The sequence below is a fragment of the Fistularia commersonii genome, chromosome 14 (assembly GCF_037954325.1).
Source record: "Fistularia commersonii isolate RoL2024-O1a breed Wild chromosome 14, RoL_Fcom_v1.0, whole genome shotgun sequence".
Lineage (NCBI taxonomy): Eukaryota > Metazoa > Chordata > Actinopteri > Syngnathiformes > Fistulariidae > Fistularia > Fistularia commersonii.
The window spans coordinates 5298379-5402566 of NC_141297.1; the positions used below are offsets into that span (position 1 = coordinate 5298379).

The 104188-nt window shown below is 42.4% G+C and overlaps 8 protein-coding genes and 1 non-coding gene across 12 annotated transcripts; 5 read left to right on the forward strand and 4 right to left on the reverse strand.

The window, feature by feature from the left end:
* Positions 1–669: 669 nt before the first annotated feature.
* nkain5 (sodium/potassium transporting ATPase interacting 5) lies at positions 670–5312 on the forward strand. The gene is made up of 6 exons (XM_086159157.1): positions 670–892; positions 1802–1939; positions 2577–2657; positions 3611–3808; positions 4205–4265; positions 4538–5312. The coding sequence occupies exons 1-6, from the start codon at positions 839–841 to the stop codon at positions 4549–4551; spliced, it is 546 nt and encodes a 181-aa protein (XP_086015283.1). The 5' UTR covers positions 670–838; the 3' UTR covers positions 4552–5312.
* A 461-nt stretch (positions 5313–5773) lies between these two features.
* ythdf1 (YTH N6-methyladenosine RNA binding protein F1) lies at positions 5774–14062 on the forward strand. Its single transcript, XM_086159156.1, has 6 exons — positions 5774–6332; positions 7323–7350; positions 8400–8494; positions 8602–10236; positions 11136–11180; positions 11924–14062. The coding sequence occupies exons 1-6, from the start codon at positions 6303–6305 to the stop codon at positions 11936–11938; spliced, it is 1848 nt and encodes a 615-aa protein (XP_086015282.1). The 5' UTR covers positions 5774–6302; the 3' UTR covers positions 11939–14062.
* A 2657-nt stretch (positions 14063–16719) lies between these two features.
* LOC147227031 (voltage-gated purine nucleotide uniporter SLC17A9-like) lies at positions 16720–31144 on the reverse strand. The gene is made up of 13 exons (XM_086159158.1): positions 30943–31144; positions 25860–26057; positions 25635–25771; positions 24331–24430; positions 23845–23969; positions 21712–21808; positions 21486–21582; positions 21318–21405; positions 21176–21210; positions 20741–20856; positions 19667–19722; positions 19536–19565; positions 16720–17997 (listed from the first exon to the last, which is right to left on the reverse strand). The coding sequence occupies exons 1-13, from the start codon at positions 31065–31067 to the stop codon at positions 17828–17830; spliced, it is 1374 nt and encodes a 457-aa protein (XP_086015284.1). The 5' UTR covers positions 31068–31144; the 3' UTR covers positions 16720–17827.
* Positions 31145–31267: 123 nt separating this feature from the next.
* On the reverse strand, positions 31268–36638 carry LOC147227032 (glucose-induced degradation protein 8-B homolog). 2 transcript variants are annotated; one of them, XM_086159159.1, is made up of 5 exons: positions 36452–36638; positions 35990–36117; positions 34879–35075; positions 34008–34205; positions 31268–32868 (listed from the first exon to the last, which is right to left on the reverse strand). In XM_086159159.1, exons 2-5 carry the CDS (start codon positions 36108–36110, stop codon positions 32695–32697), a joined length of 690 nt encoding a protein of 229 aa, XP_086015285.1. In that variant the 5' UTR covers positions 36111–36117; positions 36452–36638; the 3' UTR covers positions 31268–32694. The 2 variants fall into 2 exon arrangements, with proteins under 2 accessions (XP_086015285.1, XP_086015286.1); XM_086159160.1 differs by lacking the exon at positions 36452–36638 and having other exon boundaries at positions 35990–36355.
* A 2052-nt stretch (positions 36639–38690) lies between these two features.
* Positions 38691–45263, forward strand: dnajc5aa (DnaJ (Hsp40) homolog, subfamily C, member 5aa). The gene is made up of 5 exons (XM_086158880.1): positions 38691–38886; positions 41784–41912; positions 41996–42209; positions 42301–42472; positions 43138–45263. Exons 2-5 carry the CDS (start codon positions 41803–41805, stop codon positions 43239–43241), a joined length of 600 nt encoding a protein of 199 aa, XP_086015006.1. The 5' UTR covers positions 38691–38886; positions 41784–41802; the 3' UTR covers positions 43242–45263.
* Positions 45264–46982: 1719 nt separating this feature from the next.
* LOC147227034 (tumor protein D54-like) lies at positions 46983–53075 on the forward strand. Of its 2 annotated transcripts, none has more exons than XM_086159372.1 (9): positions 46983–47094; positions 47772–47887; positions 47983–48131; positions 48378–48425; positions 49689–49790; positions 51463–51489; positions 52385–52420; positions 52537–52585; positions 52662–53073. In XM_086159372.1, the coding sequence occupies exons 1-9, from the start codon at positions 47082–47084 to the stop codon at positions 52737–52739; spliced, it is 618 nt and encodes a 205-aa protein (XP_086015498.1). In that variant the 5' UTR covers positions 46983–47081; the 3' UTR covers positions 52740–53073. The 2 variants fall into 2 exon arrangements, with proteins under 2 accessions (XP_086015498.1, XP_086015499.1); XM_086159373.1 differs by having other exon boundaries at positions 46997–47094; positions 47817–47887; positions 52662–53075.
* A 437-nt stretch (positions 53076–53512) lies between these two features.
* trnae-uuc (transfer RNA glutamic acid (anticodon UUC)) lies at positions 53513–53584 on the reverse strand. The gene has a single exon. It is a non-coding gene; the product is annotated as a tRNA-Glu (tRNA).
* Positions 53585–53951: 367 nt separating this feature from the next.
* Positions 53952–55958, forward strand: ppdpfa (pancreatic progenitor cell differentiation and proliferation factor a). The gene is made up of 5 exons (XM_086159468.1): positions 53952–54115; positions 55000–55106; positions 55222–55296; positions 55369–55462; positions 55587–55958. Exons 2-5 carry the CDS (start codon positions 55052–55054, stop codon positions 55717–55719), a joined length of 357 nt encoding a protein of 118 aa, XP_086015594.1. The 5' UTR covers positions 53952–54115; positions 55000–55051; the 3' UTR covers positions 55720–55958.
* Positions 55959–67350: 11392 nt separating this feature from the next.
* On the reverse strand, positions 67351–88902 carry nol4la (nucleolar protein 4-like a). Of its 2 annotated transcripts, none has more exons than XM_086158881.1 (11): positions 88561–88902; positions 78977–79132; positions 74968–75079; positions 73989–74098; positions 71641–71782; positions 70074–70366; positions 69791–69976; positions 69126–69314; positions 68871–68990; positions 68179–68365; positions 67351–67600 (listed from the first exon to the last, which is right to left on the reverse strand). In XM_086158881.1, the coding sequence occupies exons 1-11, from the start codon at positions 88900–88902 to the stop codon at positions 67383–67385; spliced, it is 2055 nt and encodes a 684-aa protein (XP_086015007.1). In that variant the 3' UTR covers positions 67351–67382. The 2 variants fall into 2 exon arrangements, with proteins under 2 accessions (XP_086015007.1, XP_086015008.1); XM_086158882.1 differs by lacking the exon at positions 88561–88902 and adding an exon at positions 79542–79668.
* Positions 88903–104188: the final 15286 nt, after the last annotated feature.

Genomic DNA, 104188 nt, shown 5'->3' on the forward strand with positions numbered 1-104188 from the left:
TAACTGCTCCCCTGGTGCTGGTGGATGGCAGATCATGGTTTATCCATGATGAGTTAATTGCAGAGAATGAATTTCCCCGCGTGGATTAATAAAGGATCAATCATGATTATTGGATCAGAATCCAAATTACTTTATTGATCCCTTCATCGATTTTTGAATTTGTTACAGAAGAAGTTCCTCATCAAAGGATACGAGATGAGAAAATATGAGCATTACTATGAAAAAAAGGATAAAAATCAATATAAAAAAAACAAAAATCAATATTAAAAAAAAAACTAAAAATATAAAAAAATGTAAAAAAACAAAAATATTAAAGTATGTACAAGTATTTATGCAGGTGAATATATAGAGCTGGTTTATTGCACTATATAAGCTATGGATATGGGTTGTTGCACAGAAGAAGTTATTGCACATAGTGAGCTCTGAATAAGCCAACATATCTTATCTTAGAGTTCCACCTACTCTCTATTTGCATATACACTCTCTCTCTCTCTCTCTCTCTCTCACACACACACACACACAAACACACACACACACACACACACACACACACACACACACACACACATACCCTTCAGACAGAGGGCTTCCCTGCCCCCTCCTCTCCCCTCCCTCTGGGCGGCATCATTCACCCCTCATACCTCTCCCCTCCCCCTGCCTCTTCTGTTTTCATGCAGGGGACCCTTCTTGTTTTTCGTGAAAGTAAAGTGTTTCCCGGACCGATTGCCGGCTCTTGTTTTTATATTTTTTCTTTTTTAGGGGGGGAATTATTATTTAGAACCAATATATCCGTTTGTTGTTTCTCCTCCCAGCATCCGGCGGTGGAAAGAGAGGAGAGATGGGCTGCTGCTCCGGTCGATGCACACTGGTCCTCCTGTGCTGCCTGCAGCTGGTAAGATGTTTTTTATTTTTATTTTTTGTTATAGGTGCACATCTGATTCCACAGAGGCTGCAGAAATAATATTACAGGTGTAAAAAAAAAAAGGAAGAACAATCTTTAAAAGTTAAAGAATTATCAACCGTTCGCACCGGGAGAGATTTCTAAGAGGTTTCCCTTCTGGTCCTGTCTTGTTTTAAGCAAGTGCGTCTACGGGTTTGAAATGTGTATTTTATTGAAAAAAAAAAAAAGAAACCGTACTCAATGTTTGATTAAAAAAAATCATAAATTGGACAAATTTAAGATTATGTGGGTTTTCACGATTTTTTTATTTATGGTAAACCTGTGTTGCACTATTTTCAAAGGTAAACAATCAAAAAACTTACAAGGTGTGATATTCACATATTTAGCAAACTCAATTTTTACAGAAGCATATTATTTGCTGTATCTCATCATCAATCTCTTCGATCAAATTGACTGATGATGTTAAATTGTACTCCAATTTCTTTTAAAATAAACCAGAAATTAGCTTAAAATTCAATAGTAATTTAAAATAAAAAGAAAAGAAAGCCCGGGCCATTTTTGTTTTATTTTGTGTTTATTAAAGACAGAGACAGATGTTGAGGCCGAAATAAACTTAATGGTTTGACTGTTGGTTGGACAGAACAAGCGAGAACTCTCGCTCTTTTTCCAATAAAAACTGTTGTGTGCTGTAGTGCTTTTAAACTAATAGTTATTAGATTAAGTCTGATGTATAACAGTGTAACAGTCTAAGGCAAGGGCTTACTGCTCCAAATACAGCTCGTACTTCGTTCCCTTCTGCTCTGTTGTCGTCGCTGCTCATAAATATACATACAGCAAAACATTGTGGAACGCACAAGTGCGAGATTCCAAATTTTCGTCCGACCCTTTGACCTCCCACAGGTAACCGCGCTGGAGCGGCAGGTCTTCGACTTCCTCGGTTACCAGTGGGCGCCAATCATGGTGAACTTCATTCACATCATTGTGGTCATCCTGGGCCTATTCGGTGTCATCCAGTACAGACCACGCTACGTCGTCATGGTAAGAGAGGTGTTTGGTATTATAGCGACCTGAGAATAAAAGCTTTTGATCTGTCACTTAGTGTGTTTGTGACAAGAAGGAAGCAGATTCCTCAGTCTTGGCCACATAATATAGAACGTAGAGTGATCTAAATGACAGTAAATTGATCCATAACACCTGCTTAAATGTGAAAGTGAGATCTTCAACTGAACCAAACGAATTGCTCTTCGCTAACTAATCTGATCAGACCTTTTAACTATTTAACTTTTGCGTCATTTCCATTCCTGACGTAGTTCAATGACGTGGGAATTTGACTGAGGGGTTATTTGTCAGACATAGTCACTTTGTGTGATGGACAATCTTCCCACTTTACACTTGACAACAAATATTTTGTGGATAATTTTTTATGCTTTGTCATTTAGTCATCTTCGATTGTAACCGATTTACATCTCAGTTCCTTTAACGTAAAATTCCATTAACTTTTCGGTATTTAAAAAAAAAAGGCTACGCTAATGACTAACTGAATTTTTTTGTCAGTCACGCTAAATCCACAGTCCATTAACACGTGACCCTCATGATCAGACCGTGAAAAAATGTACGCACCGTAAAAACATAATGAAGATTACCCAGCTAATTGATGGTGTTTTTGTGTATCCAGTACCTGCTGTGGATGTTGGTGTGGCTCAGCTGGAATGTGTTTGTTAGCTGCTTGTACTTGGATTTGGGTGGACTTTCAAAGGTGAGTCTAATGGTCACCTCAGTGACGGGAAATTACAAGGCGAGGCTGCTTCCTCTCCTAAATGACAGGGTCCGTCTTTGTGCTCCTGTCTGGACCCTCATCCAGTGTCAAACTCCTAATAAATCACCTCTACACCAAATCTGTATTAAAAAATATATTTTCTCTATTTTTACTGAGATCCATGATCACTAAACACAGGCATTCAAAGTGTTTCCTGTCATATGTACAATCTGGAAACATGTTTCCCTCGACACCCAAATTCTTGTTTTGCTGTCCACATTGAAGCCAGATAGGTAGCAAAAAAAACAAACAAAACAATAAATAGTAAGCACAGTAAGCATATTATTGAAACATTGTAGACATTTTATTTTGATAATGACTGAAATGTAACAGCAAATTTGTTTATAAAACGCCATTCAGATACAAGGCGTTTCATCAAGCTTCACAGGACATAGACAAACTCAAATTGAAATATTATATAATTATAGCTTTTTACTGTTGTCTAGATGTTACCAAAAAGATGGAAGCAAGTGTGGCGTTTAAAGAAAAATATTAATAAGATGAAACAATACAGAGCCATCTTAGTATTAACTCATACTAAAGATTTTTTTTTTTTTAACATACCACACTTGGATATTTTTAGGACCAGAATTGGCTTCTGCGGTGTTTATGATACCTGTGAAGGCTGCTTCTTCTGTCAACACTGAGAAAATGTGTAAATTCATCGAATATTCTTGGCTATGAAAAAACTTGGATCACTCAAACTGTGCAAGTCTATGATTTTCTGCACAGCAAAGCTTGAATATTCTGACTCGAACAGGAAAACGATGGGTAACTTTTATTCCATCTTTCCTCCCTGCATGACTGAACACAATTTAGCGATGGAGAAAACCATCTACTATTGTTGACCTGATAGGATTTGCTTTGGCATTTCATCTGTGTTGTCTGTGCAGGAAAGCGATATTCTCTCCCTGGGCGTGTCTTCACATCGAACTTGGTGGAAGGAGAACGGTCCGGGCTGCGGGAGCGAAGCTCTTCCCTCCACTGTTTGGAAGAATCAGCAGAACCCAGAGTTGACCACCGTGCCGAGCTGCTGGCTCGAGTACCAGCACATTGAGGTCCTGCAGTGCGTCATCCAGCTCCTGTTATCGGTGAGTTAACTGTCTCTTTGTTGGATGTGACATGTTGCTTTATTTGGCGCATTTATCACCATTGAAAAATGGAGACAACGCTGAGGGACAACACTAGTCTTGAGATGAATTTCAAAAATCCAATAGTTGATTATTAACATACTTATTCCATTTGATTACATTACATTACATTTGGCAGACGCTTTTATCCAAAGCGACTTACAATAGAAGACATAAGGACTGCAAATAACACTTGCAAATACAAGATGCACAGGAAATATACAGAAATTTGATGATATTTGGCCAAATGTTACAGAGGATTAAAAATTAAAAAATGACCTCAAATGAAAAGGCTAATGATTCTGGTCTTCGCTTGTTGCGATTTAGTTGTAAACATGTCACTATTCACCCCCTCAGCTCCCTGGATTTGTTTATGGCTGCTATGTTGTCAGCACTTTCTCAGAAGAGGAGGACAGCTGTGAGTATGATCAATAACATCCTCACACAGACGAGTGGAGCCATAAATATCACATTTGTTTTGTTTTTTAATCCACATCCTAAAATATTATCTCTTTAAAATAAAAATAGCGCCTCCCGTTGCTACATTTGCCTTCCATTTGTATTAGATCTTTTTTTTTTTCATCCTTTTTACTTTAGTTATTGTCATTCATGAGTTTTAATCATCCCTCCAAACTGTTGCTCCCGATCCGCTTAATTCTCACTTGTACGCGTCTCTGCATTTCTCTTTAGATTATAAATACTGAATACTGAACGACAGAGGGGAAAGCAGTCGAGGAAAGGGAGATGAAACAAGGCGGAGGATTCAACAACCCTGAAGACTCTTCTTGTGCAAATTCTTTGGCTTTTTATTTAATTTTTTTTCTTTTGCAATAAATCACCTCACATGGGACCACGCAAACTGAACAGTGGGGGGATGCTGAGTGCGTCAAGCCCAGTTGTTCTCTATGCGTTCCTTCTAGACCTCTCAGATGTTGTAAATCTATTGCTACCTCCGTGAGTGAGTGTGTATGTGTGTGAGTGTGTGAGTGTGTGTGTGTGTGTATGTGTGAGAGAGAATACTCAAGCTACTCAGAAAGGTGTGAATGATGTCGATAACTTTGCTGTGACATAAAACTTTCATGTGCAACAAACCACATCTGGAAAAATGTGGTTACTCTTGCATTGCGTTGTCTAAAGGCTTTCAAAGTGTGAGACGGGGGGAAAATTCTGTGCAGTCTTGGGAAACCCATGAACAGATATTAGTTATCAAAAGAAACATTTGGCTCGAGTTTTAAGCGTCTCAAAGAGTTAACACAAAATGTCTTAGAACATGAAATCCACTTTCTAAAGGAATTTCATAAGGAGGCCCCTGGATTCAGACTTTGAAAAGCCCTGAATTAAAAACTAATAATATCTGTTACACATTGTACTAGAGTGTTGCGCATATTAGATATTATCAATAAAAAAAAAATACTGTGGTGCATCGTGAAGCTAAAAAGACTCACTATTTAGTCTGTCAGTGTTTATATTTCCTCTTCATCGAAATTGTAATTACATACGCACAACTTTCATGATCACTTGTTCAGACAGGTGGGAGCAAAAGGAACAAACCACAAATGCAGATGCACTCAACACGCATATAAATATACTGGGGAAAAAAACTGAAACAGAAAAGCAACCATATAGCAGAAAGTACGAAAACAAACAGGAACTGATCATTTTTCGGCGAAAGGTCGCCGTTATGGTTCATTGAATTTTGACATGTTTTCTTAGAAAAAACGCACATTTGTGGACAGGCGTAATTTAAGTATATATTTTATGAACTTTTACATGTATTTCTTTTTTCTTACGTGCGGTCAGGCTATCATCCGGTAAAATAAGCGCCTTAAATAAATGTTTGTTAACGATTCTTATCATCCGACCGAAGGTTGTGTAAGCGTTTGTTGCATTCTGCTTCATAATGCTAATGCCGTTAGCGGCACGCTCTATAATCGGTGTTTCTTGAAAACGGGGGTTATTTCATTCACACTTATGATAGCGCAACGTGGGTATTACATAATAAATTGGTATCTTTGCGACATGTCATTGTGTCATTGACACAGATGTCCAAAATGTTGAACGGGTTAGCATTAGTTCGCGTTAGCGCTGCTCGGTAGCTGAGGACGCAGCGTTCTACGTAACCGACGTCACTTCCGCCGAACGAACCCGGTTGAAGCTTTCTACCATTGGGGCAAGTGAGCTCGGCCACCTAGACTGCTTGAATTTAATGGTACGGTGAAGGTTTGAAGCCCCGCCGGATTCATGTTGACAGGACACCGCGGAGAGTCTGCAAGACTACGACAAGCGAACCGTCCGCGCCGTGAACAGCCAGCGGCTAACTGCTGCGGCTAACTGTCTTTAGCAAACTAACAGCCTCTCCTGACTGTTAGCTCCTCGCCTCTCCACTCTGCGGAGTTTGTTAAGCTCACACGCTGTAACGTCTTGTCAGGGCTTCAACACAACACCGAGAGGATAAATGATGTCTGCCACGAGTATTGACCCTCAGGTAGGATCGATAGACTGGGCTTTCCGCCTCTTTATTTGTTTATTTATTTATTTTCCTAAATCTCCAAATCTCTGCAGGCGAGATTTGTAACACTGAGGCCAGCTAGTTAGCCACCTGAGTTAGCTGTAAAACTGCTTGCATCCGAGGCCTGGTGCACAGCTTGCTCTTGCAGTAGGATCGCAAAGATTGGGAAGCAGAAATGGATTGTTTATATAAATATGTTATTCATATTCCGTTTAAAACGGATGAAGGAATTGGCCAGTGCCCGGGAGCCTTCGACCTCCGGGGGCCCCTCTAAACACTCAACTGTGGCCTCATAATCACCACAAATGGAATATATGAGTGTGACCACGTAATGTGTCCAAGTCATTTCATTTCAGCTATTGGAATATGTGTGTAGGTTTCTAATTTGGGCCTATTGAATATAATTTATGGAATTTCTGGCTTTAATTTTGGACTATCATTTTGTACCTTTATTGTGGTCTGTATGCTGAAACGCAATTTCTTGCTAATGTTCAGTTGGAATCTTGATGAATTTAGATTATTTCTTTTAACAATATCTAATGTGATCTTGTATTTGTGTTGGACAATAGTAGATTGCCGTGACCTAAAAGGCTTTTTAGCCTTTGTATTTGAAAATGTATTAGCATAATGTAAATACAGTGCAACTCAAATAAATAATAACCAAATTGGATGTGATTTGTTGAAAGGGGCACACTTCTGTCAGCAAAATTACTTGTAGAAGATCTATGAGACGAGTGTCTGCCCCACTACAATTTTATATAATAATCAAAATCAAATCATACATAAACTAATCAAGGTCCAGTAATGATATAGGAAAATCTCTTTACATGACGAGAAGTTCGATCCACAGAAGCCTGCAGAAGGTTGGACTGCATGAGGCTTCGATACTTTTATCAATAACTTTAATGCAAATTTTCTGTTCCTCTTCCTTTTACATGCATTCACCTTTTCATTTCAACCACCAAGATATCAAAAGGACAGGATGCTAGCAAAGGTAAGAGTGACGTAATGACTTCATGTTACAATGTCATTGTGTAATGATACTACCATTCAGTGCTACATATTTGTCAGGAAACTCAAGTTTCTCACAACAAACGAACAAACGTGCAAGCTTTACCTATCAGTTTCAACTAAAACCTCTCCCTCGCTGACTGGGAATCATATATTCTTGGAGCCATGTCTTCACTGAAAACAACAATATTACTCTTTCAATTTTTTCCATCATGCTTTCATACCAATCAGAATCTATTTCGGGACCTGAAGTTATCTCAGCTGACAAAGATCTGATTAAATGTGTTAAAATCATCCGTGGAGGAGATACGATGGCCTCATTGTTATAAGACCTCACTCACCCTTTGTAAAACAAATATACATCAAGATTGAATGCCACAGAAGGCCTTAATTTATCATGTTCTTTGATAATCACGTGTGCATATACAGCTTTCCAAACTGAACAAATAGCCCTTGTCAAACGTGATTCTCCAGTTTATGACTGACTTTTTAGGTGCACTTACATAATTCACAAGAAAATCGGTTGTAACTCAACTCCATAAAGCAGTGTTTTCCAGTGGTAGCATGTTGCCATTCCCTGTGTAGACCTTGCCTAATAGATTCAAATTGATTTCCTGAGTATAACATTAGTCAGAGATACTAGAATCAGAGCATAGACTTGCACATTCATGGATTTCCACTCTGTGGTTATAGCTACTGTAATTTCTGACATTGTTACCAGAACAGGACTAACTCTAAATATTCAGTAGCCGTTCCACATTTTTCAACCACGTGTTTTCTATCAAAGTCGCTTGCAATGAACACGTCACCAAAAGGGCAAACGGCTCGCCAAATGACAACCTGTCAATCATTTTTAAATACACAAAAGGTTATTTATCTAGACCTCTTTGCAGCGGATGACCGGATCCAATTTTAGTATCTAATCTACATTAAATATGTTCATCTTGATAATTTGGCTTTTTCATTGACTTTTTTTTTTTGAAATGCAAATTCAACTGCAGCTTTGACAATAACAGTGTTATTTCATTGCAGCCTTTCCGGTTTCAGTGCAGAATGGCTCCCTTCACCAGAAGGACACAGTCCATGACAATGACTTTGAGCCTTATCTCACCAGCCAATCAAACCAGGTGAGCAACACCAGAGGCCTTTATTTTCAGGCCTCGGACCATTTGAATGAATTTCACTACATCTTGTCAAAGTGAAACATGATTTTCGTTGTCTTTCTTTTTTGTAGAGTAACAGCTATCAATCCATGACAGACCCTTACCTCTCCAGCTACTATGCCCCCTCCATCGGGTTTCCATACCCCCTCAGTGAGGCCCCCTGGTCTACAGGAGGTGATCCACCTATCCCCTACCTGACTCCCTATGCCCCCCTCAGCAATGGAGACCACCACTTCATGCACGATACAGTATTTGGGCAGCCCGGGGGGCTCAGCAGCAGCATTTATCCTCACAGGTTTAACTTTTTCCCAGAGAACCCAGCTTTTTCAGCCTGGGGCACCAGTGGCTCTCAGGGCCAGCAGACTCAAAGCTCAGCCTATGGGGGGAGTTACAGTTACCCACCCAGCTCTCTAGGAGGCACTCTAGTCCCTGACGGCCAGACAGGTTTCCATAGTGACACCCTGAGCAAAGCTCCAGGTATGAACAGCTTAGAGCAGGGCATGCTGAGCCTAAAGCTAGGTGGGGACGTGACAGGTGGTGGCTCTGGTGTGAAAACTGCCGGCTCTGTGATCGGTGGTGGCGGTAGTGTGGCAGCAGCTGTTGCCACGGGCAACGGGGGCACACCAATAGGAATGCCTCCCCCGAAACCTACATCGTGGGCCGCTATCGCTAGTAAACCTGCCAAGCTGCAGCAACAGAAGACCAAGAACAAGCTTGGTATGCCCTTAGGTGGAGGAGCTCTCCCTCCACCTCCTCTTAAACACAACATGGACATTGATACATGGGATAATAAAGCAGCAGCTACCAAGATGGCACCTCCCTTGCCCCCCCACCACCAACAACACCAGCCACAGCCGCTTCACTCTCACGCTCCAAGCCTCTTACCCCCCCTTCAGCAGTCTCTGCAGTCGGCCCAGTCCCTCGTGCAGCAGATGACCATGCAGGGACCTCCGCCCCCTCCCTTGCAGTCTTACCAGAATCACAACTCTGCTCCCACACCTCAGACCCGCTGGGTGGCCCCGCGCAACCGCAACTTGTGTTACGGTGGCGGCAGCTTGGACAGCAGTGGCTCCTCAAACGGTGGCGGAATCGGCAACGGAGGCGGAGGAGGCGGCTGCGTGCCTCCGGAGCTGGGATCAGACTCCCACCCTGTCCTGGAGAAGCTGCGAGCCGCCCACAGTTACAATCCCAAGGAGTTCGACTGGAACCTGAAAAATGGCAGAGTGTTCATCATCAAGAGCTACTCAGAGGATGACATCCACCGTTCCATCAAGTACTCCATCTGGTGCAGCACAGAGCACGGCAACAAACGTTTGGACTCGGCCTACAGGGCAATGAACTCCAAAGGTCCGGTCTACTTATTGTTCAGTGTCAACGGAAGCGGCCATTTCTGTGGCGTGGCCGAGATGCGCTCACCAGTGGACTACGGCACCAGCGCTGGCGTTTGGGCACAGGACAAGTGGAAGGGCAAATTTGATGTGAACTGGTTGTTTGTAAAGGACGTGCCTAATAGCCAGCTGCGCCACATCCGTCTGGAGAACAATGACAACAAGCCGGTCACCAACTCCCGTGACACTCAAGAGGTTCCTCTGGAAAAAGCAAAGCAGGTGCTCAAGATCATCACCCAATACAAACACACCACCTCCATCTTTGATGACTTCTCCCACTACGAGAAGAAACAGGAGGAGGAGGAGGTCGTGAAAAAGGTAGTTATTACTTTGAAACCAGAAGAGCGAAGAATTAGACGTTTAGGTCCAATGAGACTAAATCAAAAATTAATTGATCCACTTTGTTATTAATATTCTTTGATCCATAACCAATATACTGTCACCTGCCAAGATCCCTGCCAGAAGAGTTATCCGACCTGGTGTGCGTGCGTGCGTGCAGTGCATGTGCATGTGCATGCCTTTTGTTCATCTATGAATAGACTAAGATGTGCAAATCCATGCAGGCGGTGTCACCTTTATTCATATTCATTTCATTTAAATCCACAGCGCATGCGTTTTACATAGCTGGAAAATGTGCTTTTGTGACGATATCCTTCAATTCATTCAAACGTTTTTGAGTATATTAATGGCCCCCATCAATATCCTGACTGAAGTGAATCATTTCCCCAGTCATGACAGACAAATTATCTCCTGCCATTTACAGCTTCACAATACATTTTCTATGCATCAAATCTCAAACCCATCAAAATTAGTTTATTTGAATACGTCCATGTTCAGATTATTGATCCAGGTCTGATATCAATAAAACCGATTATCCGAACCTACCAGTTAATCGACGATCCATGTTCAGCTCATTCTTCCGTTTGAAGCAGTCTGTGACTGGACACACACAGGAGGCTTTTGTACAATCCGTTTCAGAAGGCACGGCTATAATATCCTGCTAAAACTGTAAATGACATCAGTTTCCCAAGAGGGAAAAATACTTTGTCACATGTTCTAGTATTTCCAATCATCCATGTACAGTCCCTTATTTGTGTGCTTTTTTTAATTTACCTCCGCATGTGATTGAAAACATGCTTGTTGAAAATGCAAATTCAGATATTTGGAGACTTTTGTCTCCATTGCTTTAATGAGACTTTTGTATGTTTTTCTAACAGAGCTATGAACCTGCCTCAATACAGGGCCGGTCCCGAATTGATCAGGTAAAATCAGCACCTTTGCCACATCACACTAATCTAGAGAACTGAGAGTGCCATAAACCCAAGCTTATCAAGAAATTAAATTAGGACAAAAAAGAAACAGGTGGAAATAGGAGCTTCATTTACCAATTAAGAGTAGAGGTTAAGATTGAAAAGGGGTATATCAATAGAAAGGTTTTATCTTAATTGTTTTGTAATTTGGTCCTGTTTTACTCATGGTTTTCTGATTTTGTGTCCCACTTTTATTTTCTTCAAGAAAGTGTCTTCAATCTGGGTTAATTTTAGGTATCGTGACAGCAGTGCGATGTCTGAAAATTGAATTGTCAGAGGCCACACTCAGACACACACATACACACAGACACACACACACACACAGATCATGATAAAATACAGAATTGAAAATAATAATAGGGAAGTCAGTAAAAACAGAAATAAATGGTTCCCACAGAAGCAGTGTTTTCCTTAATGTTTTGTTTTTTTGAGGATGCACATTTTTTAATATTGATATTTACTCTCTTCACACACACACACACACACACACACACACATTTATTTATTTATTTGTTTGTTTGTTTATTTATTGATTAAGTGTTTTAAGACCTGCATATTTTATGTAGCTGAAAATTATGAAAAAAAAAGAAGAAAATTCACCAACCAGTTAAGAAAAATTAAATCCCTGCGTTTTCTCTGAAAGAAAATGTGACAATCATGTTTTTAACCGTTTATTTAATTCTCCTTCCACTCAGGATCGCCAGAAGTAGACAGAAGACTTCTGACTGCTTGAATCGACGCTCGCGCTCTGACAGACATGTGGAAATTTAGATTTGAAAAGCGAAAACAAAGACATGAAGAAATTGAAGACTAATATTTTTTCTATTTAATTTTGTTGACTTTTGGCCCTTGTCAAACGTTTCGAGCCACATTTCTCCCCCGTTCCCGCTCTTTAGGAAGAATGCAGGGAAGAAGCTAGTTCCAGTTAAATCACTTCAATAATACCATTTTTTTTTCTGTATTTTTGCAGCCCTTCGAATCTCTTTTCGTTCCCTCCCCGGAACTCGCGTTCTTAACTAAATATAAGTAACAAATATCTGCACGTCTGTTTTTGAAGAATCTCGACAACATGCTGCTGATATTCAGTGACTGTTCACTTTGTAGTTTGTGTGTTGGAGAAATGTGAAGTGCTTGTGTTGGTTAATCTTAACGAGTGAACAACACTTAAATGACAAATGTCTGCTATCTGTGTGTGGCCAGTTGTATTTTATATCATCAGAAGAGGAGAAAAAAAAACAACTTCTGTAAAGCCCTTTTTTTTCATGCCAGGGGTGATTTTTGTTTTTGTTTTATGTTTTTTTTCTCTCGGTTTAGGATTGTGCTCACTGAAAGTCTGTATGCGTCATCGTTCATGGTCGTGACTTTTAGAAAGCGTTAGAAAAAAGCAGAAAAACATTTTGGGATCATGCACCATCTGGCTTATTCCCTGATTTAAAAGTTTCAATTGTCAAGATGGAGATTTTGTTTCTCTCCAGAGCGGAGCCTTAACATTTCATTTTAGCAACGGTATGATTATTATTATCATTATTTCCTCGGTGCCGTACCTCATGGTTTTGTTTCTTTTTTTTTTTTTTCTTTTTTTTTTTTTTCAGCTAGTTTCAGGGAAAAGATGTGTAGAGATTAACGGTCTGAAGATGGTCCCTCTCTTTCTTCTTTGAAGGATGGAAATACAAATGTCCTGTTTGATTTAAGCTTTTTCACAGAGGCTAAATTTGCTTTCCGCCTCCCTGTTTTTATTTTTGTTTTCTTTTATGTCACTGTGGTTTTTATTTCCCGCGCTGTCCTGACCGGGGTCTCTGTGTTTTCCCATCCCGGAGGCGCAAGTAGCACGTACTGCTTTCCGAACTCAAGCGGGGCCTGTCACCTGACTCTTTGTCTCTTCTTAATGTGCTTGTGAAGTTTTTTTTTTTTCTTCTTTTTCCATGGCTATAACCTTTTCCTCATCATCTTCAGAAGATGTAAGCTTTAACTTACTGGCATTTCTAACTGCGAACGCCTCAAATGTTTAACTGTAGCATTATACTTAACTGATTTATTGTCAAGTGTATAAAACCCAGAGACTAGCCTATACGGTATATGTTTGTGGCTTTTTTTTTTTCCTTTCTTTTTTTTATTGCTTGCTGTATTGTGTCCATATGTGTGTTTGGGAGAGCGAAAGAAAAGAGAGGGAGTTTGACTGCGGATCAACCAGAGTTATATAATGGTATTGGAAATATAGAAAATTTATGCAAAAAGAGTTTTAAGTCAACCCTGAATTGAAATATCATTGTATCAGAGGTCACTATCACGTTCTTAGATTTGGACATGTTCATTATTAAAGATATACTTATCTGTTGTTGTGCTTTTCTTTATAATCACTGAATGTTTGCATCACCTGAACATTTTATTTACTCAGCGAAATACATTTATAGGTCATGAGTTTTCAGATCTTTTAGGTCCTGTCTTCCAACCTGAAATTGCCAGATAGTAGTGAATTGAGTCACCTGTTTTGTTTTTTTAATTTAAAAAATGTTTTTATTCTGATTGGTCAAATTTTTTCCAGATTCTTTTATTTTTTTATGTAGTTATCAAGAACTTGTTAAATATTTTTTTTCTCTGAATTTGAACTTTTTTTTTTTTTCTTGGAAATATAACTTCCCCCCTGAATTTAAGTTTTAATTGTAATTTTCCCTTACTTTTGACTTAATTTTGACTTTTTGATTTAATTTTTGTTCTTGTTTTTTTTTTTTCTTTTACCTTTCCAGTAATGCTGTGGCAAACTTATGGGTGATTTATAATTTACGTGTTTTAAGAACAGTAAGGGAAATTAAAAATTATTGAACTTTTAAAAAAAATTTTTTTATAAGAGTTGAAAAAGTTATTAGGCAGGAGTCTGAATTCTTGCATTTGCTCATTTATTTTTTCAGTCTTCAAAATTTTAAATGAAATACACTTTCTCATTTTGAAATTGTGCAGTTTATTCACATTGAAATTATTTACTCGCATGCTTTCATGCGGGGGTAGAGGGTGTGTGTGTGGGGGGGGGGGGGGGGGGTACACCAGAAATGCTGAAACAGCTTGTTAAAAGACATTACTGTGGCTTCTTTGACGCCAGGGACCTACTGTGGTCCCCTTTGGGGGATAAATACAAAAACAGAAGACTCCAAACACATTTAAATTGTTCTGCCCCCCTGAGAACTGGCTTTTAACTCCTTATGAAAACAAACAATGTTGTCTTGAGGAGCTGTCTGGTTTAAATCTTATTAAAGGAACAAAAACAAAGGCAACTCTATTATTGGTTGATCAAACTTTGAGTTTATTTTCCTGGCAATGGGTAAGAGGGGGTTTTTCAGATCATGGTGGGTGTGGATACAAGCATGTCTTCTTCAGGGACCCTGCAGTAAATTGTTTTTCCTGTCTCAGGTGAGGAGTGTGATCCCTCTCTTGGCATTCACCGCGTGCCTTAATTGCATGGTTGATATATCAAGGTCCGCTGTGAACACGAGGAGCGGTGATACTGCTCTTGGCCTGGGAAACTTCTATTGAGATTTACTATAAACACACACAGCCAGTGTGAGGATTTCCGCTATATGTGTATAAAAGTCCATTACAGCGCACATTTAATAATTTATCATTTATTAATCTCTCTTGGGGAAATTCGTTCGATGCAATTAACTCATCATGGATGAAGCATGAGGCTGCCGTCCACCAGCACCAGGGGAGCCATTAGGGGTTCAATGTATTGCTCAACAACACTTTGACACACAAGGAGGAGCCGGGAATCGAATCAGGAATGTTTGGTTCCAGAGACAATTGTTCTACCTCCTGCGCCACGCCGCCCCTATTGCAATATAACAATTAAATACGGGGTTCAGATGTTTCTGTTTTTTTTTTGTTGTTGTTGTTTTGCCTTTTGCTAATTTTCCAGTGAGGTCTTGTTGGTATATAAAAAAAAAACTTTCTCACTCATTCCCAGTGCTATGTTAGAAATCAAAAATCATCTTCATGGGAAAAGCTTTGAAAAAAATGCACTGGATTTGAAGAATCAGATTTACAAATGAATTAAAAATTTATAAATTATTTGTTAAGAAATTAAAAACAATGTATAATGGAATTTAACAAGAATTTAATTTAAAAATATATGAATAACATTCAGGGCAAAATATGACAAGGTAACAAGAAAATGCACATAAAAGCAATACATAAGATCAAAAGAATATCTAATTGTAATACATATTATGAAATTTGGTCTAGTTTGGTACATTTTTCCAGTACAATTTTATCCATGTATTTTAATAATTGCTTCTATTTGCGTCAAAGACATTTCAAGACAATTAAAGTAAAAAGTAGGCTGGCTAAGCCAGTCCTCGCTCTCCTGAGATTATCTGTTAAACACAAAAGTTATTTTGATTTCATTTTAAATTGTGGTGATGTTAGGGGGGCTCTTTGAACTTAGAGCCCTAGACCGTGAAATCACGTCCTACGGCCCTGCGAAGCCGCCTCCTTCATATTAAAGACTAATAATAATCATTATAATAAAAATACAAATAACAACAATAATAATACAAATAATAATTATACAATTATCTTATTTTTGTTATTTTCCAAATTGTTTCTTTAACAGGTGAAATTACGATAATTATTTCCGGACACTCCTCTTCAACGGCTTCTTTTAAAAGAACCAGTCCGGATCTGGTCCTCCGGCACCGGGCACGGAAACTCAGCCGCACGTCGTCGGTTCTCCACGGTGGAAACATCCGCGGTCATCGGGAAGGATGTCCGGTCCGGTGAGGAGAAGAGCGAAAAATACAATAACGGTACAGATTCACTTCCGGGTACAGAGAAATCACGTGTTCCAATTTTCGCGTTTAAAAATACAATTATATTGATTTCACAGGAGAAAATAATAAAACACGATTGACACACATTTTTATATTTAAAAATAGTTTTATGTATCTTCTAATTTCCTTTGTGAGCAAAATTCCTTTTTTTTAAATTTGCATTAAGAGACAGTACACAAACATTTTTTGAAAAAAAAAATGACAGCCAAGAATTTTCTGAATGTTTGTAGGAAATCATTTGAATTCCTACAACACATTCCCCAGAATGAAAAATAAAGCAACTGAAATAGTTTTCCCTTTTTCATAACGTCTATTGACATTGAGGAAATATTGTCAGTCTTTGCTTTCCATATAGGAAACCGATGGAGCCTCAAGGTGATCAACGCTATGACATTGGCCTAATTCTAAAATTCACACACAAATATGACTTATTCACCATGATTTCAGTTGGACTCCAATTGAAAGGTCAGCAGTTCGGTTCCCTTCTTTCTTCGGACTGTATGTAAAGGTGTCCTCTGGCAAGACTCTGAGCCTAAGAATTAATGCCTTGCATAACAGCTTTGCCATCATTGGAATGTGCATATATATATATATATATATATATATATATATATATACCACATTCCAGATATATATATATATATATCACATTCCATATATATATATATATACATACATACACACATACATACATACATACATGTATGTATATATACATATATATGTATATACTATCATAAAATATCATATATATATATATATATATACATATATCTGTGCTTTATATAGCACCACAATATTTATGTCATGACACCTTACATATGGAGCAGATCTGAGGGTTGGGAGGGACAGGCACAAATGTTTCCTTATTACTACCAGTTCCGTGGATAGTTTGGATAGTTACATGGTAATATCTGAAATAATACAATGCATTGCATCAAGGCAGGCAACAGTGTGAGAAAAACTTGTGAAGACTTACAGAGAACGCTTGACCTCTATTATTGCCAACAAATGGTGTATAACAAAGTATTGAGACCAAATACTTATTTTTCACCATCATTTGCAAATAAATTCTTTAAAAATCAGGCAATGTGATTTTCTGGATTTTTTTTTTTCCTCATTCTGTCTCTCATAGTTGAAGTGTAACTATGATGAAAATTACAGGCCTCTCATCTCTTTAAGTGGGAGAACTTGCACAACTGGGGGCTGAGTAAATACTTTTTTCCCACTGTATATAGTGTATGAATCGATATATAACTTAATAAGTGAAGTATCCAAAATGCTGTTCAAGGTTTCCTACTTCTGCTCCATCTGCAAAGTTACAATTTTGTGAGAAACAGAAGAGAAAACATGGTTCCATAAATTTACTATCCCTAAAAAACAGTGTGCTTTACTGTTAACACTTGAGATTTGTGCGTGGCAAGAAACAAAAAAAAAAAGCACAAGGAAAAAGACCTCATGAAGACACTTGTTTTAGGGGCAGTATGTTCCTATTTCCATCATTTTATGATAGTATAATTATTTTGCCAAAAATCTTCTTATCAGATTTAAAGATTTGAATAAATGCTTCAAATTAGTGCATAAAAAAAAAATGTTTTTTTTTGCCTCTAACATGTATAAACACTCTTTTCAATAAATGACATACATATTATATAGGGGGGGGGGAAACATTCTCTGTAACGCAACATTGTTAAGCAATTCAGTCTTTATATAATTATATTTTCAAGACGGCAATATAAGAATCGGCAAATTGTGTGCATTTTCACGGTGTGCTGCTGGTCAAACGGTAACAATCTGCCTGGAGTCTTCCAAGTCCAACCGCTTGGCATCTCCAAAGATGAGGAAAACTGCAAGACCCATGACGTTGACTAGAATGATGACAGAGAACACCATGGCCCAGGACAGCGTGACCTCAATCACGTAGCCGGAGAGGTAGACCATCACCAGTCCTGTGCGACACACACATCGAACACATCCCAGGCACATCAGCATACATCAGGATTCATGCAACTAAATTGTCTATTTAAACTGTCTCCATGACTGCATGACATTAGGAGTTTGCACATCTGACGTTACACTCAACTTTAACATGCACATTTTGCTAATTCTGCATACACATCTGTGTACTGTTTACATTTCCCTGCACTGTTTGCATTTCCCCGCAATGTTTATATCTGGCCACAACAGTATGTTTATTATTTTTTTTTTGATCATTACCTATCGGGCTCCACTGCAGATGGCAAAATAAGAATTTCATTTTACAGGGAAACACATTTCTAGGCTGTATAAATGACAAATCTTGAATCTTGATACAGCAGACAGAGAAAAGGGGTCACTCTTGACTTATAAAATGTTTTAAGACCTGCATATTTTATGGTGCTATAACCTCTAAAATGTTATAGCTGAAAATTACCAAACCAGTCACGAATTTTTTTTTCTGAAAGAAATGTGAAATGTTTTTAACCGTTTATTTAATTCTCCTTCCATTCAGGATCCCCAGAAGTAAACAGAGGACTTCTGACTGCTTGAATCGATGCTCGCGCTCAGACAGACATGTGGAAATTTAGATTTGAAAATCAAAAACAAAGACAGGAAGAATTTGAAGACTAATATTTAATTTTGTTGACGTTTTGCCCTTGTCAAACATTTTGAGCCACATTTCAATGCTACAATAATATCATTTTTTGCTGTATTTTTGCAGCCCTTCGAATCTCTTTTCGCTCTCTCCCTGGAACTCGCATTCGTAACTAAATATAAGTAACAAATATAAGTTGTATTTTATATCATCAGAAGAGGAGGAGAAGAAATCGTGGACGCGCATGTAGCATGTACTGCTTTCCAAACTCCTGTCTCCAAAGTACAATAATGAGCTGCAATAATCTTTCCTCTGCATCATACTGGACAAAAAGAAGCTACAAATTCTGTCTTTTTAAATTAAATCGCCTATGGTAGTGTCGTGATTCTGATCTTGATGTTATTGAGTGATATAAACTATCAGACTGCACCACACAGTTAGATGCTCTGGAGTTAAAATCAGACTTAGGAGTTTTGGACACAGACAGAGGAGGCCCAGAGGAAGACCAGTGTTATTTACAGTATGGATATAGAAAGAGCACATAAAGTTAGCTGGTGTTATAAAGAAGATGCAGAGGAGAAGGTTGGATGGAGGAAGACGATTCACTGAAATGACCCCAAAGGAGAAGAAGAAGACAATCTAACCTCCATCATGTGAGTCTGTAACAGGTGTCACTTAAGCTCTGACTGTTTAATTCTAATATAATTATTTCCCAAGTACAGTAATTGTTTACTGTATTCTATTGTGCTTGTTTCTGCTCAAGGCATAAAGCTGGCCAGGTGATTATTAAAAATGGAAACCTATAGGATTATCAGATCTAACAATGAATGTATTATGGCTTCTTTTCTGACCAGATGTGACTTGTTGCACCTTTACAAATAGTGAGAAAACAGCAATGAAATCAATACATACCCATGAGGGCACCCATCATATTCATAAAACCTGTTGAGGATAAGCTATATCAATGATCAATTGTAATAACAAGAATGAAAAGTATGTAAAAAAAAAAGAAAAAATAAACACTGACAGTGACGTAAACTCACCATAGATGGCGCCAGCACATGAAGGACTGAGATCTTGGACATTCACAGACACGCCCCTGAAACAAAGTGAAATTCTTTTCACCCGAAGAATTACACAAGCTTTTACCCTGAACTCGGGTTGAAAGAAGTACCAGACTTGTGGGTCAGTTTGTTACTTTGTTGAAATGGAGTTACAAGGTCTAAGTAAAAAACAATAAAAATAATGGGAATATGGAGACTCCTCACAGAAAGCCCTTCCCGCCAGATTCAAACTACGGACCTTCTTGCTGTGAGGCGGAAGCTCTCACCACTGGTTAGTAAAATCCAAATATTGATTGGGCGTTATTGTTGCCGCCAGGAGTTTATTGATTTCAGCGACATGAGCACACACAGGACAGAACCTGACAAAATTTCTCAGATCATGACTCAGATTTCTGAATCTGATTGTTTATTTCTTAATGATTTAAGAAAATTATTATTATTTTTTTTTTTGTTTTGTTTTGCAATTTCCAATGAGTTGGCTTTATGCATACAAATTTTGAAGTTTCAAAAATGTATCAACATAAAAATTAAATTAAAAAAAAAGCATATTGTCAAGCTGATGATCAGTCAGAAACGGGTTTGCGTGTTTCATCCTCCAGTAACAGGAGGTTTTATTTCTCTGTCTGGGATAGTTTAACTTATCCGAAACAAGCCCGCGGGCTCGTCATCTGTTTACCGTCGTAGCCGTCATTTGGGTTTCGCATGGAGCCGAAGCGGCCAGACAAATGACCGATTTGAAGGTAATTAGAAGGAAACCTCTGGAAAACAATGCTATGCGGAAGATGCGTGCTGTGCAAACAAACAACAGTTGATTCGCAGCCCTGCTTTGACCGTTTATTTGTATGAACACTATATCAATTCAATCAGATTGATCAAGACGGGCATGAAATGTAAAATATCACAAACCCGGCATTCATTTCTTTGTTAGGTTAGTGCACCAAATTTGTGCAAATATGCTTCCAAATACTCAGGTACTTGTTCATTTTCTAAACTATAAACCGTATCTTCAGCAAAAATGCAGTTTCACATTGGAAATTAATTTAATTACCATACCCACAGATGAAGGTGGATATACTCATGTAGGCTGAGATCAGAACCACAGCGTTGGTGTAACTGACAGACCAAGACAGCAGCATCATGCATATACTTGACCCACCTATGGCAATGGTCTGCGGACGGAAAACACACACAGATGGTGTTGGCTCACTTGAATCTCCAATCTGTAATCTAAGCCTAAACAACAGAACAGGCACATAACCTCAATCCAAACCACAAGGTCAGATTTTGCAAAATTTCATGAAATTAGAAATAGCATTTAGTAAACACAGTTTGTGTACTGTTGAAAGAAGAACCAAGTCGACTTCTAAAGTGGCAATATAACTCAATTATGACTCAATAATCAATTTTTCAGGCCCCCGCCAAAAAATGAAAATAAAAAAATAGGCTCAAAACTCAGTACAGTATACAGACCATACTTTCCATACTCACCTGCATTATCTTTCTCACATGGATAACATAATACCCTGGAGCAAAAACAAATTAAGAACCCATAAAAAAGGGTGCTCAGATCTTTTCTTACTTTTTTAACTGAAATGTAGAGTAACTTTTAACAAGGGGTGATGATAAATACCTCGGCTGATGAGGAAATCTGACAACCATCCGCCAACGAGAGCCGAGGGAATCGAAATGAGCCAAGGAACCATGTTATACACCCATCCCTGCAAGAGTGGACAGGTTGTAGAAAGAAGCAAATCGATAAACAGATGACTTCTTTTACTGAGGTCATCTGAGCTGCTACCGAAGCGTGTGGAAAGGATTCCTTGAAGTATGTCGGCAGCCATGACAGCATAGTGTTGGAAGTACCGGACATGCACATGTGAGCAAAGACCATGGCACTTCGAGGAAAGACCACAGTGAAAAAGAGAGAGAGAATGTAAGAGAGGGAAAAAATCAGGGTTATAGTCAGCAACTCAAACCATCAAGCAGTGGGAGACAATGAAGGATTACTAAGATTTAAGCCGTACCAGACAGGTGGCTTCTTTAAAAGACTCTGCCAGTGTGCTCTGGACAAACTCCACGCTGAGTTGTTTCGAGTTTCCAGCTGTTTTGGGAGAGCCATACCTGAAATACACATCGCACGCAACACGTTAAATGGCGTGATGCTACTTTGGAAAGGACACAAACAAGGGGCAGGATGTATTTGGCTTGAAGGGTGAGGTGAAAACCGGCAGCCGCTCCATTCTACTGTATGCTGATGATCACCTGATGAGTTTGGAGGATGTTTGAGGTCATTGAAAGTGTGTAGTTTAATTTATAAAATCTTCTCAGCTTGTTTTTAGCATCCCTGTCCTGTTCGGAGCACTGATCTCTCGGAAATTAGAGAGCAGGCCGTTTTCCAGTTTGGCGATAAAGCATTGTTCAAGAGGGTTTAGTTCATTCCCCACTCCGCTTGATTGGCGGGGGATTTTTTTTTTTTAACATGAAAGACACTTATAATCTGTCTTACTACCACAAAACATTTGAAAACAAGGCAGATTTTTAGATTTGGACCGCTTAGGCAGGGTGTGAGATAATGCAGTGGAAGAATAAAGTAGCAAAATCTGAAAGTATGCAGACAGATGCCCAAACAGACAGCAGTCGCTGACATCTGAACAGCTGAATAGAAGGGACACTAGATCCAAAGCCCTGCTAATGGTCACAGCCTCCCTTGGCCGACCCTGAACGGACTACGCCTGCACGGAGCGGGGGATCTCCAAAGCACCAATAAAAGCCGGGAACTTTCAAGCAGATGAGGGACACAGCTGTGGATCAGTGCAGAACATCGCACATCCGCTCGAACGTATCCCACCTCCACACAAACATTGCAGCATCCCATAAAAATATCGCAACACCCAGGGACCCTATGGCTCGCGAGCTGTATATGGCTCTTCTGGTGATGCCATATGGCTCTCAGACAATTTTGAGTTGATAAAGAAAAAATCAGTTTGGAACTGATTTTAAAATACTTGTGATATTTCTTCATAATAATTTTAGGTTTAGATGGAGAAAGTTGATTCGCTGTGGCGACCCCTGAAGGGAAAAGCCAAAAGAAGAAGAAGAAGATTTCTTCATAATACTGTGTCATTTTAAAGTAAACAGAAATTAGTTTTGAAGATAAATTTCACGGGTCACCTGTTGGTCGGTTCAGGAACCATTGGCTTCCAACCACGTCCGGGTCATTGTAAAGGTGAAGAAATGAATTTTATCAAATAGCCAACTACTTTATCCGCATCAACCCTCGTAACGGAAAAGATGGCGACAAAGAAAAAAAAGACGATGATTACCGTGCATTCCAGGCTGCAGAGGAATTTGCATTTGGATCTGCGGTATGTCTAATATGCTATGATAAAATTGCATGGATGAAACGGTCAAATATAAAGCAGCACTTCGAGCAAATCCATGCAGCACCAGAGGTCGCATTAAAAGTAAGAGGTATTTAATTTTTTGTGCGTTAAAAATACTATATAGCTCTCGATGAAATATATCAAGAAATATTTGGCTTTTGTGGCTCTCCCAGTCAAAAAGGTTCCCGACCCCTGCCATAGACTGTGGCCGATGGACTCCAAGATGAGGAAGGATACAGTTTTACTGCTGTACTATGTATACATAGTCCTCTAATACAAACCTACTAGCAGTACCTTTTGCTCGCTCTAAGCGATCTCAGGCAAAACTGTTCTCAGTTCTACTACCTCAGTGGTGGAACAAACTTTCAGAAGCAACAAGACTAGCATCATCTATCTCAACCTTCAAGAAACAGGTAAAAACTGTTCTCTTTCAGGACTTTTTACTGCGCTGATGCCCCAGATCAGGTTAGGCAGCAAGTTAGGCTATGCAGTGTGTGTACGTTTGTGTATGTCTTTGTCAAAAAAAAAAAAAAAAACTCACCAACCCATGCTTACCGATCTGTATATTTCCTGTGCATTGTGTATTTGCAAGTGTATTTGCAGTCCCTATGTCCTCTATTGTAAGTCGCTTTGGATAAAAGCGTCTGCCAAATGCAATGTAATGTAATGTAATGTAATGTAGTCAACGTGTAACGGACCCCAGGACAAGTTTTGGTCAAACAGACATGCCGGTTCAAGGGGTATGACAACCCAGGATGTAACAAATCACTTCACCTTTCAGAAAAAAATACCACAGGACAAGCGCCCAGAGTCCGGCGAGGAGCCCAACGCCATAGAACATGCTCTCCCAGCCATGCTGGTCCAGTATCAGGGAGCCCAGCCCGCCTGCCAGCAGGGTTCTGACAGAAAAAAAAATAAGACATTTGATCAATTACAAATGAAATATTTATCAACACATTCATGTTTGCCACTGTTTAGAGCAAGCCCTCTTAAATGAACCCACACTAGCCTTATCATAATTTCCCCACTGTAACACTTTGTGTTTGTGTCTTTAATTTGATTGAACATTTATCCGTTGGTGAGTCACAAATGGTATTGATGGGCAGGTCATAGAGTAGGAGGCCAGTAAGGCCAAAGGGGGTCTTCAATTGTTTAGATCTTTTGAAAATTGGATTTATATTGTGTGTGTAATTCTATACAGTGTCTGAGATGTGTGTGCATGTATATAGTGTAACATGCACACAGGTGTAAACAACATACCCCATATAGGTACCACTATGCAGGGTGCTCATTAAAAATCCAGTTTCTCCTTTCTCAACACGCTGAGAACACAGGCTGACCAACGCCGGGAAAAATACACCTGGAAGAAGTAAACAGACAGAATGAATGTAGGCTCTACCAGACTGCCTGCACCACTGCCTCGAGCAAAACTCAGATTTCTGTCAGGAATAAAACTTCTTTAGGAAGTTGAGTTGAAACTAGCAACATACTCATGAGATTTATGCCTGCAGTTGAGGAAAATACCAGTTGTGTAACAATTTTCAGGCAAGACTTTTACCGTCATTAAACCAAAAAAAAAAAGAAGGCAGCTCTTGAGGTAAACATTTAAGATGAGGGCTCATTCTTTGCCTTCTTTTCCACAGTATACCTGAACGGAGCTGAAAGTGGAAAATAAAGCAGTGAAAGGAAAAATTCTCCAGACATCAAGACGGTCAACAAGATGGTCTTCATTGAGCCTACACGGTTTTTGCAGAGAGCGATGGCTGAGGGAACGATTGAGGCGGTCGGTTTTTAGAGAATGAGCCTCTGTTGCGCTCCTCCACTCGCTGTGATAATGGAGATGACTGACGCTTCGACCCCCAAATTTTTTTTTTCTAAAATAAAATAAGTTGCCAGCATGGTAGCGCAGTCGCTCACGGCACTAAAACCCTGGTTTGCTTCCGAATGGGGGCCTTTCTGTCTCCATTATCTCCCTGTGTCTACGTGGGTTCCCTTGAGGTTCTCTGGGTTCCTCCTGGTCCAAAAACATGTAGGAGGTTTACTGGAGACCATATATTGCACAGACATGTGAATGAAGGAGTGAATAGTTGCATGTCTATATGACATCTGAATGAATAAGTGAAAGGTTGTATGTCTCTATTTGACTTATGAATGAGCGGGTAAATAGTTGAATGTCACTATATGTGGCTCTGTGATAAAGTGGCGACCAGTCCGGGGTGAACCCCACCTCTTCCCCAATGAGAGCTGGACTAGTTTCCAGCCTCCCTGCAACCCTGGATGCAGAATAAGGGGTGTAGATAATGAAGGACTGACTTGTTGGCATGCTACATCGGGGGAAAAAAACTGTCATGATTCCCATTTCGATTATAGATTTGATTGTCCGTTACATCATACTCAATGTTCCAATTAGTCTGACAATAATTTAGTGGTAAATCTCATCACTGCGTCTGGGCCTCTGTTGTAACTACAGCCTCGATTTCAACACCAAGTCAGTCCGAGGAACGGAGATAAGCCCTGGGCGGTTTTCGAAGTCAGTGCGGTGAAATCAGTAATGCAGTACTTACCCTGTAGCAGACCCATGAGGAATCTGGCTGCCGTCATGAGGACCACGGTGTGACCCTCCAGGGCCAGAAGAGGGGTCCCGGCGGTGACCGCCGCCCACGAGGCTGCAGAGATGACCAAGACCAACTCTCCTCCCAGTCTAAGAGATGACATATCCACTGAGTCCCATTCTAATCTGACCCTTGATTAAAAAAAAAACATGAAACACAGCCACAGGGATTTCTTACTTGTCACTTGCGTGTCCGCCCAGGATCTGCGTGAAGCAGTATCCCCAGAAGAATCCGCCTAGAACGAGACCAGAATCGATCTTGGTCCAGTGGAAGGCGGCCGCCATGGTAACTGCACAGATTGGCGTCACCATCCTGGCACAATAAAGCAGGCAGGTCCCCAAGAACAGCATCACGATCCATTTTCTTGCCACATGTCTGAAGGACGAGAGAGTAATCAGGTAAAAAAAACCTGTTAAGTGCATTAAAAAAAAACAATCTAAAAAATCCCCAATTTTTCACAAAACAGATGGTTTATTCACAGCCAACATGAATGTGGATTTTTTTTTCTAATTGCATCTGATCTAATTCAGCAGTACTTGTCATCCCAAATAAATAAAACAAAATAAAATTAAATTAAATTAAATATATGTTGAGTTCATCCCTGCTGTCTTTACCCTGTGGTGTGATAAGGAAGGATTGTGGCGACAAAGGCAATTTGTAATTTTCATCCTTGAATACCAACAAAAACTGACAACTTCCTGGTGCCATAATGCTCCCAACCTAAACAACGCCCCCAGCCATGGGGGTGAGAATCAACCCTCTCCATCTAACCCAGGGGTGTCAAACTCATTTTGGTCCAGGGGCCACATAAGGCCTAATTTGATGTCAAGTGGGCCGGACCAGTAATATCATAGTGGAATTACCTGGAATTAACACTAAGTCTACTCAGCATTAGCATAGCTTAGCATAGCACTAACAATGCCAGACGGGTATTTTGCCATCAGATGTTACCCCTCTGGGTAACATCTGATGGCCCCCAGATGACCAAAGTAACAATATCACAACAATATCACAACAATAGCACTTTCAACTGGCAAAATACATATTTTATTGCCTGTTTATATATTGTATAGTTATTTTATTGCCTATCTGTATATTTTATATATATTGTCTATTTTGTACAGTTTTATATCTTTATTATCTTCCCAGGACTACAGATGGAAATTAGCTATGAGCTACAATCTGGTACAAAGATCTCTGCCTCTGTGCTTAATGTAATTGTACACTGTCCTGATAACCTTCTAAACAAACAAACAAACAAGTCCAAAATTTTCCTTTCTTTTAGTGTAAAGGAGTATAGGTGAATGATGAAAAATTGTTGAATGTAATGAACCGTTGACAATTCATGAGGAAAATAAGACTAATTTCAATAACACTAAGCCTCACCTCTATCTTCTCAGTTCTCTGTGCATTTTGTTGTATTTTTCGCAATTGTGAGTCTCATAGTGGTACCGAAAGTTGCTGCATCCACACCAAGCATACAGGTTACGACACCAAGCATGAGGACATCTTGGTGATGAGGGAGTCAGGGCCAACGGAAAAGCAGGCACATTTCTAACAATAAGTAAAAATGCTATTTACAGACCCAGAAGCCGCATTGCTGCCATCTGCTGTAAGTTCTGAGTCACATAGTGTTGTGCCATGTTGCTAACACTGACCAAAGCAGTGCACCCCTAGTAAACAATATGGTGTGGTGTTTCAACGATGAAATAATGGCGGACGCATATAGGAGTTCGATCCTTTAATTTGAAACAAACAAAATACAGCCAGAACTTGAACATCCGGGATCATCTATATATACCGAGTTTAGCCACCCCCTCAACCGTTAGTGCCGTGGGGTGAGAGACCGCGCCCTTTTGTGTCCGCCACACAGCCCCGACATGCACAGGACAGACGAGAACCCGCGACAAGCAATCTGATACAGGGTTGAACTTCCCAGCCTACTGGGAGGTGTCGCTGCTGGCGGGCAGACCACGGCTCGGCAACTCTCGACATGGCAAAAGTCAACCACTTGTGATCCACATACGCCGTGAAGGAGCGACCCTCCAGAAGAAAACAGAAGTGCCGCGTAGCCAGATGCAGTGCCAACAAGTCCTTGTCGAAAACACTGTATTTGCGTTTGCTGTCCCTCAGTTTGCGGCCAAAGAAGGCAAGCGGCTGCTAAGTATCTGCCACCCACTGTTCGACCACAGCCCCCACTGCCACATCAGACGCATCGGTCGTCAATGCTATTGGCGCCATGGGCGCAGGATGGGCGAGGGCGCGAGGGCGCGCTCAGCCCCGTTTAAAGCCAAAACCTGTTCCGGAGTCCAGTCAACCCCAGCACCGAGTCCATGAGCCATTGAAAGGTCTGGGCGGCCCCCTTCAACCCGAAGGGCATACGAAGAAAGTCGAACTGACCAAACAGGGTGATCACTGCAGTATTGCATGTGCAGGTACCTGGTGATAACCACGCACCAGGTCGACCTTGGAAAATATGGTGGTGCCCGAAAGCCGCACGGAGAAATCCTGGATGTGGGGAATGGGGTAAAGGTCACCCATGGTAACGTCGTTCAACCTACGATAGTTGCCACACAGACGCCAAGACCCGTCAGCCTTGGGCACCATGTGAAGTAGGGAGGCCCACGGACTATTAGACCGCCTCACGATCCCCAAACGCTCCATGGTAGCGAACTCCTCCCGAGTAGTCGCTTGTTTGGCAGCGTCCAGGCGCCTTGCCCGCACATAAACCGGTGGCCCCGCAGTGGGGATAAAATGCTCCACTCTGTGTCTCAATGAACCAAATATGGGCGTCGTCAGCGACAGAAAATCTGCCGACAACCAATGATAAACATCCCCTGAAACCAAAAAATTGGCGTGTGCAAGAGGCCGAAACTGCTCTGTCTTGCAGGGATAGGTAGCAAAAGACAATACGTCAATAAGGCGGCAGTTTATGACGTCCACTAACAGGCAGTTGGTGCACAAAAAGTCCGTGCCGATAATGGGGGTCGTGATCGCGGCAATCACAAACTCCCACTCAAAATGGCGGCCATCAACGCGAACTGACAACGACCGTGAACCGAAGTTGTCTATGGCGGACCCGTTCGCAGCACTCAACTGCGGTCCACTCCCTCTGGCCCGCATGTCCTCTCTTGTTGGTGGAATAAGGTTCTTCTGCGATCCAGAGTCAACCAGGAACCTGAGCCCGGACCCGGAGTCCTTGACGAACAACAGCTGTGGACGCCAGCTCCGCCATTTTCCGGCTTCGTGAACAAGCTAGGCGGGACACACCGCCGTGCTCTGCCACCGAATCGCTGGTAGAAAAAAACAGAGGCCCGTCCGACGTCTCCTCGGCGCAGAGCACCATACAGCACTTTGTCCTGTTAATCTTCCATGTTACCAGGCCTGCAAACTGCCATCCTGTGCTGTCTGGCTACACTCTCACTTACCACTATCAATCTCCTTCAGATTACCTCGTCTCTACAAGATGTAGACTACCTGGATGCTCCTACCTCTGCTGTTATAAGTTACCCTATGCTCCTGTCTATTCTGGAAAAAAGCATTCATTTTCATCCTTTTTGCAAAGTCTACCACCATCTGTCCCACAGCTTTCCTATCCTGGATACCAAACCTGCCAATCAGATCTTGATCACCTCTATTGCCTGCACCAGCATGTCCATTGAAGTCTGCACCAATTACCACTCTCATCTCTGGGGATATTCTGCATCGCTTCATCGAACTCATTCCCGAACTTCTCCTTCTCCTCTAACTCACACCCACCTGTGGGGCATAGCCACTCATTACATTGAGCATCATGCCTTCAATTTCCAATTTCAGACTCGTAAGTCTATCTGACAGTCTTTTCACCTCCAAAACATTCACCACAAACTCCTTCAAAATAACTCCTACTCCATTTCTCTTCCTGTCAGTACCACGATAGTACAACTTGAAACCTGCTCCTAAGCTTCTGGCCTTAATACGTTTCCACGTGGTTTCCTGGACACACAGTATATCCACCTTCCTTCTGTGCATTATGTCAAACAACTCTCTACCTTTTCCTGTAATCATCCCAATATTGAAAGTCCCTATTCAGTCCCATGTAATTCCTCTTCCCTCTCTTTCTTCGACCCACAGTAGCCCAATTTCCACTGGTACCCAGTGGTGCTCATTGTTAAGTCGGGCCTTGACCCATCAGGTATGAGATGCTTAGGTTTGATTCGCATATTTGGTTTTGGCACAAGTTATACGCCAGATGCCCTTCCTGACGCAACCCTCAGCATTTATCCGGGCTTGGTAGCAGCGAGGGGAAACTGGCCTGTGCCCCCCCGAGGCTGCATTTAGTGTCCGCCACAACCCTTACACTTAAACTCATCCCAAGGGATCAAACTGTAGGCCAGCAGGTCTTTAGGCTCAGGTGTAAACACCTGCAGGACACACCGAGGCCACTTGTAACTACATTCTGATACAAGTTGGAGCACAAATGTGTCCATTGGCTCATTGAAGGACATCTTGCCTCCCCTTTCGCCAGTTATCTCCAAGTGTTATCACCGCTCATCGACCTTGAGACAGAAGCACTTTTAATATTTTCCCAACGGCATTTTCACAGGGAATCTGAGAAATGACTGGAATTCTGTAAGTAAAATTTCCCCTTCCTCTTCTGGTTTCAGATGGAAGGAAAACCTGGCATCTCACATCTACAGCTGAAGTGGAGGATGGTATTTCACTAAAACTGAGTAAGTCATGATAAGTCATGATATTTAAAAATAAGAATTCACAATTCTTTTAATGTAAGAATTCAGACAATTCCTGACTTTTCTCAAAATTTCAACATCTTATTCGACATCCTCATCTTGTTATGTCCATATTAAATTTGGGAGGTACATCCCTGTTTAACCTTTCTTTCTATATCATTCTTGTGTTAAACCTTAACATGTTAGCATCTCTCCCTCCACGTCTGGACATTGACATGAGTTCAAGGTGTTGATTTCCACCAACGTGCAGCTGCGAAGTCGTGAGTCACTGCTTATGCAAATTAATGACACGTTAGGACAAGGAAGGAATTTTGTTAACAGGGGCCAATTCCATTTTCATGACTCTTCAACAAAACACCTTTGGGCATAAACTCCATGACAGAACTGAGGTTTAGTATTATGTATTAGGCAAGATTATCTTGATACCAATTTACACCGTTTTATTCCCGTATCAATCTTCCCACATTCCACATCTGCACCTAATGCACATAACCAATTGAATCACCATTGATTTAGGAGTCGGTGCTCACCTGGGCCAAAGGTTTGGGTCCTCCTGCCTCCACTGCCTGGAGCCAATAGCCTCATAAGCTTGACGATCCAGCAGGGAAGCGGAACACCTAGTATTTCCATGTCGTGGTATTTGCTGACCAGCCATTCAGAGAAAGCTGGCCCCTTCTGTTACCTGTGCTGGTGTTATATCCATCCAGGTGCTACACTGCTTAAAAACCAAATGCAAACAAGCCAGACAGGTAGGACGAGCTGAGACAAAGAGCAGCCAGTAGTGATTCCAGACCCACGCATTACAGAACACAGCAAGAAACCTCGTTGTGGATAAACGAGAAAATGAAAAACAACTTTATGGTTCACAAAAGTTGTGTTTATTTCAATATCTGCAAATCTGATCTTAAAAATGTTGAATAATAAAAGGGATGTGAGCTTCTGGGTTCAGTATTATGTAATTCGTCATCTATAAAGACAATACGACCTCAAAATAAATTAAGGATGGACAACTAGCAGCAAGTCTTTTTTTAAAAAAAAAATAAACAAAACAAACAAAACAAGCACGAGAGCCTTTCCTCTGTGAATAAAAGATACATCTGCATGCAGCTGAAGTGGGAATACCGACGGCTTTGGAAGCGGCTAAACAGACAGCACATTATGTGTGACCTTTTTAACAGCACAAGATCAGATTCAAAATGTGATTGATTCAATAAGGATTATTAATTAGAAAAAGACAGAGCCCAGGCTGAGTGGTTCTGAATTTGAAAGGTGTCATAATTATCAAACAGCATGTCTTGGATGGATCTGCCCCACCCCCACAGGAATCCCACCTACATTACTGACCTATATTCCACCAATGTCAAAACCAAAAACATAAATGTTGAACACCATCAGATGAGGGAGTGCTCCCAAAGGTGCAATGTGGTGAGATAACCAGTCTGTCAAGAGCCATTTTTACTTTCAGAGACACGCAGGTGCTAATTGAAGCGTCTTTCAGTCACAGAAAAACGGAGGAACGTTTAATGACATTTGCAAATCACAGGTAAAGAAAGCCAGATGGCCACTGATTGACAAACCACCAAACAGCGTACTAAATAAAACTGCAATATCAAATCATTTATAAACTCTCTCTTTGCATCAATTGAAAAATATTCAAATTTGTGATAAGAAGTTGAAACATATTTTCTGTGTTTTTTTTTAAACAAAGGCAGTGGTGTGTGCCATCTCAACCTTAACATTTCCTCATTAAAAAAGAGAACAAACAGAGAAACACAGAATTAATAGGTATTTGTGTATCTGCTGTTCTGTAGTTTAAACCTTGCCCACAATGCTACCCCCCCTTCCCCACCCAGTGCAGCGGCCTAGAGTTAGGCTCTGAACTCATCATGTTGCAAACATTGTTCCTTTCAGCCAACCGCTTTCTTCCTGGCAAAAAACAATGTGGTGGTGGAGACGATGGTGACAATAATTAATACTACTGGCTTCGGCTTTATAAAGACAAAATATAAAATAGCGATTTTGATTTCTGTTGTCTCTAAGTTTGACCTTAAGCTCTAGGATCAGTATTTGAACTAAATAGTTTTTGTCACTTTGCAAATACAGCAATTTACAGTTTGCACATTTAAATGAGTTAAATCCGGCCTCTCCTAGATGTCACATGAAAGAAAAGAAAAAAACAACGTAGCTTTTGTTTATACATATATGTTACCTGGCTGTCACACAGTCACTGACTGATCATAAATTAAGGGGACGTGGAAGGTGGCGGTCCTCGTCTCTTTTGTTCACTTGGGGTCCTCGATGGTGCCCGTGCTAAGGTCAGTCATTTTGGGATATTTCACCTTCTTCTGGTCCAGCTCGTTCTGCGCCCACAGCAGCAGCTTCAGGAGTTTAGCCAGCTTGGGCGTCGACTCTCTGTTTTCATAGTCCAGCACGGCTTGGTTGACCTCGCTCCACACCTGCACGGCACCACGGCAGACATGCACAAACAAAAGCACACATTTCTTGCAACTTCCTCCACAAACATACATATCCCACAACTAGGAACTGTTTACCAACCTCCGCTCAATAAAAAAAAAAGAAAAAAAAAAAACGTACATTTTTATGTTTGTCAGTTTAGCTAGAGTCTTCAGGGTTGTTGTAGAAGTCTTTAATGACCTGTGATGAGGAACAAGAAACACACCGGGGACGCCTAAAGAGGAACCGCACATTGCTTTTTGGTCTAAAATCCGCACGTTTCTTCCAACACCTATTCAACAAATCAAAATACTTCTGAGAAAAAAAGCTAGAATTCTAAGATGAAAGAGAGAGTTCTATTTAACAAAAGGGAAGGAATAATGAGACGAGAGCCAACACAATGTGAATTCTGATGAAGGGGGGCATAAGGCTGAGATTAACATCGGAATTCTGAGAATCAATTTTGATTTTCTTATCTCGGAACGCTGATATTTAATCTAATTTATAACAATAGTTGAACACACACACAATTGCCAGAAATAAAGAGCACGAAAATGTTTTAGGGAGACTAATGATTTTTTTTCCTTTCCTTTCTATTTCCTCTGTCCCTGAGGTTTTATGGCAACTGTCATCCACTGAATTTCATCACAGTTGTCTGTTTTCCCCCTATTCCTTCTACTTTTTAACCTTTGAATTTTTCTCACTGACAGTAAATCCTCTTCAACAGGTATTCATTTAATCATCAATGAAATACTGACATTAAATTACAGGGCAGCGGACTGTTAAATATTAATCAAAATTATAATATTAATAAATAACATTATCCAAATGCTAAGAGTAGCTTGTATTATACTGAAATTGTTGACAACTGTTTCAATATTAAAAAAATTAAAATGCGAGGTAATAATTACAGTTTAATTTAAAGGGATTACAAATCCCATTACTGAACATCACCAACATGTTGACCATTGATTGGGTTGTGACCTTTTAGACAGTGCCTTACTTAATTCTTCTCCATGTGAAGATCTGCCTTAGAAATTTATGCTTACAGGGATTTTTGTTGGGTTAATTTCCATGACGAAGTGAATAACCATTATGAACATTATTTCTGGATGAAAGTGTGCAATAGTAAACAATTTACCTTTTGCCGTTGCATCATGTTGAGCAGGTCTCCAAAGGGTGACTCTTCGGGGTTGTCGAAGGCCAAGAGGGCCAGTGTTCTCTCCATCTCTGTCAGACACTCGCGACTCTCCTCCCCCTGCTCAGCCAGCTGTGTCTGGGCGAACTCCAGCGCTGACTCTGTCTCCCTTAGCCTGATTAACTCAATCAAATGTTGCTGCTGCACAAGGGGAAATGAAGTGCAAACAGCGAATGAATGGTGAAGTTCGGGCATACATTTGCAATTTAGCCACAATGATGACAAACAGTACAGTCCTATTATGTGCAGGGTTGGCTGGGTTATTACTGCAGCTGGGAAGTAATCATAAACTCGACTGTGATATATCGAGTGTTTTACTGGTGAAAATTGTTTTTCTTAATGGACATATATATAACGCACATATAATAAACAATAGACTGAACATTCCAATTCACATATGCTGTACGTTCAATAAGATACAAATACATGTGGACTTTAACTCCTAATTATTTATTTGCATTGAGCATCTTAAGTGGTTTTCCACACTAACCAGAGATTGCAAAACACATTTACATGTGGATCTGCTCTATGAAGTTATTTCCACAGAGAATGCCACATAGGTGGCTGCAAAGGGATGAAAGGGTTAAGTTTTCGTTCACAACTCATTACTAAGCTAAACACTGCAGCACTGTCGCTGCATTTTGTCACTGCTGTTCAGAGAGAATGTCTTCTTTGTTCATTTCCATACTCTGTCAACATCACATCTTTAATTCTAAGACTACCATCTTCAGTCTAACACTTCAAACAGTGGCACCGATTGAAAAAAAAAAAACAGAAACGCTGATGGCTGATACAAAGCTTTGTATGGACATACCTGCAGATGAAAATACAGGTATCGGTTTGTATCCAGCAGCTCTGGGTGAAGGCTGTTGATGAGTGCAATCGCTTCCTGGATCTGTCCCTTCAGGATCATCTCTCTGATCTTTATCCTTTCATCCAGAGAGTCCAGGTCCACACTGGGCTCAATGCCAGACTCCATCCGGAATTTCTCTGCAGCCTCTTTAAAACCCTCTTGAAACACATGATACAGATGAATTGTGAGCAGACAACTTTTTTGTCTACTTTTTCTTTGCATCATTAAAGGCCATCCCAGATCAAAACTGGTTTCTTCTAATTGTTTTCCACATTTGAATATTTAAGTTACAGTGCTCTGTGGGGAATGATGTGTTTGCGGATTGTTGAAGCCCGCTTTGTTCTTTAGTCAGGAAAATGTGAACTTCTGTGTTAAATGTGATATGGCATTTTGTATTTTTCAACATTCTTGGGGTGTAATTATATACCAAAATGAATCTACATGTTAATTAAATGATCAAAAGTAAATAAATAACTACAATCAGCCATATCAACTCATTTTACTTTAAAATGTCATAATTTCAATGACATTTAACTAAATAACAGTTCTATAATATTTTCATATATTGCATTTTAGAAGAAGGAATTGAGCAAATTCGTGAATTACATAAAATATTAACTTGTAAATTGTTCATGGAGTGATTTAAATGTAATTGATGGCTTGCATGCACTTATGAAGTCCAATATCAGTTTGAGGCTCCTAAGTTACCACAAAATTATATCCAAATTGAACATTTTAAAAAGTAAGCATTACAATGAATTAGACCCCTACTACTCAAGCATGAAAGTTAGGTGACACCAACAATGAGAAAATGGTTTGACAGACTAAAATATTGACTCATCTATGTCTATTTTCCGAGAGGGACTTGGCCAATAATAGAGGCACAACAACAAGGTTAAAAGGACTACAACAATACAGACATAAACAAACTCATACACAACAATATACACATAAGTGTGTTTATTACAGGAAAAACAGTAAGTGGCATTTTATTGATGTTTGCACACTTTTCTATCAAAAACGACTGGTATTTATTGGGCTTTTAGGCATTTGTGTTGTGATCCTGCCTCACCTGTCACCAGGTAATTCATAATGAGCCGATTCATGTCCGCCCTCTGAATGTGCACGTTGTTTAACTTGTCCATCCACTCTTCTTTTGTGATGTCTTCTGGCTTTTCAGCATAACTCATCATTGGGATCCTGTTGAAATGAGAGATTTTTTTTCTTTTTTGAGCAAGACTGACACGGCTTGGCCGCTCCGCGTACCTACATGAACGGCGACATTAACGTTATACGTTATAGCCGAACACAGACCCGATAACGAAAGAGCGAGACATGACGCTCGTCACACGATTGTTTTGGTCGATTATGCAACAAGACACGTAGTATTTCCGTGCCAAAAATAGCAGCTAACGCCGCTGCATCACCACGGAAAGTAATTCGGATATCCTCCCAACGATTCCAAAACAAACCCGTTTCCTCCCGGGCAGCAGCCCGGGCTAGTTAGCCGAATGTGTGCCTTTCTAGAACCTACCGTGCCAACACAAGGTCCGACGTTTGTCCCTAGCTCGCAGTCGTAAGAGGAAAAAAATACCACAAACAAACAACAACGAGCAAATTGTCACGGGGCTTTCAAGTAAAACAAAAACTGTAAAACCGCTGGATCACAATCAAGCTTTTCGCGGTTAGCAAACTAACCAAGCTAATGCTGAAACCTCGCGATAGGAGCGGCGGTTGTGCGAGCGCGTGGATTGGTGCGGGTCGTGACGTCACGGTTGCCGAGGAACAGTTGCCTTCTGTCCACTGTACCCTCGTCAGAACTCGCTCTATTCTTTGATTTTTTCTTTCTTTTAAACAACATATGTTTTGTTCCTTTGGAAGAACGTTAGCAAGACATGATGAAACACAATACGTTGGCAACGTCATAGAATCTGTACAGTTAAAATGGTTTACAGTTTGACAATGCGTAGATGGTATTTGATTAAATCAAATAAATTTGATTAAATCATTAGATCAATCTTTGTAGTTACTGCTAACAGTTAAGACAATTCATATTTCATTATATTTCTTATTCTTCCTCCTTTCTACTATTATCTATTACTGTTATGTTTTTTTTTAACTTGAAAATCAGGCACAATTTCCTTCGGGATTAATAAAGTTGTTCTCATCTCATCTCATCTCATCTCATCTCATCTCATCTCATCTCATCATTATTGCACAATATTTGGTATTCATATTTGTATTGACATTATCTTACCTTGCTACATCATTTCCAATGAACTCACTCTGCACAGAACCACCGCCATCACAACACATGTAGAACCTGTGCCGCCATGCCCAAACACCATGCCGTGACCTGATCTTTGGTTTTGAACGAAAACCTTATGCTTGGATTCTATCAATGCCATGATACAGAAAGTCATGTTTATAATGCAGCACTAAAAAAATTGCAGTGAAATGGGGGGCCTTTCCATGTGGAAAGTTAGTTGGACTTGAACAAGGAAGCTTCTTGCTGTCATGTGGAGATACTTACAATTGTCTGCATTAATATTTAGTATATACAGAAAATAGAAATAAAAAGATATTGATTGACACTGCAGAGTAGGAAAACTAAAGTGTGTTATCATGCTGACTATGCCCCTTGTGATATCATAGACAACCCCCTTTCTTATCCAAGTAGACACTGAGTAAGATGTTTCTTTTTGAGTGAGGATGGGGATGGATAGGATCAGGAATGAGTCCATCAGAGGGACAAGTTAAATGCTTTGGAGATAAAGTCAGACTGAAATGGTTTTGGACATGAGGATGGAGAGTGAAGACCTGAGTGCTGAGGTTGGAATTGCCAGGCAAGGGAACTTAAGGAGGATCAGGGAGGAGACGAATGGATGGACTGAACACAGAAAGAAAATGATGATACATTTTGGAATATAATTTAGATACATTTATATCATCGGTTCCTCATTAAACCTCTGTGACTCACCACAACATTATTTAACTCAATACAAGTATTTAATTAATCCTGTTGGCCTCAATACCTGCAACCCCTGACATCATCAGAGAAAAAAAAGCACATCCTTTTTTTTCTCTCGCTTTAGATGATTTGGAGAAGAAAGTGCGCACATACTGCCCTTAAATAATTCCATTTATACGTTGTTTTTTTTTTTGTATTTTATCTATGGGTGACGTTGAGGCTAGTCCTAATGTCGCCCAGACTGTTAGCTTAGCTTAAACACCTCACTCCAGTTGAAGCGGCTAGCCCGCCCCTCAGATAAGAGCAACATCTACTAAAAGGCTACTAAAAGTACAAAACTGATATCATATTTAATGGTTGTATCTCAGTTCCAAAGACCGAGAATAAAATCTAAACTTTTGCTGATTTTAGGGAATTAAAGTGGTTGCCATTTCGCAACGACGACGAGACTACTTCCTGGAGTCTTCACTGTTGCTTAGCAACAACACCTCACCCAAGGAACTGCTAAATTCATTTAGAGACTTTGGAGCACATTTCGAATGCAAAAATGTTCCCTTTCTAAACATTAAAACATATTTAGCTCGCATTTTTCGGAGAGAATAGAGCGATTTAATGTGTTTATGCTAATGTAAGATCACCACTTGCGTTGCTAAGACGCTACCTTTCGATATCCGACTGTTTTATTGAGCGTTTAACTATATCGTATTTTGTAAAATGTTTAATTCTGTTGGATTTTTTGTAAGCTCTCCCTCTTTCCCACAGCATCCAGCATCCACCGGCTCGGTCCGCCCGTGAACGCGCAGGCTCGATCGCCGGGGGGGCGTCGGGTTTGGGGGCGGATCCAACGCCGTACTGCTGCAGCTGTCCATGGTCGTGCGGTGGGAGCCAGAGAGCGTCCGGCTACGTGCGAGATGCAGCCATAGTCACGTTTCGCTGTCCTAAATTACAAACCCACCTGGAATCGCTAGTTTTTGCATTGCAACAGAGTCAACTGAAAGGTGAGCCTATTCTTTCGTTTCCATTTGTGACATTTCCTCCACACCCTGGCCCTTGTCCTTGAAAATGACTGATCCTCATCCCTGCCTCGCATCGAGAACAGGCCGGGAAGCAAACCAACATGGATGCTGTGCGCTACAGCAGAGCTGCTGCTGCCGCCGCTGATGCTTGAACAGATTATGCTCCCGAGCTCGTTTCTCCCAGAGTCTAATCCTCCCGATTGACATCTGAATTTGCAGCTGGATGCGATTCGCAACAAAGCAGGGGGAATTTGACCGACGCTGTCGAGATTTTTGGTTTAAACACTGACCAGTGGCTGTTCATTTGGCACCCATTTGCAAGCACCTTTTTCTCTTAGACACTTCTCATTTTTAGTTGTAGCATCACTTCGATCTTCCTTGCAGCAATGCCTCCTTACAGCATGCTTGGTAGTATGTCACTGCTTCCGGCAGTGGTTCTGCCAGCATGTCATAGTTCCACCATCACCTCTGAATGCAACTGGGCATTTGGGGCTATCGTTTCCCTCAAAATCAGTAAAAGGGTGAGTGTTGTAAAATGTAATATATCTAGGACTACCCCTTATGTGTCTGACTTTTTTTTTCAACTACACCACAGTCTCGCAAAATCTAGTGTTGCATGTGCAGGACATTGTGGAAGGAGGACCGGACCTGCTGTTCCCCGCAGTCGGGACCATTCAATCACAGGCCTGCCTTTAGCTGAGACAGGGGGTGTAAATCACAAGTTTCCTTACAGTGCAATCCTACATTAAATGATCCAGCGATTTTCAATACATCAAGAGTTGCAGCAATGCAATTAAATTCTATTTGAGGTGTTGCAATCTGGTGTGAAATGACAGAGTAAAGTTCATGCGGTCTGAAGCATCTACAACACCATGCAAACCAAATGCAATTTACCATCACTTGAAAAAAGATAATATTACAAGCGGTAAACATGTTATCAGGACAAATATAATAATTTGGAGTTCTGTGCGACAAACTGGGAAAATTCTTCTATCACGATCCAGGTCATTAAATTCTCAATGATGACGTGTATCAAGATATCCAACATACTGTGAAAGTTGTATGAAAGAAAAGGCTTGAGCCGTATATGGCAAAATACCTGTTTGCCCGCAAATGCAAGACTTGTATCCCATCCACAGTGTAAAGACTGATGTGCCCCCCGTTGAGGTGCAAGGTCTTCACCTGGTTCTGGTTGGGCTGCTCAGTCTTGTTGTGTCTTGTGTCACTCAGTGTTACAGAGTTGGCTTTCGTTATTTGATTGAGGTAGCTTTTAGTGGCAAATGTAATGTAAAGCAGGGGTGTTATATATTGTTGCGTTTGCAGATTGCTACCATGCACCAATATATAGCCAAATAATTGCTAATATTTGTTTTCTCAACTCCCATTGGTCAATAGCTGATGGTTATCTGTTGGGAAGAACATACATATATATTGTGTTAAAATTCTTTTTGAGATTGTTTGATCTGCATCTCAGAATTTGGCCTAAACGATTTGGTTAGTATGATTCAGTTAGTGATTTTAATGGCCCACGAGGGGAATGTAGATGACAGCGAAAAACAAACTGAAGAAAGTAAAAAAAAGGTAACATTTCACTTGCTTAGTCAAGTTGCATTTCTTGTCAAGCAACACTGAATTTCACAAGCATTTTTCATTTTGTTTTGAGGGGATTAAAGAATTGAAATGTCAGATGTTAGTTCCCTTAGTTTTGAAAGCTGAATGTGTTTGATTTTTTTTTTTTGAATACTCAGGAGGTGTGTGGAGCTTTCCACAAAGATTCTTTTTTCTTCAATACTATTCAAACAACATAAACAATTATTTTCATCATGGATAGTGGTGCTCTTGTTTGGTATTTGGCTGGTACATCAGTTGGTGTCAATTTATCATCCATAGTTCATCCCAATACAATAATGAAGCATTTATTTCTTGTTGTCTTCAGTGCTATTTATAAGTTAGATGTATTACAGTGGGGTGATTAGAACTGATACAAAGAGTAAATACGGTAATCAACCAGTTATCTTCTCTTAATTATGCATATGTAAAACAATACCTGTTATAATTCCTGCTTTTACTCTGAAAACCCCATTGCTGCCCTAAACAATTTGTCACTGCATGATTAATAAAACTAAGTTAAAGTTATACATTATTCTTATGTGATGAATTTAAAATTTTACGAATTCATTTGTCAAATTTATATTTGAGTTTATTGTAGCGATTATAAATTCAACAGATCACAACTTTGCAATTTTCAAGTCCTATTGGATGCAGCCCCTGGATTGTATCAACCACTCATCTACCACTACAGACCGTGTGATGTGATGTTTTTTTCCTCAAAATAATAATCAGTTTAATTTTGTAATCAAACCCATAATCAAGTCTTGAGTTTTCATTTGTGCAGATTAGATGTCTGCCTTCTGAAAAATGCAAATGTATTATATCTTTAACTCAAGAGAAATAACAGAGGAAAATCTGTTTCTGACAGTCGTGTCTCTCGTCGTTTAAGACAATCAATAGACTTTGTCATGAGCAGTAAATGGTGAAAGTATCATGTCAAGAGAAAATAAGTTTCCCATAAAACTGCCAGTGAAGAGGATTAAGTTGAGTAATGGAGCCATGGTTTGGAGCAAGAGATGCAGCTATAGACTTTTCCCATGGGTAATTGTGTGTTTTCCCTTCCTTGTTTTTAGCTCCTGGCATTGGCATCTCAAACAAAAAAATTGTGGATGGGTAAATAGCAATACAGTCAAGACAGAAAAAGAAAGGGGAAAAAAAAATTCCGGGTGAATGGTCGATTTAATGATTTAGGTGTGGTTTCCTATGTTAGTCAGACGGCAGACACACAGGCTGAAGCCGTGCATTTAGTTGTGTGATTTTGTTTCCAGCCTGTGGACGTGAGGCACCATGGCTGAGCAGCAGAGGCAGCGCTCTCTGTCCACCGCTGGGGAGTCTCTCTACCACGTGTTGGGAGTTGATAAGATGGCCACAAACGATGACATCAAGAGATCTTACCGGTGAGGTGACCCTCTGTGATGCAGCGCACCTCACGTGATTGCAAGTGTGATCTTTACTCAGATCGTCATTTTCCTCCACACAGGAAACTGGCCCTGAAGTTCCACCCTGACAAAAATCCCGACAACCCAGAAGCAGCAGATAAGTTCAAGGAAATAAACAACGCTCACGCGATTCTGAACGATCCCACGAAGCGTAATATTTACGACAAATATGGCTCTCTTGGACTGTATGTGGCTGAGCAATTCGGGGAGGAGAATGTTAACACTTACTTTGTCTTGTCCAGCTGGTGGGCAAAGGTAAGCCTGGAATAGCTCTGGATCCTTCTTTTTTTTTTCTACTCATCCACACTGCCAGTGCTCTGATTTCTGCTTCCTTCTTGTCTTTCAGGCGCTGTTTGTATTTTGCGGCCTGGCCACTGGATGCTACTTCTGTTGCTGCCTGTGCTGCTGCTGTAACTGCTGCTGTGGAAGATGTAAACCTCGGCCTCGGGAGGGCCAGGACCAGGACTTTTATGTCTCCCCTGAGGACTTGGAGGCTCAGCTGCAGTCTGATGAGAGAGGTGAGAATTAACCACCTGTTAGCAATCACTTTTTTTTCTTAATGGACTAGTTGTTAACTCTTTCCCCATCTCTGGTGATGTATTCTGGTATTTTAGACATGACTGTTCCACACCAATGACATCACAAGTACATGATAATAGATAATAGATACCATTATTTTTTTTGAAAAGTGACAGTTAGGCAAACCATATCAGTGCCCAGAGGCAGAGTGGTGAGGTCTCTATCTATTGTGAAGTACATTTTCAGTTTGTGAAATTAGAAAACATGATTGGAAAAGAAACCAGAACTGATTGATGGGGTAACTAATTGAAGGTGGTAACAGATATGAATGGGCTGCTGAAGTCAATGCAGTTCTCCTTGAATTACTCGAATGAACAAAAGACAAACTCTATTATTTTGTCTTAATATAATCTGCGTGCCGGTGTGTTTGTATTAGCGCCCCCTACGATTGAACCAACTCTGTAATTCTGAATTAAAGGAGACTTTAATTCAGACTTGACCTTTTTTCAGACTTTCTCATTGTTGCAATCTAAATTATTTAGGGGATGCCGTTAAGAATATCTATTGTGACTAAAATTGGTGTGTTGTAAAGGATATTTCTGAAAAATGATGCAGAGGAAGCGTTAACGGTGCTCAGATACTGACCGTTCTCTCTGTGAAACAGAGGCCGGTGGTGAGCCTATAATGCTGCAACCATCAGCAACAGAGACGACCCAGCTAACATCAGACGGTCACCACTCCTACCACACCGACACCGGCTTCAACTAAAATGCCGCTCCGACAATCCTCGCCTGCGGTCCTGCCTGCTTCCCTGCTCCACCTCCGCGAGATGAAAGACAGAGGCACTCCCATCTTTCCGCTTCAGAGAGAAAGCCATGTGGCGGAGAGGGACTAGTAAGCATGGCCCATGAAAGGAACTACTGAAGTCCCATCCCTCACTCTCCCTACCCGATTGATCCACTACTGATTTTCCCAGTACGAGAAGAAAAGAGAAACAAATAGTTTCCTTTTCCTTTTGTATCTCTTGGCCTTCTACCACACAGGTCCCCAGCCCCACTTCCCCTGCCCATATTTTGCATCTTTGTGTAGCATGCACTGTTTATAAAACATGGTCTCCGAATTTCCTTTTGCAACATTTTTACTTTGCAAAGATTCACAATGTAGTTATGTGCAATATGTTCAAACGAGTGAAGTGCGTAGGGTATGTGATGTTTAGAAAGGAGAGCCATGGCTCAGGGAGGTGCAGCTTTGCTGGTGGTCGTCGTCATCATACATTCAACCGCAGAGTTGTCACACACAAACATAGCTGTCACTCTTCATTTGTTTTTGTTGAAAAAAAATGCCACCTGCATTCAGCTTTATTTCTTGTCCGTCCTTGTAGGATATATTTTGACCACTTCCCCTGTCACAGAGCAGGTTTTCTTGATGATTACTTTCAAGGTAGCTTTAATGATGCTTCTTAATTTCTTAAACTGAATGGTTTCTTCGCGCCCAAGTGGATTGGTCACAGTTTTAACGATTTATTTTCACACATACCTGACAGTTGTTTTTGTTTCATTTTGTCATTTTTCGGTAACATGCCATTAATGAACGAACGGCTTAAAAAGTGATGCCTAACAGCTGCCCCAGTATTATTGTCCTTTTCGTTTGGTTGTTAATACCATAAAGATAACACCATTTATATTTGACTTTTTTTTTTAAATATTACATTTTTTTTTCCTTCCTTTTTGATCTTGTGCTGTATGAGGCTAAGGAGCACCAAATAGATCAGAGCTGACTGTTAGATAAAGCAACAGATCCCCACGAGTGGCTGTGACATGACGAGTTTTAAGATGGGCTGTACAGAATAGAGGCTAATATGAAAAAGAACGAGTCGCACTGGCCAGTGCTGTAGGTTCCTAGTGAAATAAAGCTGACTGCAGAATATTCATATTGGAATATAAAAGCAGTGTTGAATTACATTTTCATCATGTTTTTTTAGTCCTTGTGTTATAAGTCCTGATGCCTATGACATTTTGTCCAATGCTGTGTTTGTTTCTCATTGTTGACTTGTTTGAATCCATGTAGGGTAAGAAGTAAGAAGCTTGTATTGCATATCATCTGTGAGCCACAGGCAGCTCCAAGGAGTTTAACTTTTCATACTGAATTTGCGTACATTGCCACACATTTGCAAAATTGCATTGAGTTGTCACAAACATCTTTATCACGTTGTCAGTTTCATAACTGTTAATAATGTGTTTTAATGGTTTACAACTGGTGAGCTCCTATTGGCCACCCTCTGCTATTAACGGTATGGATGTCGACCTCTGTGGCCCTTGTATGACGTTTCCTGTAATCCTTGATGAAACATAGATGTACCTGTCATGGCTTTTTCATTCAGATTCTGAAAATGCTACTGTACATGTTCTAAGTTGAATGCACTGTGTGTTTAAAAAAAGAAAAAAACCTAATGGATCAACAATCAGGAAATAACTCCTTAAAAAGACAACATACTATATAGTCTAAATATAGTGAAATGGTTATATGATGCATTACTTTGGAGTTTTATTTATTTCATACTTTATCATGTTTGAAATGATGATTGGATATAATTTTAAATGGTATGGTGTTGTAATGTAACCATTGAAAAATGTGCAAGAGGAGGTCTATCGGTGAAAGTGGCTTGTACATACACTTGGTCCATATAAAGTATAAACCTTAACGTTTATGTTGTAGCATGGTAATTGTGTGTCTGGAAGAAAACAAGTGGATCATTGATCTGATTTGTTGTTGAATAAATGTTCCTGAACATTTTTGACTTACTAAGTTATTTCATATTTCAATGCATCCTGTTTTTGTGCAGACTGAAACATTTATTAATTTAATTAAGGCTTATTCAGAGAGGTTTAGGACCAAACATGAATCATTTTGTTTGAAAAGAAACAAGAATCCTGAGTACATAAATTCTTACTTGAAACAAGTTTGAAAAAAAATAATTTGCATGTGAATGTGATTGCTATGACAAGTAATTAATGTCGTAATGTAGCTCAATAGTTACTCAAATAGTGAACGTGAAATTGGGGTATTAAAATATAGGTGAGGGGTAGCCTTGTGCCTTTTTGTACTCTGATTCCACAGCTTTACTTTTAACTCCCTCACTGCACGGACTGTCGCAACTAAGATGTTTACAAGCTATCTTTTTAGATTGATACATTGTAACAAAACCCTATCTTTAATTTGACAGAAACAAATTTATTTTGAAGTCACAGAGCATGCTAATTACATGCTGCTGAAAATACTTTGATTGATAATTTCATGCTGTTGTATCTGTGCCTCCATCACTGCAAACACAAATTCATGTTCTAAACTTGCTGTATTTAATAATTAATTACAAATAATTCAGTGTAAAAGAAATACATTTGACACTTGTAAAATCAAACAAACATGCATTTTTGTAACAAACAAAATAAAAACTGCTGAAAAACAAGCACCAAGTGTGAGAAAAAAATGTCACACATAACGTATGTAGTTATTTAAATAACATCATTTGGATTAATTAAATATTGATTATAAGAAAGAACCATATATTGGTATGGAAAAATAAAGAAACACAAGGATAGCACAAAATAATATGGTATAAATGATAGAATCTAGTTTTGTCTTCAGTGACAGATTCTTCTGAGCTTTAAGGTGTGAAAATAGTTTAGCAAATCAAACATGCCTAATATTCAATTGTCTTTCAAGATATATGTGATTTGATATACCACCTCTTTTTTTGTAGCTTTCACAGAGCCAGGACCAAATGAGCGAATGTGGTGAATGAACCAATAAGCAAAACTGGAAATTGCCAACTTTTCGGTTACCAGACAAGGAGCTAACATAGTTTCAGTCATGCTTTACCAGCAGATGGAGACAGCCCACCTGAGATGTTCTCCTGTCGAAGGAGGGAGCAGAGAGGATGGTGCTGCATATGGAGCAGATTTGGACACAAGTAACAACATGATTGCTTGATAAGTGACTGTAATGTGATTACTGCGTTAAGAACAGTAGTATGTTACATCACCAGGTTTACATCCAACATCCATTATTTACCACTTTTAATCCACCACTATCTTAAGTCCATCCACTACTTTCTTTTATACACAACTGCATGTCCAAATACATTTTTTTTTCAAAATGAACAAAATAAAAACACTGAATATAAGGATATGGAAAAAAATTAACATATGTATAAGTCAAACTTCTAGATTATAACATGTCTCCTTGTTTACCATGAGGTCACCTGGACGCTCTCACATTTCCGGACCACAACAGGACTTGTCCCCTTGTGACGTCACAAACCTATAGTTCCTGTATTTCCTGAAACAATTAAACCCAGACCACTCACCGAGACATTTGAAAAGACGACGTACTTTTAGAAAATATTTTGAACCAGATGCAGACATAAGTGTGTGTGTGTGTGTCCTGTGTCCCCCACCCCCCCCATTCCCTCCCCTCCTGTGTGTAATAAATAGCCGCGGCGGCGGTTGCCCTGCCTCCTGCTAGTTTTGTTGTTTAGCTGATTGGATGGAAGCAGTTGGCAGAAACTAGCCTCGTCAAAACAGCCCGAGGTCGGTGGAAGAAGCAGCAATGAGCCGACAAAGTAAGGCCACCGTGTTCAGTGCAAAATTTTGTTGGGTTACTATCGGCTCGTAACATTTTTTTATGTTTTTGCTTGTTATTTTTACAGTGGGGTTCATTCCTTGGTAGAGCTAACGTTAGCTCCGTGTTCAACAGGTTAGCCGTTAGCCTGCTACTCGTAACTTGGATACGCGGGGAGCTTCAGCACTTAGGACAGCTCCAACGGCCTTTCTACTTCATAAAATGATATTCAACCACGGGAAAATATTTCTGGTGTTTATATTTGTTTTTGTCGGCATTTTTACTTTTTCCTTGTTTGCAAGTGGTAGAAAATACAGAAACTCAATATGTACTCAACAAGTGTGCTTTACAAACATGAATATGTCTATTCATGTGTAACAAGAGAATTGTTCTAGTATCTTAAGCTTTTCAAATTTGCTTTGAAATCAAAAATTATTGAGGACAGGTTTATACTTTTTAATTCCCAAAAGGTGGTTTGGACTTGTGATAATGCCCAGTGTTATGGATAACATGCAGGGTCACTTCTGATGTATGTTCAGATTGAGATTTGTGTGAAATGTAAGAGTGATACGTTTGTTACATACTTACACACTTATCAAATATAAGGTTATTTTAATACAGTCCACCAAAATATTAGTAATAATCATATATTTATAAGTGTTGGTAATTATTGAACAGGTTTTGGTGGAACATCTTCGCCAATGAGTTTCTCCTCCAGTACAGCAGGAAATGGGTGCTCCCCAACAGATCTAACAGAGGAGGACAAAGAAAATCTGCAGCTTGAACTGGCAAAGGTGAGGGATCTGTTTTGGCTGCTCATCACAATTTTGAGAAAGAAGTATTGAGAAACAAACTGTCTCCCCACTAAGTCAGTTGTTGTGTGTTTTAGACAGAGGATGAAATCCAGACTTTGCGGCAGGTGGTTTTGGCCAAAGAAAAATATGCAGCTGACATCAGGAGACAGTTGGGTATGAGCCCTCTCAGTAATATCAAACAGAACCTGTCTAGAGGCTGGCAAGAAGTCCAAACCTCAGCCCCGTAAGTGTACTTGCAGATTTTAGCTGTCTTTTTTGCTTGCATTTCTAATGTGGCATTTATCAGGTTACTAAGTTTACCACCTTGCAGTTCCACGTTTGGTTAAAACTGCATTTTGCCCTGCATCGTCTTAGTTTAACATAGTTACATAACCCTGCAAAGCACGCTCATGGATAATGACTGTTGTGCTCTGTATCTTAAGCAGGAGTAATGATCTGTTAACCCGGTGAATGCCCTCCTGTTTTTCAGGTATCTCACAGCCTCTGCCACTTTGGACGACATCAGCCACTCAAATGTGTAAGAGCTGCCCTATGATTTCTCATTATCTCCTCGACATAAGTTTGCAAATAAAAATAGGCATAAAATTGGTACGGGGGTTTCCCGGCGTTATCCCTGGTGCTCGCATGTCAACAGTCTTTTCTAAGCAACAAGTGATGGGATTTTGTCGGTCAAATAGGATCGGTGCCCTGTTAATAGCCTTACAGCCTGATTTAGTACAAGTAGCAGCAGTATTAATAGAGAGAGAGGGGTGGGTGGGGTGTGTGTGTAGGAGGGGGCTGTCCCAGATGGTCTTTGGCTACTGACGCAAATGTGCCCGTTACGTTTCCATTGTTGTTTGTCTTACATTTGTGCTCAATGCATCTTAAGGGTCTGTGTATAAGTGCTCAGAAGCTGCCACTCCCCTAAAGTCTGCTGAAGTCGCTGTTTTACTGAAATTGTAATGAATTTTAGACTTGACTGGACATTTAAATAAAGTTTGAATTTGGCCTTTTGTTATTTTACTAGCATTTGTTATTTTTAAATTAGCATGAAAGGGAGATATTTGAAATGTAGCAATCTTCATTATTTTTTCTTTGAAAATGATAGTTAGGATGTAAAATTGATCTGACCATCCTACATTGCGAAGCACTTTGGAATTTCAATATCATTCCAGATAACTACAAATAGAATTATTTTAAAGTGATGATAGTGATGATCCCAACAGTGGGTCCTGACATTAATTAGATTAGATGCACTTTAATGAGCCCATGGGAAATTGTTCAGTATAATAATGATAATATACTAATATACTCATATGTAAGATCATTTTACACCTGATGTATCATTTTATGTGTTGGCCAAGAAAATACAATTAAAATACTGATAAAGGTTGTTTCAAACTATTCAATTCCATATTGAAATGACATATTACACAATTAAGATGATGCTCAATTTTCAATTAGGCGATACTTGGTCGTGCATTTTAGAAGACAAAATGATCAGTTGTTTTTAATGATAATTTCATAAAATCAATGAAAATATCCCCACATTTTGTACACAGAGCCTCTTTTATACTTCTATTGTTTTTGAAATAACATATGGAAAATAAATAGCCTGAAATCCTTATCACGTACAAATATTTGGTTTTATCTCTGTAAAAACAATGGAAACTTCAGATAAAATTGGTATGTGATTGTTTGGCCCTAGGGAGAGACTTGGACCTGAGTCACGGGTCCATCATGTTTTCCTCGACATTTCTCAGTTCACATTCTGACTTCTGCTAAATCCCTGTGTCTGTAGATACATGAGGACCCGGGAAAATCTCTCTCATGCAGGTCACGTGACGTCTTCTGCACTGTCCAACATGGGCATGGCTATCACCAGGAGACTGGCAGAGATGAGGTACTCTCAGAATTAGCTCAGCTTTTCCCACCAAATGTTTCAATCCAAAGACAATTTGCTCATTTTCTGGTTCACCAGTTCTGGTTTTACAGCTCAGAATGACACCTCCATTTTGATTTAGGTGACAGGTGTCACCTCAGGAACTTCTTGCTCTTCAAAATAACACCAGAGCTCTACTTGTGTGTAAATACAGGACTGTGAACAAGCTGTCATCTAGACGCCTGGTAGGAAAAGCTGATTTTGGCAAACTCACCCGGGCAGATGGACATGATGGAGCCCAGAGTCACAACAAGTCCGTTAAATACTTTGAAATCCCAATCCAGGTTACGGCCTCTGAGCAAGAGTCTTAACAGAAGAAAAACAAAACATATCAGTATCACGTATAAATAATCGGCAATTGCTTTTACCAAAATGATGGGTTGATGAATACAGGTAGAATTTACATAAATCACCACTGAAATAAGCAAAATATCACAAATGAAATTGTCCAGATAATAAGCATAAAATTGCTTAAAAATCTGTGAGGGCTTGAAGAAAAGGAAGAGCAAGAAAAAATTAGCTGGAAAATGTGCAAGGAATTACTTAGAGATCACAAAAGCAGGATGGGAAATTAAACAAGTCTTTTGATTTATATTCAGTAGATTTTGTAAATGGTTCCATGACTGATCTTCTATAACATCAATACCGATATGTAATATTGAAAATCACAAAATTCTCAAATTTCCATGTTTCTCAACCCAGTGCCTATCCTGAAATCCTGTTCCCACCTTTGCCTCGGTGCAGAATATTCCATCTTTCCTTCTTTGTGCTTTTTACATACAACTGCATTGTTTTGATCAGTGCAGAAAAATAATGTGTATGTGCGTAATCATTTTGCCCAGTCCTACAGCTCTTGTTACCAAGGCATCTTTTGATGACTTAAATTTACAAACTCTGAATGAACTTGGTCTTTTTGTACATTCACAACATATCTTTAAATTCAAGAATGGACAAAAAGGATGCTATTTAAATCAAGGCTGCATACAATTGTAAAGGAAGACAGAGTTTGACTTGCTGAATGCTATCAAGGAGTCCTATAGTTACAAAATATAACATCGCAATTTCTGTTCTGCGAAAATCTTCAAATGTTTAATTAGTTTTATGTTTTTATTTTTCAATATGGTCTACCGTTACCTTTAGGAAAAACTGTCACTGTTCCATAAAGGTTTTGCCTAAATCTGATTTTAAAAGCCCCGAATAAACCTCCCACTGTATTTTCCATGAAGTATCCTGAGCTACATTTCATAGGCAGTGGAAACTTGGCATATTTAATGCTCGGTTACACAAGATGCGATAGGCTCAATAGTCAGTGGGAATTGGCTCGCGCTGTAACTTTGTCTTGTGTCCACATGCTTAATATACAAATATACAAAAACACATTTACTGGCCCAATAGGCTTGAAATTGCTGTAAGATGTCTGAGCTGTGGGGTATTTTGCACACAGTGAGAATCCTTCTAAGTACGAGGGGGCTCCTCGTGTTCCCGTTCAGCCAGTAAGCACCATAATCCAATCACACTGGTACATCTGGACATCAGCAGCAGCGGATAAGTCTCTTGTTGTCTTCCATGTGGAGACATTTATTTGTGTGACTTTATTTGTGTCTGTTTTATCTTCCCACCGCAAAACCCGCAGAGCTCTGCCTCTTCCAAGCCCTCCACGGTAAGCTTTTTCAGTGCCGGGTGTAATCTACCTCAATGTTGTGAAGTGTCCAGAGTGTTACAGTGTTACTGAGAACACTGAAACTCGTACTGCTCACACTGCTCATCTGTTTCACGTGACTGCAGTGAATTAATCTTATCACCTCCACTGTGTGCTTAAAACTTGACTCTACTGTATCAAAACCACTCCAGGACTCTACAGTGCTGGGGAGAGGGAGCACAACGAAAACGTCTTCAGCCTAATGTGTCTATAAGGTTCTTATTCATCCAGGTCATGGATCATTTTTGTCGAAATCTTTTCATAGCAACTGAAAAAAATTCAAGTCCAGTTGCCAAAAATTCAGCTCAGTTTGTTTGCTATTGCATAAAATCAAAAGCCGTTTGCAACGTGCACATCGATTGTCTGAGTCTGTTCTTTCAGTCTGTTTTAATTCTATGCATGTCTATGAGAAACTTCAGGCATTAAAAAAACAGCACATAGTGTTTAAATATTCATCCAACAATATCTCATCGTACCAGACGCAGGGCACAGATGGTTTATTTTATATGCTGAAATTATGAAAACAATCAATGTGTTTCAATTACCCTTTTGTTTAAAGTAGAAAAACTGGTTTGACTGTGTTATTATTGTATTTTCATTATTCATATTTCATTAAAAAATGAATACATTTACTGTTAAAAACAAATGAGAAGCAGTAGCTCCATTAGTCTCTCTGGCAACCTATGAGTTCAAATACCTGCAGTTTAAAACTAACTCCACCCATGCAAGGCAATGGGTGGATTATTGCAAAGCATCGGGAAACTAATATCTTTTTTGTTGCTATATCAATTTTGCTACACTTGTATGGCTGATTCAATGCTCATATCTGCTTCATCCTCTCCTCTTTACACCACAGTCCCCTCAGTCACACCATGGGTGTGCCATCTATGAGGTAACACTGTTTCTGTTTGTTATTTAGGGATGCATAACATCTGCAGGCTGCAGTCTGCTCGGTGCAGTTACCGCAGCCCTTCTAAAATATAATTTCCCACGGTTATTCCTCCCCAGACACTCGTCCACGTTCAAGACTTTCGAGGACATGGTTGGCAACGTGAAGGCAAGTTTTTATGAGTGCGGCAGGTAAACGGCGCTGTGAGACCATGGACGCTGATCACTTTCCTTGAATATGGCAGGAGAAGGTGACAGGCAGCGTGGGGAGTAACGGAGAAACCTCTGGGTTTGAGAGAAGATCAGCGCACCACAGGACATGAGGAGACCCTTCAGCTTCCCATAAATACTTTTTTTTCATACCTCACAAAGTTCAAGAAAGATTTCTTTTGGTCCCTTGTCTGTGAATTTTTGCTGTTGTCCATGGCTCTTGTATGTACTAAATCCGGCTAGCTGCAGTATTACATTTGTAACATGAAAGCATTTTGAATGGGACTATAAAAATAGTCTTTAATGCACAAAATAACCGTATAATGCACTACTGTCATTTTGATATGTGAGTTTCGAAGGCCCATCTGGACAATTCATTGACATTAATTGTGACATGTACAAATTACAGTAAGACTAAGTATTTTTGTACTTTAACTTTTTCAATTAAAGTCAATTGAATGGTGATGTGTCTTTGCCTCCTTTGACACACATTATTAGTGAACTGAATTGATGGTTTCGAGGGAGTTTCTTTTCAGGATGCTGCTTGCCAGAGGTGGCCTTTGGGTGGCGCTATAGAAGCTTGGTACAAATGAATGAACGAACAGGTTTCTTACTGTTCTTAAGGAAGTGGAAATGTCATGTTGAACAACCAGAAATTCCCTGAAGAAATAAATGTCTTTAAAAAAAGGGGGCTTTACAAAGAAAAGACCATTCGAGTTCAGCCCTAGAGTGAAACGCAATAAAGGATAAGGTACGAGAAAGAATCCGGTAGTTCAAATGATTTAACTACTGCTGTGAAAAAACATTTTTTTCATAAAGAGCCAAAAAAAAAAAAAAAAAAAAAAAAGACAATTTCACCTAAGCTGGAGATAAATTAAAAAGTCAGTTCCCTGACCGGGAATCGAACCCGGGCCACTGCGATGAAAGCGCCGAATTCTGACCACTAGACCACCAGGGACAGCTGTCACTCACCTGTCAATCACAATTAAAATATTTTAATTTAAACAGTCTAAACCCGGGATATCTGCCTGTATAAATATTTTTGCGTGTGTGTGTTTAACCTCACACACACATAAACACGTCAACCGCTTTGACACCTGTGGAAATTCTCAGCCCGGCGGTTGTTTTGGCAGCGGCGCAGGTCGGAGTGATGATCCCCAGAAGCCTCCGCCGCCCTCGGGTTAAATAAAGTCCTTCTAAATCCCTCCTCATGTCATCGAGTTCCCGCTCCAGATGAGCCGAGCGGCACGTTCTGGACATTCGAGCCGCCCCGCAACGCCCCGCCCCGCAACGCACAAAGCTCACCCTTTAAAAGCCGCTGCTCCTCAACGGTTGAAGCAGAGACATCAGCAGCGGTTTGACCGCAGGAACCCAGAAAACACACCCCTCTCCCCCAGCAACAACAACAACAACAAATGGGCCGAAGGAACCACTAGTACCTCCTCGAAGATCCAGCGCATCGGTGCAGGCAGAACATCCAACTCCACAGGTACTTCCACATCCTCCAGAAACACAAAGTTACTGCAGATACTCTTGCATGTTTGCAAGTTGTGTAGATGTTTTTGTCCTTCAGCTGAGTGGATCCTTTACTTGGCTGCTTCTTGAGGCCATCTGCTCCTCAGCCCAGGGTTTAAGCCTTTGGATGTTTATTCCTGTAAAATGGTCGAATGCAAATATACAATATATAATGTGTTAGATCCTTTTTTTTTCAATATTCAAATCAGGAAAAAAAAATCTTTTCAGTCTCAGGAGTCTGGAATTTATTTAATCACGGTTGCATTTAATCAGTTACATGTCTATTTATGTTTATAGTTTGCAACTAAGGCGAGAATGTAAACTTCTAAAAAGCAAGTGCGTTAAAATGATCCCATTATATTTGTTTAAGAATGAGTCATTTTGAAATGTTCATATCATAGGCAGGCATTTTCTCATTTCTTAATCCGTAATTTGCAATAATTCCTTCCTGATCGAAACCTGCCCCTGTGAAAAGGTGAGATGAAGAAATGCCTGTCTCTAGGCAGAGCTGCTGCAAAGTTGATAAATCTCCTTGGCTCTAAAACCATATCAGGAAATGGACTTTGAATTTGTTCAATTGGATCCCAGTATTGGGGGGGGGGGGGGGGGCAGCTCCTGCACGGCGGCGTGCAAACTGTACACGTGGGCTCTGGCACCAGAACGCAGCTGTTATTTGAGTTGTAGGGGGGGGGAGAAAAGTCTCCGAAGCAGGTGCTCCCAGCGAGGCCTGCAGACGGCACAAACACACGCTTTAGTTCCTTCATCCACGGTCATAAAGAGGAAATTAAGGAAGAAAATGTGATTACTTTCTACCAGACCCCCTACCAACACTTTTCCTCTCCCTCTTTCCCCACTCAGCTCGACATTTTCCATCTTCTGAGCGCTTTTGCCCCGTCTAAAGTCGGACAAAATGGCAGCAATTCCATCAAGTGGGTCCCTCATCGCCACCCATGACTACTATAGAAGTGAGTCGGAGCCCAAAGTGAATTTTCCTGCTTTCATTTCACAGCAGAAAGAAAATAGGACTTTTAAAAGCCGTGATTGTGCGCTTCACTTATCCTTTTTTTTTTTTGTCCCAAGGGCGCATCGGGTCCACCTCCAGCAGCAGCTCCTGCGGCAGCGCCGAGTACGGGGAGGCCATCCCGCACCATCCAGGTAGCATTTACACCGAGCTTTGGCGAAAATCAAAAAGAATCCCGCGCCTAAACTTCTAAATGTCATCTCCAGGACTTCCGAGGCAGGACTCCGGCCACTGGTGGACCTCCTTTTTCTTTGCAAAGCAGAACCAGCCCGGCGTGCAGAACGGCTCTGAAAATCAAAAGTGAGCTTCCAGTCCAGTGTAAAACCTTTCGCGCTCAAGCGAGACACCGAACCCCAAGTTGCTCCAGATGATCCAAATCGATGCTTTCGTGATTTGGACGCTTTCTATCTTTCTTCTGCTGCAGAAACAGAACCTACACAGTGACCAACGGTCAGGTGACCTGCATCGCCAGGGAGATGGTCCTGAAGAGGCAACTCAGTGAAAGCAGCGAAAATGGGAAGTTTGAGGCGTCGACGGCCCCGCCGGCTTCCTCGTGAGCCCGCCACCTCCCCCGAACCCCTTCTCGCACCTCCCCACGCCATCAACTTGCCGTCCCTGGAGATGGAGATGATGATGGCGTCGGTTCATTTTGTGTGTGTCCTAGTTTGCTTTTCTTCAAATGTATAGTTTCTTTTTATTATGACCAAATCAAGCACACAAGTATGTATAAAGTTTTTCATCTTATTTGTTGCATCAAACTGTTTTAATAATGATTAATAAAAGAATTTACTTGAAACTCCTCGTATCCCTGGCAGTTTTTGTTCTAAATTTTTTTTTTTTTGGGTAGCCATTTCTCTTTTGCTTTCAATGTTTGCGGATTCCGGTTCCAAATTACGTCGTGCGTTTTTTTGGACAATCGCACCTTTTGCAAGTCGCTCCTATTCTTTTCACGACTCCCGCAGAGGCAGAGCAGCTGTTTCATAACTTTTCTAATGGGATCTGTGCAGCCCTGCTTATCGAACTCAACCTAAGCCGTTTAGCCTTGACGTGATTAACAGTGATTCATTCGATTGATATCAGCGCTTACATAAAAAGCCTCACCTTGGCCTCGGATGTAGGTCATTGGCGCCCGGAGCCGGGACTCTCCAGGGGTCGCTGAGCGAAGTACCTCCGCAGGCTTTGGCCGCCTGGAGGTGAACAAGGTTGAGCATGACGAAGGGCGATCAACTCCAAGTCCAACGCCCTGAGTCGGATACTTGCCTCCATGTTGGAAACCTATTTGGAACCAGATCATTGGCCGATGGTATGTTACAGAGTTTTTCCATTAACGCAACAACTCCTACCATGGAACAAAGCGGGCCGGAAGCCGGTGATGTCGGTCCAGGTGCGTCTAACTGCTGCACAACCAGCCTCTGGAGACAAACAAAAAGATTTAATTCACTTTCAAGAGCTTCATCCATTTTAACTTTCAAACGTATACACAGTTTAGCTACCCGGAGCCTCTTTCCAGGCATCTCCAAAGATAGCACAGTAACAGAGTAGAGGTGACCGGTAGCTGTAGAGTGCTACATCGTAAACCTACATTTGGGGACAGTTTGCTTTCTCAGTCCTGGGTTGTCAACTCTGGAACACATTTCCAACTGAAAGTGAATCAAATACAGGTTTAACCCTCATATTATGTTAAGGGTCAATTTGACCCATTTCATCCATTGACCCAATGGGTCAAATTGACCCTTAACATAATATGAGGGTTAAAACTGTTCAGACCAGGTGTGTCAGACTTGTGGCCCGCAGGCCCACTGCAGCCCTCGGAACAATATTTTGTGGCCCCCTGCCTGAAATCAAGTCTTTGTGTTAGTGCGGCCCGCGTGGTCTTTCTCACATGCATCTGGGGGTTATATACAATAGGTTTTGAAAAACAACGGGCAAGGAAAAAAATTAAAAAAGTAACTTTGCAATTAATTTCTTTGCTTCAAATTTTGAAAATAAAATGTTTTTTTTTGATGAAAAAAGCGTCCAGTGACATTATTAAAATGATCTTTTCTTTTCTTATCTCTATAAAAACCACAAAAATGACAGCAAAAAAAAAAAGAAAAACATGCAAAATTAAAAACATTGATTTAATAACCAGAATAGCCACCATTAGCCTTGTAAACATCATACTTCCTCTTATACATGGTACCAATCAATTTTCTAATAAATTCTGGTGGCAAATTTTCCCACAGTGACAAGATTTTCTCTTTTAACTCAACAATATTTTAGGGTGTAATTTCATCAATTCCGTTTTAATATTCATTTTTAATATCAATTCGTCATGCATTTTCCAGGGGAACAGTTTATTGCATTTTTTTTTATTTTTTTTTACTGTTTATACAATTTTCCACTATTATTTATTATTGTTATGTTTCTCTTGCAACAATTTCCTTCAGGATGAATAAAGTTGTAAACTTATTCTTATTCTTATATGAAGATTTTTATAATTTACCTGTTTACCTTATTTACACTAAAACAAAGGTAAAATTTGGACTTAGTGTTACTTCTAGGTAATGATTTTACTGGTCCGACCCCCTTGACATCAAATGAGGCCGTATGTGGCCCCCGGACCAAAATGAGTTTGACACCCCTGGTTTAGAACAACAGTCTGGCGTTGGCTAAAAAAGAATCAATGTACACGCCAACCCTTGGATAAAGGTCACGTTGGACTTGTAGGGTACTGGGTGGACTTTTAGTGCAGTTTTTGAGGTACTGTGGGTAATTTGAAGTACTCTGTAGAGTACTTTCAGTGTGCTAGGCTAGGCTCTAGTTTAGCTGCCGTAGGCTTACACTACTTTGGGATATCCAACATTGCACTTCTCCCACTCTTCTTCCTACCCTGTCTGCCCTCACTTTCCTTCGTCGGTGCACGATGGTCACCTCGTATCTTCTCCTGAGTCCGTTGGCTCTCATTGGTGACGTGGCTCGAATTACCGCAGCGGTCCTGCCAGGTGTCCGCGGTTACTATTTCTGTTATGAATATTAGAGCTATTATTGTATCAAGTCAGATATTACTATATAACTGTCAGCGCTATTGTTATTATTAGCATGAGATCATTTGTGCCCGTTCCTCCCGACACCTCGTATCCTCATCTGACTCCATCAAACTCGTTGTTTCTATCGTTGCTTCCTTTTCTCCCTCTCTGTTTCAACGCTGACCGGTCGAGGCAGAAGGCCGCCCACATTGACTTCAGATTGGTCCAAGGTTCACGGGCTTTAGGGAATGTTGGGTTTCTGTAAATCATTTTAAACAGCAATGGTTCGGACCTGCTCTACATGGAAAGTGTCATCAGTCAACAACGTTGGGATTTCACACCATATAAATAAAATCTGCCGACTTGAGATGAGGATCAATTCAACTCTACTGCGTTTTCTTAAATTTTCCTACGTGTCCCTGGCATTCACGCCAACCAGCGACGAGCTATAAACATGCTAGAAAGGACATCAGACACATTTGTTTAGCTGAAACCTAGTAACTATAATACAATTAAGATTCAATTGTATTATAGTACAATTAAAAGCCACTTTTGCGAGTGACTTGCAAAAGTACCCATACCCCTTGAATTTTTCAACATTTTGTCCCGTTATGTCCACAAACACAAATAAATCTTATCGTAATTTGAATGCGAAAGACCAGCGCAACGTGGCATACAATTGTGAAGTAAAAAGAATGATATACATGATCCTTTTTCGACAAATAAAAAAAGTGCTGAATAAATACTTTGTGGAACCGCCTTTGGTGCAATGACAGCAGCAAGTCTTTTGGGGTTTGTCACGACCAGTTTTGCGAGTCTCCAGACTGACATTTTTCCCCATTCTGTAAATAAAATTATGTTCTATTTGCACTGTGACTGATTTCGGGGGCGATGGACACTCGGTCTGTAAACATGGCCCGGGGAGCTTTATATAAGCCTTTTTTTTTTTTTTTTTTCAGCGTGCAGGAAGAGATAGTGTGTGTGTAAGCACCAACAACCAGCTCCTGCTGTGAGAAGTTGTCCTGCTTGTTTTGCAGGGTTGCAATTTTCAGGTTCAGGGGTGGGTGGGGGCGCAAATAACTGCATCTGTTTCCTGGGTTGCCTTTTCTTTGAAAAGAGCTACATTGGGAATATTTTGCAATGCTTAGCAAAGTCTCGGTGGAGCTCGGCTGCTTTTCGGTCCCAATGTGACGGCGGATATGTTAGTTCCGTGCGCGGGGCGCGTACCTTCCCGGGATACCAGGACAAAATTTTCGCCTAATAAACATCCAAACATATGATACATGCTGCTTTTTTGGAGACCGTGAACAACTCCAGGCATCTGTGATCTTTCCCACCTGCCCCCGCGAAGCCTCTCTGTGACCAGCCAGGAATCAGAGAGGCCTATGAGCTAAATGTGTCCTCTTGATTCCCGGCCAAGGGGACTCTCACTGGTGCGAGGTCACGGCGGAACCCGCCTTTGTGGTTTTCACCCGGGTTTATGAAACATGATGACGGAAAAAAAAAATCCGCATAGTATTCTTAAAAACATGGCAGTCGACAGGCAGAGCAAAATAAAAAGCATTTTTGCAGGAAATAATAAATAGGATTTTTTTTTTTTTTAATATGATTTGATATGACAAAATATTCCATACCTAAGGGGAACACAAAGAGTGAGGCGTCAATCAATGGGCCTCTCGTGTCTTCACACACACACATACATAAAAATACAAAGGGTTTTAAATGGAAAGTGTGTATTTCTCAATGCCAGCAGAATAATTTATCTAGGCTCATTAGATGATTTTTTTCTTACAGGATTTATGCTACAGGGACAACAGCACACTTTAATTGCCCCCCTACGCACACTCATACACACACACACACACACACACACACACACACAGTGGGACTTTTCCTGTAATTTTTTTCTTTACACCAACTGGAGCATTGTGTATATCTATATATATAGATATATATATATAGAGAGAGAGCAGCATGGATATCTTTCATTCAAGAGGGAGTGCTATATATATATATATATATATATATATATATATATATATGCATAGGACTGTCTCAGAAAATTAGAATATTGTGATAAAGTTCTTTATCTTCTGTAATGCAATTACAAAAACAAAAATGTCATACATTCTGGATTCATTACAAATCAACTTTTTCAATTGCATTACAGAAGATAAAGGACTTTATCACAATCTTCTAATTTTCTGAGACAGTCCTGTACATATAGCACTCCATCTTGATATATTTGGTGACACAAGGTACCCATTTAGGATCTGTAACTCATTTTTTGGGCCTATTTTCTGCCTTCCATTTGCCCCTGGTGAGACTGAGAGAGGTTTTTGTATTTCCAGGTAAAATGTTGCCCTTTTTGCTTTGGCATGCCGACCGCACGGCGCACCTGTTGAGCAGTAAAGCAAAGGCGGATTTGTATCCTTCAGCGTATCGCCCGTCACCACATGGAAGTGACATTCAGTTTAAAAGGGGTCACGTTCAGCAGTATTTTATGTGATGAGACCCTCAGCGATGTGAAGGTTAGGCGGGGAGGCATCGGCCCCTGGCCAACAATGGGCTCAAAGATAAATAAGGAATCTGGGGCAAAGGCCTGTGACTCTCTGCCTGCCAGGAAGAAAAAAAAACCCTCTGCTTTCCCTTCTTCACAACAAACACATTTAAAAGTGAGCAGGCAAAAGGAGGAAAAGTCATGCTCGGTCTTTTACAGCTCCGTAGCGAGAATAAGACTGCGCGCATCATCGTTTGCACGTTTTGCACGTTGAAAAAAAACGTTTTCAGGTGAAAGTTCACACTGGTCAAGGTCCCCCACTCACCCCCCCCAGACCCCCGGTGTCTATTTACATCAGTGTTTTAAGCATCTGCATGAGCATAGGACGTGTGGGGTGTGTGGCTGCTCTCGTGTCCTTCCACGTGCCTCGCACATGCAGCGGCAATACAGGATGTTGCAAGAGCCACGGACGTACAGGAAAACAAACTGCAGGATGATCAGATACGACAAATATAATCCAATATATTGTTAGCTTTTCCGTGTGGTTCGGTGTTATTATTTTGCGGTCATAGCGACCGGATCAGTCAGTATGAAAACATTTTTTAAAATGAATCCGCTTAGAGAAAGTTAACTTGATCAACATTAAAATGACGCACACAGGCGAACATATCCACCATGGTGAATAAACAATGTGAACAGTTCTTGCATGAACAAAACTTTTGCTCATTCCAACTGCAGAAGAACAGAAAACACGAGTTTCCAACCCTCGACTGTTGTGACGATCATCTTTCTGGCAGCCAAACTTTGCCACACTAAACCACTGGGGTCACTTTCAGACTGCTATGACAAACTAAAAATAAATATAGATATATATATATATATGTATATTTTGGGGCACGGAGACCAAGAGTCACGAGGTTTGGGATTTGTGACGATCTACATTCTGTCAAATAATATGACGGCAAAGCAGGGGATTCCGACAGATTGAATGGTTGAATGTGTCTACATGACCTGCAGATCAGGGAGTGAATTTCCTTTTGGCATAGTTGCTGTAAAACTTGTGAATGAGAGTTATATGTCACTATATGTGGCTCCTGTCTCAAAGATATGTCATGTATAGATAATGAATGAGTTATTAAAGGGATAGCGGCTTTGGATGAAATGAGTGGATGAAATTTCCCTGCAACTGCTGTGTCACTGAATCCAAAACAACTCCAAACAGCGAAAAAGGATTTATCAACAATTTTGAGTTTAATGTTAATGGCTCTTAAACATTTGTCCAAAAACATATTTGTGGGAAATCTGTTCTAAAGAAAAAAGGAATTATATGTCATGCTTCATCCAGGGTGGGTTTTTCCATTGCCGCTCTTTAGGATTATTATTATTATGAGTATTCTAACACTTGGTACGTGTCGGGTTAGTCAAATATTATAATCCGTGTCGTATAATATGTGGACTGAGATACTAATGTGTTTCCATTCTGGACACTTTTGGGATTTGAACCTTCGACTCTTCGCCACCCCGTGTGACTCTGCTGACCTCTGCTGGCAGGACGTTAACGGGGGAAGAGAAAGCAGGAAGCGTGTGTGACTTTGATAGCTCATCGCACTATTTTATTCAATTACTGACATCTCAGGAGAAGAGGAGAGCCTTTCAACTCTGCTGTTGGTAAACCACTGTTGTTGTTTTTCTCTTTTTTTTTTTCCCAATAGCGTTGATGCAACACTGAAAAAAAGCGCTATTTTCCAAACAAACACAGGTCCCTCATTAGTGATATGTAAAGAGGCAGAAAGAATCTCACCTGGACAGTTTTGCATGAAACATACAAATGAAACAGGTTCAACCTTTTCTTTTGTCTTTTTGTAGTTTCACATATATAATAATAATAATAAATATCCATACTTATAAACACTCCAAAAAAAAAAAAAAAAGAAACAGAAAAAAGGAAAATCAAATTATTAAGTCACAGGTACTGGAAAAAAGTTCCACTTTTAAATCACAATGATAAATGTACAAAACAATAGACATCTCATATAAATGCTAATGGTTCTTGTAAGAGATTTCTGTCTCATTTCAGAAGAAATCTACGGATAAAAACTAAACTTGGAGATTCAGTATTTCCTGAGGTTTATGGGTTCCCCTTAGAAGGCCAGGAGAGGGGAATGGCTTTTTATGTCACCAAGGAGATATTACAGCAGGTCAAAGTGTACCTTTCAGGGTACCAGCCGGGTTCGGACAACCAGTTTCCTCTGACAACACTGTCAGGATATTAAAATAATCTGAGCACTTACTGTGGTAGAATTCATGTACCTACGCGCCGCCGTTCTCCTTACAGGCCACAACAGTTTGTATGTTTTTTTTGCTTTTTTAACTTTTTTTTTTTTTTTTTTTTTTAGAAGCTGACCGTGTTTCTCCTTAAAATCAAATCTGCTGCCCGGGCCGCTTTTTGAGAAGCTGTCGAGCTCCCTCGAAGAACCGTGTCGAATGTGGGTGGGCGGGGGGTGGGTGGGGAGGAAGGAGGGGAGGGGAGGGAGGTCGACGGCAAACGCCCGGCCGATCGCCGCGGCACACTCTGACCATGTGACCGGGTCGTCGGAGCGGTCACGCTTCGATGCGATGAAAAGAACGAGAAAAAAAAGGGAGAGAATATCTGGGCTGATGAAATCGAGATTTTGGGCCGTGGATGCGAGGGAGGGCGGGGAGGGGAGGGAGCGAGGCGGGGGGTCAGGGGTCAATATCCTGAAAGAAAATGCTAAAAAAAAGACAAAAAAAAAAAAAGAAAAAAAACAGAATAAAGAAATACGCGTTTTGAAAAACTGTACATGTAAACATCACACTTTCACTGAGTCCAAAACCAGAGGGGAAAAATACAAAGCTTCACACAGTTTACAGTACGACCCCCTGCACAGAGCTACAGTCTCTTACCGGCGCAGGAGAGGCAACAATTGAAATAATATAAATAACAATAGAAGTAATACAGACCACCACCAAAATGATAAGTTAAAACAGGCAAGGGCTTCAACCACTTTGATTTTTTTTAAACAGTGCTGTACCCACAGAAAAAGAAAAAAGGATTTAAAACATCTTTATCACTCTTTGTACAGCTATACAGTACATTTATCTGACCACTTTAGCAATCCACAAGCTACCAGGGCATTTTTAATCAACACCAAGAGATTACATTGTCCAGTCAATACGAAGAGAAAAAATCTATCGGGTGTCATTTTGACAAAAAAAATAAATTAAATTAAGTAAAAATAAAAAATAAAAAGCATGACAACATGGCGTGTTGATCACAGTAACTCCAGCATACACCTAAAATGTTGCTCAAGCGAATGTTTTGGGGGTTTGGGGTTGCCGAAAGGGGGGTCGGCGGGGAGTAAAAGGGGGAGGCTGAGATCACTGAGTCAGACTGGATGTGTGGAGGATCTGCTATGGCTGCGGGAAACGAACAAGCCAAGACGAGGAAGACATGTGTCACACACATCTACGGTTACGTCTACCTGAACCCGGACGGACGTCTCACACACCGACGAGTTGGAGCTGTTTGCTATATCCATCATCGATAAATCATCGTTTGAATCGAAACGGTTCGCCGTAGCGACGGCAGCTGATATTCCAGATGAGGTAAAGACACACTCGCTTATCACCGTGTGATGTTACCTTAATCCTGAGCTATAAAGTGCTTCCAAACTTGCAATAGATAATAATTATAATGATAATAATAAGAAGAAGAGTTCACACTTTAAATGGAGATGGAACGCGACCCTGCTTGTGGAGGTTCGCGAGCGACACCGACACCGACCGTTTGCCGATAAATAACTGATAGATCTGTGATACGTACAGAAAAATATCTCTCTAAGGTTTGAGACAAATCAATAAGGTGCGAGCCTCGTCACATCTGAGCGCGTCTGCGTTCACACAGCAATCCGTTGACTCGGGAAAGTTGGGGAAATCCCAATAATCCGGAGTGACGCGTTCACACGCACGTCGATAATCTGACATCGCTGCGGTTTTGATGATCCGGTCGAATTCCTCACAGAAGCACGTCATGCTGTATCATCGATACAAAACCTTCAAATGGCAATATTCTACAAATATATATCCAAATACACATATTCTAGAAATTGCATTTAAATGCAACAAATCTGACTGGGCCTCACCGATCCACCCCCGCCCTAAACTTTAACCGACCGGTTGGTTTTTTTTTTTTCACTAATCCCGGAATGATTTATTGACTTCTGTTGAAGTTAATCTTGATAAAATCAATAATGCATTAGCAAACAAAAATTATTAGATTAAGAATTTTCACACACAAAAATTCTGTCTTGACGGTAAAACAATTTATCACAATTTTCAATATATAGATATATATATATACATTTTAAAAAAAAAGCCAAATTACATCACACTTTGGCAATATCTGACAAATACATATTGCCCAGAAATTCAAACTGTTAATCTTTAGCCTCTCACCCAATAATCTGTTTATTATATACGTATATAGCTCAATCTGATTCCTTCAGTTTGTTTATTAAATTCATTTCAGAGATTTTATATCAGTTGCCGTCCGATGTCAGTGAATCGCGGATAACCGGGTTCTAATAACTCGTCGCTGACGCGCACGTGAAGGTGTTCGATCGGCTGCATGGGATGTCCTTCATTCCCGGCGGTCAAGATTGTTGTGCTCATTCAGACCCGCTCCTTGTCTGGAATGTGTTGACTGACTGAATGCTGATACTGTACAAACTGGGTCTCTGTACTTTTACACGGGAAAACAGGAAACGCTTGACACACACTCAAAGTACTGACACTTGTACCAACCAAAGTTAAATTAAATACGCCACAGAAAAACACACATACATAACAGTGTTTGTGCTGAGTGACTCACTATTAAAAATGTGAGACTGTGCTCAAGATCTGGTTTGAGTACTGTGTGCCCTCAGACCACACACACACACACACACACATACACATACATACACACACACGCAGACACACCATAGCAGAAAGCTGGGAGAGTAAACTGTGATGTGATTACATCTTTTTCAAAGATTGTCTCCTGCTTCTTTTCAGATAGCGTGTTTTATGGATGAGGGACTGGGAGATTGGGTTAGGTTGGGTTAGGGGGGTTTTATTTCGCCAGGCAGGCCACACACACACACACACACATACACACACACACACACTCGCTCTGCATCCATTAAAGCCATGTGGATGTATTTGGGTGCGATGCGTTGAGGGACGCGCGTGCGCTCCCTGCTGCCCCTTCCAGAGGCGCTGCGCTGAATGAAACCCCCGAATGACATAAAATCAGAAAATAAACACGACGTGCAACAGTTAGTTGGTTTTTTTTTTGTGTTTGTTTGTTTTTCTTTCTTTTTCTGCCGGGTCAAGTTTTGCTGTTTTTTTTTTTTTTTTTTTTTCCTCCCACTATGGACGGGGCCGGGGGAGGGGAGGGAGATGAGGAACGGAGGGGAGGGTCGGAGGGTCGGGGGGGGGGGAATCGCCTCAGCCGTGAGGTCAGCAATAAGGATCACAACAAACGACAACATTGAAATCGGCTACAATGCTGCATGGGGTATCTTTTTTTTCTTTTCTTTTTTTTTTTTTTACAACTTGACAGGAGGGGGGCCCGCGGCGATGGCCCCCCTACCTCCCTTTGCCTTCCAACACCTCGGCACGTCTGACACGTTACAGTAAGTATGCCTTTACTGATTATCGTCAATATTGCACCTTTTTTTTCCCCCCCGCTCTCCCACTAGCAGTGGTTATAAACCAAGAGTCTAAACAATATATTAATCTCCTTTTTTTTTATTTCCCTGACAGATGTCTGTGATTTCAATTTGCATACCCAGGCTGCTCCACAGTCTCCTCTCCGTTTAAGCGACGAGAAACTGTCTGATAAATATATCATATAACAGAAGAAGTCAGGCCGGGTCTACTTATAACCACATGACTAAGAATCTGTCGGACTGAGGTAAAGTTTGGACCACAGGACTTGACAGATCCGTTCTTTTGGTCACAATTTACAAGAAGTTGTTTTCTTTCCTTTTTTTTTTTTTTTTTTTTTTTGCTTATCATGTGATTTCGTGCGTCCTCTGGCGGCCGCTGAGGTCGACAGGTCAGCGACAGGCAATTTAGCAGCTATTTATCTATCGTCTTCCGCAATGTGGTGATCCAAATTCCCCGGCGTTCAAAACAGAAAAAGACGTGGCTTTATAAACATTTAGAAATGCAGTGTCTGTCCGGAGCTTAAGACCTGATCAAATCTTGCCACTTGAAAATAGAAGTTAGATGATAACACCTAACTGGTTCCCTCCTTATGTTTAAATACACTATCGGATCTTTATTTTACTTTATTTTTTCCACACGGATCATCGCTTCCTGAGACGAATGGAGGTTGGCGCAGAAACAAAAAAAAAAAGAACACGAGAGGACGGGAATGAATGGCTACGGATAACGGAGCACTCGACGTGAACCAAATGCATAAATAAACATTTGTGATATCTTTGATATGTTCTGGCTCTTCCAAATACGCGCGGGAACTAGTGAAGACAGCATACCTACGGGACCCACTGTGCTCTGCAGAATCACTCGGGTACATTTGTGTCCCTGTCTGGGTTTTTCCGAAGTCCAGCCGAAATGTGTGACTGAGAGCGGTAGAGACGGACGGGCTCGGAGAGGACCTTGGCACGTTTCAGCTCGGGGCTCAGTTCTGCTGCAGGATCAGGTTCTCTAGCTCGTCCGCCGAGCGGAGCAGGAAGGCCGCCGACTCCCTGTAGCCGGCGATGAGCTGCCTCACCGCCGTGACCTCGGGGGGACTGAGCTGCGCGGAGGCGCCGCCGCCGCCGCCTCCCTGGCCATCTCTGTTGGAGCTGGAGGAGGAGGAGTTCGGGCCGACGGACTTCATACTCAAATCTGTCGGACCTGTGGAACGTGAACATGGACGCGTGAGGAAATCCACCGGACATTCATAGGAGGGGCTGTCAGAGCGACGGACATCTGGGAAAGTCAAGTAAAAGCCTAACCTGGCTCGCTGGGCGAGAGGCGAGGTTCATGCAACAGAGACATGCAACTATTAACCCTCTCATTCAAACGTCATATAGACACAAGCAACCATTCACTCTAATTCAGGTGCCATGTAAACAACCATTTATCCTGTCATTCACACGTCACAGAGACATAAAACCATTCGCTCTAATTTACATGTCATGTAGACAATCATTCCCCCTCTCACTCGCACATCCTATAGAAACATTCACTCTAATTTAGTTGTCACGTGAACAACCATTTCCCGGCTCACTCACATACAACCACTCATTCTAATTCACATCTGGCCATTCGGTGTCTCCAGTGAAACCACTGCATCGCGTCAGTCACGCCTGCGTTATTCGTTCACATTCTCCGTGTGAAGGTCGGAGATCTCTGGGATTTTGTCTCCAAGATCCCAGAGATCTCCGACCTTCTTTTCCGGCGTCCCGCTTTTGGCCGAACGGGAATCTGACCGTTGGTTTGCGCCGCCGTGGCATTCTGGTTGCTGCCGGCGGTCCCATATCCCCGCAGGTTGTAGTTGAGGCCTCCGTTGGTGTAGAGCTGGTCTTGGGCAAAAGCTGCACTGGAAATAGTGAAGCCTGAAGGGGCCAAGGCGGCAGGGTCTCTGGAATTGCCCTTGTCGCCGGGGGCAGGGTCGTCCTGTGAGAAGGTCGGAAAAGGCGAAAGTCGTCAGAAGCTGCGTCGTGCGCGGGATCGCCGACCAACGTCGACGTGAGAACCACACTGGGATTTGGTTCGGATGACGGGGTAAGTTATGATTAAGAAAAGAACATTAAACAATTACGTTTTCTTTGTTTTCAGACCATGTACAACGTTCAATTATACTGGAGTCTTGGTCGCAGATCATTCTGTCTGAGCTATTCAAAATTTGACATTTAAGTCCTGCTCAAAGAATAACAAAGGAATAACAACACACCGATTTGGCCATTTTTTTTTTTTTCTGTCTCTCCGTCTCCGGGTGGATCGGGTTCACTGACATTCTCAAATAAATTAAAAAAACAGAACAAATGAAAACGCTCGGTTTGTTCAGATTATCGGAAAATATTCATGGATGGCAGGGTGTGTTCGCGCCACGCGGTCGGGATGGTTTCATCCAAACACACTCCCCGCGGATTCACCGGCGACCCCCCCCCGGGAAATTTACCGTCGCCTGATAGACGTCGAGCCGCATCCTCTTGGCAGCATTCCGGGTTTCACTCTCGCAGGCGGCGGCGAGGATGTTCTCAGCCATGGCAGAGGTGAGGTGAGGAGGTGTTGGTCGTATCTGTCAGCCACATTTTTTTTGCATGTGAGGAACGTGAGGCGCCGCACGGTGCATGCGTGCGTGCGTGCGTGCGTGTGTGTGTGTGTGTGTGTATTGATCTCTACAGACAGCCAACCACAAGGGCGGGGCGTGTACCTCAAAACCGCTTTTTTTCATGCGGCGACAGGATTTGAGGTAGGTGCGGATGCGCTTGCGCGAGCGCTCCTGGAACTCTGGGAACTGACGACTACAGGACTCGATGATGGCCTGGATCTTCTCCTTGGGCTGCTTGGAGATGGGCACCATGCGGTCCAGATTCTCATCCACGAACAGACGCACAAACATCTGACAGAGAGAGAGAGAGAGTGCGAGGAAGGGGGGAGGGGTGAGAGAAGGGATGTAGAGCAGAAAAATGGAGTGGGGGGGTGCAGGGTGGTGAACAGAGGGAGAGGGGTGTGTGAGTTAAAAACAAAAGCGAGGAGAGCGAAGGCGTGCGATGGGGGAGCATCAGGATGGTAGAGTGGGAGCAGGCGGGGCGGTGAGAATGGAGCCGTTGCTTTTCATATTTTACTCGTTTCTGTAAGTCAACAGATTTTCTTTTTTCGGGGAAAAAAAAGGAGCAATCCCGGCACTGATACTCCCCTCCTGCCGGAAGAGCTGGGATCTGACTTTATCATGTTACTAATATATCTAATAATAATAGAGAAAAAGAATCCAATTATATTATTAGTAGCTGTATTTGGGAGAAGGCAAGTATTTTCTGATTGGATAAATACTCCTCCGCGCATGGCTTGCGTATTTTGGCCGAGGCGGCGACTTACATTGAAGGCTTTCAGTCTCTCGGGGTCCATCCCCTCCGCGTCGTTGATCTTGTCACTGTCGTCGTGGTCGTCGTGGTCGTCATCGTCGTCGTCGATCATCTGGGCCCGGCCGGAGGTCAGGTCCTCCGCGCTCATGCTCAGTTCGGTTTTCACAGAGTCGTAGCTTCCTGAGCTATAAGGAGGAGACTGCGAACGCCGAGCGCAAAAAAAAAAAAAAAAAAATCACAATCTGTTCATTTGGCGGGGGGGGGGGAAATATAAAAAGGAAAAGTTGCGTTCTCACCTTGTTGGCATACTCTGTTTTGATAGGGTACTTCCTGTTGGGGTCTGCTGGGTAGGAGTTCGGCGGCGAGCTCCCCACGGGCGGCACCCTGTCGCTCAGATTGACGGGCTGCTGGTCCTCGGAGGAGGACGAGGACAGGGTGGTGCTGAAGTCCAGGGGCGCGCTCAGCCCGTTCTCCGCCACCTCCCCGTACGAGGCCCCGCCATCCAGAGGGTTCCCGCCGGCCGCCAGCGCCTCCGGGGAGGTCAGTGCCGGCAGCCCGTTGGCGCTGCTGCTCTCGGAGGAGTCGTCATCTGGGGACGAGGAGGAAGAAGGGGGGAAATGATGCGAGGATGGCCTTGATATTTAGCGCGAATGTGGGTTTGTTGTTTGGGCTCTATTTTGGTCTGGTGAGCAGCGGAGTGCTCCTGGGGCGGGGGAGGGGAAGGTTCCGCCTCATGTCGTGCTCTAAATGGTAAGAGGAGGTGAGGATTGGGGTCAACTGTCAAGCTCGATGATAGTTTGTGCAGAAAAGGGGGTAAACTGAGGAGTTTCAACAGCATGGGCAAGAAAGAGATGAGGCTGGAGGGGCCGGGGTTTTGCAGGTTTATTGCAGTATTTATTTCCCTGCGTGCACGGCTTGCTGGAGTTTTCTCTCCCTTTTAAAGATCCCCCCCCCCATTCCTGTCTTTTCTGACGTGCTTCCCTCATCCACAAAGGTTAATATCAGCCTTTGTCCTACTTCTCTAAGCCCCGCACCCTGACAGAGAGAGAAAGAGAGAGAGAGAGAAAGAGAGAGAGAGAGAGCGAGAGAGAGAGAGAGAGAGAGAGAGAGAGAGGGGTGCACGGCGGATTGGGGTCTTCTGCGGAGTCCCGCCCTCCGCAAGAGTGGATTTATCGGATTAGTCCACTAAGAACGAGGCAAGCTGTTTCCTGCGCCGAGCCCACCGGCAACTCTCGCAGACGCCGAGTGAATTCCAGATGTAAATAAAAAACAAACGTTGTAAACAAATATGCACAGTAGTGCGGGCGATGAGGAGTTTTGTTGCCCGGGCTCCCGGGCCCCGGAAGGATCGGGGGACGGTTTACACACTCGTCATTCTTTTAAATCATAAAATCACAGGAAAGAGTTGTTTGCCATTGAGAGGCTTTCCTTTTTGTAGCGTCTTTGGTTTTATAACATCAACAATGTTTTCCTTTTTAAACTGCTTAAAAATGTTTTAAAAAATATTATAAATATTTGTCTGAGTGAGTGTGTGTGTATATGCAAGCACACATTTTTTAACACATTTAACACAATCATTTTTAAGTAACACCAGAAATTCTATACTATTCTTTTACTATAAACATACATCAGTCTTTAGTTCATGTATTATATAAGATTATATGAAGTCACAGAGAAAGGTTTTGAGATCATGAGTACCAACATGTATTTTTCTGCTAAAACTTCAATTTGTTTTTTTTTTTATTTCAGCCTCCAAGTGAAAAACATCCCGATACTTCATCCTGGAGGCTTTTATCGTGCGAGTTGCTCGGCGACAACGTGGCACTGACGCAGGGATTCGTTTTAATGGTGTGAACGACTCACCATCCTCTTCCTTGATGGTGGCTGCGGGGTTGCCGACCCGCTCCCCGTTGGGCGGGCTGGGCTCAGGCACTGGGGGCTGCTCTGCTGCGACCCACGCCGGCTCGGCGCTGTTCATGTCCTCGCTGCTCACCGAACTATCATCCTGAGGGGGGGAGGAAGAGGAGGAGAGATGCTCGGTGAACAAGGAGGAAACACTGGGGGGGGAGTCAGGGATGTGGGGGGGGGGGGGGGGACTTCCCATTTATCCCCGCGAGGGGAGGAGGACAAAGGGGTGATGTTTGTGTTTCTTGTCTTCCAGGGACGATCTCGTGATGAGAACATGTTGGAGTTTGACAGCAGAGTGGAAAAAAAAAAAGGGGGGGGGGGGGGGCTCTTTGCCGTGAAGTAATGTATTTCTTGGAGCGGTGCTATTTTTAACTATTACGCAGAGATCCTAAACATGCCTGTTGTAGCGTAACGCAAACACGAATGATGCGCAGGGAGGGGATGGGGGTGGGGGGGCAAGGATTAGCACAGGAGAGGATGGAGAGGCCTCTTTCAAAAAGCCATCCCCGAGCTTGTGTGTTTGCCCCGCGCTGTCGCAGAGAAAACAGTACGATTCCTTTCCACGCGGGCGGGGATGTGACCCCGGCCTCGGCGGATGATGTCATGTGTCAGCTGGCATCTCGCTCCGCTCTCGCAGAGGGGGCGAGACCGTGTGATGGAATCAGAGCAGAATTACATCTCGCCGTGTCGTCACCCCCCCCACACACACACACACACATACACACACACGTACACAAGCGTACAAATAGGCCTAAACTCAAGGGAATACGCAGGCCTTTGTGAGGGGTTTGAAGAGGACCAAAATGCTTAGTGACAGCTCTATTAGATACCAAGTGAGCCATGTGGCATTAAGGAGAGAAGGGAGCCCGTGGAGAGAGAGCCTCTAATTATGGCGTTTTTAATGTAGAAACATGTGTGCAAAATATCAATTATTGATAAAGTGGAACCATTTCATTTTAGAATTGAGAGCCAGCACCTGCAGGGGGAAATCCAGCCAATCGGACAGATGAAATTTGGGGGAAAATTTGGATGAAAGTTTCCACGAATGTGATGAGGCGAGGACAACATTTCACAGATTTAACTTTGAAACTTTCAAATTTGTTTCTCAGCCATGTCTTAATATCATACATGCATATTCAGACCCTGCAGATGGCCCGATCCGTCCGGATATTTCTGAAAATAAAACGGCACTAAAGTTGTCTGCAAAGTCTCTGCTGCAACACTGGGAAAGAAACACACAAGCTGCTCTGATTTAATAAAAAAAAATAGATAAGGTGATTACCAGGTTGAGCAACATTTAACGATAAAAACCTATTTTGTACCTGGATCTTCTGACAAAAAAGTTCAGTCGAGATTCTGGGGCCTCTAACTGACTGACTGAAATGATCACATAGCATCCACGCGTGTCACCTGTTACCAGGATGGCAGACTATTTATGTATTTTACAAGTTGCGGGAAATCAAAAGTTATTCCTAGAATTAGATATCGTTTGCAAGCTGCATGATCAGATGTGTGTTTGCAGTGACTGAGAGAAGTGTGACTCTGCAGACCAAAAATCGGTATTTGCAACCGCAGCGCCTTGCAAAGTTCTGCACGACAACAGGCGGCCCGACAGCTGCGACACACCGGAGGCAAACCCGCGGATGTGCTCGGCGATCCTCTGCACGCCAGCAGAGCTCGTCTCCCCGCGCTTTCAAAACGACCGGCGCTTACCTTCACCTCCAACTCCTCCGCCGCCGCCGCCACCGGAAACCACCTTAACGGCGGCGACCGATCCGCTGACCGGATGCGCCCGTTAAAAAGTCCCGGGTTCTCAATTATTTTTCTTTAATTTTCCGTTTTCAAATTCGTACTCACCCGCAGTCTGGCTCATAGTTGCGGATTAATCCGAATTATGCGGCCGGTGAGGTTTCACATGATGCCCTCCGAGCCCCCGCCGCCTGCACTTTGGTGACAGCCGCTCCTGAGCGCCGCTGTCACGGCGACATGTGGGCGGGGGCTCCGCGTGACGTCACGGATGGTCCTCCCCGCCGCTAGGGGGCGCCACCGAGTGTTTCACGCAGAGTTGAAAGTTCACGGTGGGAGGGGGTGAACCCACGACCACCCTTGAAGGGTGTTTCTCTATTGAACCATTAATGAGACTTAAAGGGACGCAACCGGAGGAATTAAGGAGCCAATAAGAATTTAATTACATTGCATCTTAATCGTGCAGGGTTTTCTGATTAGTTCCTCTGTGCACCGTTTCACACACACACACACACACACACACTAAACACCAAAACAAACCAGGCAGCCAAGCCTACCCTCTCCGTGGCCGTCATGCACTGCAGTTTCATTTGCTTCAGGTAGGTGGCAGTCAGGGGCATGTTGTAATCAATGAGGTCAGGGACCAGTGAGGTGGGTCTATCATTTTCTGCAAATAAATGAATAAATAATGGAAAATAAGAGATGACAAAAACCGACACTGCAGCGACATCAATGACTTCATTTGCTGGAAATAAAAGTAAGCAGAGAAAGGAAAGTATGTTCAAACATCCACAAGCACCATCATCATAAGTGCAGCGACCAAGAATATTTGGTTGATAAAGCAACAGAAATTAATTTTAAGGATTAACATGTCCTCCATCTACGATGTCCTCTCTGCTGTTTAATTAACTTTGTTTAGACAGTTTGGCCAAACAAATACTCTAAAGATGTTTAAACATTTTAAGACTCTTGTATTTAAAATAATAATAATAATAATGATAATAATAATAATAATAATAATGCCTGTCCGGCAATGTGGCCTAGAGCCACATGCAGCTACAACACATCGCCACGAGAGGGACTCTATGATCATTGTATCCCACAGCCGACGTCCTCTTGAGCCTTTGTTACATCATGTCAGTGATGGATATACACATATGTTTTATTAATGAGGGCTTGACTAAAAAACTCTTCAAAGTAGAAATACCTTAGATTAAATCATTTTAAATTTGGAAGCCGACGGGACAATGGGTCACGTGTTTCCACCGACTCAACTCTGCGTTCTTTTGTTTGGGGGTCGGAGGGGGTGGGGGGGAGAAAAACCCACCCCAAAACATTTCCATGAGCCCTGATGATGAAATGATTTCTTGCTGCCATAAAACTGAGCTGCTGTAGTGGTTGACAGACATAACGTCCCAGCATGCATCCCAACATCATAATTAACCCCTTTCCTTGTCATTACGGAAGGATCTGATAGCGCATCGGTTAATGATGTCCCCGGAATGAGCGAGCCGTCCACAGGTTACGAGCCGTTACCTTTGAACTCTGCAGTGCTGGGGTTGATGTGCATCCTCTTCTGACACTCTCCACAGCTCATTAGGAACCGAGTCACCGCCTCTCTGGGCAGGAAGGCATAGGTCTCTGCTATCTGTGTTGGAGGGGGGTGTGAGAGGAGGAGAGTGTGACGGCATTAAAAAAAAAAAAAAAGAATTAAACAACGGCAAAGGGTACGGCGGAGCTCAAAACACAGACTGCAGGTGTGTGTTTCTGTGCATGTGTGAAAGTTTGGGGTCAGTGATTATTTGTTATCGCAGAGCAGCACGAGGAGGAATCCTCCCTCTGGGCGATATCTCTCGTGCCTTCAGATGGCCTAATTCCAGCTCCAGCCCAGCACATATTTGTGCTTTGATACCTTAAAACACAAGCGTTGCCCCTCCGCTTTCGTGTATCTCTCTGCTCTCAGGTGAAGCCCGAGCTCGAATCGGCACCTTTCTCTCGAGCTCAGCATCCCTTCTCTGTTTGTCTCCGGCGCAACACAACCCTCCCCTGCTCAACCCCTCTGGCGTTTCCCTGTAAAAGTCGACCTTCACAAGACCATGGAGAGGCAGCGGGGGTGCCCACCCCCACCACTGCCACAGCTCCCCATCCACTTTGCCCTCCCCACCCCACCCCTCACGGCCCCTTGAGGCAGCTGAGAGGGAAAGGCCACCCAGAGGAGCGTGCACCTCCCAGAAGGCCACAGTGACAGTTCCATATTATGCCCTGCCCCAGTGATGCTGCCTCCTCAAAAGGGTACACGCTATGAGACGTGACAGGACCTCTCTACAGGGCAGGGGCACGAGGAGAAATTGGCTTTATTATTTTTCTCCGTCCTCAGGGGGGGAGGGAGAGGGTGGGGTACCACGGCCCCGCTAACCCCCACCCCCCCCACCCCGTCCCCCCATCCCCCCTTTCCAGGCATTGCCAGACGCATCCCCAAAGCTGTGCACAAAGCCCCTCGTTTTGTCCTGAGCCACTTGGTTCGGGCACCAGAGAACCACACCTCCGCTTGCAAGTCATACGCTGCCTTTATTCCACACATCGGACACGCGACGCACACGGCTCGAGCGCCAGAAGTAGTCTATTTTCCGTTCAATGATGTTTATCTTTTTTTTTTTTTTTTTTGGAAATCATGGCGTTGATAAAATTCCATACCCTACCAGTCCGGTGTGTAAAGTCATCGTGGTCTCCGGTCTAAATCCTGACAAAGTTTGTGAAAGAGACGCCACGTCCCATTCTGCTCTCCAAACAAAAACAAATCAACTGGGATTTGTTGAAACACGTCCAGCTGTGGCACTTTCCTTTCACTTCGAGAAGAAGATGCTGTTCACGCCGGTGCATTCACAGAGCGACATTCTTTGCTGTGCTGATTGCAATAACATGACCTTCATCTGCATCTGCATCTGCTACATTCACAGACAATGAGAAGCAAAATTCCGACAGGTCGGGGGGATGTTGGCTGAGGCAGGTGAAATCTTCTGTCAAAACCTTCAAGCTTTTGATAAATGGACACAAGCATGGCCAAAGATGATGATAAGATCAATAGTTTTGTTGGTATTTGTTCATAGAAAAAAAAAAAAAAAAAAAAAAAAAGACAAATTCAGTCCGGATCAGGTTCACTTAACATTAATCATGAGTGAAAGCTGACCGGTACTGATGTTTGAGAGCGGAGGATGATATGAAGGGGAGGATGTCTGATTTTTTTTTTTTCATATCAGTTCTATCGGTTCGTATAAGATGCTAATCAACATGTGCTTCAATAATCAAAAGTAATTGTTTTCAGCGAGCAAAATGTTCAGACTACTGTTTTGATTATTAAGTGCTCATCAATTACATCAAATTTTCCTCAAGACCACTACTATTAACACCCAGCTGGTGTCTAATCAACAACACGAGACTGCTGATTTCATGTATGACAGAATTTTGAATTAAAAAACATTGTTTTAGCTCAGTTTTAGTTGAAAATGAAAAACCAGGTTGAAATTTGAACCCTTGTCAAAGAGTTAGAAAAGAAAAACACGCGTGCATCCGCTTCCCACTTAGGGATGGGTGCCGGATCAAATAAAGATTGCCACACCATAATTTCTTTCGGTCTATATTAATTTGCTCTGTTGGTCTGATCTCCCATGTAGATGTTTATATATTATGTTGTACGCTGAAGTCATTCAATCATGAAGGTTTTTCAGTCCCCATACGTGTATATCTGTACATATGTAAAAATGTGAAAAAAGTATCTCGAGTCGGTTCTCAGAAAGTAGTGAAGATAATGTTATAATGTTAAAATATTAAAAGGACATCATATATCCAACAAGAGACGCAAAAAAAATCACGTGATCATTCTCTTCTCTTTAAAAATGGTGACACAATAACATATTTGTCAATACATATCTCCCGTAAGCATCTGAGGAAGAGCCTACTTTTTGCTCGAAACATCATGCATGCGAGAATAAGTGTTTTTGTCATATGTAAAATTAATTTTTTGGTGTACAAATTTTTTCAAAACTCTACTAAGTGATATTTAAACCCGACATCGGTTCAAAAACCAACCACCGGTCCGACAACGGACAACAAAATATCAAAAACAATGATGTGTGGATGATCAGAGTGAAAATGAAAAAAAAAAAAAAAATCTTGAAACTATAAAACATACACATTAACTATTAAAACATCCAAATGTCATCTTTGGGCATCCCCACACTCAAACCTGTTCACCTGGGGTCTGTTCACATCGCCGTCCAGCTGCTATATGTAGATATGATAAACTCTATGTATTAGCGATCATTATATTGCTCTTACCACTCACACTGGCTAACATACGGCTGTACACTGCCATATACACTACAACGTGAATGAGGCCGGTAACTGGCGATTCCAGTTGACTGGCAGATATATCTATTGATACAAATATGTAGAGGACCATGGATGTTGTTGAGGAGTTTCCTTCAATCATTCATTCGCTTATCCTGCACACAGGGTCACTGGGAGGCTGGAACCCATTCTAGCAGTAATTGGGCGAGAGGCAGGGTTCCACTAGTCAATCGCAGGGCCACATGTACGGACGAGCAACTGTTCAGCATCTCATAGGGACAAACAACCATTCAGCGCTTCATTCACACATGTAGGCCAGTTAGGGTCTCTCATGAACCCATTGCATGTTTTTAGACCGGGGAGGAAACCAGCGAGCTCACACAGACACGAGGAGAACATGCAAACTCTGCAGAAAAAGGACCCCAGAAACCGTGAACCTTCTTGTGGTGCGATGGAAGCGCTAACCACAGCGCCACCTGCATCGCTATCAACAGCTTAAAAATAGAAATTTCAGCGTAGACAAAACAACACTAACATTTCCAGTAAGATATTAGGGGAAATGATCTTCATATATACAGTACATTTAATGTTTATGTTATTGAAATACATTTTTCATTTTACTCAGTTGTGACCATTTTAATGATGATGCCTGATGCTCTCTGCAATTAGATGGAACAAAATGTGGATGGATTAGTTGTGGCATCAGTTATCTGCCACATGAGTTATAACACAGCGGGCTAACAGATTGTGCATATGAAGAAACGAGGAGATCCATCAGTGTTAGCAAGTGTCACCAAGAAAAAAATAATCTTGTCAATACATCAAATATATTTTTGCTTTTTTTAAGTTTCGGGTTGCAGTGACAAATGGAGTGACAGACCGGTTTGCGCCGCCATGCTGCTCACATGATAGCAGTCATTTGCTGTGACCGAATCCTGTAATTGCAGCTGAAGCCTTGTAGGTCAAAGTTTGCTAATCGCCTAACACGTACGCTCTCTCCTTTTCTTCTGTCAGCAGCGTTCATCCTTTCACAATATGAGTCTGGAGGGGGGACCTTGGTTGCTTTCACATTTTCCACACGTATAGATGTGAGGATATACCGGCAGAGGGGCAGAGACCCTATGATGCTGCAAATATTGACCTACTGGACATTGATCGGCGACTGCGCCGTGGAAATATCTGGCCAGATAGAACTCACCGCTTTGTAGGTCTTCTTCTGGCCTGCGTGTTTGGGCGCTCTGCCTGGATCGGACCCCATCTCCACATGCATGGCGTAGATGATGTCAAAGAAGTCCTCCACCACGGCAACACGCTTCAAGGAGGAGTTGTCTTGGGCTGAATTCCCATCGGTACACTGAAATACAGGCGGAGATAGAAGTTTGGTTTAATGTTCCGCCTCAGGCTGACAGAAATGAAATGTGTGGCATGTGTATCAAGTCTCGCTAAGAATCCCTGCCATTACAGGTGCAAATGGAGACTCCTCCGGGTGTGTGACACGAACGGGCCACATCTTTGAGGGACGCGAGACGAACACAGGGCGTCCTGTCCTCGCCCCTGACAGTTTTTTTTGCAGGTGGAAAGGTCAGTAGCCAACACCTCTGCTAGTTTATAAATAACCAACAGACTCTGCACAAGACCGATAGTCCCTCCTACCACCACCTCTGACAGCCATCCTGCCTCCCGTTCCGCTGACCCTGTCGCCATAGAAACTGCCACTGATTTCTCTCGGGCAGGTGTGCCGGGCAAAGGGTCATGTGACACACCATAGAAGTGGGATCGCCAGGACAACGGCCTCCATCCACAGCACCACATGGGGCTTTCCTTCCCCACGCTCGCAGCTCTCTACCTCCATCAAGTAACTCTTTCATGCCGTCCCTAAGTGACAAGCGCCGGGCGTTTTTCCGGGTATCGAGTTTTACGTGGGGGGACGGATCTTTTCTTCTTTGACCGGGAGAAGGGTCCCGAGTTCAAAAAGTTGTCCCCTGGCACCGAGGAATCACACCCCCCCATCCCCCACCCGTGACATTTTTGCACCCTTCCTGGGATCTGACATTTCATTTTCTCCCTTTTCCTCCGACCGCGTCCTCTCTCCTGCCTCCGTGTCTTCATCCACTACCTCCGTCCCGTCTTCCTCTCCCCCCTCCCCGCCCTTCCCCTTCTTCTCTCTCCTTGCTCCTGCTCTCCCATGTGCGAGGTAATGATCGTTGCCATGGCAACTAAAACCAGCTCACAGAGCGGGTTTGTTTTAATCCGGCCCTCTCTATCTCTCTCTCTCTCCCTCTCTCTCTCTCTCTTCTTCCCTCTCTCTCCCCCCATCTCCCACTCCACACCCCCCCCCCCCCTCCCTAGCCGCTCTCCCCTGTCAGCATGGGCTAAATGTAATGATAATAAATGAAATAATAGCAATCTTCCACCTCATCATCACAGCTGTAATCTATCGAGGTATCATCATCATCATTCGCCTCAGTGACATCACCTCCACCGATACTGCTGCCGCCGCCGCCGCCGCCGCTGCTCGGGACAATGGTGTCAGGTCCATTCACGCTGGATTTAGATAATCTCACACAACTGTGGGGTGTGCATTGCACCCACACTGCTGCATCCTCTACTGAAAGCAGCCAAAATATTGACAGAAGTCTCCGACAGACACCGGATACTTTGGTGTGAGCGTTATTTCTCCCCGGAAAGAGGGCTATCTGAATATATTACAAACCAGGCTGGGTGATTGTGCCGTACCCCTGTCGCGCATTCGAATCTGAAAACCAACATTTTGCGACGCTCTTGTGTGCGCAACTGCAACATGCAACCGCCGATGTGCCGTTGTTTTCTTGTTTTTTACGAGCTGCCACGTCAGACCTGCTACCTGAAGGCCATCTCGGGCCCCCTGCGCGGATGCCAGGAAAGCCCTTCAGTTCCCGAACGCAAGTCAACAGGGAGTTAAACATTCACCTCTCCACGCAACCTGGTTTGATTGTGTGTATTTGTACGTGCTGTGTGTGTTCAAGTACAGTACACGTCTACCGGGCAGAGCTGGAAGCCTCTCAGAGGAGAACAGCTGTTGAATGGTGCTGTAGATATTTGGTCTCATCAGCAGCGAGCCGTTTTAAAGAGCAAAGGAGACATGTCAGCATCCCTAATCGGCAACAACACATCATGAGCGCGACACTGCAACACTCAGCCTCCCGTCTCTCCTTTTTCTCCTTCTCTCTTTCTTTCTAATCCTGTAGGACTTTGCTCTCCCCAGCCACTGTACAACCAGCCCCCATCCCCGGCGTGCTCTCCCTGTCCCGCAACAAACCGCTCTGTTGCTAGGAGACTGGAGGGGTTGAGTCGGCCGCCCCCACCCCCGCTGGCAGTCTCGAACACACACACACACACACACACACAGTAGCCGAGTCGCTGATGGGGAGAGAGGAGCAGTCCTGCACATAGGCAGGTCAGGAGGAGGAGGTAGGGGGGTTCATGGGAAGCAGCTGGGTCACAAAGACAGGCCGGCAGAGAATGAGGAGATGCATCGCACAAGAAATTCCCTCCATGGGTGAACAGATAAACATCAGGGTGACGGGCGCAAACGCAGAAAAGCACCGATGAACCTAACTTTTAAAGTCAAGCAGAGGTGCAGCGTTCATTTGGTAAAGTAGCTTCTCAGCTAGCAGATGACATTGTATCAGCCGGGAGTGTGAGCAAGGCCAAGGTCCTGTTTGTGTGTGTGTGTGTGTGTGTGTGTGTGTGTGTGTATGGTTGACATATAAATCAGGAGTTAACAGTGAACCGCATGTCAGATTCATAAAACAAACAAACTGAGCATATCTTCCAAATGTCATTTCAGTAGTTTCACATAGCTCCTTCTTTTCTGACAAAACACTCGCTAGTGTCCTTATCATTTTTAGCAAATGAATGGCAAAGTCTGTGCTTGTGCTTTGCTGGTAATACCTAGCAAGGTGATACGGTTTGCAAAACCTGTTAGGTACCACAATCTTCCGTATTGAAAGAAAAAAATCCACATATTTTGACAATAATCGGTACTAGGTCCCACCCAGTATCATCCGCTGTAATGTGCAACGGACAAAATTGGGCTTGTCACAGACATAATGGGTGGACATATATATATTATATGGTCTTGAAAAGTTATCCCGTATCCTGACAGGGTTGTTTACACTCTCAGCACGGCGTCTGATCTACCTTTGCATCGTCATCCTGCTGCGCAACATTCTCTGACCTGCTTCATTCCAGGTCTAAATTTCACTCTATCAGACAAAAAGTTAACAAAATAAAAAAATCATAAGATTAAAAATGTCGATCGATGGTTATTTGCTTTACATTGTTGCCAAAAATGCACCAGGTATGTTTTTTTTTTCATATTTCCGATATACGTAATTTATTGAAATACATTTTTCCTAAAATCTCACTGATACCCAATGCTGATGGTTTATGTTGCTCAATTTACTTTGAGTTCATCATCATTAACACGCCTTTTCCTGCCCTGTAAAATGAAGAAATCCGCTATTGGTCCATACGTTCGTACGTGTCCGCCAAAACCTGGTTGTCAGAGAGGCGTGGCAGCTGACGTTGGAAAAAAAAAAAATCTGAAAAAATGAAAAAGGAAGAAAAAAAAAAGACATATGTTCCCATGAGGGAAATGCATGGGGTAATTGAATATGGTTAGACTATACACTTGCCCTTCGGTGCACTCCTTCTATGCAAATATATTGTTGAATACCGCTTAATTTGTTGCAGTCTTTCTCCCCTAATCCTTTCATTCTTTTATTCCTGAGTTAATTTCCTAAAAGTGACTGGTTACCAATATATGGAGGGGATTTCCATGACAATGTTTGCCGCTGTTCTGTCTGGATGAAGACTGTTGTATGTCTTTCTCAATAAATCCCCGATTCAAGATTATATTCAGCATAAAGGCATGTCAGTGTGCTATCCGGAGCTGGCTCCCACACATACCTTTGGTATTTCCTCGCCTCAATCTTCCTTTCATTTATTAGCTCACATTTACACTGATATTCATGTTATGCATTCTACGTAATATGGGTCATTTCTACGTGCGTCTGCGTGTGTGTGTGCGTGCACGTGTGCGCGCGCGTACGGCCAAATATGAGGAAGTAAATAAGGCTGTGTCAACAGTACTCATGACTCAGATTATCTCACTGCAGTAGTGACAACAGGTCATCTTTTAAAGCAGCATCTCCCCCCGTAAATCTATCATCTGGCTAATGGACATGTAAATGGGACAATCCCTGTTCCTCCAGTGTGTCTGTGTGTGTGCGTGTGTGTGCACCATGAGGTAGATACTGGAAGATTAAGGTGCATATGACAGAAAAGCGGGATAAAAGAGACCATTACCTCCACCGTGTCCCCCATTTTCTCCACCCACCCCCCCATTCCTTCATCCCTCTGTCTTTTCTTTTCACCATCCTCTCCTCTCTGCCTCAATTCATAAAGCCCTGTCATTAAATCCACATTAGGTGCACCAAGCTCTAACCCTCTGTCCGACGCCTATGAGGGTGTGTGCGCGCGTGCATGTGTGTGTCTCACTCTCTCTATTGGCTGGTCTCGTGATGAACGTTATTTGATAGAGTGTGTGACATTCCCAATACCCCACCGAGCCAGAGATGCAGACGGTCCCACTGGTCCGCGGACTGGAACTGTTGACGTTCCAGTCTCTGACTCAAAATGGTATGTAAATGATGGGCACATACATCATCACATCAGAGTCCATTTTGCCATTTTCAAGCTATTATCTCACTGTCCCAGTTCGTTAAATGTTGGCCTTGGAAAGGTATTAAAAATGACAGTAGCAGTGTGGTAGGAGGATTATTGCTGTCTTAAAGACCGCGGTGTCTGTGTGTGTCTGTGTGTGTGAGGAGCCGAACTCAGACTATCTCCCACACAGGGGGGAGGCCCCCAGGCCAGTTAAAAATGGTGTTAATTTCTCCTCCTATGGGAAAGCAAAGAACGGTCTCTCCATGGCAACAGCGAGGGTGCTGAAGGGAGGAAACACGGAGCATGCGATCAGCGACCCCCTCTTTGTACGTGTGCGCGCACACACACGCGCGCGCACACACACACACACACACACACACACACACACACACACACACACACACACACACACACACACACACACACACACACACACATACATACAAACATGCACAAATAACTGCATACATGCCATCCAATTACCATAAGAGGAATCACATCTGAAATCAACAAATACATGTAAATGCGCAAAAATCTTCATGATTCTCGTTTACGGGCCAATCCTGTCCGAAAAGTGCTCTCTGCGCTCAGAGAGATGCAGTTACGCCTTCACACCCTCCAAAACTCATGAAGACCAATGGGAAAATGATCATTTCTACCATTAGCGGCTCTTGCTACTGACGTAGCACCAATTGGGTGAATCTGGTTCGAGATGATGTTTGGAACCCGTGAGAGTCGGCCCATGTGTCCATCTAATAAGCACTGTGAACCGGGACGAAAACAAAAACACCGGACAAAAGCGCTGCAGATTTAAATGGGAAGAGAAAAAAAATAGAATTAATGCAAATGTGGCTGGATAACAGGGCCAGTATTCTTTTGACTCCATGGCCCTTCCACAAAAGAGGAGCTCTTGGGGGAACTATGGCCTAATTAATCAGATAATAATGATGATGTTCCTCTTCCTGTCTGATGCTGAGGTGCAAAAATTAAGGCCCCCCCCCCCCTTTTTTAAGACCCTGGATTAATTATAGTGGCTTCTGCTTTTTTTTTTTTTTTGTTTTTTTAGCAAAAGAGAGGGCGTCCCGGAAAAGACTGTTATTTTGTAAGTTTATTAAATCTGCTTTTCTGAAAACTTCTTTCTTGGGCTGTTTAATTTTCTCCTCTCCTGTCAGCGGAATGAATGGGTCGCTTGAGGGCAGCAGCTAACTATTATTCTCATTATCAATTAATTTACCTGCAATTATTTTGCAAATAAAATACAGTCAAATACCTTTTATTTTCCCCCAATAGAGCAAGAAATTCACCATTTACAACCCGTAGTTTTATCTGTCCAGCGGCTCGGATAAATGATCTCAAAGACATATTTATATTTTGTCCTATTTCTAAGGCTTACCACATCCGCTGAAAACTTTTCATCATTTTCAGTGTAGTATTTCTGATCTGCTCTAAGCGTACACTTAAACCCGTGGCTGCAAAACCTGCTGTGAGAAATGCGGTGTGGTATTCGGAGATTTCAGTTGGCATGGCAACAAAAAGCAACAGCTCACCATATTTCAATTTTTCTTTTTTTTGAGCTCGGCACTCGTGCAAAGGGATATGCACCAGGTGCTCGAGTGTTTCTTGTAAGATGGGCTGCACTTTGACTCCCCGCACACGTGCTTGCGCAGCGTGCAATTCTGTGGTGCTCGGCTGTGTCTGTTTCTGGTCCTATCCCCCCTCCTCCTCCGCTGTAGCATCCTCTAATCAGGACATAATGAGAGCTAAACGAGGTTGCATCTCCACACTGAGGGCTAGTGGGAGAGTTTGGAGTTGTGCAGAAGGGGACGAGATGACTGGGGGGGTAGTGATGGACAGAAAAACATGGAAAATAAACGCGCATCGGCCCGGGTGAGTGCGTTACTGTTCGCCCTGCCATTCTGTCCCGTCACACACTGAAGCCGCCTTGTATCTGCTTCCTCGACACAGAGAAGAGACCTTCTCTGTCTGCACATCAGCCACCATCCGTCCCTGCCCCCACCCAGCCTCCCGTCATTTAGCCCCATGCCTGCCCCCATACAGAAACTTGGCACACTGTGGGAGCAGCTGCAGCGGGGCTTCCAATGCTCCGGCTCCAGAGACACGCCCCCGGCCCTGCAGCCGTACGATGGGCGATGACCGTTGTGTGTGTGTGCGTGACAGTACGTCTGCTCCAGTGTGTGTCACTTTTCCACTGGCCCAGGACAGCGTATTTAGGCCGCAAACACAGGCACAAATTGAAAATAAAGATGAAAAAGGGGGGATTCTTACACACTAACAGTCACATCGCTGGTAAATCTGTTTATTTGTTGCTTCTGACTCATCATTAGAAGCGGCTTGTGTTAGCTAATGCTTTGTTTGTTGTTTAAATTTCCCAAGTGGAGCTGAGTCAGGGGGGAGGTTTCCCCCCTTTCTTGTGATATTTGCTCCTCTCCAATAAATACAAAGATACCCTTTTTCAGAGTGTCTGCCTCTCACACAATTCCGTCTTCACGTTGGGCCTTTGTATGGAGACACGGGACACAAATAAAACAACAACAAATTACACAAAAAAACACTCCACTTTGCTATTTTACCGGCTACCTTCAGATGACTTTTGTCTATGTGTAAAGTCATTCGCTTTCAAGTATCCAAGGAAATGTCACAAGGCAATTTTCGATTTGTTACCTTTAAGCAGGAATTGCAAAACATAAAAGTCAGCGAAAATGACGTTAAACTCAGCAAAATTCCCCGATTGCTGCATTCAGGAAGAAGTACACAGAGTAATCGTCATACTAAAGACACGCTCACATCAGGCAAAGAAGTTTTCATACTTGAGTGGATACAGTGATATACTGTGTGTGTGTGTGTGTGTGTGTGTGTGTGTGTTTTTATAAAGAGAGAGCGAGATCTAGATTGATATTGACACAGATATACAGAAAGATAGGACTTCAAGTACGAGATAAGGATTATTATTCCCTATCCTACACCAGTGACGGTTAAGGCCTCTGAAAATGACCTTGGCTGGTGATTGACAAACCGTGAGAATTTAAAATGTGAATAAATGTGTTAGAGAGCTTTAGAATGAATTTTGTAGGAAAAAAAAAGCCATCCAGGCTAATCAACAACTCTTCGCAGGCACCATCTGCACCTGCAGAGATTGCCACACCTGCCCTCTTGCCCCAGAGGGAAACATAATATTGTGTGGAGATTAGGGGTGCTTTGTAAAAAGGCGGCCCCAGACTACACCTAAATTGTGCATTCACACAGGTGTAGCACCTGTGGAGGGATCAGTGCTATTCAACCCGAATCAAAGGGCTTCAATCTGTAATCGGTGCCAATATCTACCCTTGGCTTGTTAACAGAATGTGTTTGTGAGGTTGAGAGACACTCTGTCCCAGCAGGGCAGGCGGGGTGGGTTGGGTGTGTGTGTGTGTGTGGATGGAGGGTTGTGTGTGGGGGGTGGTGGGGTGGGTGGGGGGAAATTCCCTGAAGGCGCTTATTTAAAATGGTGGTTGTCTCTTTGCTGGCACAGCAGGCCCAAACACCCTAAACAGTCATGGACGCGCTTGCACGCATGCACACAAAGGGGAGCTGGCGGGGCACCGCTCATCATCTTGAGCCATTTCGTAAGAAAGAAAAAAAAGGGGAAAGAACAATATGTGTTTAACCCTTTGCACAGGCGCAACAACAACCCGAAGTGATAGTGTGTGTGTGTGTGTGTGTGTGTGTGCGTGTGTGTGCAGGGGGGCGCGGGGGAGGGGAGAGGGGGGGCAGTGTGACCTGACCCTCCATGTGCGGAAAAACGCCTCCCGGCATCCCATCGTCCGAGGGCCGATGAGCGGAGTGTGAGCTCCAGCTGTGGGCGGATGTCGCTGTCAGTCCCGAGCAGAGACCCTTTTGTTTCCGCCGCGGCTCCTTCACGTGATGCCCAATTACGCGCGCACACACACACCCTCCCCCTCCGTCGAATGCACGGTTATCCGAAACGGTGCCCGGGCGCGATCCGACACCGGACGGTACGGTTGGAACCGGTTGGGGTGGGAGATGAAAAAAAAAACGGCTACACAATAAAATGCGGCAGGGGGTGGGTGGGTGGTTGGGTGGGGTGGGGTGGGTGGGTGGGGGGGCGTGGGGTCCTGGACGACACAGGTGTTGCCAGAGCAACGAGTGACTGCGAGCGGATCCGCATCCTGCACAGGACAATGAAAAGTGGGTGCAAACACTCGGTCCTGCTGCAACGCACTCCTATTTATATTACAACCAGAGGTGTGTGAATGTGTGTGTGTGTGTGCACGTAGGAACAAACACCCGCTGGCGACACGCGTGACTCCAGTCACGGCGCGTGTCACGCGTGGCTTTTGACGGGACACCGCTCCCGCCACGGTGCCCCGCGTGTGAAAAGTGACCTCTTCCCCTCCCCCTCCACCCACCGACCCACCCGTGGGTGAGCCGCCCCGCTCCACGGCGTTGAGAGGCGGGCCGGCCGGTGCACGAATGCGTGCGTGTGTGCGCATGCACACCGGAGGGTAGTGTGTGTGTGTGTGTGGGGGGGGTGCACGGGACCCGAACGTGCATGGTCCAAAGAAACACGCAGGACGAGCCGTCCACGCCTCGAGGGTGGTGTTGGGGGGGTGCGGGGCGTCACGCACCGCTGACAGGACCCACCTCGCCGCCGACACGCGCGGCGGCCCCGGCTACCTTCCACAATGGCGATAGCCAGGAGGCACCGGCGTTGCTATGGCAGCAAGGGATGAGAGAAAGAGACGAGAGAGAGAGAGAGAGAGAGAGAGAGAGAGAGAGAGTAGGGCTGCTCCGGCTGGGATGTGGACAAAGTGGAGCTTCGTGGGGGGAGGATTTGGGGTGGGGTGGGAGTGGGAGTGGGGACGGCGGAGACGCCGCCAAGTTGTCGTGTTATCCGCGCGGCAGGTGCGTGCACGCGGGCCCGGAAACGATGACAAGTCGCGAGGCGGCGACGGGACACCTCGATCGCGCACGGTCCCCCACCGTGACATCCGTGCACACACACACTGGTACACACATTGACACACACACACACACACACACACTCTTTACCGTTGACTTGACCGGAACGTAGAGCACGGGCTTCCCCGGGGCTCCTTTCTTGTTGTGCTCCCCCAGGACGTTGGTCCCGACCTGGAATCCCTTCGACTTCACCCAGAATTTGAATTTGGCGTTGATGTGGCTGTTGTCCACGTACACGCCGTCCGACTCGTCGCTCTGCAACAGTGTCTGCATGATTTTGTTGTATTTCCGCCGCGTGACGGTCTTTGTTTTGCCGGAGTCTCCGTAAGTTCGGAGACACCAGTCCTGAAATTCACTGAACATCTCCGCCTCCAGCACGACCGGACTCCGGCTCCTTTTGGGCGCATCCACGCACGCCTTTCTCGTTGCCATCGCTCCCCCCTCCTCTCTCTCTCTCTCTCTCTCTCTCTCTCTCCCTCTCTCTCTCCGTCTGATTCAAACAGCCCCGGCTAATAAAGAAACAGACTTGAACGGCTTTGCGTTGCGTCGTACGGGTCCCCCCCCCCTCCCCTCTTCCCGCCGCCGCGCTGTCCCGCGTCCGCTCCGGCTCTCGGGACGTCTCCCCCTCCCCGATGGGCTCCCCGGCGCGGACTGACCCGGACGGCGGCACACCTGTTTGCAGAGGAGGGAGCCAGCAGCGCCGTCCCGAACCGCCGCGGTGAGGAGGAGGAGGAGGAGGAGGAAGAGGAGAGGGGGTGAAGGGGGAGGAAGAAGAAAAAAAAAATGTCACTTCCTCAAAGGATCCGCCGCGGAGCGGAGAGGGGGGCTGTCCTACGCCGAGCGGGTTTCTCCCACCTGTGCGTAAACGCTCTGCTTCACCGCGGGGGGGTCGGGGATGGAAGAGGAGGAGGGTGGAGGAGGAGGAGGAGGGGGGGAACCCCAGCCCCTCCGTCAACAACAAAGAAGAGAAGCGAGGAAACAGACGTCGCTCTCAGTTCCTACCGACCTACTTTCTAACAGCCGACACTATTTTCGGATGCGGGGTTGCGCAAAACCGGAGAGGGCGCAAAGAGAGGATGCTCGCAATCCGGCTCCGGCACGACCGTGCGTCCGACCCACATGCGCCGGCCGGGATCGTCCCCTCCCCCCCTCCCCGACCCCCCGCCCGCTCCTTCACACCTGTTAGAATGGGATATGCGCTCGCATTGTGCGCGCACACACACACACACACACACACACACGCCTAACCCGCCACGGTCCGCGGTGCACCCGAACCGGAGCAAGTCGGTGTGAACGTCGGCCAGTGACGGGGTGGTGGTGGGGGGGTGGAGGTCCGATGTTGAGACGGGCTACCGTTTGTCAGAAAATAACAGAAAAAAAAACAGAAAATATCACTTCCTCTGCAGAAGGTTATATCGAGTGACAATTTTACCGGCAAAGTATTTGTACATAAAGATGAAATCAGTTATCCGGACATGAACAAACAAGGATATAGAGTACCTCTAAGCACTGATATCTGAATTATATATACCAAGCATGTTTTACCTTGTAGTCCTGCATACAAAACTGATTTAATTCAACCGGGTGAACCTTCTGATTGTGTCCTATCAACCCCCACCCACCCCATCCCTCCCATCCCCACCCACCCCAGGATGCATCAGCTCTGCTGCATGAGTGTAAATTCCAGTTTGCACCCAGAGATAGGGTCCTCTATCCTGAGACGCCTAATGAGAATTTAAATATTCAACATACTACCATCTGGTAAATGTATATGTATATTATAGAACAGGGCAGAGAAGAATTACCGTCGTGTTGGCGGCCCTCTCCACGTGTGAGGTGACAGTGAGGGGAAATCTATGAAAGAATAAACGCACGCATTTGTTGTTGAGCGCACGGATGCGAGAGGAAGAACCTAAAAACTGCAAGCGTTCAGGATGGCGGGTCTTCTGGGGGTCTCACGTGTGCAGTTTTCTGCCTCTGTGCATGTGTGTGCGAATGACTCCTCCTGGCCTGTGCATTATAGGCCCATGCTGGCGGTGGTGACTTGCTGCTGTTGCCATGACAGCAGCGCAGCAGTGTCTCCGGCCGTGCAGAGGGTGAGTGGGATGCCCCGTCCTCATGTCTCCATCCTGACTCAGACAACGGCACGCTGGACAAGGAGCCCCACCCTGACTGGGTGACGAACGCTCCATCAACGGCTCGTCAAATATAGCTAAACTGAGCGTGTACGCGCGCATGCACGTGTGTATGTGCGTGCACGGGCGCATATGTGTGGTGAGTGGCCGAGGCTTTTGGAAGCTGTTTCATTGCATTTCATCATTAGGTCTTCTGTTGTCTCCTCTCAGGACTGGCCTGCATGCAGGATGTGCTCCGGGGCGTCATGTCCCTCAGGGGGGCAAACATCGCAACACTGCTCTTATTTTGTAAGAAATCCCCGGTTTGTTGTTTTAGCAAACTACTCTCGGAGGTGAAAACACACCGACAAGGTGAAAATGGACACAGGTCACCTCACAAAAGCAGCGTTGGGATTACAACTAAGTTCACTAAGTGCTTTTTTGGTTATTAACTGATAGTTTAGACTCCTGTATACTTCAGGGACCGTGGGAAAACTCAACATTTCAATACTCACAATTTCATCACTGTTTTACCCTGTTTTGATATAAACTCAGGAGCAGACCCTGGATGTTTGGAGTCAATAATATCGAGTAGAAAAAAAATCTGATATGAAGTTATCAGCTGAGTTTCTTCATACCATAACTGTCAGCAAAGGGTTTAAAAAAGTACAAGCAAGCATTTGGCCAAATATCTCAGAGCTGGTGTTTTATTAATTGAATACATTCCTGACATGTGAGATCTTTGATTTCTGTAAATCAGGCATTGGTGCATGACTTGTGAGACTCACTATTTCTATTGTTTGCCAGTGGATTAGCTGTGTACTTATACTGCCATTGCTGAATCCAAGCTAATATGTCAATCAGCTCATTTCATTGGACTTTCAAAGATAAATCGAATATATATGCTACAAAAAACTCACATGAATAGAATTCTTTATGATTGGACTATTTTAGCGAAGCTTACGGAAGATGATTATGTACTTGAAATAAGGGAAAACAAAAAACACCAACACATACCACAACACAGGCCTATAGCAAATCTACTGTTCACGTCAGAGGGATGGCTCATGCAACAATGTTGTGAGAGGAAAATAAACAAAGGCAATAATCACCAAAGTAAGGTGGGAAAAAACAAGCTGGAGAGATAACAGATAAAGAACGGATTGAACTGAGCTGGACTGGCAGCGACAAGAAGGTGGAACAGTTAATAAGCTTCCAAAATTTGCATGATAATTTCAGGCCCTGCATCCCGACATTTTGCAACAGAATAAACGTACAGGAAACACCGCTGGTACAGTTTCACACAGTCAATAATGATGCTTAACTCAAACTAAACTTGTCAATAGAATGTAAATGATTTGACGGCCGAGTGGTGTGGTGACCCGGTGACCTGGCGCACGTGAGCTGTGACCTAAGATTTTCTTATTCAATCGGTCTGATTCAACGATTTCTTCCCTTTTCTTGACAGTAAATAAAACACAGATGGAAACCGTACGACATCACACCAACTCAGACTTATCATAATCTACGGCAATCACTGTCACCACTACTTTCTAGACCCTACAATGGTTCATGTTGTTTTGTTATGCAATGATGGTGCCATCAAAGTCACTCAATCACGTGATGGACGAATATAGGTGTTTAACATCCAGCGACGGGGGCTTGTGGCTAATTTGTCTATTACACATCTCATGGCTGTTCATATAGAGACATACGACAATTCATCCTCTCATTCACACATCCTTTTAGAGACATACAACCCATACCCTCTCATTCACATGTAGTGACATAAAACGGTTCACTCTCATTCAATAGTCATATATAGACATACAACCATTTTCTGTGTCATACAGAGAAATACAACCATTCATTATCATTCACACTTCTGATCAATCTACTGTAGAGCCCGTAGGAAACCAAGCCAGAAATGAGGCGAACATAGACTCACACTGAAAGACATCTTTTCAGGATGGATATATAGATAGATACATATATATATATTCTATTATATATAAACACATATTGCTATATGTTTTTGAAATGCCCTGGAAGCAGCTTTCAATGAACAATGTAGGGACTCTTGTAAGTGGTATTTCTCTCAGCATCCTACCTGCAAGCCAACTAAATCACCCTGATGTTCTCCTCAACGCTGGATAGTAAACACAAACCTTGACAAAGTAGCTTCTCTGTAAGCAGGGAGGCTAGAATGTCTATGAGCACCATCACCGGTGTGGTTCAGCTGTCGGACCTGGAGGCAGGGTCACGACTCTGCACTCTTAATGAGGAAAAATTCCTGTAATTACTCCCACAATCCCCCGCTGAGAGCTTCCCCTCCGCTATGAGGTGCACTGCTCCTGTCCTGGAGGGCCACAGCAAGGGCTGTCTCAAACCGAGCTACGTCACATTCAAAACAACCCCTCCGCCACTTGCTCATCCACAAAGGATTTTCACAACCACCTATTTACTCTGTGACCTGCAACCCCATCCAGACTGAGGTCTATTTTCCAGGGACACCTCCCTGTCCAAATGCTCTCACACCATCCCACAGGTAAAATTTCCCTCCTTAAAAATGGTTTAATCTTATATGGCGCTTTCACACCTGGCGCTTTCGAAGTGATTTGCAATTGATTGCATTCACCCATTCACACAAACACGCCAATGGTGGCACAGCTGCTATACAAGGTGCTAACCAGGTTATCGGGAGAAGCTTGGGTTTCGATGTCTTGCCCAAGGACACTTCAGCATGCGGAGAGGCGGAGCCGGGAGTCAAGCTGCCAACTTATGAAGGGAGGAAAGCCTGCTCTGCCAGCTGAACCACAGTAACCCCCTCGCCTTGAAAAAAAGACATCGTAACCTGGAATCCAGCATGTAAACCCTTCACTTAAGGGAACGGTTTTTCACACTGAATCTCCAACCACAGCAAGAACTAATGAGTCATTTTTAATTTTAAAACAGAGCCACTGCGGTGCAAGTTGAGGAAGTTTCAAAACGAGGACACACATATCAGGAAGGAATTGGTGAGAAATGTTTTTTAGTTGAATTATGGGAAATGAAAGAGTGGTGCTTTTGGTGTTTGACCTATTTTGGGGACTAAAAGTCAGGTTGTTGGTTTTTTTTTTTTGCCCTAGACTGTTTTGATTTGACATGTTGCTTTTGAACATGTCTGGTAACTACATGAAAACAGAAAAGATCATCCCCTTGTTTATCCTTGAAGTAAAAGTGATTTGAAAAGGCTGCAAAGGGTTCATTCTGACATGAATGAACCAAAATATTATACAAAATGGACAAATTGATTTACTTTAGGGGATTAAACTAGATACTTACATACCCTCAACATCTTCCATTTTTAAAGAGGCTTCCTGCCACAGCTTTATTAGGTAAATTCAAACAAAATGCTTTCAATTCGACAAGTTGTCCACGAAACGTGAAAGCATTTCAATGTATTGTTTTGAATTTGGGGTTTGTGGCTTTAACTTGAGTGATAACTTTTGTTGGATAGAATAACCAACAACACAACAAACAAACAAATAAAAAAAGAAGGGTTGCTATTGCTGACAGATATATAACCTTTTAATTATGTTAAAATGTGATGTCATCAGTTAAAACACATATATATGAATCCATTTTTCATAACAAAAACCTTATGTAAACACATGATGTAAAATGAAGATCAGAATCATCTTGTTTTATAAGAATCTCTTTTTTTCCTTGAAAAGTGTTATAAATCCTTTTTTTTTTTCCTTTTCCAGGAGCAGTATTAAGCTATTTCCTATCCCTTTCCTATCTCCCTCTCGGAGGCCCATTAATTTGAATAATTCCTTCATCTTTTACAATTTTTTTTTAATGAACATTCAAGAGTTTTGTCTGTGTGGGGGAAAAAAGTAATTTTCAGCCTTGATTTATCATGTGTTTTCTATGAAACAACACACTCTGCAACTTCACTCATATACTCGAAGTGGAACAAACTTTAATGCATAAAATTTGAATATTTAAATACGTGTGCATCAAAATGATCGACACCCTTCATCACATTTCCTGCTCTGGGATATTGACACTGCTAACAAAAAAGGATGTTTGCAGATCTCATTGCAAAGACAGTTCTGGTGTATTTGTAGTGTAAACAAACAACTTCTGGTGTAAAACCTTAAACAGAGCTTCATGGAGGAGCGCGCACACAAACACACACATTATTCGGACACGGAGTGACACAGTGAGCACTGTGGAGCAGTGCACAAACACCGAAAGGTGGAGTTGATGGTGTACGGGGGAGGGGGAGGGCAGTTTACCCTGCTGGGCTGTGGATTCCATGGTCTGATAAGATCTATGCGACTGGCTGATGAATACTGCCTCCTAACGGCAGAGATGAAAACTACGCCTCCTTTGTGTCCCATCCAGGACAGGACCGGGCCTGATCGACACCGACCACACAATCTAAGACATCACTGCCATCCGTTTCAGTAGTATGAATATTCAGATTTATACGCTACATTCGGGCATTTATGGGAAGCATCTGACTAAGTCCGTATGATACCTTTAAAAGAGGTTGGTTCAACTTGAAAATCTAAAAAAAAGATATGATGCTACATAACCATACTGGTTGAAAAATGAAGAAATCTAGGCTTTTATTCCTTGAATTTAGTCACCTCCTGAAATGACTGCCTATTACTCCCCAGTTCAGTATAATGTCATTCTTTTTGGTGTGTTTGTTACAGTGAGAAAAAAGGGGAAAATGGAAACCTTTTTCAAAGTAGTACTGGTTCCTCTGTACAGATTTTAAAGGGAATAATTCCTCATCTTAAAGAAGTTCCAGTGAAAACTGTCATCGCTGAGATGCAGGGATTATCTTGTCACCAGAGCATGGTTTCTCTGACGAGATACTGCTTTTTAAAACAGCTCATCATTGAGCCGTCTTTTTCTATCACAACCGATGGGAGTCAGAAAGGAATCTTCATAGCTCAATACCAAAAGGGCTAAAATGGGATTTTTTCTTATTGCCCTCTGAGATGAACGTTTTGAGAGATACAGTTATCTTCACTCGCTGATGTTGTTTTTGATGTGAGATGAGTTGCCGCCCTACAGAAGACAGAGGGTGAGGGCCGACTGCATATTTAGTGTCTATTATATCAACTCTGTCTTTGTCTGCTCAGTCAGCCACGGCACGGATCAGCCAGAAGCTGGATCTTCAGTCTGCCGTGGTGCAGGGCTGCAGCGTCGACGGGAACGCACACTGACAGCCTTCTGGGACCACGAGGCACGGTCACCGGGAGGCAGGGAGCTTTGGGTCAGGACCTGGGACCTGGGGTGGTTACAGGCCATCGGGACAGCACAGCCAAGAGGCAGCCGGTAGACGACAGAATGGGCACAGTCACCATGGTAACACAAACGGCCCAGCAAATCATGGCAACTGGTAACTAAGTAACAGGAAACAACGGACCGTAGAGGGCGATGAGTCTGGTTAATCATGGAGAGAGGGGGGTGGCGGAGAGAAAGCAGAGGGACAATGAAGTGGGGGTGAGGGCCACAGTTCAGACCCTCCTCTATCAAAGTGGGAGCTTGCTGCCGACCCACGTGCACTGGACTGACACTGGATTAATGTCAGCAGGGGCTGGAGAGAGAGCCACCCCCCTGTGTATCAATGAGCACTCTGAGAGAGGAACAGGGCTGGAGTGCAGCCATTACACTGGGCTTTGTATGGGTGTGTGTGTTTATATTTAGGCGTGCGCGTATGTGTGTGTGTGTGTGTGCTTGTGCAGGTATCCTTCCAAAGACAGGCTGACGTCCCACCTCAAAAATTCACACTTTCACTCTGGTACCCCTGGTTTTTACATCCTCCCGAGCATCTGCAAGACAGTGAGACATCCCACCAGTCTGTGTTTGTTCTCCAGGGATGCTCACAAGCAACTGCAACCAGATGGCCAATACTGTTTTTTTGATTACTGATGCAAAATTCTGATATCCTAACAGGTGTATCAGCCCATATTGGGATACAGGCGTGTTAAATACAGACAGATTATGGGTCTCTGCCTCTTCACTAGCTTAGCAGGAACAATACGAGTGTCTTATTGTGTTCTGGAGCCCTGTTGTCTGATAGCTGGAGGTGCATTTAAAACAACAAGGCCAGCAGGAGTTTATCGCTTCTTCCCGTACGCGCACACCATGCTCCTGAGATCTGTGGGCGAAGGCCAATGTCTTATTATTTGCTTGCTTAATTTTTCTCATTCTTTTTTAGAGTCTGTCTCCTGTTTCCTATTGCAGCCAGTGAGCTGGGTCCAAACACATATGTATTACTAGAGAAAAACAAAAATAATTAAAATAGTGATAAAAAAATTTTTTTGAACACGACATTAAAATTCTCATTCAACTTCCCCGCACAGCGTGACTGCCTGCAGGCTGCAGCCGCTGATTTAGAACAGCAAGTAAGAACTTTGTTATTGTACATTCGTCAGCGCTAACAGAGCAAACCAGAGGAGGCAAGGTGCCATTTCAGACTTATACATGATTTGGTATTGAAACAGTGAAATATTTGTCAGAACAAAAATTCTTCATATTTCAGTCTGCCTCTCAGTACTCGATGAGTTATTCCACTTTCGACAAAATTCAATTTATCAAGATTGAAGAAGACTGAAGAAGATGGATAAATTAAGTACCATTGATACAAACATTGACTAAACACTCCGAATCCAAATAGCAATAATAAACGTTTTCCGTGTCAATTTCAATTTACAGCAACCAGCTACCTCTCATATATTACTGCTCCATCTGTGGTAAAAAGTGAGCTGTCATAATATCATGCTGAAGTGAGATAGCATTGGCATCTGGAAAAAAATACACATATCAATGCTTTTCGGGGTCTGTGAGTATTCTATAGATAAAAACAAGAGATTGATCATCGGCCAATGATCACAGGGCCACATATACTACATGGAAAACCATTATCACCATTAACTCTCACTCAGACGTTTGGACAATTTAGGGTCTCTAATGAACCTGCTGCATGTTCTTGGACAGTGGGAGGAAATCGGAGAATCCGGAGGAAACCCAACGGGACATGGGGAGAACAGGGAGATGCCACACAGAAATGCCCCGTTGGAATCGAACTGGGCTTGTCTCGCTGTGAAGAGGAGGGACTAACCACTGTACAATCATGCAAAACAAAATGTAAATAACTAAACAAACAAAAATAAATAAATAAATAAATAAATAAGAATTATAGTGGTTTTTTTTTTTTAAATATTCATATAACTTTGAAATAGCTGTAACTGATTAAAGTCTGGAATCTTCCAGGGATAATTGCTCACACACATTTAAACATTTAATCATGTCTTCAGCTTTTTGAAGATTAATTAAGTTTTGTCACAGGACTCTTTGGAGTATTGCAAAAAAAAAAAAAAAAAAAAAGAACATTTTGACAAAATCTCAAGTTTAGCTGAAAACTACATTTAGGCATTAAGTCATCAGAGTTATGTTTAATGTAAAGGGTTTCTTAAAATGAGTGTATTGAGTAGAGTTGTTTCACAAATGTCTGTCCGTCTGTGTGCACAGGTGTGCAAGCAAGCTTATGGGCCCATTTTGGACACCACATAACCTCCATGTTAGTCAGAAGGACTACATTGTTGTGCGGGTGCTCGTGTGGCTTCACTAGAAAGAGGAAGCAACTCAGGAAGTGGAGATGCTGAGCGTATAGAAAAAAAACGGCACCTCAGATCGGCACTTTATAATTTGACCTTTAGAAAACGTGCAGCTGGATAGCATCGATGGTTCAAATTTCATGTGAAACAATTTTGATAAAAAAAAAGGCTATCACACATCATTACTGAGATTTTGGTGTCCATACAGGCACAACAAATTACAGTTACGGAGATTTTTGTAGACGCTGAATGACCTTTTCTTCTCAGAAGTAATTTGCGCTGCTGTTTCCTGTATTTGATCAATCAAGCTCAACTGATAAAACTATCTCACATCTTCCAGTTCCAGTTAGACTTTCAGTCAACATGATCATCAGTTAGCAAGAATGCTAATGAAATGTTCGCCATAATATTCTGCTGCTTCTAGAAATCCTATTATATGGCCCTTCAAAAAAGTGCTTTTATTTCAACTACCTAGACACATTCCCCAAATGTCATTTTTCAACTGCTTTCCAAGTTTAATTGTAAATGTACAAAATACATTCGACGCATTTTCCTACACTGGAGAATATCTGTGGACTTAAAGTGACAATTTAGTGTCTGCATGCAAAATAATTGCTGAGCTGCATCAAAAGGCTATTTTGGACTTACATATTTTAAGAAATGTTATATTTAAGAGAGGACTTTTAATTTGTTGGACAAAAAAGGAAATGTTAAAATTAGAAAGGTAAGATTTTGAGCAGATGTTGCTTGGATTATCACAAAAAAAAAAAACACTAAAGTACTTTCGATGGTCTTGATAGTTCGAAAGATCATCTGTGCTCTCTCCAGCGTTAGTCATGGTTGTAGTTGTTGTAACAGGGTAATGATGCAACCTACCACTGCACTGCAGCAAGGTCAACAGTTAAACCACTAGATGTCAGTGAAATCAATACTGCCTGCCATTAAAAAGTGGTTTCATATTATTAAAGTTCATCCGAACCTCATATTATTAAAGTTTATCCAAACCTCACGGCAGAAGCCAACTACTGAGTACAAATTTACAACTTTCAGACAGATGCAGGACAAGTAGCAGGACAGAGCCATCTCTTTGAATTGTACTAATGTTCACCTGACGGGTTAGGTGTAAAACTATTTACGTTATGTTTTCACTAAATGAAATTAATGTGCCCTTAGCAGACATAAACCTCAAGAGCTTCACCCCTGTCATATTCCAGGAGGCTGTTTGATTCAAGAGAGGAGGTGTCAAGAGGGTAGATCTTGAATTACTCTATCAATTCAACTGAGAGAGCAATGCTAAATCGAAACTTTGGCAGGCAGACATGGACTGGATGACTAAACACACTTCCCACGGCACACATAACCCAAAGCCAAGTTCCTTACCACAAACATTACTAATGCACTTCTCAGCATCTCCAAATCAGGTCAAATAGAGCAAGATGAATCGGCCCTGCTTTGGGTAGACCGTGTAAATATAGTGACAAATTTCAGGACGAACTTCCTGTTCTTCTGTTGATGTACAAAAATGAACAGTTTTATTTTCTATACTGGAGAGTGTTTATGACGCTAAACAACATCCTGCTAAGCAATGAGCAAATGTTTTAGTGTTACTGGTTGATAAATAAATCATTATAAATAAAAATAGAAATGATTAACTTTAAGAGCATATCAATGGTTAGATATTATATTACGGTAGTGTTTATTATCTTTTCATGCCATGCAACATCTCTAGATTAGTAAAAGCTTCACATTCAGGTGGGGCACCTGGTCAGAAAGTCTGAATCATTGCTGACTATGTGTCAGAGGGTCTATGAACATGCTTCCATGAGACGGTCTTAAATTTGGCATTAGGCGAGGCCACGAAGGCTGGTTTTGGTTTAAAGACAAAAACCTGTCAAAATAAAACAAGAAGCAAGGAAATAAAAGAAAGAAAGGAAGCTAAATACAACATTTGGGGGAGGTGATCATAATGTTGCAATAATCATAGAGAAACCAGGAGCTATTGGTAAAAACAAAACCGAAAGAGTCCACAATGGCAAGAACTCAACAGCAAAGCCTGAAACACTAAATGGATTTTTCAAACTGAAATAATTCATACTACATTCTTATGCCATAGAAGCCAAATAAAGCACTCATAGCTGAGCAATAATATAGCTCCATTTCTCACAGGTTTATCACTGCCAGCAACATCAGATCTTACCATATAAGCAGTCACACAATGAATTCATACATACATCAGAAATGCTGTTTGAAAGTCATTGATACAACACTTGTCAGAGCAGACAGAAATGCTGAGCCTTTGTTTTTGTGATGGCTGATGCATGACAACAAAATCAGGTTATTCATCGCACAAAATGAAAAAGTGAACTGAGGACACAAGGACTTTTCATATGCATCCTCTGCAGTGTAATAAACAGCTTCACAATTCCGTTTTTATTGAATCTGCTTGAGAGGCGTATATTTATTTACATAATATGATGCTGTAACCTACACTGGGTTATGCTGAGAAGTTTACTACATTAGGTTTATCTAGTTGGACCTAATAAACTGGGAATGATTACATCCATGTTATTTATTAAACTGTAAGTAAACATAAAATAAATACAGCCTATATTGGCATTTTATGGGTTTTATTCTGTCTTTTCTATACTCTCATTTAGGTATTTTTTTCTCCACATTCTGTGTGCCAATATTTTTTTTTGGTTATTTTGTGCACATCACCTTTAACTTGTGGTTACCATCCAGAATTTGTTTACTGCGGACTTTTTCAGAGCTGAACATTGCTAGTTACGCGTGTGTGTAAGTGAGTTTCAGGGTAGGGTAATGTGTTGTGTTTGGTTGAATTTGGTTGTACACAAAAAGTCTTACAGATTGAGGTATGTTAAGGATTAGAGCTAAATCGGATAAATATAATGAAATAAAGGTGAAAGCAAGAAATTCCCGACAACAGCTTCTCCCTCGAGCCCTCTGCTATGGTCTGAGTGTGGGCCCGGACAAAAACGACAAAAAAAGTATATGACAATGGTGGTGTAACCACAGCTCAATACTGATGCTTTATCTCTCACACATCTGTTTCTTTGAGCCCTTTTGGTGACAGAAAGTTGCAACAACTTCTCCACATTGAAACCAGTAGACAGAAGACACCTGCTGTAAACTTTTCACTGGTCTGGTACCAGTTTTCAAAACCTAATCAACCTCTACCTCACATCAGATCCGTCAGATCAACCTGAGCCTCTGTCCTCCATCACACTGGTGCTGCTCGGTTTCAGCAGCAGTGGCTAAACACTCCACAGCTCCTTCTCTGTCCTCCTGATTGGCTGTGACATGCTTACAGGGGCCCCCCACGACCCCGCTGACATCCACTTTGCCACGGCACTGTGACACATCTGATTGCACCCGTCAGGCTCCGTCCTCTAAGCTTTATCCCCTAAATAGTCCCGCTGACCTTTGCCTTTGTTTTCTTCTCCTTTTCAGTCTCTTTTCACTTGTTATTCCTCTTCATCTGCCAGCAGAGGAAAGCGGTAAAGCAGAGAACTTTTCAGCTTCCTGGCCACAAATGCAACAGTCGCACACTTTAAAAAAACAACGTTTAGTTTCCTGCCATATTTTATGGGTTGTAGGAAAGAAATGCTACCACATATAGGAGGAAAACTACCTTTCTTTTTTCATTTACAGATTTTGGCGAGACAGTGAAAACCTTGTTTCAGGCAAACATTTGCAAAAATAAACATAACAGCAAATCTAGGTGTGCCTCATTGTTTTTTTTTTTTCTTCACGATTTTTTGCTCTTTTGTAATCTTTAGCATACCCTCACCACAGATAATACTTAACAATGATTCACTGGATTAAGTTTAAACAAACTAAAGTACTAAATTTTTTCATATATGCACATATATTTTACTGCATATATACATTTAAAACCACTTTCCAGTTAATACAGTCCTCATTCCATACAAGTAAAACAAAATACAATATCAAATAAATCCCATTTCACATGTAGACCTATGAACAAACTGTAATAGACTTTTTGTGCCATACAGCTTTCAGTTTTACAAAGAACATCTTCAGATGTAAGTAAAACCTCATGTTCTCTACCACGGTTATTGTTTTACTCACAACACGAGCTGCATCCAGCCTCTGTTTTTAGGGCACAAAAACTTGCTGCACAATGCAACTGTACCCTGTCTGACCCGCATCAGTCTGAACCCTGAGAACCACCAAACTAACCTCAAGGTGAGAGAAACATATCGTTGGTGAAATAATAAATACTTTTTCCGCAAAATGCAAGTATAAATGTATGATAATGTAGGCTTTCATAAGACATATTTACCAAAAAAAAAGTGAGGGGAAAAAAACCCCTGAATAACAGTTTGGTCACATTTCATCCTTCATGGATAGATAGTCAGATATACTGTAACTCTAATACTTTCCAACTATGACATTATTTGGTGTATTTCTTTCAATAATCAAGCATAAAAGGTAATTGTTTTACCATTTAAAGACATGGAACTTTTTTTTTACTGTCAAGCAATTATGCATTTTGATAATTTTTTGGAATAGTTCACTTTGCTAGTTACTTTTTCTTTCAGCTTGACTGCTCACTTGACTGTTGACACCCAAACCTTGGGTAAATGTCATGGATGAGAATGTCATTTAGTCATCTTTGGTTCATCAGTAATGAAAATTAGATGGAAATATTACTTTCTAAAAATTGACAAAGAATAGTAATAGTAAACAGTATATTTTAAGAAGACAAACTGCTAATACTGTGTAACACTGTTTTTATGATTATACTTGTGAACAGCATTGAATTACGACTTGATACTCCTTTGGTCAAAAAATAAAAAATACAAAAAAAGTTAAATAAACAATCTGAGTGTTTTGAGGCTTTTTGTTTGGGTTCCCACCCATGAACTCTGATGGGCCGAGTCCCCTTTCACATTTTTTTCTCCTCTGATCTTCATCACAAAATGGTGATGCAGACAGGTTTAACAAACCAAGGCTTAAATAAATCAAAGGCTGAATCATAACAATACTCAGACAGATGATACAAGTTAAGAAAATCAGTCAGGTTTCTTGACGCACCTCTCACCTTTTAAAACACATAAACAGCATCACTGTTGCAAGCATCAAAAATAGATATCATTTCATTATATAGTTTTTAAATGGTCTTAACATTTCTGAAAAAGTTGCCAACAACAGCTGACCACTTTCATTTTTTCAATTCAAAAACTTTGAGCAAATTTTTTTGGAGCGAGCCTGAAAAGAAAATCAAAACTCTCTAGTTTCCTCTTCATATTCTCTTCGCCGAAGAGTGACAGTATGTTACATATGATATATAAGTTTGATATATATATGATATATAAGTCCATTATAAGTTTTGGAGAACATTCAAGATTCAGTTGAATGTTGAATTCAGTTGAATTCAAGTTGTCAGTTTGCTTTTTTGATCTGTTTAAAAAGCTTTTAAGCCAAGTGATTTATCTTGTTTTCTCCTTTTGTAAGTTTGGTAACCCTTATCTGACCTACTCATTCCCCATGTGATGAACCTGTTAATAGCAATTCAAAGTACTGCTCAATTATCACCTGACACACACAAGGAAATGAGAAAACAAAGTCTTCCCACTTGAGTTTATGTTCCTCTCTTCCCACTTCGTTTATCCAGTTCTTTTAGCGTATGGGCCGGAAGAGGGTGGGTCAAGCACATGAAAACGCAACCCCTTTGACCCTGCCGTAGAAGACCGCTCACCCCTGATGGTGTCTTAAAAGCCTGCAGTGATATTCATAATTATATCCTGAGAAGGCATTTGGGGACTTTGTGTTGTTTTTGGTATTAAAGCAATATTTTAAACTAAGAGCATTCCGCACCAGGGTATGCTTCAATATGGCAGGCTCCCCTGAGCAAACATGGCATCTATGGTCATTTTTCTTTCCATCCACTCACATTTATTTCGAGACATAAATCACAGACAAACATTA

Excerpts from the sequence above, each read along its gene's own strand:
- LOC147227034 (XM_086159372.1), top strand. Across the intron at positions 49,791-51,462 it reads AGGAGACTGGCAGAGATGAG|AGCTCTGCCTCTTCCAAGCC; the intron begins GTACTCTCAGAA and ends CAAAACCCGCAG. Across the intron at positions 52,586-52,661 it reads ACATGGTTGGCAACGTGAAG|GAGAAGGTGACAGGCAGCGT; the intron begins GCAAGTTTTTAT and ends TGAATATGGCAG.
- dnajc5aa (XM_086158880.1), top strand. The coding sequence starts at position 41,803 with ATGGCTGAGCAGCAGAGGCAGCGCTCTCTGTCCACCGCTGGGGAGTCT. Across the intron at positions 42,210-42,300 it reads TGTCCAGCTGGTGGGCAAAG|GCGCTGTTTGTATTTTGCGG; the intron begins GTAAGCCTGGAA and ends CTTGTCTTTCAG. Across the intron at positions 42,473-43,137 it reads GCTGCAGTCTGATGAGAGAG|AGGCCGGTGGTGAGCCTATA; the intron begins GTGAGAATTAAC and ends TCTGTGAAACAG.
- LOC147227032 (XM_086159159.1), bottom strand. The coding sequence starts at position 36,110 with ATGATGAGTTATGCTGAAAAGCCAGAAGACATCACAAAAGAAGAGTGG. Across the intron at positions 35,076-35,989 it reads TATGAATTACCTGGTGACAG|AGGGTTTTAAAGAGGCTGCA; the intron begins GTGAGGCAGGAT and ends ATGTGTTTCAAG. Across the intron at positions 32,869-34,007 it reads ACATGATGCAACGGCAAAAG|GTGTGGAGCGAGGTCAACCA; the intron begins GTAAATTGTTTA and ends GGTGCCGTGCAG.
- ppdpfa (XM_086159468.1), top strand. The coding sequence starts at position 55,052 with ATGGCAGCAATTCCATCAAGTGGGTCCCTCATCGCCACCCATGACTAC. Across the intron at positions 55,107-55,221 it reads CACCCATGACTACTATAGAA|GGCGCATCGGGTCCACCTCC; the intron begins GTGAGTCGGAGC and ends TTTTGTCCCAAG. Across the intron at positions 55,297-55,368 it reads GGCCATCCCGCACCATCCAG|GACTTCCGAGGCAGGACTCC; the intron begins GTAGCATTTACA and ends TGTCATCTCCAG.
- LOC147227031 (XM_086159158.1), bottom strand. The coding sequence starts at position 31,067 with ATGGCTGGTCAGCAAATACCACGACATGGAAATACTAGGTGTTCCGCT. Across the intron at positions 21,809-23,844 it reads GTGGTATTTTTTTCTGAAAG|GTATGGCTCTCCCAAAACAG; the intron begins GTGAAGTGATTT and ends TGTGTATTTCAG. Across the intron at positions 21,583-21,711 it reads TTAAAGAAGCCACCTGTCTG|TGCCATGGTCTTTGCTCACA; the intron begins GTACGGCTTAAA and ends CTTTCCTCGAAG.
- nol4la (XM_086158881.1), bottom strand. The coding sequence starts at position 88,902 with ATGGCAACGAGAAAGGCGTGCGTGGATGCGCCCAAAAGGAGCCGGAGT. Across the intron at positions 75,080-78,976 it reads AGAAGAAGACCTACAAAGCG|ATAGCAGAGACCTATGCCTT; the intron begins GTGAGTTCTATC and ends CCTCCAACACAG. Across the intron at positions 69,315-69,790 it reads AGAGACTGAAAGCCTTCAAT|ATGTTTGTGCGTCTGTTCGT; the intron begins GTAAGTCGCCGC and ends TCTCTCTGTCAG.
- ythdf1 (XM_086159156.1), top strand. The coding sequence starts at position 6,303 with ATGATGTCTGCCACGAGTATTGACCCTCAG. Across the intron at positions 6,333-7,322 it reads CCACGAGTATTGACCCTCAG|ATATCAAAAGGACAGGATGC; the intron begins GTAGGATCGATA and ends TCAACCACCAAG. Across the intron at positions 8,495-8,601 it reads TCACCAGCCAATCAAACCAG|AGTAACAGCTATCAATCCAT; the intron begins GTGAGCAACACC and ends TCTTTTTTGTAG.
- nkain5 (XM_086159157.1), top strand. The coding sequence starts at position 839 with ATGGGCTGCTGCTCCGGTCGATGCACACTGGTCCTCCTGTGCTGCCTG. Across the intron at positions 1,940-2,576 it reads GACCACGCTACGTCGTCATG|TACCTGCTGTGGATGTTGGT; the intron begins GTAAGAGAGGTG and ends TTGTGTATCCAG. Across the intron at positions 3,809-4,204 it reads TCATCCAGCTCCTGTTATCG|CTCCCTGGATTTGTTTATGG; the intron begins GTGAGTTAACTG and ends TCACCCCCTCAG.